The sequence below is a fragment of the Schistocerca cancellata genome, unplaced genomic scaffold (genome assembly GCF_023864275.1).
Source record: "Schistocerca cancellata isolate TAMUIC-IGC-003103 unplaced genomic scaffold, iqSchCanc2.1 HiC_scaffold_822, whole genome shotgun sequence".
Taxonomy (NCBI): Eukaryota; Metazoa; Arthropoda; class Insecta; order Orthoptera; family Acrididae; genus Schistocerca; species Schistocerca cancellata.
In genome coordinates, this window is record NW_026046833.1 from 36,784 (window position 1) to 180,962 (window position 144,179).

A 144,179-nucleotide genomic window follows, 5' to 3' on the forward strand; every position below is an offset into this window, starting at 1 on the left:
CAGTATGTTGTTATCAGTTAAATGGAGGTTTTCCAGATAACATTCCATTAACATGTATTCACATCTTTGTTTTCGCATGGGGCTACTGAGAATAATGTTAGTGTCATGGAATCTGCTTTTCCAGCTTCCCTTTCATTTTGAATTTCTGATTATCCTGGTAAAGTTTAATGGAGTTGTAGCATTGGCATATAACAATTATAGAACAATATGTGTGTGATATCATGCATCCAAATTACTCATTAATGTAGTTAGAGCACGATAAAAGGAAAAGGAGATCAGTATTTGGAGAAGGCTAATTTGGATTTAGAGAAGGCAGAGGTACAAGGGAAGCAATTTTGGCCATGTGCATGCTATTAGAGAGAAGGATGGGTATGAATAGAATAACATTCCTTACAATGGTAAGTCCTGGTTGGAATGTCAATGGTGTTATGAAAAGTATAGATTGCTACTCACTGTGAAGGTGACATGTTGAATTGCAAACAGGCACAACAAAAAGACTGTTACACACTTAGCGGTTGGCCAAAGCCTTCTTTAGAAAAGAAAGGAAAACACACACATTTACACACAAGCCAGGTACACCTCATGCACACATTTGGCAATTCTGGCCAGACTACCTTACTTTTATTTACTTAGAAAATGCTTTTGACAATGTGAACTAGAAGCCACTCTTTACAGTTATGACAAAAATAGAACTTGACTGGAATGCTAGAAGAATAATCACTGCATCAGAACCAAAGCACAAAAAGTAAACATCAGGAAGGTAGAAGAAGAGTTCAGGATTAGAAAAAGAATTAGACGAGTATGTCCCGTATCCCCATATTTATTTATTATGTTTGTTGAAAAAGTTATTCATATCAAGAAGGAGAAGACAAAGGTGAAAGGATACATTGGATCAGATTTGTTGAATACATCATGACAGCTGCAGACTCTGGAAAAAAAAATTTGAATAGAATGCTGCAAGTCCACTCAGGCCCTCTTAAACTGTGGAAATTAAAAGTGAACCAATTTAAAACAAAAGTAATGCTAGTACAGAAACAGTACAGGAGGAACTAGAACCGATGTAATATTGGTGACGTCAAAATTGATTAGGTGAAACAATTTTGTCGTCTTCATAGTATGATCGCAGAGGACAATAGATGTTTAACGGCAGTGAAGAGAAGGATTGCATTGGCAAAACAGCCATTTATGACTAAGAAAAACATTTGAACCAGAAAAAAATATGAATGTAAATGGCAGAAAATCCATTGCAAAATTATTTTAGGGAGTACTCGGCTTTATGGAAGTGAAAGTTGGACTCTGGATGAACTGGAAAGGAAGCTGCTGAAATGTGGATATAGCAGAAAAGGCTACAACAATTGGACAGAAAGGAAAACCAACCAGGAAGTCTTAAAGGAAGCAAATGAAGAGGGAAGATTACTAAAGAAAATGTAGAAAAGAAAAAGAAAATTTATTGGATGTGCCATCAGACACAAAATCTTCATAATTAATATTCTTGAAGGGAAGGGGCTGGGACAAGGAAGAGAATGGCCTAGTATGAAGTACAATGAAATCCCACTTTTTCCACTTTTCAAGGGACTTCAAAAAAATTATGTAAAATACGGGAAAGTGTAAAATGTGGGAAATAATTTTTAAGCTGTAAAAGTTACATATAGGATACCCCCTCTTGAATCTTCACGCTTTATATATATCTATATAATAGTCATCAAAATGCTTCTCAGGGACTTTTTATTATCTAATAAAAATTTACTATCCGATAAAAATGCTGATGTAACCTGAACCAATAACTGTCTGGGAAGGTGAAACATTTGATTCAATTTCATACGTCATAATCAATATTTTTGGAAAGCCTACAGCTGTTATTTATTATTTAAATAATGAATCGCTGGTCCAGTTACGTATTTTTTCATGCTTAGCTCAATGCATTTCGAGAAATTTTTACTTTTGTTGAGCGCAAATATTTACAGAAGTAGTTTGGGTGATGTTTGGATATGTGTTGTCTTGCATCTCTTGCACTGTATTCATCTGTCTGAGGTTATCAGGTACTGGGCCTCCTCAGTTATGTAAAAACCCACACGCGCGCGCGCGCACACACACACACACACACACACACACACACACACACACACACACACACACACACACACACAAGACCACAGTCACTGGCTGCTGAGGCCAGTCCTCCTTTCTCTTCTTTTCTTGTGTTTCTCTTGTCACCTTACCAACCACACTGACTCTCTACTGTGTCAACTATCTCCACCGCGCACAACAGACAGCTACAAGACTGCATCAATTGTTGATGCAGCATCTCATGTCCCACATTACTCCCACTGATATCATTAATCCTATACCTTCAAATTGATCTCTCTTTCTGCATCACTTTTGCACATTTTCGAATGTTATTTCCTGTACCGTCCTGTGCCACATGAACTTGTATCTTATCCTACCAACCCCTCCCCACCCCCATTGCCTTCTCCTCTCTGTTCCAGTACCAACTTCACCTAATCTAGTGGCATCTTCCGTATCCCTCCTTTACACTTATCCACCCACAGATCTGCAAGCCACACTACAGTCTCTCTTTAATCTCATTAAATCTTTGAGCCAATTTCAGTTGATTTTCACCTTTCACTGAGCCTGGCATCAGCAGACAAAGACCATGGTGGTTGTGTATGAGATCTGAGTTTCCTCTTTTTCTCTCTCTCTCTCTCTTTCCTGTCTGTGACACATTATCTCTGCTATATGGTGAATAGCAACAACCCTTTCCATAATTCAGTTCACTGATTTTCAAAGGCTGTTTGTGCAGATTTGACTGAAACTGAGTCTAAAACTTCATCAAAATCTGTGAAGTGTGTGCAGTGGTACTTTAATAATACATGAATCTAAAACAAATTTGTGCAGTTCAAAATCATTGCCTGCGCTGTAATTTTGTTTACGACTCACAAATGGTCTACATCGCCATATCCAGCCATCTTGCTCCTTCACTTGGTTAAAATCTATAATTTTATCCTCTATCCTATGTGATTGGTGATAATTTTGATGAATACCTTGTACATTAAAGAAATGGGCTGATAGGTCTACAGTTATCTTTTTCTTTTGTCTTGCTTGTCCTCTTGCTTGTGAATGCAGAACAGTTGCAGCATTGTTCCAGCTAGAAGGAATTGTCTTCTTTTGCAAACACTCTGCAATTTTTATTTTATATTAGTTTTTATCCAGCTTCAATAATTTCTTTTGAAGCACCATAATCACCAGACACCTTTGCTTTCATCATAGTTTAAATGTCTTTTTGTACATTTTCATTATCAACTGTTTGTTTCTGATTAATCTAAAATCATAATAAAAATTAAAAACGTGCACTGTGTGATCAGGCTCTGAAGACCATGTGTGATCTCTCTCTATACAAAAATTTTAAAAGTCTTTGAGTACTTTTTATCTTCACTGTTACTTACTTATGATCTGTCATCTTTAACTGATGAAATGTGTCTTACCAAATAATAATTCCTACTTTGTTTTCTAAATTCCTATATTGTTTGCAATTGTTCAACACAAATTATACATTGTGTGACCTCACATACTCTTGAATATAAATATTTTACCTCTTGTTAAATTCGGTATGCCCCCAGGGGCTCAGCTTTCATTTGCTGAGTACGGGCTTGGCGACCCCGGGGTCCTGAGCTGGGGAGTGGTCAGCGCCGCCAGACTCCTGTCACCGTAACCCCCGGACATGCTTCAGCGACCACCGTATGGCGCGGCGGTGGAATGTTGTGTGCTGCGGGGAATGGTAATCTTGGCTTGACCGCCTGGATTGCAAGGAAGGACAACCTCTATAAAAACCCCTCAATCTTCCGGTGTGCTCCGTGCCTATGAGATGCATGGCTGTTGGGGTGGAACAGTCGCAAGCGGGCAACCTCTGGGGCACCTGCCGCACCCCAATTGTTTCAGGCTTACTCAGGCACGTGGGGCTCTGTCTGAGCGGACCTTTAGTTCCCTAGCTGCTCGTGGGACCACAATGGACCCTTCGACCTCTACGTTTCCCCCTACCAGTGGATTGGGTGGGCCACTGGTAGGAAAACACACCCAATTGAAAAAGCGGCTTCGTGCTGGGAGTCCTCCAGCGCCTGGTGTTGATCGAAATTTGTCAGACTGTCGTAACAGAGCACATGCTGATAATCAGAATGTTTTTTTTGATTATTAAACAGAAGGAGGGTAGCTTTGAGAGGGTTTCTCCCTTTTACATCCACAAGGGTCTTGAGGGGATTGCAGGAACACTTAAATCTGTGAAGCGACTTCGCAATGGGACTCTGTTAGTTGAGACTTCCAGTTCCCGTCAAGTCGCTTCTCTTCGGAAGGCAACCTGTCTCGGAGAGTACGCTATCGAGACCGAGCTCCACTCCACTCTGAACTATAGTAAGGGTGTTGTGACATGTAGGGACTTGGTGGATATCCCCACAGATGAGTTAAAATTTTAATGGGCTGATGACGGTGTTGTTGACGTGCAGCATATTATGAAACAAGTCGATGGGAACCTAGTCAAATCCGACTCGTTTATTCTCACATTCAGTTGCCCGAGACTCCCAGAGCATGTTAAAGCGGGGTTCTTACGTTTGCCAGTAAGGCCATATTTCCCCAACCCAATGCGCTGTTTTAAATGTCAGCGCTTTGGGCATACTACGTTGGGTTGCAATGGGATAGCCACTTGTGGTAAATGTGGTCAGCCTGCCCATGAAGGAGCCGATTGTTCATCGCCTGTGAAGTGCGTGAATTGCTCTGGGAGTCACCCTGTCTGGAGCCGGGTCTGCCCCATCTATCTCGAAGGACGGAAGGTACAGGAGATTAAAACATCTAAGCGCATCCCCTATGGTGAGGCCAAGAAGCTCTTTAAGGCCATGCAACCTCCTGTGTTTACAACATCTTTCGCTTCTGCTCTGAAGAAACCGGTGCAAATGGCCACTGTTGCTACGCAAACGGAGGTTGCTAGTGTTAGCACTAATACCTGCGTTTGCCAATGCACTTGTGCTGCTGCGGTTGTTTTGCAACCCGCGGCTCTCCCTGCAACGTCGGACAAGGCTGTGGTTGCTGACATTGGGGTACTTCCTGCCTCTCCCCCTATGGCGCCTTCTGCCCAGGCGAGTAAAGCTCCACCTGTTGACAAGGCTGTGCATTCTAAGACAAAGACGCCGAAGGTGAAGGTTTTGCCACCTGAGGAGACTAGTCAGGGTCGGTCCGATGACGAGGCCATCGTACTGTCTGACATCTCCCGTGGGTCGTCATCGGAGCTGATGGACATTGATGTCGACCGGGGGCGATCTTCTCGCCCCAGGAATAAATCTCCGGCGGGTACAGGCTCTCCTCCAAAGCACAGAGGAAGGGTGAAAGTTCAGCCACCCTAATCACTAGCTCCCATATTACAGTGGAACCTGAATGGGTTCAGGACGCATGTGGCCGAATTACAACTCCTTGTACGAGAGTGCCCTTTGTGCTTATGTCTCCAAGAGACACATTTTCGGGCCACTGATGCTCCTTCTTTATGGGGCTATACCGTATATCGGAAAGATTATCTGACGGGGCAAAGGGCAAAGGGTGGTGTTGCGGTTTTTGTCCGTGACATGCACCCCTCATCTGAGCTCCCTCTCGTTACAGACTTGCAAGCAGTTGCAGTTGACCTTCTCGTGGGTCGGAGGCTCACAGTCTGTTCAGTCTACTTACCACCTCAGGATGTGATAGACTCTGAGGCTCTCACACACCTTATTAGCCAACTCCCCCGCCCATTTCTTCTGCTGGGGGACTTCAATGCTCATAATGTCTTATGGGGCTCTCCGACTACTTGCCCCAGGGGTCGCATTCTGGAAAGCCTCATGATGTCTGAAGAACTGTGCCTCCTCAACTCTGGTGCTCCCACTCATTTCTGTACTGCTTCCGGGTCGTCATCGGCTATTGACCTTTCCTTTTGCTCTCCAGCACACACGGATTCTGCTCTGTGGGAGGTTGTTGCTGCCCTCCATTCTAGTGACCACTTCCCCCTTTGGATTCGCCTCCTGGATGAGGCTGTGGCATTATCAGTGCCATCTCGGTGGCACCTCTGCAGAGCTGACTGGACACTTTTCAGCCAACTGGCTGTTTTGGAACACCGTGCCAGCGTCCACGAATGGGTAGACCATGTTACAGCCGTGATCTCCCATGCTGCTGAATTGTCCATTCCACGGTCATCCGGTAATCCCAAGAGGCGCCCTGTCCCTTGGTGGACCACTGAGTGCCGCTCCGCCATCCGAGCCCGCCGTGCAGCTCTGCGCTGCTTCAAGTGCCGTCCCTCAGCTGACAATCTTGTGGCCTTTCAGGTGGCAAGGACCAAAGCACGGCACGTGATTAAAGAGAGCAAACGACAGTCATGGCAATTGTTCTTGAACTCCATCTCCCGCTCCACTAATTCTACGAAAGTATGGGAAGCCATCAGGAGGATTTCCGGGAAACGCACCCAACTACCTGTCACGGCATTGCTGCATCAGGGATGTCTCCTCACGGCACCGCCGGAATCTACCGCCACTATTAACTGTGATCCAGAATTCTGCCGCTACCAAACTGCCATCGAGAGGGGTCACTTGGACTTCCGGTCTCCAAATTCTGAACCTTACAACTGCCCCTTCACAATGTGGGAACTGGATTCGGCGCTGTCTGTGGCTCATGATACTGCGCCTGGTCATGATCAAATCCGGTACAGCATGCTGCAGCACTTGTTGCTGTCATCCAAGGAAGTTCTCCTGAGTTGTTTTAATATGATATGGTAAGTGGCACATACCCTGACTCGTGGAGGGAGGCGGTTTTGATTCCTCTCCTCAAACCGGGGAAGGACCGAACGCATCCCAGCAGTTATCGAAGTATTGCTTTGACGAGCTGTGTCGGGAAGACGTTGGAACGCATGGTCAACTGTCGCCTGGTTTGGCTGCTCGAGACCAGGCATCTCCTTAGCCCCTCTCAGTGTGGCTTTCGGCGTTGTCATTCCACTATCGACAACTTGACCCTGCTTGAGGCGGCCATCCAGCAGGCCTTCCTACGTAACCAGCATTGTCTTGGTGTCTTCTTTGACATTCATAAGGCGTATGACACTACTTGGTGCCGCCATATCCTCAATCAACTCCATGAGTGGGGCTTTCGTGGCCGTCTCCCCATCTTCATTCGGTTCTTTCCCACCGCCTCTTTCGTTATAGGGTTGGTAATGTGCTATCTGATTTGTTTGTGCAGGAGAATGGTGTTCCTCAGGGAAGCGTTTTAAGTGTCACCCTCTTTGCCGTCGCCATTAACAGTATCACGTCCACTATCCGGAGTCCTGTCCAATGCTCTTTGTTTGTGGACGATTTTGCTGTTTTCTGTTCTTCCTCCACTCTTGTCACTGTTAGTCGGCAGTTGCAGCTTACGATACAGTGATTGGAGGCATGGACTGCGAAGACGGGTTTTACCTTTTCTGCAGAAAAAAAATGTGTGTGTGTTCATTTTAATCGTTCTCGACGTCTTTTTACCTCCCCTGAATTGCGTCTGAGGGACACTGTGCAGTTCCTGGGCCTCACTTTTGATTCCAAGTTGTCGTGGTTGCCTCACCTTAAAGACCTCAAGGTGCGGGCCCTGAAGGCACTGAATATTTTGAAGTGTCTGAGCCATCGGTCCTGGGGAGCAGATCGGGCGCGTCTGCTGCAGTTCTATAGGGCTTTCGTCCGGTCGCGTCTTGACTATGGTTGCACCGTGTATGGGTCAGCAAGGCCTTCGTATCTGAAGATTCTTGATGCAGTACACCATGAGGCTGGCCACTGGTGCCTTCCGTACCAGTCCCATCCCCAGCCTGTGTGCTGAGGCAGGGGAACCGCCGCTCACCATCCGGCGGCAACTCCTCATGGTGCGACGGGTGTGTCAATTCCTTGCCTGTCCTACCTCCCCTGCGTACTCTACAGTTGCCCGACCGCCTATGGAACGTCACTTTGCCAGTCGTCCCAGGGCAATGAGACCATTTGGGATTCGTGCCAAGCATTTGCTTGAGTCCCTTGGTGTGGAGCATGTGGCCCCCCAACGACAAGGTTTTACTCGCCTGCCTCCCTGGTTGCTCCAGAGGCCCAGCGTCCTTTTAGACTTGTCGGAGTACCGGAGGAGTTGCACTCCTGCGTTTGTTTTTATCTCCTTATTTTCTGATATTTTAAACCAGCATCCCGACCATGTACCAGTATTTACGGATGGCTCTACACAGGGGGACTCTGTTGGTTGTGCTGTTGTTTTCCCTGATCGAGTCGTCAAGTTACGGCTTCCTGCGGCGTTTACCATCTTTGATGCCAAATTGTTTGCGATCTTGTGGGCATTGGAGCAGATGAGGTGTGTTCCCAGTCTTAAGTTCCTCATCTGTTCTGACTCCCTGAGTGCCCTTCAGACCATGCAACACTTGTACCCAGCGGATACGGTCGTCCAGAACATCCATGATGCCCTCCTCCACCTGCAACGGCAGGGGAAGGAGGTGTCCTTCTGCTGGGTGCCGGGGCACGTGGGTATTAGGGGAAACGAACTAGCGGATGTGGCTGCCAAAGATGCATGTTCCCTCCCTCACGTTGTTGAATGTGCCGTCCCCCTCCATGCTGTTACCTCCGTCCTGCGTTTTCGTGTTATGCGTCAGTGGGAAGAGGAGTGGCTGGCAGTCGGTGACAATAAGCTGCGTCTGGTCAAGGCTACCACGCGGCCATGGCGTACGTCCTACCAGTCGTGCAGGTGGGATGAGGTTCTCCTCACTCGCCTCCGCATCGGGCACAGTCCCTTAACGCATGGTTTTTTACTCCGGCGGGAGGACCCCCCAATCTGCAGTTCTTGTTGCGTCCAGATTACTGTCCGCCACATTTTACTTGACTGTCTTTTATTCTCTGACCAGAGGGCGGTGGTTTCCTTGCCACCGGATTTGCCCTCTATTTTACAAGATGACGCAACGACTGTAGTTAAGGTCTTACGGTTTTGTGTCCTGTCCAATTTGTTGCCTCGGATTTTAGGGAGAGGGTTTTAATGTACTGCTGGGTGACTGGCTCACCCAGGTTTTAGGTAAGAGGTCAGCCAGTCACGATTACCTCCTTGTTTCCCTTCCGTTTCTGTTCTCTTTTCCTTGTGTTTCCCTTCCTTTTGAGTGTGTCCCTTCTCCTCTCGTTTTGCCTCTGTGTGTGAGGATTTGGAACTGCGTCAGGTCTGTGTGTTTTAGCCGTTCTCCTTGTTCGCTGTTTGTCTTAGTCCCTTCACTGCATGTGTTCCTGCTTTTATGCGTTTGGGCGCTGATGACCACGCTGTTTAGCGCCCGTAAACTTCAAACACCACCACACCATTAATTCGGTATGTTTTATCATGCTTCTTCCATTATTTGCTTAAAATTCTTGGTTTCTTGTTAGTAGCTGCTTTGTTCTAATTGAAATTTTCTTTTCATTTCTGTTCTCCGTATGTGTGACATCTGTTACTGATTGCTTAAATGTCTTTGCTAAATCATTGCCCCCTTTTGTCCATGACTGTATAACATTATTTTCCAAGGTGCCAAACTTGTTGCTTAACTGACTCTATTCTTCGAAAACAAAATTTCTCATAATCTACATTTCTGACCTGTTGGATTGGTCTGCTTCTTTCTAGCTATATATCGAACTAGTTTACTACCCAGCATAATACACACTGTTGTTGCCATTTGACTAACAAACTTCTGAATCAACAAGTTAAGTGTAGCTTAGTTTGTTTCCTATCTCACATAAAGCTGTGTGTGGTGCAGCACATGCCAAGAATTGCAAGGCTAGACACTTTGACACCACTGAAGCATTGCTCCACCATTTCCTCAACACTGCTCTGTTCTTTCATAAACCTGGTTTACTGGCCATGGCACCTCGTGCAACAAATTATCCTAAACTTGTTTGTAAGAAGTGGACGTGCAGTCTTGCAGAGTTAATCAAGTCTCCCACCTACATTATTTTCAAAGGTCAGGATGATGTGTTAGAGGTAAATAGAGGTAATTTTTGTAACATAAGAATTTCTGTAAGTAGACGTATGTTTTCATGCAAATTCTGTGAATCATGGTGGTGGTTTTGTTTTGAATGTGAGGAATTACTGATTTTTGACAGGACAAATGATTAACATTCAATGTATGATTTCTCAGTTGATACATTTGGATACAGAATAATTCTAATGTGTGTTTAATCCTTCAGAATTTGAAATGTTAAACGGCGACTCCAGTAGGGTTATGGTTGTCAGATGTTGTGAAGAACTGTAAACAAGTATTAAAATGTTATCAGTTAGTATAATGAGTGTGTATCATTAGTAACATGAGTAGTACCGAAGGCTAATATGCTGATTTTTTAATATTCAAGGCATTGTACTATTTAGTAATTTGTGAATGATGAACATGTAGCCATACACACCAATAGACCTCCCTCGGCATCTCTACTCCACAAGCTGCCTTATTATGTGTGGCAGAGGATATTTCTGGTTCCACTATCATTTTTCTCCCGCCCTTGTTCCATTTGTGAGTCATGATGTGAAGAACGACTGATAATAAATCTCAGTATGAGCTCTGCTTCTGCAGTTTTCTCATCACTAATATTTCAGGAGACGTCTGTTAGAGGAAGTGATATGTTGCCCTACCCTTCTTGAAATGTACGCCCTTTAATTTCATTTGTAAACCTCTCTGTTATTGCCTCTCTTGTACTGTCTGGCACTGGAGCTTGTTGAGCATCTCTGTAATGATCTTCTGATTTCTAAGTGATCTTGTGATGTAATGTGGCACACTTCATTGGCTCTTCACTCTCTCTTCTTCTAATCCAACCTGGTAAGGACGCTAGGTTGATGAGCAATGCTCAGGAATTGTCCTTGCAAGTGTTTTATAAACCATTTCTTTCATAGATGAATTAAATTTTCTTAATGGAGAGTCCAGGTTGGAATATCGACAGTATTATGAAAACGATAGATTGCTGTTGGCCATACAGATGATGTACTGATAGGCACAACAAAAAGACTTTTACACATTCAGCTTCTGCTCAAAGCCTTCTTCAGAAAAGAAAACATAAACATAAACACACACACACACACACACACACACATTCAAACAAGCAGACAAACCTCATGCACACATAACCTCTATCTCCATCTGCTGCAGACAGAATGCACGTGTCACAGTGAATGAAAGCAATAATTTGGAGTGGGGCGGGGAAGGGGGAGGGATAGAAAAGCTTGTGGTGGAGGAGACAATCTACTTGGTCCCGGTTTTGAAGCAGCCATTGAAATCAAACATGTTTTGTTCAGCTGCATGTCATGCCACTGGGTTGTCCACTTTGCTCTTAGCCACAGTAGGATGGTGCCGCCTCCCCCCCCCCCCCCCCAGGTCACACACACACACACACACACACACACACACACACACACACACACACACACACACACACACACACACACACACACATTTTACCATTGTACAGGGTGTCCAGAAAGTCTGGGAACACTTTCAATTATTTATTGCACAAGTACTAAACATTGTACAGATGCCATACATATTGCATTTTGAATTGAAACTCTGAAAGTTTTTTTAGAAACATTCGATATGCAAACCATGAGTGACCCGGCAGATGTCAATTTGGTAATTGAATTCTTGCCATATCCATCTCAGCATGACATTGTCGAATGGCAGTCGCTTCCCATATTCTCTCCCGGAGCTGTGCTACATCATGTGGTAGAGGCGGTACATACAGATCTTTAATGTGTCCCCACAGAAAAAAAAAGGTTGCACGAAGTGAGATCTGGTGATCGGGGAGGCGTACACAGAAAGCTCGCTCTGCACCTGAACTCACCATGTTTGCGACTAGCACTGACTATCAGCAAATTACCAAACTACACTGTGGCGGTATACGTGAAGGAAAAGAAAAATAAAAGTTTCTCTTCAAAATGATGTGTATGACATCTGTACAATGTTTGGTTCTTATGCAGTAAATAATTGAAATTGTTCCCGGACTTTATGTACACCCCGTATATTACCTGGTGCCAAGTGTGAAAGTAATTATATTTACGAAACTTTGAAGTGAACTTGTAAGTGATGAGTAGCAGATGATTTTCTTCATAAGAGAACATTTAGAATTTTGTAACTGCATCACTTTGCCGTTTGCTAGCATATAAAAGACAAATACATAACAGTTTTAATGTGTTTATGTTACAGTTAAGTCACCGCTGCAACGTAGCAACTCACATGCAATGCATCAAGTTTCACACTTAAAATGTAATATAACCCACTTTACAATGGGATTTGTTTACCGAAACACATTGTGCATATGACAAATGAAATAAATCTGGTGAATAGCGCTGCAGTGTGTGACAAGTACTGGATAAAAAATATGAAAAGCAACATAGAAAACACTACCTGTTTATGCAATATACTATGATTGTATGCAGTTGGTTTCTAAATTTTTCATTATGTGGCATGGCAATGCACAGAAAATCAATTACTGCTATTTAATACAAAAAAAAAAAAAAAAAAAAAAAAAAAAGGTACCCTTATAACAAAATATGGATATTCTATGTGTCCATGTGTGACTTTGGTAATTCCAATGTGACATTTAAGGTTTAGTAGCAACAGTGAACAGCAGACTTGAGACAGCACTTCTATTCACCACTAAATGAGTGCAGATAAGCTCATAGTCTTTTGTGTGTGCGCACAAAAAACGCATATTCTCTAAATTAGTGCACTAAATCTCAGGTCTGCTTTGCCTTTTATTTTCAAAATTGACAAAAGTCTCAAATCTGAAATATAAATAACTTACCTGGTAAATATTTCTCACATAAAGTCCTCATGCATGGTACATCTTCTTTCGAGAATTGGTATTTTGTGATTTTGCAGCATATCTTTTGCAAAAACTTGAACATTACTTTTCCTGAAACTGTGTTTGTATTGTTTCTGTCATTAAGCACAATGTAAGCTTTCAACAATGGGTAACTGATTCTTCAAGCATAATTCATGGTGAAATAGTTCACCGGTGAACAGCCAGATGTGAATGTGCAATGGGCACAGTATTTTGACAATCAGCCTAATTGCCATCGTTGGGTGTGCTGATAGTGAACTGACTGCTTAGGGACTGGTGCGGTGCTCTTCCACATCGTGTTGACACATTGCTCTAGCCACAGTTCGTGACCAAGGATGCATCCTGGTGGAATCTCTGCTGTTGCTCCACTTTCCACCAAAATCAGTTCATTGTGAGATATCTCCTTCGTCTTCTTAATCAGTGGGTTCTCAGCTCTTACTAAAGACTGGTCAGCAGTTCCCATACCCAATCTCAATAATCCTTTAATGACACAGTTCCATAAGTTAGAAGTCTGTGTAGTATGATGATCATAATACATTCCATACGATTCCGATAGGCAATGTTCTGCAACTGCTGACTTGTTATGCTGCTGCAATGTGGTGTTCTATTAGTGTTCTCATCAACCATGTTCAGCAGTATGCATCATCTTACCTATGTACACTGATCAGCCAGAACATTATGACCGCCGACCTACTGTTGATATAAACTCATCCAGGCGATAGCAGCATCACCTGGCGCAGAATGACTGCTAGTCAGACACTTGCACGGTACAAATATTGTCAGTGATCGTACTGTCTATGTGTAGAATGGGAATGCACGCGATCTATCCAAGTTATATCCAGGGCAGATTGTGATGGCCTGGAGGCTTGGTACAAGCATTTTGAAAACTGCACGACTTGTTGAATGTTCGAGGACTGCTGTGGTAAGTTTCTTAAACACGTGGCAAAACCAAGGTGAAAACACGTCCAGGCGTCATAGGGTTTGGCGGCCACCCATCATTACAGATGTCAGACTTCGTAGGCTGGGCATACTGGTTGGTTAGTTTGGGGGTGGGACAGTAGTGCCACAGGGAAGTGTGATAGGACCGCTCTTATTTTCGATATGCATAAATGATTTGGCAGACGAGGTGAGCATCAGTCTGCTGTTTGCTGATGACACTGTGGAGTATGGGAAGGTGTCATTGTTGAGTAATTGTAGGAGGATATAAGATGAGAAAATTTATAGTTGGTGTGATGAATGGCAGCTAGTTCCAAATGTAGGAAAATGTAAGTTAATGTAGATGAGTAAGAGAAACACTCCCGTATTGTTCAGATACAGCATTAGCACTGTGCTGCTAACATGGTCACTTCAATTAAATATTTATCTGTAATGTTGCAAAGTGATATGAGATGGAATGCGGACATAAGGACTGCAGTAGAAGGCAATGGTCGATTATGATTTATTAGAAGAATTTTAGGAAAGTGTGGTTCATCTGTAAAGAAGACTGCATATAGAACAGAAGTATGACCCATACTTGGGTACTACTTGAATCTTTGGGATGCCCATTAGGTCAGATTAAAGGAAGGCATCAAAGCAATTCAGACCAGGATGCTAGATTTGTTACTGGTAGGTTCGATCAGCATGTGAATATCACAGAGAGTCCCTGGTGGGAAGACTATTTTCTTTTCACAGAATACTATCAAGAAAATGTAGAGAATCAGCATTTGGAACTGACTGCAGATTGATTCTACTGCCGCTGACGCACATTTCGTATAAGGACCATAAAGATCAGGTAAGAGAAATTAGGGCTCGTTCAGAGGCTTATAGATAGTCGTTTTTCCCTCATCACATTTAATAGTGGAACAGCTAAGGAAATGACCAGTAGCTACTCACCATATGGAGTAGGTATGTAGATGTACATCCATATTTGCATATTTGGTACCACTACACAATGCAGATAGAACCAACAAGATAGTAGAAGCAGAACTGAACTATATGCATGCATTCCAGGAAGACTTCTGGTTGGGTAGCTGACTGGAATAGGTGAATCGATAGAAATCGAATGATGTTGACATGCAGTGATTGCTTGCTAGTCGCTAACAATAACATTATGTTTAAGGCCTCGCTAAAAATAACATTATGTTTAACGCCAGTAACATTATGTTTAAGGCCACTATCTCTACAAAACCAAAGGCAAAAGGGTGAATTAATGATAGCTGAAATGTTGAGTGTAATTGAGTTTGAAATCAACTTATTTGATGATGTATTTGATACGTTTAATTGTGTTGTCTTATGGCTGAACAGTAGCAACTGCAAATTGATAGGCCATACTGGTCAACATGTTACAATTTTTATCAGTTTTCAGTTACTCCCATCCTGTTCACTTAGATACATTTTTTTACAAAGTAGCATTTATTAGGTAGTTTGCATTTTAAGCTGGAATTTGCACAGATATTAGCATTTATCACAAATGTGAATTTTTCAGGTCCATAGTTAAAGCATATTGATGTACCAGTTAAGACATTATTTGAGCATGTGAATGTATGTTTAACTTTCTTTCTTTATTACAGACATTATTATTTAATTTGTGTAATATATCCTGTGTCTACCGTAACTCGTTCTGTTTTTTTGAAAGTAAAACTAATGGTAACCCAAAGGTTGGTATGAATATTACTATTCGGGAGGATGACGGATCAATCCCGCGTCCGGCCATCCTGATTTAGGTTTTCCGTGATTTCGCTAAATCACTCCAGGCCAATGCCGGGATAGTTTCTCTGAAAGGGCACGGCCGACTTCCTTCCCCATCCTTCCCTAATTTGGTGAGACCGATGACCACGCTGTCTGGTCTCCTTCCCCAAAACAACCAACCAATGAATATTACAGCGCTTTGCTATCCATTATGATTCATTAGAGATTGTCTCCCTATTACATTTTCTACGAACAGTACTTGGTGATATGAAAAGTACAGTTGAATTTTGGTAACAACAAACCAGACTTAGTATTGGTTTCGGGAATAAGAAGTACAGAGCTTTAAAAAAGGGAATGTTTGAATGGGAAAAACAAATTTAACCGTAATATTCTTGAAATATGTGATGTGATTTATCTGTGATGTTGCATTTTTCAGTATTTATTTAAACTATACTCGTAATAGAATTTGTTCTGAACTTGGAATTTGTATTTTCTACAGAGGGAGGTCTGGACATATTGGCAATGTGAGCGATCGCCAAGGACAGTCCTGACCAGTGATGGCCCAAAAAATATTACAACAGAGTCGGGAAGCTGAGTCTGCACTAGCTGATGCCTTGGTAAGTGTCCCATTGTTATTTTGAGTGTATTGTGTCACTATTTTTTTCTTTTTTTGTGTGTACACCTGTGTAACATAAATATATGTGCTAAGTCTGACAGTAGTTCATAGACATGTAACTCTTTCTTTAGATTACATTTATAGAAATGGAGAAGGGCCAGAACATTCAGATGACTACTTGTGATCTGAATACTATGTTTACTTGTCGGTATAAAAATTTCCTTTTTGAAACATGCTGAGTAAAAATCAAAGCATAATTTTGCATGAATATTTTTTTATAAGCCTTAAGGCTACATATATTTTTTTGGCAACACATGTAACTACAAGGAAACTGAACATACAGTTTTCAGCATTATGAAAACTGGCATGAAATACACAGAAATAAAAGCAATTCATTCTCTTCGGTTTCACTCTTACTGTTCGTATTCTTGTAAGTCACAAATTTACAAAAAAATTATTTTTGAAATTGACATTTTGCAGGTAAGGTAACTTAGTATTATTGTTTTACCAAATTTCTAGAATAACTAATGAAAATGTAGAGGTAACAACTCACCAAATAGTAGAAGCGTTAATTGTCTTTCATGCATTCTAAGAGTGTTACAGTAGAACCCTCATATATCTTAACTCATCACACACTATGACAGTTATATGTCATGTTGCATATCTTCAGGGAGAAGGAAGGTCAAAAGTGAAAGATTGAGACATGCAGTAGTACGGAAAAATGTATATAGGAGGTGCTGGCAGATACAAAGTTTGACAGTTAGTCCTCTAAAGCAGTGAACATAGTGGTGAACCTGAGAAGTTAGAGAACATTACTAAACTGGAGAAAAGAGAGAATTTTTTTTGTGTGTGTGGAGTTCTAAAATAAATGTGACTGGAAAACACTCTGAGAATGTAATGTTGATGAGACTAAAATTATATAAATAATTTGACAGGGTCCAGAAGAATAGAGGCCAGAGCGATGTAGTGAGAATGTCATGTTGATGACTAAACTAAATGATTTGACAGGGTCCAGGAAAATGGAGGTCAGAGAAATGTGGTGAGAGCTGTGCAGTTGAAATGGGAAATAACAAATATAATGTTGTTCAGATAGTTAAGGGTAAAGGAAAACCTAATTTTGAAGGGGACTGGAATTTGACAGTAGTAAAGAGTAGAGAAGGGGAAAAAAAAAAAAGATGAATATGTACTGGGAAAAGGAATGAAAGAGTAAGGCACCTGGTAAAATTTTGGACAGAGCATAATTTAATCATTCTTAACACTTGGTTTAAGAATCTTAAGGTTCAAACGTAGTATGTGTTCCAAAATCCTACTGCAAATCAACATTAGTGATATGGGTCTGTAATTCACTGGATTACTCATACTCTTACTCCAGTATTGGTGTGATATTTGCAACTTTCCAGTCTGTAGGTTAGGATATTTTGGCAAGTGAGTGGTTGTATATGATTGTTAAGCATGGGGCTATTATATCAGCATACTCTAATTGGTATATAGTCTGGACTGGAGGACTTTATTAAGTGATTTAGCTTTTTTTGCTACACTGATGATATGGACATCTAAGTTACTCATGTTGGCAGGAGCTCTTGATTCGAATTCTGGAAAACTTATGTTATCTTCTTTGGTAAAGGAATTTCAGAAAACTGTATTTTAACTCCATCTTACTGGCACTGTCATTGACAACATGACCTTCACTATCATGCATTGAAGGTGTTGATAGTGTCTTGCCGCTGGTGTACCTCCAGTATGACCAGAGTCTCTCTGGATTTTCTACCACATGTCAAAACAGAGTTTTGTTGTGAAAACTATTAAAATCGCCTTGCATTGAAGCTCACCCTAAATTTAAAGCTTCTGTAAAACATCACCAACCTTGGAGATTTTGCATTCTTTTAAATTTGGGATGCTTTTTTGTTGCTTGTGCAACAGTGTTGTGACCTGTTTTGTGTATTATTGGAATTTATTTCCATCTGCTATTAATTTGTATGGTGTAAATCTCTCTGTTGCTTTGATACTATTCCTTCGAATATAAGCTACATGTGGTCTACACTTTCATAGTTAGTTCATCGGGAATGGAGGCTGTCCCTTAGGAAAGCGTTGGGGTGAATTTTATCTGCTTTTTTAAATAGGTATATTTTGTGTTTATTCTTGTTAGGTTTGGGTGTTGCGGTATTCAGTCTCGCTACAACGACCTTGCATTCACTGTACCATGAATTCATCACAATGCTCCCAGTTTGATCAGGGTTATTTGTTGCTAAGATGTCGAGTGTGTTTTCACCTCCATTCTCACTTTTAGTGGGCTCCTGAACTAATTGTTCAAAATAATTTTTGAACAAACAATTTAGTACAGTTTCGGCCGATGTTTTATATCTGCCACTGACTTCAAATATGTTATTTTGCCAACATATTGAGGCTAGACAGAAGTCACCAACAAGTATAATTGTATGAGTGGGGTACCTGTTCGAAAGAAGACTGCTTTGAACTGTTCAGCAGCTGTATCATCTGACTTTGGAGGTCAGTAAAGGAACCAATTATTAATTTATTCTAGTTGTTGAGTATAACCTCTACATATACTAACTCACAGGAACTATCTACTTCGTTGTTGTTGTTGTGGTCTTCAGTCCTGGTTTGATGCAGCTCTCCATGCTACTTTATCCTGTGCAAGCTTCTTCATCTCCCAGTACCTACTGCAGCCTACATCCTTCTGAATCTGCTTAGTGTATTCATCTCTTGGTCTCCCTCTACGATTTTTACCCTCCACGCTGCCCTCCCATTACTAAATTGGTGATCCCTTGATGCCTCAGAACATGTCCTACCAGCCGATCCCTTCTTCTGGTCAAGTTGTGCCACAAACTCCTCTTCTCCCCAATTCTATTCAGTACCTCCTCATTAGTTATGTGATCTACCCATCTAATCTTCAGCATTCTTCTGTAGCACCACATTTTGAAAGCTTCTATTCTCTTCTTGCCCAAACTTCGTTAGACTACTTCTAACAGTAACGACATGCCACCACCAACTGTATTTAAATGTATCCTCTCTGAACAACGTCAGGTCCTTTGTAATAATTTTGGCTAAATTTTTCTGTTGTTTACCTAGAACGAATTGTGCTTCAGTGCTTTCTAGCCCCTGGTTCTTTTGTTCTTTCCCAACACAACTACGACAATTTACTAATATAATACCTACGGTTCCTATGTCAACCCTTGTTCTGTGCCTGGCCATCACTCTTCAAAATTGAAACTTATTTTGTCTTTCCCTGAGGCCCTCTAACCTAAAAAATCACCCAGTCCCATCCACATGCGTGCACCCCCCCTCCTCCCCACTCAACACTTTCTGTGTTCAGTGGATCTCTGACCTGCCCACCACCCTGTGGCGCAACTCGAGGATCCTCCAGTCTACACGGTTACAGAACTGTTGGAGCCTCTGATTCAGACCCTTCACTCAGCTCTGTATCAAAGGTCTATAATTGAAGGTCCACAGTCAACCCTGTAGATGCTACAAATGGTGATCTCTGCCATCATCTTGCAAGCAAGACCGGCAGTCTGTACCAGTTCTTCTAGCCACCTGAAACCAGAGAGAATCTCTTCTGATCCAAAGCAACATACATTGTTGGTACGTACATGAGCCACCACCTACATCCTGTACTTTTTGTGGCATTCAGAAGGACCCATGCCATCTCTTGGGTGACTCCGCCAAGTATGCACACAGAGTGCACACTGGATTTCTTCCCATCCTTGGTAGCCATGTCCCTAATGGGTGCCATTACATGCCTAACATTAGAGCTTCCAGTGGCTGTTGATCCTACCCTCTGCAACCTTGCAGGTTGAGAGGCTTCCTCTAGAACAGGGGAAGCAACTAAGTGTGGCTCAGGATGTGTATCAGCCGTAGATAGTGCCGTGATCCTGTTCGCCAGACAAAGCAGAGAGGTATTTTGATCAGTCTCCCCTCCCATCTCAGAAAGTGTTTCATGGCCTGTCACACCTTGGGATGACCTCCCTTCAGCCACTGGTGAGGCGTCAACCTCAGTGTGGGCAATAACACAGCAATCAACAGTAGTGGACCAGTCGAGGGACACATGGAATGTGCTCGTCTGACCTGCTGCAAGAACACAAAGACTGCCTCATTGTCATCCTAACCAATACTTCTAAGAAATTCTCAATACAGTTAAAGTCAATAAATACTGTGTGTACCAAACTACTCTGGTCCATCGCTTTCAGTATGTCATGTGCAAAATATGTTTGTTAGTTTTACATGACCAATGGTTTTCAGAATGTACGCTGGTTGGCAGATGAAGTCATTCTCTTTGAAGTACCTCATTATGTTTAAGCTCAGACTGTCCTACAGCAGATGGATGTCAATGAAACTGAACAGTAGTTTTGTGCATCACTTCTGCCGCTCATCTTGTTGATGTGCATGACGTGTGTTTTCTTCCAGCCACTGGGCACAGTCGTCATCCCCCCTCCTGCAGATTCATGATACATTATGCTTAAAAGAGGGACTGACTCAGCCACGGAATTCTTCATAGAATTTTATAAGGAATCTATTGGGTCCTGGAACTTCATTCAATAGTTAAGAAACATTTGGAAACAAGAGTTCCACATTTCTGCTTTTGGTGTACTACCCTCTATTTCAGTTCCTGTATCATCCATGAGTTCCTGGACACTAACTATGGTGCTGCTTATAACCTTTACATATGATCAGAATTGCATTGGATTTTTCAAGATTCTGTAGCGATAGTCATGGAAGTTTTCCCTCATAGGAAAACAAGGAAATGTGCTTTATTCAGCATCCGTCTGTCTGTAGCCTAACATTCTGTTTTACATCTGCTATTCAACAAATATAGATCTACATCTATGAACATAATCTGCATGATACTGTATGATGTACTTTCCATTCCACTCGCAAATAGAGCAAGGGAAAAACGACTATCTATGTGCCAAGTAGCATATGTTTCTGTAGGTTTACATAAATTGTATACCATGAAGGATCTCCTCCATCACATGCTGTTGTACTATTTGTTGCCATGAGATGTAATATACTTCCCTCATTGAGCGGGCTTCTGTAGTACTTGTTCCAAATAATTTTCAGAGAAAGCAATTAGTATTGTTTCAAAGTTTCTCTGTCATGTCAACCCCTTACAAAATTGTAATTTTCCCAACTGATTGCTGGATGATTAAAGTCTCCTGCTATGATTACTGTGTGACTGGGAAATATATGTAATACAGAGGTGAGGGGATGGTTCTGATGGGCAACAGAGCAACTCCTAAGCTTACACTCACCCTTGAATCTGACTCTTGCCCACACCATCTTGAATGCAGCGTCAGTTTTTATCTCAGTGAAATTTCTTGTCTACTGTGATGAATACACCACCTCATTTTACCACTAACCTATCCTTTCGATATACACTTTGATTTACCCTGAAACTCATACTGCTGTGCAATTACACCTGATCACTAAGATTGTAATTGTCTTTTTCTGAGGGGGGGGGGGGGGGGGGCATTTCTTCAGATCTTAGACTAAAACTTCAAGGCCTCCTATAGCTATCATTATCTTAAACTGGATCAGTAATCAAATTGAAATAATAATAATAATAATAGTAATAGTAGTTAACAATAGCTTGTGTGCACCCTGCACCCAATCAGCAACTTGTGTAGCAGCCTCTGATGTGTAGCACACCCCTTATCAATTTAGTAAAACTCTACAGTTCTCAATCTGCTGGCCCAAGTGTTGGAAGTCTCAGCCTAACTTGTTGCATAACCATTGAAATCTCTGGTTCAACCCTAGCACTCAGCTAAGAATCAGATGGCAGCAATCAGTTCTGAGGGCAGCACTGCATATTGTGAAAGTCATTGCAGTTCCATGAACAGGATGTGTCTTCTCACTTGTATCTGCTGGTCGCTAGAATAATCAAAGTACAACCTTGGAATTGACAAGTAATGATAGATTCAGTATTCCCTGGAAAGGAGACAGTATCCCTAGGAGAGGATAGTGCATAAGGCACTTTGGTGAATCTTGTATGTTTCTCTCTCTCTGTCAGAAGCCAACCCAGAAAACCCCTTAAAGCAGCTTCCAGTCAATTGACAGCAGTTAGAACAATTTCCATATGTTTAGAAATATTAACTGGCTGAGCCTGGGCCTGTTAATAGCATTTACTATGGGGCTGCAGTGTCTCTCTTGCAATATTTTTTTTCTGTTTAGCAAATAAATTACTTAAAATTAGGGGTGCAGCTTCACTTTTAACTTTTGGATCTGTTGCACTTCAAAAATTAGAAGTTCTGTTTAAGAACTGAAGTGTTTTCAGCCAGTATTTGATTTGTTTTATGATGATAAAGAAATTGTAATCAAATTTTCTGATTCTTTCAAGCTGTTGGAACTTTCTGTCTCAAACTTCTGTTTTGTCAAAATTATGCTCACTAATCAACCCATATAACAAGGTTTGAAAAAAGCCGACCTTTATGACTGCTACAGGCAGTATGTACTGTTATTGAGAGGAAAACTGAATGGAATGCAATTTGATATTTATAGTAGCAGAAAAAAGTATAAACATATTCAAATTACGTAAGTACCTACACTCCAAGTAAGAAACTAAATGCTTCCGATAAAATCTGTAGAATGCACAACTGTAGCTTGCAGCTATTGATATACTATGAAATATGTTGTACACCTCACTCAAACTTCTAAAATTCCTCAAAACAGGTTCTTTAATTAAAATAGATGTAAAGTGAAATTATGAGTGTTCAAGTTAGGATGCTACTACCAAAGTTTATAGAATGCTTAAAGTGTAGTTTACAACCAATGAATTACATATTCTGATATAAACAGTTATAGTTAGTGTGGTTAAGGCATTAACACCATGTTCGGTTTGTACCTAAAATGTTAGGCTCTTGATATTCGAAGCAAACTTATCTGCCACACGTGATCTCATCACAAAGAAAAACTAGAAGTGGGTTTAAATATATTGAAGAAGATAAAGTGGTGACTGTAAATTTATTTACTGCAACAACCTAATGAGGTTTTGGAAAGAATCCACATAATGAGGAAAGAGAGAGACCTACGTCAGACAACGTGTGTGTCTGTCATCAGGGAAACCAAACCTAAATATTTTGTGACACTCCTAAAATGAGCTGTTGTCATCTTACAGCCCTTGTCTAGTCTTGTGCGATTCCTTTCTCTTTACAAAAGTAAACAAAATGTTCAGCCGACATGGTTTTGACCCTCTCAAAAGTGATGGTGTTTGCTTGGATAAAAATGTCTAGGTTAATATCTTAGGAAGGTATATTGTGATTTTGAGAGGACCAGTAAGGACCAGTAAACATATGTGAAGGAGAGGACTTTATGGTTTGCTGTTAAGGTTTTGGAGAACCAGTAATTTGCATTACTTTCTCAGAACATTCATTGTAATTGTTGTTTTAATTGTTGTACATTTAAGTGTTAAAATACTTTATATGGCTATTCTTACATCAGCAACTTTCTTACTTCCAAACAGACATTCGACTCAGTTGATGGAAATGAAGTTGGCAGCTGAGTACCACTCAGCCGCAAGGCATATAGATCATTTGACAATCATTCAGATGACAGTGAGACATCCAGTGTGTGTTCAGAGCGATCTCTTGATTGCTACAGGAGGTCTGGTGATGTAAGTTTTATATTTTTCTGCTCGTCTTTCGTAGCATTTGAAGGAAAATGTCTGTTTCAATTGTCAGCTTTAAAGAATTATGAAGAGTAACCTTTTAGTAGTACCAGTATTTATAAAATATATTCAAAATATTCTGTACTTAATTATTGTATGAGAGTTCAGTGAGAGTGGGAAAAGGGAGAACAGGATGACTAACACAGAAAAATGATCTAAAGCTAGGAAGTGGAGTATCTCCATTGCTTTTCATTGTGATGTTGGATAATATATGTAATGTCACAAGTGACAATAGGGATAGGAGAGAGAATAATAACAAAATTGTTTGCTGAAAATTTAATGGTTCTGGGGACCAATTAGAAGGAATTGCAGAAGCAAGTATACCACCCATCTGCAGGAGACTGTACTTTAACTATGTAAAACGTAGAAACTTGGGCTTATATCACTATCTATTATCATTTTTATAGTACCACTACCCTAGAGTCAGTTGCTTCACTCTGAAAGTGGCCATTTGTCTATGGCAACCATCCTAAGTTGACTGGGGTTGCCTACACCCAAGGGTGTCAAGTTAGATTGAGTCTGTGAAATTTAAATGTATTTTATTTCAAGTATGTACACTTTGTTTTATCATGTCTTCCCCCCTTTTTTTCTTTACAATAGATGTTCTGTTCTAATAATGAAATGGTGTGTAATTTGCAAACTCAACATATATGTGATAGGTTACTTGAAGTGTACAAAAATCATTAATCTGTGACGGCTCTAAGCACTATGGGACTTACATTAATCTGTGATGAGTGTGCATGTTAAAGCTATGCAAATTTGACTGAAATTCTTTCATTTCATTATAATGAACAGGTTTCTTCTATTTTCTAATCAAAATCACTTGAATATTGTTCTTAAACAATAAAAATTTTGCTTATTTTGATGGTAACAGATTTTTCACTTTTCACTATAGGCCTACCTTCATTTTTCAGAATAAATATGCTTCTTTAGGTAGTTGATAGTGACTGGGCCAAACATCTCACGAAATAAGCATCAAACGAAAAAAACTACAAAGAACGAAACTTGTCTAGCTTGAAGGGGGAAACCAGATGGCGCTATGGTTGGCCCGCTGCATGGTGCTGCCATAGGTAAAACGGATATCAACTGCATTTTTTTAAATAGGAGCCCCCATTTTTTATTACATATTCGTGTAAACGTAAAGAAATATGAATGTTTTAGTTGGACCACTTTTTTTAGCTTTGTGATAGATGGTGCTGTAATAGTCACAAACGTAAAAGTACTTGGTACCATGTAACATTCCGCCAATGCGGACGGTATTTGCTTCATGATACATTACCCGTGTTATAATGGACTGTTTACCAATTGCGGAAAACGTCGATATTGTGTTGATGTATGGTTATTGTGATCAAAATGCCCAACGGGCGTGTGCTATGTATGCTGCTCGGTATCCTGGACGACATCATCGAAATGTCCTGACCGTTCGCTGGATAGTTACGTTATTTAAGGAAACAGGAAGTGTTTAGCCACATGTGAAACATCAACCACGACCTGCAACAAATGATGATGCCCAAATAGGTGTTTTAGCTGCTGTCATGGCTAATCCATACATCAGTAGCAGACAAATTGTGTGAGAATCGGGAATCTCAAAAACATTGGTGTTGAGAATGCTACATCAACATTGATTGCACCCATACCATATTTCTATACACCAGGAATTGCATGGTGATGACTTTGAACGTCGTGTACAGTTCTTCCACTGGCCACAAGAGAAATTACGGGACGATGACAGATTTTTTGCACGCGTTCTATTTAGCGACAAAGCGTCATTCACCAACAGCGGTAATGTAAACTGGCATAATATGCACTACTGAGCAACAGAAAATCCACGATGGCTATGACAAGTGGAACATCAGCGATCTTGGCGGGTTTGTGTATGGTGCGGTATTATTGGAGGAAGGATAATTGGCCCCCATTTTATCGATGGCAATCTAAATAGTGCAATGTATGCTTATTTCCTACGTAATGTTCTACCGATGTTTCTACAAGATGTTTCACTGCATGACAGATTGGCTATGTACTTCCAACATGATGGATGTCCAGCACGTAGCTCATGTGCGGTTGAAGTGGTACTGAATAGCATATTTCATGACAGGTGGATTGGTTGTCGAAGCACCTTACCATGGCCCGCATGTTCACCAGATCTGATGTCCCCAGATTTCTTTCTGTGGGGGAAGTTGAAGGATATTTGCTATCGTGATCCACCGACAATGCCTGACAACATGCATCAGCACATTGTCAATGCATGTGCGAACATTACGGAAGGCATACTACTCGCTGTAGAGAGGAATGTCTTTACATGTATTGCCAAATGCATTGAGGTTGACGGACATCATTTTGAACATTTATTGCATTAATGTGGTATGTACAGGTAATCACGCTGTAACAGCATGCGTTCTCAGAAATGATAAGTTCACAAAGGTACATGTATCACATTGGAACAACCGAAATAAAATGTTCAATTGTACCTATGTTCTGTATTTTAATTTAAAAAACCTACCTGTTACCAACTGTTCGTCTAAAATTGTGAGCCATATGTTTGTGACTCTTACAGCACCATCTATCACAAAGCGAAAAAAGTGGTCCAACTAAAACATTCATATTTCCTTACGTACTACACAAATATGTAATAAGAAATGGGGTTTCCTATTTAAAAAATGCAGTTTGATATCCATTTGACCTATGGCAGCGCCATCTAGCAGGCCAACCATCTGGTTTCCCCATTCAGTTTTGTTCTTTGTAGTTTTTTCATTTGACACTTATTTCGTGATATATTTGGCCCCGGTCATGATCAATGGACCACCCTGTATATCTCTAACTTCAGGAAATTCAGTTAAATTTTTGGCCATTTATATGATTTTTTTAAAAGAACCTTTAATGTTTTCAATTTTATGTTTTTTGAATATTTTTTTTCTTATTTTTTGATTATATAACCCGTATAACTTCAGAAAGTGAGTTTTTGAGCAGCTATAAAAGTTTTCAAGTGAAGTTGTTCAGTAGATTATTTGTTATAACAGTTTTTGTCACTGGAGTGCGATCCTCCCACCCACTACCTCCATGCCCCAATGTGTCAAGCATGTTGCTCCATAAAAGTGTGTCAAGTAAGGGTTACAATAATTAAATTGATTTTTTTACTTTTTTCTGTTCTTTTTATGATACAAGGTATATATATGAGTAGAAAACTGTAGACAGTAGGGTTTAATTGTGCTCTCTACAGAAATCTAATTTGTTTTTGTTTTTGGAGTAATTGGGTCGAGGTGAGCTTCGAGGTGTGATATAGATCCAGTTTTTACCACCATAAACAGTTTGTTAACATTGTAGTTTCATCATCATTTTGACACTACTTTTTTTTATTATTTTTTGTTTATAGTATCACCTTTTCGTACTCAGTGTCACGAGACACTTAACAGGGTTGTATCTTTCATCATAATACACTACCACTACACCACCAGCAGTGTCACTGCCATTAATCATTACTGTTTTGAAGGTATTTGTAATGATCAGATTTATAACATTGAACACAATTGAATTAATTTAAATTTGTTGATCATCACACTTTTGAATAGTACTTGTGGAACTGTTGTCCCAAACATTTGATGTGCTGTCATGTGAGTAGCTGACATTCCCTTTGATGGGTGTTTATGCCTGTAAAATCTCTCTTCTTACACATCAGTCTCCTCCTCTTCTCACTGTGTAACTGCTCTTCTAGGTAATAAAGACTTTTTATATTCTCCTGCCATATATTTGCTCATTATTTGCACATAATCATGTCCCCACAAATGTACTTTGTAAGTGGTTTCCCAAATATTATGTTTGAAATTTTTATATATGGTGACTCTTTTCTTGTGAACAAGTGTTTTCTGTTGCCCTACAAGTTCTTTCTCATTAACTTTGATTTTGCTTATTTCTCATTTTGATTTCGTATTAAGCATCTAGTACTGTTGTTTAGCAATCACATCCTTTGATTTCATATATTTCCTTATTTCATTGATGACTGCCTATATTTCATCAGTAATTCGTGTCTAAGCCACCTCTGCCTTTAATGTTTCTATGCTTGCCTTACCAGTCTTTATAATTCAACTAGCTGAGTACTTGGCATTGCCTGCATACCCCATCTCTCTATCCACCTAATCCTACCCCCCTCTCTGCCCATCTACTCCTTCCTCCTATCTCTGTCCATCTGCTACCCCCCCTCTTCTGTCCATCTCCCCCCCTCTTCTGTCCGTCTCCTCCCCCCCTTCTGTTCGTCTCCTCCCCCTCTCTTCATCCGTCTCCTCCCCCTCTTGTGTCCGTCTCCTCCCCCTCTTGTGTCCATCTCCTCCCCCCTCTTGTGTCCGTCTCCTCCCCCCTCTTGTGTCCATCTCCCCCCCTCTTGTGTCCGTCTCCTCCCCCCTCTTCTGTCCGTCTCCTCCCCCCTCTTCTGTCCGTCTCCTCCCCCCCTCTTCTGTCCGTCTCCTCACCCCTCTTCTGTCCGTCTCCTCCCCCCTCTTCTGTCTGTCTCCTCCCCCCTCTTCAATCCGTCTCCTCCCCCCCTCTTCTGTCCGTCTCCTCCCCCCTCTTCTGTCCGTCTCCTGCCCCCTCTTCTGTCCGTCTCCTCCCCCCTCTTCTGTCCGTCTCCTCCCCCCTCTTCTGTCCGTCTCCTCCCCCCTCTTCTGTCCGCCTCCTCCCTCCCTATTCTGTCCGCCGCCTCCCCCCTCTTCTGTCCGCCTCCTCCCCCCTCTTCTGTCCGCCTCCTCCACCCTCTTCTGTCTGCCTCCTCCCCCCTCTTCTTTCCGCCTCCTCCCCCCACTTCTGTTCGCCTCCTCCCCCCCTCTTCTGTCCGCCTCCTCCCCCCTCTTCTGTCCGTCTCCTCCCCCCTCTTCTGTCCGTCTCCTCCCCCCTCTTCTGTCCGTCTCCTCCCCCCTCTTCTGTCCGTCTCCTCCCCCCCTCTTCTGTCCGTCTCCTCCCCCCTCTTCTGTCCGTCTCCTCCCCCGCTCTTCTGTCCGTTTCCTCCCCCACTCTTCTGTCTGTCTCCTCCCCCCCTCTTCTGTCCATCTCCTCCCCCCCTCTTCTGTCTGTGTGCTACTCCCCCCCTCTGTCTGTGTGCTCCTCCCCCCCTCTGTCTGTGTGCTCCCCCCCCTCTGTCTGTGTGCTCCTCCCCCCCTCTGTCGGTCTGCCCCCCCCCCCCCTGTCTGCTTCTCTCCCATTTCATTCCATTTCTTCTTCTCCCTGTGTTTGTCTGTCTGCGTCCCCCCCTCCCCTCCCCCGTATCTCCTACTCAATATCTGTCCACCACCTCCGCTTTCCTTTCCCTGTTCATCTCCTTGTCTGCCATCTTTCTGTTCATTTCTTCTTCCCCCCTCTCTCAATACCTATATCTTCCTCCCTCAGTTTCTGTCCCTCTCCTCGTCTTTCCTTTCTCTGTCCATCCCCCCCCCCCCTTGCCCTGCCTTCCATTTTTTACATTCCCTTATCTCTGTCCATCTCCTCCACTCCTCATATCTCTCCATGGTATCACCCTCTTGTTAATAGGAGGCTGGTGGATTTTACTCCCACAGTATCTCTTTCTAGATTGTAATTAATTTGTGTACCAAATTTGGTTGAAATTGTTCCAGGGGTTTAGAATGAGCCTTTTACCTGTAGCATTGCCCACATATGCACATATTAAATATGTTTAACATATATTTAATGTAATTTACATGTATTTATACACATATTTCACTTGTATCTGTAGAGAATTTCACCCTGCAGGTCCATTTTCATGCAGCTCAATAAATAGTGTCCAAGAATTTGTCTCCCTTAACTCTCATCATCATTAATATTTTTACATTATTACCATATGTATTGTTTTACAAGTAACATGCTGAGAACATGTTTGTAGAACCATCTTCCATGGCGCACAGTTTTTTTAAATCCATTGATGATGCCACAACTTTAAGTGGCACAATTTTAAAATTTGACAAAAATAATAAAAAAGACCCATTTTGAGTATACTTGTGTAATTAATTGTCTCAAAATAAACATGAACTTAATGTGTTTCTCACTGGGACATGGAGACAAAATATTATAATGTGTTTTAACATGTTACAGTTGGTATGCTTTTTTGTTTCTTTTCCCTGTAGAACATATCGGACATCATAAACAACTGTGCCAGCACACACAGGAATGAGTGTAAGGATGGGCTGGTCTCATTACAAGCATATTTCCAAAATGAAAACAGACTGAGACGCGTTGAACTCGAATGAGTAACTGAAATTTTTACCAAAATGTTCATGGACTCCCATACAAAAGTAAGTTTAGACATATTAATATTTAACTTTGTCTTTCTTTTCAACAATAAAGGTTGATTTAAATTTTATTTTATTTAGACTTAGATTTGATGTTTTGAACAAATGTATTTTTTTTTGTATCCATGTTCAATTCAAAACACTTTGTTTATACGAACTGCTTTCATTTAAGTTGTATTTATGAACTGAGTTAGATTGCATCTTGTGTGTATTGTCAGGTGACAGGAATAATGTCCCTTGACACTACCCACACTTCGAGTGCATTATGTGTGTGTGTGTGTGTGGGGGGGGGGGGGGGGGACACTCAGCACTAGTCAGAGCCTAGGAGTTTGTAAATATTGCCATAGGGCACTGCCATAAAGATCCAATCTCATCTACAATGAGGAGCCAATCTCATTAATGTACAATGCTATTTCGAGGAAGAAAGGGATAATGATGGACCACTCACACTGTCTTCGGAAGTCATAGAATGAGTAGCAGCTGCTCTGAAAACTGAAGCGACCTCTGTAAGGATAAAAATGAGGGAGAGAGTACTGGAGATCTGGAGGAACCAACTGCTGCTATTTTGACTCCATGGTAGAGCATGCTGCTAAAACAGTAGAACTGGATAATGTTAAGGAGGGTGCACTTCAGGGACCTGTGAGAGTATTACATGCAGAAAGAATATCCCACCCAGAAGAAGCTGCTTCTCTCACTACAAGGCAGAGAGTTGAGTTGTTTTCCAGAGAAAAAACTCAGCCTTTTAGTGATACTAAAAAAGTTAAGTTTTTCGTGAAACATTTTCTGCATGAACCGAAGGATATCATTGTGTGGAGAGGCCATTTTTGAGGAAAATAGCCTAGTGCAGACATTAAAAAATCATTTGATTGGACAAAATGTTGGTAAGTGCTGGTCGTTCCCTACTGACTGTGTGGAATTATGACATCACATGAGGAACGATGAAAGCTCCAGTTGGAAAAGGCAGTCAGCTCAATCTTTTACATGCTGGAGCAATTGGTGGGTTTGTTCCAAATGCTTTTTTTATGCTCCACAGTTGTTTACATTAAAGAAATCGGGGGACTATCGCATATAAATGTCGGTAAAAAAAAATTTAGAGAGTGGTTCTTCCAAAAATAAGAACTCCCTGTAATATAATGCACCATACCACTTCGTGCAGATAAGTAGAGCCCCTACATGCTGCAGCATCAGGAAGAGTGACATTATGGATGGGCTAGGAAGAACTGCAAAGATTCATTTGATAGGGAAATGAAGAAGTCAGAACTGCTGCCATTCTTGAAAGAGCATAAATCACATAATACCGTTTATGAAATTGACAAAATTACTGAATACAATGGTCATATGTTCCAACTTCCACCTTAGTAATGGCGTTTCAATGCAAATAGAACTCGTGTCACCTCAGTTGAAATCATATGTTGCAGACTGAAATAAAACTCTTAAAATTAATAGATGTTGGATTTTCTGTGTGTGAAGTATTGGGCAGTATGACGATCATAAAGTGAAACAATACTGTCTAACATACGTGGTACATCTGGGAAGAGGCATGACAACAAGAAGGTGCTCTGTAACAAATAGTGGAAGAGGTTATAATAAGATTAGGGGATGATAGCAGCAGCAGTGAAGATGGTGACAATGACATAGGAGATGTGGATAATGATGACACTCTTTGAAGACTGTGGAGAGTGCCCTTTTACATAGCTGCAGGTAAGAGATGAATCTATGCATTAAAATATGCATTCAAATACTGAAACATTGTAATCTTTACTTTTCCACAGCATATATTTCCAAACTTTCTCTTTATAACTACAAAGAGAGTATGTTTTGATCCTCTGAGGTTATTAGCATTTTTTCTTTCACACTTCACTAGTATGGTATTGAAACAAACCTATAATTATCTGGTGTGATATTCAGTCAGACGACTGACATGGTGTAACAACAAACAGCCGCATAGTAGCATTGGCAACATTGCCGTTGGCTGTCACAGATTTTCTTTCAGTGACCCAATTATACCTCTACAGTTCCCAAGCAGTCTTACCTCAATTTATGGTGGAGAGTACTTTGGTATCACTATAATTTGCATACTTTCATGTTCCATTTGCAAATTATGCACAAATGGATGATTATTGGTAAGCCTCTGTATGAGTTTGCATTTCTCCGCCATTCCTGGCACAGTCATTTTGCGGGGTGTGTGTGTGTGTGTGTGTGTGTGTGTGTGTGTGTGTGTGTGTGTGAGAGAGAGAGAGAGAGAGAGAGAGAGAGAGAGAGAAGAAAAGAAAAGAAATGACACACACATTCTTACTTTTCAAACTCATACACACACAACCATTGTCATCTCTAGGCTCTAAGGCATGATTGCAATTGGGTCTGATATGAGCATCGATCTTTGGCGAGGTTGGTTGTTAGGATACAGAAGCGACATGAGGCAGGGAGGCGAGAGAGAGCAGGGTAGTGTCTAGTGGTGGGGAAGATGCTAGTGCTGCTGCCAGTGTGGGAGCATGTGAGGACATGGTGGTGTAGAATAGTGAGCTGCTATTTGCACTGTTGCGAGTTTGCGCTGGGGGAAGGGGGGGGGGGGGGGCAGAAAAGGAGAAAGGATTATGTAGGTGAACTGGTGGATAGAAGGCTTCATTGGGAATAAGGAAGGGGCTAGTCAGGTGGACAACAAGGACTAATGAAGGCCGAGTCCAGGGAACGAAGGAATTAGTGTTGTCGCACAGATGACAAAATGGTAGATATCGAAATAGACGACAGAGGGATAGAGAAACAATTAAAATCGCTCAAAAGAGGAAAGGCCTCTGGACCTGATGGGATACCAGTTCAATTTTACACAGAGTACGCGAAGGAACTTGCCCCCCTTCTTGCAGCGGTGTACCGTAGGTCTCTAGAAGAGCGTAGCGTTCCAAAGGATTGGAAAAGGGCACAGGTCATCCCCGTTTTCAAGAAGGGACGTCGAACAGATGTGCAGAACTATAGACCTATATCTCTAACGTCGATCAGTTGTAGAATTTTGGAACACGTATTGTGTTCGAGTATAATGACTTTTCTGGAGACTAGAAATCTACTCTGTAGGAATCAGCATGGGTTTCGAAAAAGACGGTCATGTGAAACCCAGCTCGCGCTATTCGTCCACGAGACTCAGAGGGCCATAGACACGGGTTCACAGGTAGATGCCGTGTTTCTTGACTTCCGCAAGGCGTTCGATACAGTTCCCCACAGTCGTTTATTGAACAAAGTAAGAGCATATGGACTATCAGACCAATTGTGTGATTGGATTGAGGAGTTCCTAGATAACAGGACGCAGCATGTTATTCTCAATGGAGAGAAGTCTTCCGAAGTAAGAGTAATTTCAGGTGTGCCGCAGGGGAGTGTCATAGGACCGTTGCTATTCACAATATACATAAATGACCTGGTGGATGACATCGGAAGTTCACTGAGGCTTTTTGCAGATGATGCTGTGGTGTATCGAGAGGTTGTAACAATGGAAAATTGTACCGAAATGCAGGAGGATCTGCAGCGAATTGACGCATGGTGCAGGGAATGGCAACTGAATCTCAATGTAGACAAGTGTAATGTGCTGCGAATACACAGAAAGATAGATCCTTTATCATTTAGCTACAAAATAGCAGGTCAGCAACTGGAAGCAGTTAATACCATAAATTATCTGGGAGTACGCATTAGGAGTGATTTAAAATGGAATGATCATATAATGTTGATTGTCGGTAAAGCAGATGCCAGACTGAGATTCATTGGAAGAATCCTAAGGAAATGCAATCCGAAAACAAAGGAAGTAGGTTACAGTACGCTTGTTCGCCCACTGCTTGAATACTGCTCAGCAGTGTGGGATCCGTACCAGATAGGGTTGATACAAGACATAGAGAAGATCCAACGGAGAGCAGCGCGCTTCGTTACAGGATCATTTAGTAATCGCGAAAGCGTTACGGAGATGATAGATAAACTCCAGTGGAAGACTCTGCAGGAGAGACGCTCAGTAGCTCGGTACGGGCTTTTGTCAAAGTTTCGAGAACATACCTTCACCGAAGAGTCAAGCAGTATATTGCTCCCTCCTACGTATATCTCGCGAAGAGACCATGAGGATAAAATCAGAGAGATTAGAGCCCACACAGAGGCATACCGACAATCCTTCTTTCCACGAACAATACGAGACTGGAATAGAAGGGAGAACCGATAGAGGTACTGAAGGTACCCTCCGCCACACACCGTCAGGTGGCTTGCGGAGTATGGATGTAGATGTAGATGTATATGGAGGGGGACTGCTCATCATTACAGAGAAACAAACAAATGAACACTCTCACCCTTCCCTACTACTGGGTTCCACCCAGAACTGGAGCTAATGAATCTGTTCTCCACCAAGATTTTGCATACTTCTTGTCACACTCTGAAGTGATAACCCCTCCCACTGTCTGATATTCCAACATGCACACAATGGACACAACATCCTTTTCTTCCCAACTCCACTCTTGCTCCCAATCCCTCTCTATCAGGCTCATATCCTTTCAATAAACTTGCATCCAAAACCTATTCCTTACATCCTCCTCCCACCACCTATTCCAGTCCTGTCACAGGCATCTCCTACCCCATCAGCAGCATGGCCACTTTTGGAAGCAGCTGTACAATCTATGAACTTAGCTGGAACCACTGTGTCACATTCTGTGTGGGTATGATCACCAACTAGCTGTCTGTCTAATTGAATGGCCACTGCCAAACTGTGGTCTAGAGACAGCTGGACCACCTAGTTGCTGAGCATGCTGTCCAACACATTGTGCTTGATCTCAGCGACTGCTTTGCAGTCTCTGACTTGTGGATTCTTCCCACCGACACCAGCTTTTGTGAATTGCACACATGAGAACTCTCCGTGCAACATATCCTCCGTCGTGCCGTTGACCTTCACTAATCCCTTTCCCTGCATCTGTCTATCCTTTTCCCAGCTCCCACTCCAGCCCTGCACACACCTTACATCCTCGCAGAACGTCTGTATAGACCTTTCCCCTTCTCTACTTTTCTCCCCCCCCCCCCCCCTTTCTCCCTCCTCAAGCACAATTTCCTGATGCGGCACCTAGTAGCCCACTATCCTGTCCCTACATGCTGCCACAGGCAGCACTAACACCTTCCTCAATACGTAACGTGCTATCCCTCCCCCTCACTGCTCCACACCTCTTTTGTACCCACAACTACCTACCACAACAAATATGCAATAAGGAAAACGTGGTTCCACCATGGACAAACACAGTTTCTCTTGTCTTACTAGCCAAGCGTGTTTCGGAGTTGTTTTCCTATCTTCAGTTGGTTTTATTTATTATCTTATTATTACATATTTGTACTCACAAGTCTCTTTGGTATTTGTAGTACAGCTATAATTATTGGCTTCCATTATGTCATTTTTTGTAGATCTTGTGTTTTCGTGCTTCTGCAGGATGTCTAACTGAAGATGGACAAACTTCACTGAAACGTGGTAGTAAAACAAGAAAAATTGTGTTTGCTGAAGGCAGAACCAAATTTCTCTCATTATATATTAGGAAGCAAGTGCAGACAAAGAAAGAGATTCAACCACAAAATGATCACCACACACATTCCTTTGTCATTTATTTACTAGCTTATTGACTATTTCTTATCACTCTGTTGACAGTTTTCATTTTATCAATTATTTGTTTCTGTTCTGTGTATAATCTTTTGTACTGATATTCTCAAACTGTGCTTTGAATTTTGCAGGTCTTCAGTATGTTTCTGGATACTCTAAATGAACTAATTCTAGCACATAAAGATGATTTACATGATTGGATATACATTCTGCTTACACGTCTCATGAATAAACTTGGTGGAGATTTGCTGGGTTCAATCCAAAATAAAATACACAAGTCATTATCTATTGTAAGGTAAGTGTTATATATTTTAAATTTGCAAAATGTGTTATCTGTTCTGTGTTGAAGTAGGTATTCGGATTTGAGTTTTACATTACTACACAACTTAACAAATTCTGTTGATGTAAGACAATAGTAGCTTTCATATTTTTGCACTTTCATATTCAGAGCCAGCTGGGGAATCTTAGCAGCAGAAAACAAGAAAGAGGTGCAACTACTCATTTGAACTATGAAGGGGAGCTTTATATTGATGCCCCCCCCCCCCCCCCCAACTGTAGCAGTACACAGTTTTATTAAATGTTTTATCTGTGTTTTTAGTCACGCGTTCTCTCCCTCCCTCCCTCCATAATCATCTACAACTATATTTAGTTTGAAAATTTTCCATTATAATATTTTTAAGATGCACATGCAAATTGCCAAAGTGGTGTCAAAGTTTTAAATCTCATTTGGCTGCGTGTGCTGCTGTTTTCTAAGTTTGCTTAATATTTCTAATAATATTGTTTTTATATTTTCTTGCTTTATCCTGTAGGGAATCATTTCCACTGGAACTCCAAATGAATGCAATTATAAGGTTCCTGGTTGATCAGACTCAAACACCCAATTCTAAATTTAAAGTAGCTGTTCTTCAATACTTGGCCCAGCTTGCATCCTATATGGATGCCTCATCCTTTAACCCAGGTGCCCGAGAAGCAGCTGCAGCTTTAGCAAAAGTAATCAGTTGGACAAATGATCAGAAATCAGCTGAAATCAGAAAAGCCGCTCAGAACGCTCTAATTGCATTATTCAACCTGAATACACCTCAGGTGACAATGATTTTGTCATCACTGTCTCCAGATTACCAGGTAAGCATACATTATCAGGAAACACTTTCACTTATACATTGTTTAATTATGTGTAGCTTGAAACTTCACGTAGATTAGCTTGTGTGGTAATTAATAGTGATAATGTTAAGATTTAGGACACTCGATGTTGAGCTGATTATTACTGCAATTCTGTTCAAATTCTGCCTGTGTATGTATAGCATTATGACAAACATTTATACTTGATGCACACTATTTCTGCTATGCTGTGAGCATTGTTTGACTTTTTTTTCCCACTGAGATGACTGTTGTTGTTGTTGTTGTTGTCTTCAGTCCTGAGACTGGTTTGATGCAGCTCTCCATGCTACTCTATCCTGTGCAAGCTTCTTCATCTCCCAGTACCTACTGCAACCTACATCCTTCTGAATCTGCTTAGTGTATTCATCTCTTGGTCTCCCCCTACGATTTTTACCCTCCACGCTGCCCTCCAATACTAAATTGGTGATCCCTTGATGCCTCAGAACATGTCCTACCAACCGATCCCTTCTTCTGGTCAAGTTGTGCCACAAACTTCTCTTCTCCCCAATCCTATTCAATACTTCCTCATTAGTTATGTGATCTACCCATCTAATCTTCAGCATTCTTCTGTAGCACCACATTTTGAAAGCTTCTATTCTCTTCTTGTCCAAACTATTTACCATCCATGTTTCACTTCCATACATGGCTACACTCCATACAAATACTTTCAGAAATGACTTCCTGACACTTAAATCTATACTCGATGTTAACAAATTTCTCTTCTTCAGAAACGCTTTCCTTGCCATTGCCAGTCTACATTTTATATCCTCTCTACTTTGACCATCATCAGTTATTTTGCTCCCCAAATAGCAAAACTCCTTTACTACTTTAAGTGTCTCATTTCCTAATCTAATTCCCTCAGCATCACCCGACTTAATTCGACTACATTCCATTATCCTCGTTTTGCTTTTGTTGATGTTCATCTTATATCCTCCCTTCAAGATACCATCCATTCTGTTCAACTGCTCTTCTAAGTCCTTTGCTGTCTCTGACAGAATTACAATGTCATCGGCGAACCTCAAAGTTTTTATTTCTTCTCCATGGATTTTAATACCTACTCCGAATTTTTCTTTTGTTTCCTTTACTGCTTGCTCAATATACAGATTGAATAACATCGGGGAGAGGCTACAACCCTGTCTTACTCCCTTCCCAACCACTGCTTCCCTTTCATGTCCCTCGACTCTTATAACTGCCATCTGGTTTCTGTACAAATTGTAAATAGCCTTTCACTCCCTGTATTTTACCCCTGTCACCTTTAGAATTTGAAAGAGAGTATTCCAGTCAACATTGTCAAAAGCTTTCTCTAAGTCTATAAATGCTAGAAACGTAGGTTTGCCTTTCCTTAATCTTTCTTCTAAGACAAGTCGTAAGGTCAGTATTGCCTCACGTGTTCCAGTATTTCTACGGAATCCAAACTGATCTTCCCCGAGGTCGGCTTCTACTAGTTTTTCCATTCGTCTGTAAATAATTCGTGTTAGTATTTTGCAGCTGTCGCTTATTAAACTGATTGTTCGGTAATTTTCACATCTGTCAACACCTGCTTTCTTTGGGATTGGAATTATTATATTCTTCTTGAAGTCTGAGGGTATTTCACCTGTTTCATACATCTTGCTCACCAGATGGTAGAGTTTTGTCAGGACTGGCTCTCCCAAGGCCGTCAGTAGTTCCAATGGAATGTTGTCTACTCTGGGGGCCTTGTTTCGACTCAGGTCTTTCAGTGCTCTGTCAAACTCTTCACGCAGTATCGTATCTCCCATTTCATCTTCATCTACATCCTCTTCCATTTCCATAATATTGTCCTCAAGTACATCGCCCTTGTATAGACCCTCTATATACTCCTTCCACCTTTCTGCTTTCCCTTCTTTGCTTAGAACTGGGTTTCCATCTGAGCTCTTGATGTTCATACAAGTGGTTCTCTTATCTCCAAAGGTCTCTTTAATTTTCCTGTAGGCAGTATCTATCTTACCCCTAGTGAGATAAGCCTCTACATCCTTACATTTGTCCTCTAGCCATCCCTGCTTAGCCATTTTGCACTTCCTGTCGATCTCATTTTTGAGACGTTTGTATTCCTTTTTGCCTCCTTCATTTACTGCATTTTTATATTTTCTCCTTTCATCAATTAAATTCAATATTTCTTCTGTTACCCAAGGATTTCTACTAGCCCTCGTCTTTTTACCTACTTGATCCTCTGCTGCCTTCACTACTTCATCCCTCAAAGCTACCCATTCCTCTTCTACTGTATTTCTTTCCCCCATCCCTGTCAATTGTTCCCTTATGCTCTCCCTGAAACTCTGTACAACCTCTGGTTCTTTCAGTTTATCCAGGTCCCATCTCCTTAAATTCCCACCTTTTTGCAGTTTCTTCAGTTTTAATCTACAGGTCATAACCAATAGATTGTGGTCAGAGTCCACATCTACCCCTGGAAATGTCTTACAATTTAAAACCTGGTTCCTAAATCTCTGTCTTACCATTATATAATCTATCTGATACCTTTTAGTATCTCCAGGGTTCTTCCATGTGTACAACCTTCTATCATGATTCTTAAACCAAGTGTTAGCTATGATTAAGTTGTGCTCTGTGCAAAATTCTACCAGGCGGCTTCCTCTTTCATTTCTTAGCCCCAATCCATATTCACCTACTACGTTTCCGTCTCTCCCTTTTCCTACACTCGAATTCCAGTCACCCATGACTATTAAATTTTCGTCTCCCTTCACTATCTGAATAATTTCTTTTATTTCATCATACATTTCTTCAATTTCTTCGTCATCTGCAGAGCTAGTTGGCATATAAACTTGTACTACTGTAGTAGGTGAGGGCTTCGTATCTTTCTTGGCCACAATAATGCGCTCACTATGCTGTTTGTAGTAGCTTACCAGCATTCCTATTTTCCTATTCATTATTAAACCTACTCCTGCATTACCCCTATTTGACTTTGTGTTTATAACCTTGTAGTCACCTGACCAGAAGTCTTGTTCCTCCTGCCACCGAACTTCACTAATTCCCACTATATCTAACTTCAACCTATCCATTTCTCTTTTTAAATTTTCTAACCTACCTGCCCGATTAAGGGATCTGACATTCCACGCTCCGATCCGTAGAACGCCAGTTTTCTTTCTCCTGATAACGACATCCTCCTGAGTAGTCCCCGCCCGGAGATCCGAATGGGGGACTATTTTACCTCCGGAATATTTTACCCAAGAGGACGCTATCATCATTTAATCATACAGTAAAGCTGCATGCCCTCGGGAAAAATTACGGCGGTAGTTTCCCCTTGCTTTCAGCCGTTCGCAGTACCAGCACAGCAAGGCCGTTTTGGTTATTGTTACAAGGCCAGATCAGTCAATCATCCAGACTGTTGCCCTTGCAACTACTGAAAAGGCTGCTGCCCCTCTTCAGGAACCACACGTTTGTCTGGCCTCTCAACAGATACCCCTCCGTTGTGGTTGTTCCTACAGTACGGCTATCTGTATCGCTGAGGCACGCAAGCCTCCCCACCAACGGCAAGGTCCATGGTTCATGGGGGGGACTGAGATGACTATTTTTGTGAAAACCATCAGTGAACATTGTGTTAATACATTGCCAGTATAATAATGTCATGTGACGAGGGCCTCCCGTCGGGTAGACTGTTCGCCTGGTGCAAGTCTTTCGAGTTGATGCCACTTCAGCGACTTGCGTGTCGATGTGGATGAAATAATGATGATGATTAGGACAACACAACACCCGGTCCCTGAGCGGAGAAAACCTCCGACCCAGCCGGGAATCGAACCCGGACCCTTTGGATTGACATTCTGTCGCACTGACCACTCAGCTACCGGGGGCGGACATTGCCAGTTATTGTACTTTCTGTAATTTTGTGTTGTATGAAACATCTTGATTCCTGCAGTGATTCAAGCAACAATGTAGAAATCTTTTTTACCATTACATTTATATTTGGCAAGCCACAAATCATGCATGGCAGGTTTTACTTATCACTAGTATCACTAGTATCACTTCCACCTGCCCCACCTTGTTCACAATCAAGTTTAATATGATGTGGGAGAAGAATGAGACCCCCACCACTTGTCTGTTACCTCCAGTAATTGTTTGTTGCTGACTCCAGTGACAATGTCGAAGTCAAAGCTCAGTGTTCTGCTCTCCCGGCCTTTTTTGTCAGCTCTCCTGACCTTGGAGCCACTACTTCTCACTCCAGTAGCTCCTCAGTTGGTATCATGAAGCTGAGTGCTCCCCATTTCAGTCCTCATACTAAGGAAAAATCCCAGCAGTACCAGAAATTGAACCCAAGTTGTCCACATAGCAGCCAGAGCTATCGAGATAGACACCAGGGCAATATGATCAACACAGTTTATAGTAGAATGTTACGAGAATTTTCTAGAAAAACACATTACACAAAATTATTTTGTTCCATAGTTAAAGAGGTTCAGAAAGATGGAGACAAGTTCTTTACTAAAGGCAGTAATCTCTAAGTTCATTACTATTGATCAAACGCAGTCCTAAGAAATCAAACCAAAATTATGCCATTTATTACATAATGATATTACACATGTACACAATTTATACCTGAGAAGAACAGTGTTGTGTTTTATGCAAAACTTTAACATTTTTTGCTCATCTCTCATTTTTTTGTTTCTTTTCATTTCCCCCTCCCTCCACCAAATAATTGTATTTTTTCCCATTAAATAGTGAAATATTGCTGAAATGTTCAATCTAATTTGTAATCAACTGTCCTTAACTGTCGTTGAATCCTATGTTCTACACTCCTGCTTGAAAATATAATACATATAAATTAAACAGTGGCCAATATGTGCTTCAACAATTGGTCAGTTTTGTATCCTCATGTTTCTGGCCTCACACCTTAATGTGGTCTTTGAACTTTGTTTGGATTAGAATACAGTGTGCAATTAAATGGTTTGCTAGTGTATCAATTGTCATGTGAGTGAGCTATGAAGTAGTAGACAGTTCATTCAAGTCCATCACATGAAATGTGTAATAGAAGTAAAACTCAGTCACTAACAGTATCATCACTGTTGTTATCAGTAGTAGTAGTATAACTTTTAGTTGTAGTGGTGGTGGTGGTTCTGGTTGTAGTTGGAGGAGGATAAAGAGAGTTGTAGAACTAGAGAGATTAAATTTGAATCATGTGAGAAATGTTAATGTAAGTACACTTTGACAATAGCAAAATCAAATGCATTTAATTGTACAGGAAACAGCAGCAAGCCTTGTAAATAGCCATGTAAGGCGCAGTAGCACGGGAAGTTCGCCCCCATCACCATCACCACATGTTCAGTCTCCAGCAACTCCACAGTCTAGGCCTTCTCTGGAGATGGATGAGGGAAGTCTCAATCCAGAAGAAGTGTACAGGTAACTAGAACCTCTTTTGTTGACATTTCTTTGTTCTGAGTCTATGAAGCCTTAATTATTATTTATTTATTCAAATCAGAAACAAAACCATACATGGTTATTACCATTAAAAACAAATGAAAGAATAACTGCTCTTTAGTTTCACTCAGACTCTCAAACAGATCTTCTTCCATGCAAGGTGCAGGCCACAGTTGGTAATCCAGTAGATGCTCCAAGTTCTGTGGTAATTGCAAAAGGTAGAAAAGGAAAAAGATGGTGCATGGCTAGCCCACCATTCGTAGCTATAAATGCCTAATTTTGATTGAAAACATTGCTGGCCAGAGTGACCTTACAGTTCTAGGCGCTACAGTCTGGAACCGAGCGACCGCTACGGTCGCAGGTTCGAATCCTGCCTCGGGCATGGATGTGTGTGCTGTCCTTAGGTTAGTTAGGTTTAATTAGTTTGAAGTTCTAGGCGACTGATGACCTCAGAAGTTAAGTCGCATAGTGCTCAGAGCAATTTGATTGAAAACATTGTGTGTTGATTGACCAGTACCATGTAAAGCAGCTTGTGTGCTTTGAATTAGAAATGAACAAGATTTTGAGAAGTGCTATGAGAGATCTACAGAAAAGTAAATGACTGAAAAACCCCTAAACTTTTGGCAAGAACTTTCAACAATACTTGCTTTTGATTTATTCCTTTATTTTCTCATTCATTTCAGTACTCCCTCTTCGTCTTTACTCCTCTTCATTGAGTTTCATTTTTAATGTGTGAATAATAACCACTGGTTTTGTTTCTTCTGTGATATTCATAGTGCTTAACAGAAATAAGCAAATTTTTCAATTTTACCTGTAGTCTTCAGAATGTATTTTTATGATACTAGTAATAACAAATCTCTGTGGCGAGTGTCCATTGAGATGAAGCATTGTGTAAATTAAAACTGTTTTCTGGGCTAGAAATACATTTCCACATTTCACATAATGTAGCACTACTACACAAGATGTTGCATTGTTATGTAAGAACTTCGTAAAGTTTGTTCAACATGTCATCCCACACTAAGACCATTGCGAAACAAGAGTGGCACATTGTCAGAACAGAATTCAGGTCCCAGTTTTCCTGCAGACGCGGTTGCGCTACGTTACGAATAACAGATGTAACATACTGTGTGAGTGAAATAGCACGGTAACTGGAGACGTCCTCCAAAGTTGAAGTACATGCAACAGTAAGATCGTTGCAGGCAAAACATGTACTTCTCGTAATTCCCAAAGTGATAATTCACCACTCACCCAATGTACAAAATACTCTGGCCCATTCTTATGACACAGCTACTCTTAACCCTGGCCACATGTGTCATACTCTTGTGGAAGACAAAATTTCTAAATATGTCCAGTGCACCACAGCACATCGTATTCAAGACCTATCACCTGTGAAAGCAGTCATGTTATTTACTGCTCCATTGTAACTTTTATGTGGATATGATTACCTACCAGTTATCTACCCGAATGAATGGCCACTGTGAAAATGTGTCCAAGAGCAGAGTTAACCACCCAGTTGTGGAACACACTGCTGAGCACAACATGCTCGATGTCAGTGGCTGCTGAACAATCCATGTCCCTCCTCCCCCAATGTCAGCTTCTCTGTACTGCATAGACAGACAATGTCCTTATACATCCTTCTATCCTTCAGTCCTCTTGGCTTATCCTGTCATGTTACTGCACCTCCCTCCCAGCTGTCAGCCACCCTCACCACCAACCCTTCCTCCTCTTCCCCACCAACCCTTCCCCCTCTCCACCTTCTTTTTCCCTTTCCTTACTAGACCTGATACAACCCCTTGCCCAAGTCGAGCTGCAGTGCCAGTACATGTAGTTGGGCGGTACAGTATACACCTGCAGGTGTATGTATATGTGTATTCTGCACTAGTTAGCTTTGTAGACAGACATCGTCCAAGCTCAGCAACATTGTTAGTCTTGTTTTTGTGCCTTCAATCACTCGACACCAGAACTATACGGTGAGATGTTAGCTTTACCCATTTCAGTATTTATATTGCACCAAGAAATTTCCGTTACATGTAGCACAAGTTTAAAACATTTGAGTGGAATGTAGTTCAAACTCCTTTTTGGTTATTCTGATTTGGATTTCTTGTAAATCTCTTGCGGCAGAGGATTTTAACCTAATTGGTCCTGCTCTTTCCCACCCACACCTGGAGGGGTTTGAAATTTTGTAACCCTATTTAAAATGCAGTGCAGTATCACATGTCAGTGTAAAATACATTTAAGACTACAGATTCAAAACGATTCACAAAATCAAATTTTTCATTTCCTATTTTTCTAGGAATCTGTATCTGAATGTCTTCAGAGCTGAAAATCACAGTTTATGAACATTTCAAAATAAATTTATTGCCTTTTGGCTTTCTCTGTTACTTGTCCTTGGAGTTACATACAAATATTTTTAGAGTTCAGAGATCAAGTATAAACAGTGTTACAAGCTTTTCACTTTGACATTGGTTCTTACAGGTAACCAGAATGAATTGGTGTGAACAATTTCAAATTATTGTGAAGCTAAATTCAAACTTACAGATGATCATGTCTGTTTTCAGAACAGACTCCCCCCACCCTCCCACCCCCTTACAGTCATCCCAATGTTGGTAAATATAATAGTTAGTCATTATGAAAGTTCTGTTTAAAGTATTACAGTATCTTTTAAATACATTTTGTGACAACCCAAAGAAGAATTGTAATTCTGCATTGCATGAATGTCCCTGAGACATAGAACTGATACAATCCATCCAAAAGATATTGGGAAGCAGAACTGTCATTCAGCAGTTCTGTTGATGAATTAGGCACATTTTGCAAATTTTTGTGAGCAGAGGAAAAATATTATTTTAAAAATGAAGCATTCAGCAGCTATGTTTCAGCCCAAAGTGAAAATCAAACTATAATGGTGTACTCTGAGGTGACAGAAGTCATGGGATAGCGATATGCACATATATATATGCACATGGCAGTAGTGTTGGGTCCACGAGGTACGGAGGTATGGCGGTAGTATCGGGTCCACAGGGTAGGAAAGGGCTGTGTATTGACAGAGGTGTCTTTTGCATCCAGATGATTTATGTGGAAATGTTTCTGAATGTGACTGTGGCCTCATGATGGGAATTGACAGACTGTGAGCGCCAAATGGTAGTTGGAGTTAGATGTCCTGGGGCATTCCATTTTGGAAATCATTAGCAAATTCACTATTCAAAGATCCACAGTGTTAAGAGGGTGCTGAGCAGCAGTGTTTGTGTAGAGTTGTCAGTGCTGACAGGCAAGCAACACTGCAAGAAATAACCACAGAAATCAATGTGGGACATACGATGAACGTGTCCATTAAGACAGCACAACAAAATTTGGCATTAATGGGCTAAGGCAGCAGACAACTGATTAGAGTGCCTTTGCTAGCAGCACGTCATCACAATCATCGTGTCTTCTGGACTCGTGACCATTCCAGTTGGGCCCTAGATTATTGGAAAACAGTGACCTGATTAGATGAGTCTCAATTTCAGCTGATGAAAGCCGATTGTAGGGTTTGAGTGTGACAGAGACCCAGCAAAGCTATGGACCTGTATTGTCAACAAGGCCCTACAAGGTTGCTTTGTAATGAGGTGGGCTATGCGTACATGGAATGGACTGGGTCCTCCAGTCCAACTGAACCAATAATTGACAGGGAATGGTTGTGTTACGAGACTATTTGCAGTCGCCCATGGGCTTGATGTTCCGAAACAACAATGAAATTTTCATGGTTGACAGTGCGCCATGACGCCAGGCCACAGTTGTTTGTTCTTGGTTTGAAGAACAGTCTGGAAAATTTGAGCGAATGATTCGGCCAACCAGATAGCCTGACACGAATCCCATTGAGCATTTATGGAACATAATCAGCAAATCAGTTCATGCACAGAATCCTGCAGTGGCGACATTTTCGCAATTATAAATGGCTATAGAGGCAGCATGGCTCAGTATTTCTGCAGGGGATTTCCAACAACCTGCAGGTCGAGTTGCTGCACTACAACAGGCAAAAAAAAAAAAAAAAAAGGCCCAATACGATATTAGAAAGTATCCCACTACTTTTGTCACCTCAATTTAATATCAAGTTCCAGAGTTTTCAACTGGGTGAGCTTGTCAAATAAGTGCTGGAAATAGCTGTATTTTGCCCAGATACATTTATATGTGTGATATCTACTAACTAATGTGTGTTGCACAAACTGATTGTTGTGATCATATCAGTGAAAACAAGTTTATTACTCTCTTTTTGTTCGGGAGGACGACGGTTCAATCCCGTCTCCGGCCATCCTGATTTAGGTTTTCCGTGATTTCCCTAAATCGCTACAGGCAAATGCCGGGATGGTTCCTTTGACAGGGCACGGCCGATTTCCTTCCCTATCCTTCCCTCACCCGAGCTTGCACTCCGTCTCTAATGACCTCGTTGTCGACGGGACGTTAAACACTAATATCCTCCTCCTCTCTTTTTGTCACTATTCAAAAGATCCAATTTTTTACCGTGTGTAATCGTTAGTATGAATATTGACAACCATATATTGAAATTTCATTTCCTCTGTTGTGTCTTCAGTCTTCTTACGAAGCAGACATGCTTTACCTTTTGTGTGGGATGTTTGTTACAGTTATTTACTGACATGCATTGGGGTGTTTTTCCGCTCTTCCAGAGAATCTTTTAAGTGTAGCTTTTGAAATCCCTAGATGGTTATGCAATGTCTATAGAACATTTTCCATAGAAATTGGAAGGTAGTACTTACATACATGCAGGAAGATAAGAGCTAAAACTAGCAGTGTTTCGCAAGTGTTGACCATTTTGTATAGATTAACTAAAACGAGAACCAGTTTGGCACAGGTGTCACTGTTCCGGAGTGTACATGTCCATGTGTAAATTTGTGTGTTCTTCATTGACTCACAAACCACTGATGTGGGTGATGGCAATAGTATTACCTAATTGACCCTGTAGGTTAGTTTCCACACATTTGCATCAGTTGGAAACAGCACACACTGGGAATACAATGGTTTGTAAAGTACTATGTGTTGTGTTCCTACCATGACTGAAAGCAGTTTTCATGGCTATAGGGTGGACACTAATACTGGCAGTTATTAGAACCAGGAAGAACAGATAAGCAGTCGATATCATCCTTTTTAGACAGAGGTGACATCATTTAGTTCCAGTATGATGAACGTAGAGGATTTATGGGCAAAGTTTAAACGGATTGTAAATTACACTGTGGAGAAATGTGTGCCGAGTAAATGGATTAAGCAAGCAAAAGACCCACCTTCATTTAGCAACGAAATTCAGAAAAGTCTGAGAGAGCAAAGGCTATTGCACTCTTGATTCAAAAGAGACTGTGCAAATGATGACAGGAAAAAGTTAGTAGAAATTTGTGCAGCTATAAAAAGTTTGATGTGCGTGGCATACAAAGTCTACCACCTCCATACCTTAGCAAAAGATCTTGACGAGAACGCCAACAATTCTGGTCCTACATAAAATCATGTAGCAGATCTAAGGCTTCTATCTAGGCACTCATTGATAAGTCTGGTGTATTTATAGTGAATCTCTTGTTTGCACGAAGTCCCAAGTGGCTGGAATTTGTGCAAGTGACTCCTGTATATGACAAGGGTAAAAGAACGTACTGAAAAACTTACAGACCAATATCCTTAACATCAGTGTGCTGCAGAAATCTTGAACATATTCTTATTTCAAATATAATAAATTTCCTCCAGACTGAAGAGATTTTGTCCACAAATTAGCATGGTTTTAGGAAGCATCCCTCATGAGAGCTCAGCTTGCCCTTTTCTCATGTGATATCCTGCAAACTATGGATGAAGGGCAACTAGCAGATTCCATAGTCCCAGATTTCTGAAAAGCATTTGATGCAGTGCACCACTACAGATTATTAACGAAGGTATGAGCATACTGAATAGGTTTCCAAATATGTGGGTGGCACAAACACTTCTTAAATAACAGAAGCCAGTGTGTTGTCCTCGATGGCGAGTATTCATCAGAGAAAAAGTTATTGCCAGGAGTGCCCCAGGGAATTGTGCTGGACCGCTTTTATTTTCTATATACACAAATGATCTGTGGACATGGTCAGTGGAAATTTAGGGCTGTTTGCTAATGACATTGTGACGTATGGGAAGGATACAAGTTGGCTTAGACAAAATTTCTAGTTGGTGTGATAATAGCAGTTTGCTCTAAATGTAGAAAAATTTAAGTTAATGCAGATGAGTAGGAGAAACAAACCCTTAATGTTCTAATGTAGCATTAGTAGTGTGCTACTTGACACAGTCACATCGATTAAATGTGTAGGCGCAACGGTGCAAAGTGATGTAAAATGTAACGAGCGCATAAGGGCAGTAGTAGGAAAGGCGAGTGAGTGACTTGAATTTATTGGGAGAATTTTAGGAAAGTGTGGTTCACCTGTAGAAGAGACCACATATAGGACACAAGTGTGACTCCACAGAACAACCACAGAAATACAGAATTATAGTTTTGTTGATGGCCTCAGTTCTGTGAAAATGCTGGATAAAGAACGAGAAACTACATCACATGATTCTGGCATCAGTCAGATGACATGCAGTATGGAGAAATTAGAAGAACAAATGGAACTGCTTTGAGTATTTGAGGTCCGCATCAGGTTGCATTAAAAGAAAACTTTGATGCAATTCAAAGGCAAGCTGCTAGTTACCGGTAGGTTCGAACAACACGCAAGTGTTACGGAGACACTTTGGAAACTCAAATGTGGGTACATGCAGGGAAGACAACATTCTTTTCAAGGAACACCATTGAGAAAATCTGGAGAACTGGTGTTGGAAGCAGACTGTAGAATGAGTTAACTGCCGCCAACATACACTGCATGCAAGGACCATGTAGGGAAGATGCAAGAAATTAAGGCTCGTGCAGAGTCATACAAATACTTGTTGTAGCACTCTGTTTGCTAGTGGAACAGAAAAGGAAGTGACTATTAGTGGTACAGGGCATCCTCTGTCAAGCACTGTTTGGTGGCTTGCTGAGTGCATATGTAGAGGTAGATGTAGAAGGCAAGTAAAATGTGTAGAATAATGACTAAGGTGGTCTGTATGCCATGTATTAGGTCTCTGTAAGAAACAAAGGAAAGTGATGCCGTGGTTGAGGTGTTCACCTCACCTTCAGGAGTGGGCTTTGTGTTCCTATCCCACAAACTTGATGATTTGCATTTTTCATTGTTTTTTTTTTTTAAAATAATTGCAGATAAATGCCAGAATGGTTCCTTAAACAGTCCATGGTTACTTTCCTTTTAATCCTCTTCTAGCTGGTTTAGTATCCCTCTTGAACTCCAACCCTCCTACATGAGTGGTCTGCAAGTAACGATTTACATAAATAGCAGGTCGGTATTTAATTTTTTTTTTAAATCAATATACTGCGGGGTTTCTACCTTTCAAATTTATTTTCTAACTTTCTGTTAATTAGGAATCTTTGTTTTGCAGGTCACTCCACAGAACAACCACAGAAATACAGAATTATAGTTTTGATGGTGGCCTCAGTTCTGTGAAAATGCTGGATAAGGAACGAGAAACTACATCACATGATTCTGGCATCAGTCAGATGTCGTGCGGTATGGAGAAATTAAAAGAACAAATGGAACATCTTCTGTCAATTAGTAGAGAACCTACAGTAAGTATTTAATAACTAACTCAAAGTTCTGAGCTTTATTAGAGATATTGTTCGATGACTGGATGGATAAATAGAAAATTTGCTTCAGCCAGATTAGTAGAACCAGTGACACACAATACACAATGGAAACAAGAAATATCCCAGTCTGTGAAGCATATTGTGTGGAATAGCATACCTTATCAGGAAACTTTAAGATACAGTTCCAGTTTAGTGTGTGAAATGACTTAAGTTGCACAGTTGTAGTCACTTTACTATCAAATGGGACTTCTGTTAGTAACTCAGTGGAATCCTTTCTGGTAGTGCAGGCGCACAGCAGTGGCAACTCCCAGGGAGGCAGCTATAGCTGTGCAATTTTCCTGCTCTGCAAAGCAGTTCATTTGTAACAGCTGTGTGCAGTTGGAAGTACTGTCATTGCAGCTTGTCTTAGTCTGTGGCAGCTCAAAATGAATGATTCACAACCCATCGAATTAGCATGAGAACATCAAAGCTTGTTTATCTCCAAACACTATGAATACAAACATAGCAGTAGTGGTTGGTGTTGTTGTAGTTGAGAATATGTCAGTACAGATCATTTCACTGAATTCCTTCGTGGTGCATCTTTATTAGAGTTTTTTGTGGTTCCTACTTGGAACATATCCTACAATGAATCTGAAAACCTAAATCCCTGGGTGATGAGCTATTAACAGTCAAACTAGATTAGTATAACCAGTCCTAATATGGATTTTGATCTGCACTAAAAAACACTACTGAAGCCTACATATCTTAATGGCAGAACTGAAAATATCTTTAAAAACTATGGAGGAAAGGCATCTGATGTCTCTTAAGACATACTCAGTATACACTGACGACACAAAACATTAGGATCACTGCCCACCATGAGACTGAATGACACCTGCTTGTGGTGTAGGCATGTGATACAGTAAGGAAAGTATATCAGTGGAGAGCAGAGGTGAAAGGGGAAGCGTTTTAGTGACAATATTATCTGCAAATTGGGAAATCCACTAACATTAACAACTTTCACAGTGAAGTTCGTTGGCTGTTCATGTGCTGCTACCATGAGTATGTATGGAAGGTGGTTGAAGGATAGTGAAACCATGAGTAGTGGTTGGTGTTGTTGTAGTTGAGAATATGTCAGTACAGATCATTTCACTGAATTCCTTCGTGGTGCATCTTTATTAGAGTTTTTTGTGGTTCCTACTTGGAACATATCCTACAATGAATCTCCGAACATAGAGGTTGGAGGCTTGCCCACTTTGTAAACCAGGGTAGACAGTGATACATGCAAATCTGACTACAGAGTACAATGCTTCTGTAGATATGTGTGTTTTGGAGCACACCTTTGATGACCCCATGTTGACTCAACGAGATCATCAAGTTTGGACCGTAGATCATTGCAAGTGTGTCAACTGGTTAAATGAATCACATTTCTTGTTACACCAGGTCAAAGGTTGTATTCTAGCATGCCACCGTCCAGGTGAACAGCTGCTTGAAATATGCAGTTGTCATAGTTCATTTTTGTATATGATCAGGCGCGTGTGTACACGGCTGCTTACACACACACACACACACACACACACACACACACACACACACAACCACTTTTATAAGAAAAACTTGCATGTATGTGTATGATACTTCCATGCCTTCTGTTTGATACCACATATCATGAGAAATAGGCCTGAATTATTATTGAATGCTAACGACCTCTCAGTTATGGTGGCCGCGTCCTTTGCTGGCCTGATGGTATTCAAAAACAATGTTTTGACACACATTTTATGGAAAAAAGGTGTTTTTCTATTGGTAAGTTCATTGGGAGTAGGACCATTGTATATTTGGCAAAGAATATTGTTTACAGTGCCAGGTTAGAAATACCATATTAATGTCCATATCAATTTCATTGACACTTGTTTTCAGACTGCAGGCAAAGAATATGTAGCAATTTCTAACATGCAGAAGAAAAAGTAAGAGCTTTAACGAATTTTTCCCTCTTTCCTGCCCACAAATGAGCTGTGGTATTTGCAACATTTCTCTGATTTTGGCTCTCTAATGCTGCTAAGTGAAGGAAATTATTTCATTAAACATGTGTATAGGTAAAGCAATGTTTTGTGGTTTGACAGTGTGACCACTGATGTGAATAAAAATGTCATTAATAATCACCTTTCAAAGAGATCAATCTAAAATGCTTGTAGACCTAATGTAACACTATGAAATACAACTACATAAATCAAGAGTACACTTGCAGTGGCGTGCTATTGATTGCTGAGAGTGCAGGTTCCTAAAGGCAAGTTCCTTTATATGCAGTGATCCAATTCAGGTGTTTTATGGACAACTAATGTCAGTGTTTTAAGATGCCAGTCAATACCCCTCCTCATTTATATTTTCATGTATGTCCCAAATTTTCCATTGTCACAAACAACATGGAAAGGACCATTACTATCTGCCAACACCATCACTGCCAATTATCTGCATCCAGTGTGTTGCGTCTACTCAGTCATGCAGTGCCTTCAGTAGATATGGGTGTAACTGCCTAAACAAGTGACTACAAGATATCTACTGCTGTGCTTCAGTGAGTGTAATAAGTTAAACTTAATCCCTTGAAAATGAGCTTCTATATCACTGTTGGCTGCCAATTATCAGCATGACCTTCCTTGACATTACCCTTTTTCCTGACTTTCAACAGTTGACTGGCATCTTTGAACAAATATGTTTGTTGTCACATGAAAGTTGATCTGTATCATTACATGAAATGTTAATCTTCAAGAAACATCAGTCTCAAAATATTTCCCCAATTCCATTGCAATACTCAAAGGATTGTTATAGGTAGGAGGCTACACACGTCAGGTTATAACCAACTAGGTACACTTCCATCGTGGATGTACTCCACTTAGATTTTCGTATAGCCACAAAACCATTTTTGTGCAAGATAATTGTTCTTTTATACTTTAAATTATTTCTTTTAACACTGTCCCAAATATTTATAGTTCCTTCTGAAATATCCATCATTTACAACATCAGATGCAGTACTTAGATATATTAAAAAATACTTTTTCTGTTCTGTAAAAACATTCATATTTTTCGTAATATTTAAGAAAAACAAATTCATTATATGATATGGAAGAGGTCTTAAGGGAAATTCTCCTCAGTTACTTGAGTCTTTGAAAATGGTAATTGGTATTAAATAGACAGTTATGGGGACACATGAAACAAAAGTTAGGCTAAAGTAACGCTTTGTTTGGAAATAATTGTTGTATTTACAAATGATTGCTTTGTTTACTTATAAGTAGAAGGTTTTGAAGTTGACACCAATTTTCCACATTTGCCTATGCTAGAGTATCATAATAACATTAATTTTTTCCTTACAAGGGTAGTTAGTTCACACAATCACAACGAGATGTCTGTACTCTGGGTAGAAATCTGTGATGTGGCGTCTCTTTGTTGTTGTTCCCATGTAGTAAAATGTGAGGATAGAAAAAAAAATTTTGATTTGTTATTAAGTACTTCATAAAGGGAGGTATGAAAGCAAAGGAAATTCATGCCAATTTTCAGAACACACAGGGAGACTGTGCATCTTAATTTTCAACTATTGCCAAGTGAAGAAATGAGTTTAAGTTTGGTCAAGACAGCTTAGATGATGATCCACTGTTTCAGATGTGCCACCATTTCAGAAATTACAGCAATAGTGCGTAGAATGCTCATGGAGGATCATCGATTGAAAGTGCAAGAAATTGCTGAAGCTTTAAGGATGTTATCTGAATGGGCACATCACATTTTAACAGTGGAATTGGGATATATGAAAATGATCTGCTGGACGAGTGCCTTGGCTCGTAATGCAGGTTCAGAAATGTCTTAGAATGAAAATGTCTAAATATTGTTTGACCCTGTTCATAGCACTACTAAACCCCAGACACGAGACAACCATCAGATCAGTAGAGACTTGTTGATTCACCACCACCGAAGAAAGCAAAAGCAATACAGTTGGGTGGTACGGTCATGTTGTCAGTTTTCTAGGATCCAAAAGGGATTCTGCTGATAGTTTATTTTCCAATTGGTCAAACAATTATGGAACAGTATTATGCTGACCTGGACCAACTACAGCAAAATATCCATGACAGAAGTCCAGGTTTGGCAAGGAAGAACATCATCTTTCATCAACACAAGCACCATTGAAATGGCAAAAATACACAAACTAAAATACTAAAATACAAATTGCTGCTAAACCCACCTTATTTGCTGGATTTGGCTCCATCAGTCTTTCTTCTCTTCCTCAAGCTCAAAACATTTTCTTCAAACAAAGGACTGACAGTTGAAGTTGATGGATATTTTGCAGAGCTGAGATCAAGGCACTGACTGTTCCTGGGTCTAGTGCAGTAGTGTAAACAGAGACTCTATTGAAAAATAAAAAAGTGAGACAAGTCATTTCTTTCAATCCCATTCCAAGAACTTTTCAAGCTACCCTTGTGTTTCAAGTTTTTGGAGCACCAGTCAAAAAATTTGTAATCCTCAGGAGACATCACACTAATGCCATGTAACACTGTCTCTAACAATCATACGAGGTGGAATATAAAATTTTCGGGACTATTGTCACCATCTGGAAAGTAGAAGAGTAGATCTTGGCCCCACTAGGTAGTGAGAGCTGCATATCTGATGAGTCAGTGTGCAGGGTGGCATTCAGCTGGGAGGATGTGTTGCATGTCCAAGTGATTTCCGTAATAGTCTGTGTTGAGTGTGTGATGATTTTACAATGGATCCGCAAGCAGAACAGCGCACGTGCATCAAATTCTATGCGAATCTCAGGAAAAGTGCTTCGGAGACCCTTAGAATGATTCAACAAGTGTTTGGGGGACAGAGCATGAGCCGTACACATGTGTTTGAGTGGCATGCTCAGTTCAGGGCCAGCTGTACAGACGTCGAAGATGATGCTCACACTGGAAGGCCCATTAGTCGCACAATGCCAGACATTGTTGCCAAACTTCAACAACTGGTTCGTGCGAATCGATGTCGAACCATTCAAGACTTTGTAAATGAAGTGGGTATTGGTTATGGGACATGTAAACGAATGTTGACTGATGAATTGGGCATACATCGTGTCACCACAAAATTTGTGTCAAAGATTTTGACTGCTGATCAGAAGGCACAGTGTGCTGAAGTGTGCACAGACCTTTGTCAGACCGCATCTGCTGAACCAACCTTTTTGTCACGGGTTATCACTAGTGACAACAGCTAGATTTACGACCCAGAGACAAAGCAACAATTGCCCCAGTGGAAGAGCCTGGGCTCTCCAAGACCCAAAAAAGCAAGACATATGAAGAGCAAAGTGAAGAACATGATCATCATTTTCTTTGATACGAAGGGAACTGAACACAAAGAATTCGTCCAACCCAACCAAACAGTGATTTCCGTGTACTACTGTGACGTTTTGCGATTGCTCCATGAAAATGTGCGGCGATAGTGGCCCGAACGTTGGTGTCAAGGGAACTGACTCCTGCATCATGACAACACACCCTGTCATGCATCCTTGCTCACCAGGACCTTTTTGGCAAAAAACAACATGGCGGCACTACCCTATCCACCGTACTTGCCTGATTTGGCATGACTTTGCACGCTATTCCCAAAACTGAAACTCAAGTTGAAAGGCCGTCGGTTCGACACTCTAGAGAGGATTCAAGAAGCATCGCTGGCAGTGATAAACACCCTCAAAGAACAGAACTTCCAGAAAACGTTTGACCAGTGGCAGAATCACTGGGACTGGTGTGTACGTGCTGATGGAAACTACTTCGAGGGTGGTGGTGACCATTATTCCAAAGGTAAGGTTTTCAACAGATGGCAGCACCAGACCCAAAATTTTGGATAGCACCTCGTAATAACCTTAGTTTATCAAGGAAGACAAAGCACTAGTTTGTCAAGGAAGAGGATCTACGAACTTCTTCAGATGTGTCTGCTAAAGCAAACTCATTGACGATGAGGTGCCATGGAGATACAGAATTGTGTAGATGTTGATTGCTACATTTTGCCTGTTGTTCAGAATAGTCCCAACATTTCTATTGGATTGCAATTAGACTAGTTGGGGTGCAGTAGTATGCATGAGTGTTCATCGAACCAGGAATGTTTGCAAGCAACCCTGGGAACACAGTTGTTGTCATTTTGGAAGATGGAAGTGTTCACAGCATGACATCACAAAGACAGGGTAACACTTGGCCACCGAGAGTATTGAAGTAAACATCCTGGTTCATGTTCAAGGTAACATGAAGGAGAGGTGAGCTGCACGGAACTAGTCTACATACTGATGATTAAAACAACAAACAACATAAGTGCAAAAAATTAATTTTCTTACATTCGTTCATAAAAAATCTATTAGTGAATATACGCTATTTTATTAATTACATAGACATTGAATAGAAAATCAATATAATGAAAGTTACGAAGTGCAACCTCCTCTCACCCCCCCCCCCCCCCCCACCACACACACACACACACACACACACACACACACACACACACACACACTCTCTCTCTCTGTCTCGAAGGGACTTTTCATAGCAGAAATCCCTGTCTCTTCATCCTGATGTCAATTTCCATAGGAAGGCACGAGTCGTGCAGGTGTAGGAAAAAAGGAAATTTAGTACAACTGTGAATACAAAATTTATACTATTCCAAGAAAACAATGTTCAGCATTTGCACTAAGTTGACCCACACTCCATGCCTAATTAAAAAGTACAATAGACTTATTGCTTTGTTGTTAATGTTCCATTGTAATTAGCGGTGTCAACCAATTCTGCAGATTTTCTTTGTGAATCTGGCAATGCGATTTAGTATGGTTCACCATGACACCTTCCCAGATACTTTATTCCAACTGCTGCAGTGGCTCAAAACTTGGATACTATATGTCCGGAAATGTTTATCCAATAGACACATCACTTTATATAAATGATTTGACACACAGTTAGGCGTGTTTTTAATTTTTTATTTCTGGCCATCGAAAAGCCCTTCCACACTCTTGGCTTCCTTCCTTCTGCTTCCCTTTCAACACTGCACTCGCCACTTGGTGCTTCAAGGTCAAGGATGAATATTTGAAAATTGACTATGAACGAAATACTGTTCTGTGTGAGTGTTACAGTCATTTACATTTTTACATAGTATCATATTCTAATTTCTATTTAATATTTATTAATAACATTTTTTTAAGTAGGTCTAAAGAAAGTAATGTTTTTTCCGTCATGACAATATCGATATTTTTCTATACACAGTTTCATCAAAAAATTTTAATTTTTCATAGTTACATTACCTTCAGTACAGTTGTTATACATGCATTTAAAGTAGTAACTGTTGACTTGGATTTCAGCCATTTCTTTTCTGTATAGTTTTGAGGAGAGCTGGGAGCAATTATCAAACAGTAAGCTTTTAGGTTTCCCCACATTTACAAAAAATACGTACTCAACATGTCTCTTCCCATTATTTTCTCATAGCATGCGCTTCTGTACTGTAACATTATTCCGGAAATTCCGACTTGCTTTTTCAGCTTGTTCTTTATCAGAAGGTTTCTTCCTCCTACTAACCTCTACGTCTTTAACAGCTTTTTATCTCTGCTGAACACATGCAGTCTTTTTAATTTAATCTTCTACAACACTGACTTGTGTTACTAATTTTTTTCGTGAGCTACTGTAACCTTTGCAAACATATCTTAATGTAAAGATGTTCCGTCTGCACTGAATACACATTCCTCCTCTTTTTTCCCTAGTATCTAGTTTGCTATCACTAATAGTTGGCTTCTTTATTCACATTGTGACATAACAACACTAATAATTCTTTCAGTTTGTGTTCCTTTTTTTGAAATGTTTCTCTTCTATTACAAATCTGCCTGAATTTTACACATCTTCATCATTTTGAATCCACATTGATACTGTATTGTATTTTCAGGCAAAGCTGTTTCCCTACCACTTGATATGTACTCCTCCTCACTGTCACTAATATCCACTAATTATAGGCTTCTTTATTCATATGTTGCAAAGGGATTATAAATTCATCATTGATTTATGTATTCAGAGTATCTTATTCTAAACTTTGTTTGTCTTTCACATGTATGCTTAATGATAGTCATTGAAGGTTAATTGACGTATGTCTGCACAACTTCCAACAGTGTTTGTAACCTCACTTTTCAGAGTCATCACAGATCGTGTTGAATATGTACCAGAATGTTTCTCCCTTCATCTCAAATATTCGTAAAACTTGACTGGTAATTCCAGTAACTGAGGACGAAGTGTAAAGTACTCACCACTTTCTTTTTAATACATGTATAGCTCATTCACATGCCTTTGGCATCCTTTTAATAGCTAAAGCCACATGGTAGCACTTATCTCCAAGCACACAGGTGGGGGTGTATCCATCCCAACCTAAGAGGTTAAAGTATAACCTACTTCATAAATGGAATAGATTCTAATCTAACCTAACCTTCTTGATCCTGTCAAAAACTGACGAAGAAGATTGGATGCACTGTAACCAAGCAGTCGGCCAACGTTATTGGTCGATCTCTGTCAATGGCCTATGATGACCGTTGTCAATACTGCTGTGAACGTACTGCTGTCAGAAATCATCCTCCCCCATTTCACCACGCATGCTTCTCCTGTGTTGTCACTACCACATGATGTGTGCACATTTCCCTCAATGCCCACCACACCAGAACTGGTCTGTTCATGATTAAGAGCATAAGCAGGTACAAGTGCTCATACTCAAAATGAGTGAATGTCTTATCCTCTGATATTTTGTTACACATTTGTGAGTTTTTACTCTTCAGTAATTCATTAATTGATTCAACTTACTCCTTGCTAATTGATTATATGTGACATAAACATCAGAGAATGCCTGCTTTCTAAAGTCCTGTGCACTTGTCTGTTACAATAAAATTTTGATTCAACTTGCCAACTATTGACAGGAAATAATTAGTAAATAGGTTACACAACACTACATTCTGCCCTGCTACTTCTGTAACTACGGGTCTTACAGTTTTAATTTCATTCTGAGACCTGTCTGTTCTCTTCATATAATACATTATTTTAGCATGTTCAATTATATTCTTAAGTAATTATAGTTTTGCCTGTAATAGTGTTCTGTAACTGGGCTGTGACTGTCTATATTACAATATAGCTCCCATTTTCTCTCTCTGTGTGTAATAATGCCATTGCTTGTCCAAACTTATTACTTATTAGTTCTGTATTTCTGCTTACAATTTCTGAATGAAAAAGACCTAAATAATGCTGAAGTAAAGAATGTGCCAACTTCATATGAAACTGCAATGTAGGTGTTTATTTTCTTTGGTTGTGTTGCATTACTGTATTTCTGCCAGGAACTTTTCTGTTAAACAATGTGATTTTTAATTCATACACTATAATTCATGCAATTAACACAATAATGCAGCTCTTTCCATTGTCCTTGAATATAAAATTTGATGCTTTACAACTTTCATTCTATTGAAGCTTTTCTGTATGCTGTGTTAAATTATGAAATAGGACAAAACTTTTATAAAGAAATGAGATACACCCCCCTCTCCCCCACCTGCCCCCAAAAGCCCATATGTTTCCTGTACTACCGAGCCTAATTTGATGTATCAGTGACTGATTCACTTCAGTATTTGATGAGCTAAATTTGCTATAAAATTAACTGTGTGGGGTGCAGAGTCTTTGAATAACTCTAAAACTTTGTAAATAGCCCAAAATAAATTTTTGATGCCCTGACTTAACACATGTGGAAAATTGGCACAAACTTAAAAAGTCAGTCTCTCTCTCTCTCTCTCTCTCTCTCTCTCTCTCTTTTCATGTTAATAAAGTCGTTAAAACTTTGACCAGCTTTCTGTAAAGTATTACCAGCTACTGAGTTTCCTTTTGTGACGAAATTGTAATTTCAAACTGTTTGGAATTGTCACTGATTAAACTACATCTTTATTTAACTGGTTTCTCGGTGATTTTTTTAAGAGTTGGCCATAATACTTAACTTTCAAATTCCTTATTCATTGTTTTATTAAAAATAATGTTTACAGCGGTCCGTAGAACATAGAAATTGAACCAATAAGTTGTAACTTCACATTTGAGTGTGATTTGCATTTACACAGTGATTCTCAACATGCTACTGTGTGGAGGGAGCCAAAAACACTTTCTTATTAATTCAAGTCTGAAAAGTATCAGTATGGAGATGCAGGATTTTTGGTTTATGGTGGTACCCCCCTTGAATCCTGCTCACTCTTGTGCAGAAAAATGACTGCTCAGAAGTGGTGGTGTAGATCATTGTATTCAACAGTTTCCACAAGAATGACATGAAAGACGCATTTTCCAAATTAATGATGTCTGTAGACAGGTAGACACCAAAAAATTTCTTAATTAGCCAACGCTTGGAGCAGCATAGTAACTGATTGCTGTTGTGGTTAACGATACGGTCATGCATAATTGTGTTTGCTGATATTTTTGGGGGTTACTTTTGTTGTCATTTGAGATTTTCATTATATTCATCAATTGTATGTGTGTCATACACATGCTATTTCAAATAAGCCAAGCAACAGATGATATCATTTTTCATTAATTGTGTGATTCCCATTTAATTTAAAATGGACAAAAATGATACATCAGATAGGAATATTAGACTCATTTGAGCATAAATTATGTTATCAAGAGGTAGATGAAAATTCGATTGACTGTACTGCAGTTTTTAACCGTTTTGAGTAGCTGCATATAAGGAGTAATTTATTAATATCGATCTACAACACCTTTTTCAAATTTTTTGGTAAAAGAACACATTTACAGTAGTTGAACATTAACTTATTATCGCTGTTTCCATTTTCTGTTGCAGAATTTGGATGGCCAAGATTCAGATCAAGATTACAAGAATATGCCATCGTCAGGTTTGTCACTTTAAAATAATTTCCATATAAAACTACATGCTAAGTAAAATGTAATTTTACAGACATAGTAAAATCTTGAATTTCTATTGTAACAAATGATATTGCATTTGTTTTACGTGGGAATTCTGAGTAAAGCTAAAAACAGTGTATGTGGCTTCATTCACAACTTCAATATTTTTACTTTTTTAATCAGTTTGGAAAGAGTTTACTTGGGTGTAATGCTGATAATTCATCCCCATCTGTTACTGTATTCTCTGATCCTATAAAGTCTGCTTACATCACAAATTCATGAATCTTAGAAGGAACCCACTCAGGTATGTAGACTGGGCATTTTAGAACTTCATACAAAAGTATTATTATTCATGCTCTGCAATGATCTAATTGTAAGTGGCACAAGTGTCCAGGTAAAGTTTCTAAGGCATTTAGAGATAAGATTGACAGTTTCATCATAGATGCTTTGATTTGAAGATCAGTCAGTCTTCATTTTGACCCCAAATGGAGGTGAGGTTTCTTGTGTGCTTTATAAATGTGTATAAGAAAGTAAGGGAATTCAGAAATGCATTGCAATGGAAAGGAACCAGAATTAGCCACAAAATAATTTGCAAAACAATTGTCATTTAGACTGGAGATTATATTGATTTGATTTGCACAGTGAACCAGAAAAACAGCTCACTACATTTTGCACCAGAAATGAGTTTATTGTGCAGTTTCTCTCCCTGCCATTCCCTCGAAATGCAGTAGGAGACCAGTTACTATAGCGGCTGTCACTAAAATAGACATCTCAAGGTCATCTCACCATCCTACAGCATTGCCAGTTAGTGATAATTTCAAAACCTTAGTAATTTTTTTTTTTTAGAGTTAGACATCTCTGTTTTTAGTCTAGAATATAATGGAGTTCTTCACAAAATAAAATTCTTCCCAGCAGCTACGAAAGAAAATAAATAAAAACTGATGTTAAAATAAGTTTTGAACAAAAGTATTTCTTTCCTTCAAGCTGCGGAAGAAAACAGAATCACTGACGTGTGTGAACAGAAAATAATGTTTGAACATTCTCAAACTTTACAGATGCACGTGGCACATATTTTATCGTGAAAGTATTCAGAGATTAAAATAGAAAACTGTAACAGGTGTGAAACTGTTCAGCCAATGTAACGAAAAATGTCGTCGGTGATAAATTTGTGTTCTGTTGGACCTAGTAGAAACTTCCAGTCAGAAAGTTGTTAAGAAAACTGTGAAATTAATTTTGGTAACATCTGTGACATTATTATTGTATCGTGTCACATAAGAATGCATTTTATTATGAGACACTCCATATGCGACAGCACGCAAGTGCATGTACACCGTCAACAGGATTTTAGTTCCGACAGGTCATCTTAATACAACCGAGAACATTCCCTACCTCCCAAAAAATTTGTATTTGCAGATTGTAATTCTTCTTTACTGCACCCATCACTTAAATTGCCGATATATGCTGTACAAAAATAATTGTAGATACTTTCAGGCCAATATTTCCATTTAAAACGAGCAAAATATATTTTTGCGTATGATTTTGTGAGACCCAAATTTTACTGCAGTATACTACAAGACTATTACCCTCAGCAGACAGTAAGTGTATTTTACACAAAATTTTGCTTTTGCTGCTGCAATGTCTCTACATTCAATTAAAAATTTTTGGCCATCATTGTACTTTCTGAGCCAAAAACAGAGTGAGTGGAGGTGACAAAGAGCAGATGTCTCTGAGACAGAATGATTTAATTTTTTCAAGGAGATCACTCTGTATTTTTCTAGCTGTCAGATTCTCTCCTCTGTTGTAGTATTAAAGTACAGTTCTACGCACTTAACATTTTGTCAAAATTGTGAAATTGTGTAGTTTCCATTTTCATTTACATGCTCATATCTAGAGATTCTGCCATCTTCACTACACTGTTAATATGGGATACTGTCAATTTGGAATTATCACAAGGTTTTGTTGCCATTTTATGAACTTGCACAAAATTTATTTTATTCCTGGCTACTTCACTATTGGCCAGCCCAATGAAAAACCTTCAGTACGTTTGATATGACAACCTTGTCCTTCACGCACATTGACCTGTGTAGCCCCTTGCTACTGCATTACACTCAGCAATAAAACATGAGTGACTACACCAAAAAAGTGGAAGAAAATTTCTGAAGTGTAAGAGAGAGGACAATGCAATAAGATGAAATACCAATGTGAACAAATTCGATTCATGTTTTGTGAAAAACTGTCATTGTTAATGAATGCAATACTGAGAATCTTATTTTAAATGGCATTTAATGGCGAGTAAGCTAATTGTGACCACTTGTTACAGATTTATCGCATATCTAAGAGAAAATTTCATTCACAATCACCTGCTATAACGAAAATTAATAGGGGAAAAAATTTAAATCAAGTAAGCTCTTTATGTAGCCTACAGTTACCTAAATTGGAGCATCTTTTGATTCTGTATCTTCAAATTCACTGTCACTTGTTTCTGCCAGGTGTTTATCTTCATAGGTTCCCCTATGCTGACTGTTAAACCATGGCTCACAAAATCAGCTTCTTGCACTGCTTCTGGATGTTTTCTGTACCTCACCCAGTCATGCTGAGTAACTTTGTAGAGAGCGTCATGTGTTAGATGGTTGACAGCAGCAAGTATGACAGTAGTGTGTGTGTGTGTGTGTGTGTGTGTGTGTGTGTGTGTGTGTGTGTGTGTGTGTGTGTCCAACCAGTTCTTGTTTAACCTGGAAGTATATCAGGTCAATAGGGTTATATTGGCCGTGATAGTGGCAAGCATACCATTTGGTGTCCCATTCCATTTGCCAGTTGATCAAATTCAGATGTCTTTTTGGACCTAGGATTTCTTTTACAGCCAGGAGTTCATCCTTCATTTCATTGATTGAAATGAAACATTCTTTCTCTTCGACCACTCCATAATGTCTGCCTTGCGCCTATTTGGATGTGGCAGCTTTTCTGTTTGAATAGAATGATAACTGGCATTATCCATCACTGTATCTGAGTCTTCTTCCAGTGGAAGTTCGATGTTACCACCAAGTGCGAATTGTGCGCAGGTATTCGGTTTTTGAACGCAAAGGGCACTGCGCTGATTGAAATCCTATGCCAATTGACAGAAGTATATGGTGAGTAGTGCATGGATGTCAAAAAATGTTTGTAAGTGGTGTAGAGAGTTTGCAACTGGTCAGACTGAAATTCACGATGAACAAAGAAGCGGGAAACTGTCAGTTTCTGAGGAGACAGTGTTGAAGGTTGAGCAAAGCATGCGTGAAGATCGGCGGATCACCCTGGATGATCTCTGCACGTTGGTCCCTGAGGTTTCTTGAAGCAACACTCACAGAATTTTAATGGAAACATTGAACACCGGAATGTGTGCGCAAGATGGGTACGGTACCATGCATACTGACTGAGCACCACATGCGGCAACGAGTTGAAGCTTCTCGTGCATTTCTTCACCACCTTGCAGCTGAACAGGACAACATTCTGGACTCAATTGTCACGGGTTATGAAACCTGGGCATACCACTTTACACCTGAGACCAAGCAACAATCGTGCCAGTGGCGGCATCCTTCTTTGCCAAAGCTGCGGAAAATCAAACAAACACAGTGTGCTGGTCATGACAACATTTTTTTGGGATTGGAAAGGGGTATTGTTTGTCAACTTTATGCCCACTGGGACCACAGTTAATGCTGACAGGTACTGCGAGACTCTGAAAAAACTCAAATGGGCAATTGAGAACCGGAGAAGATGAATGTTAAGCAAGGGTGTACACATTCTCCATGACAACGCTAACCCACACATCACTCGGCAAACCGTTGCTCTCCTGCATCAGTTTCAGTGGAACATAATCACCCACTCACCCTATAGTCCTGACTTGGCACACAGTGACTATCACCTGTTCCCTAAGTTAAAAGAACATTTGGCCAGAAAGCAATTCAGCTCCGAAGACAAGGTGAAAGAAGAGGTTCATAACTTTCTGAACAGCATGGCGGCAAGCTGGTATGACATGGGCATACAAAAACTGCCACAGTGTCTACAAAAATGCATTGAGAGAAATGGTGATTATGTTGAAAAATAGCTAAATGTTCAACCTGTAAACTGATGTAAACCATTGTAGAAATAAACAAGTCTATGTACTTATAAAAAATAGGAGACCTTACTTTTGGGACTTCCCTCATTATTTGGCTTCTGGCATGAAGCCTCCAATCAGTGAACTGCGATGTGTGATGATTAATCTGACACCTCTACCAGTAGGCACTTTCAAACCACCGTTAACTTGGGAGTCGTGCCATATACACTTATTGGTGTAGTTCTATCAAACGCAAGTTTTATCTAAGTACACTACAGGTCTATTGTCCTTAGCATGCAGTAAATGCTTTGTACATAAAAACTTCGCTCTTGCTGTTTCATTTTCTTTGCAGCCTATCAAAAATGTTTGCCTATCATTTCGTTTTCTGAATCAGAAACCAAGGGAGCAGTGAAGACAAAGGAAGGAGGTCTGTGAGCCAGAATAATTGATTTTTTCATGGGGATCACTCTGTATTGTTTTACTGTTGGATACCCTCCTCTGTTGTTATAACCGAGAACAGTTCCACATGCAACCCCCTTGTTGAAATCATCAAATTCTGTAGATTTCTGTTCTCATTGCTATCCCTTTCTAGGAGAATCGATACAATTTTTCACATCTAGAGATTCTGCTGAGCTAAGACGGCCTATAGAAGATTTGGGAATACCACACTCTTTTCCTGTCAGTTTATGAGGTTACACAAAATTTATGGCTTTTTCATTGTTGACCTGATCAGTAAAAATTTCAGTACATTTGACATAATGATCTTAGATTGTTTTCGAATGTCTTTTCACCCTTTATGCGCATCGACCTGAGTAGCACTATGTGCAGGCCTTTGCTCTTGCATTTTGCTCACTACCAAACACAGGTCAGTGCACTGTTCCATGGGAGACTGAAACCACAAGTGAACACACAATATCGCATGGAAACACTGAACATTCAGCCAGAGCTCACCTACAAAATTTTTAAGACTTTACATGTGGTAACAAAGCTATGAGGTGAGTGAATTGCAATGATACACAATTTGTTTAGGAATTAATGACCTGAGTAAACTGCGTCTTTTGGCCTCAAACAATTTGCATTGGAAAATTGAATGTGGTGCAGTTTTATTGCCCTCCATATCCTTTCTGTGCAAGTGTTGGTTGAAGTTCCCATGGCCATTTATTGTTCCTAAAATGAGTTTCATCTATCATTCAAATTATAGGACATATGTTAAATAATGGCTTTGACATCATTAGCTTGCAATTTTTTTATTTTTGGATCTTAGTCCAATATTCTGCATTCTGCTTACTAATGCAGCTATGTGGTTGTGATTTTTCCATCACCTTGGTGATGATTATGACAGTTTTCAGACCAATAAATAAAGTAGTCACTCCTGTCATGGCCAGTTCAGCGTTGTTCATTGCTGTTAATTCCTGGGTGGCCAGGGACCACAGCAGGTTCACCCTGTGACAATCCCTGAGCCTCACAAGGTCTTTATGGCATTCTGTGATGATCTTTTATCTCGTTTCAGGGGCTGGTAAAGATTTCAGAGCTGCTCGGTTGTCTGAGTGAATGCAACTACCACAATCCTTGTAGCACCTAGGCAGATTCTCCTCCACACACACTCTCTAATAGCAAAGACTTCCTTCAGTAATATTGTTGCCAGCTTCCCTACAGAGATTGCTTTCTCATGTCTAGGCTGTAACCTGTCCCCAGCACTTTTGTCTGTTTTCAATCCACCAGTAAGCCAGACTGTCTCTCATGAATGGTATTGTGGTTCATTCTTCCACTGCCCCTGACTGCCATTTGTTGTCTTGAAATGTTTATTGAAGCAGCTGGAGGCTATTGTCTAGTTAGCTGGCATTTCCCTGACCATTCCTATACTTACTACATTTACTAAATTGGTGTGGGATTCTGGATATCCTATAGGTTTCCAAGTTTTAACCTGTATGCCCTTCTGCTGCCTTTGTTGTAACCCAGGGATGTAATGGGGGATTGTCCAGTATACTCTCCATCCCAGCAGTTGGTGTGCTGCTAATTCCGCCTGTTATAGCTAAGGAGACCAGTCTCTGCACCGTGTCAAGCACCTTCTGTTCTACTTTATTCTACTGTACAGTAGCCCCATAGATTATCATAGGTTTTATTACAGAAGTGTCTATCCAGTACATGCTCCTGGGACTTACACACCAGTTTTTACCACAGGCCCTTTTAGTACCCATAATAGCACCTTTTGTTTTGGGACAAATATTCTTAATGTGAGAGGTCAAAGATAGTTTCCCATCAAGGGTTATGTATAGATACTTCATTATCAACTCGGATGGTAGAATGTCCTTGAAGAGCATATGATTTCGGTACGTGTGCTGTATATGCTTCCTCATGAACGTTAAAAGTACAGTTTTCGCTGTGTTTAGCACACTGGATTCGCATTCGGGATGACAGCAGTTCAAACCCACATCCGGCCATCCACATTTTTCCATGATTTCCCTTAATCAGTCCAAGCAAATGTCGGCGTGCTTCCTTTGAAAGGGTGTGGCCCGTTTCCTTCCCCATCAATCCCTTATTCAAGCTTGTGCTCTGTCTCTAATGACCTTCATGTTGACAGGACATTAAACATTAATCTCTTCCTCGTCATCCTCCTCCTACAATGTTTTCCTGGGACAGAACCTTAGATTCTATTTCCTGCTGCATTGTTGCACAATGTTCAGAGTGAATTGTGCCATTGATGTGACATGATTAATTCCTCTGTGTATTCTTGGCAAAGTATCCTCCAGTATTTAACTCTTTGACAAGTTCATTCACATCTAGGTTCCACAGCTGTGGGGACAAAAGGGATCAACATTTTCTCATTCCTCATGGTTCTTCTACCTATTGTCAACTCAGCATGGTCTTCAATCCACCTGGCATATCGTAATCTTAATGCTATGCTCTTCTTGAAACTCTATAATCATAAATTGTATTGCTAAAAGCTCCCTCAATATCTAGGAAGATGCAGGGAGCTGTTTCCTGAACGTATAAAGAATTTTTCCACCTTCCCAACAAGTTCATGATGTGCTGTTTTGCATGATTTGCTGAGTTAATGTGCATGTTTGTTTTCATGTAGAGGAACCTAAGTTAACTTCCTTTCCCCAACATTCACATTAACCATATTTTATAATATCATTAGGAGAAAGGAGGATAGACTGATTGGTCTCAATTCCTCAGCCTTGGAACGTTCAGTGTTCCCTGGTTTGGAATGAAAACAACCTTCACTGTCCTCCAAGCATTAGGCTCCTGCTACCAGGCTGACTCTTAGTAGTCTGCACACGAGTCTGGTTAAGCCCTCTGTTGTTTGTTGCAGTAGAGCCAGAAAGATTCTGTCTCGGCTTGGTGACTTGAATGGTTGAAACATTCGGACCACCCATGCGATGTTTTTGAAATCAACACATTGTCTGACAGATTCTCAGTTCTCCTTTTGGTTACTTGCAAATCATTACCTTCCAGGAACTGAAACCTGGTCTGTGTTACCAGCTAGAGTGCATTGAGGGAAATGAGTTTTGGGAGCAAATCCAGGATCTTTTGTGCTATCCTTGTATACCCGCCATCCTCCTTCCTTAGAGTGTCTCCTGGGTTGGTTGGTATTCTTGTAGGTATTTTATGAAGTCTGGCTCTAGTAGCTGTACCTTTCACCTCACAGAATATCTCCCAGGGTGATAGTTCCACTTGCTTAATGGCAGGATTGTATTTGGCAAGGGCATCCCAATATTTTGCCCGTTGTATTTTCCTTCTCGCAAAGTTGAACGTTCTTCTTACCTGCTTCCATTGCAGTTCCAAATGATCATTCCATCCAGGTACGTTCCTGTTTGTGCATGTCTTGGTGACTGGACAATTTTCTAAGTATGAGGTCATAATAGCAGACATCACTTCATCTGCCATTTCCTCAAGATCTACCGGATTTCTTATCGAAGTTTTGAGTTCAGATCTACTGGATTTCTTATCGAAGTTTTGACTTGAGATAAGTTTTAGTTTAAGTCTCTCCTATGTCTGTTTTCCTAGGATTCCTATAGGCCATAGTCTGTTTAAGACCCATTTGAACCCCAAACTTATTATACATGTGATCAGATAAGGATGGTGCCCACATGGCATCTGTCTTTAGATGGACCCAAAAGTATGTCAGTTACTTTTTCCCTTTTTCTACTCCTGAGACTAGATTCCTTATCCCTATTCAAGATCTCTGAATTGCTGTGCAGTAGGTGTTCACGTATCTACTCGTCACATTAGGTTGTGAACATTGGCATCATAAACAGCCAACAGTTTATCATTCAGCTTCGAGCAGCTGCCTACCAGTCTCTTCACTTCCTGGGAAGGTTGGTGGTACCTATAGTCAGAAGGTCTGTTTGTTCCCAATTGTAGTTTACAGTCACAAATATTTCTCTTTGATTGCATCTAAAGCTAACAACCTGTTTACCCCACCATAGCACCTGGCCACTCATAAATGAATATATGTAAATAACATATTGAAACCTGTAACTTGCAAATTCAGTGTACAATCTTCCTACAGATAGTGTGTATTTATAAAATGCATTAATTATTTTATTTGTTTGTTTATTTTAATTGCAGCTCTAGTAGAAGAAAACTGTCAAATTGTGCAGAATGTGATTGACACTTTAAAAGTTGATGATGAAGGAAATGCAAAAGTATCTGAGCAAGACTGTAAGAAAGCACTTTCTCAGTTAAAACACCTAATAAAATCTGGAGCCATTGGTATCATAGTCTATAATTTCAAGTAAGTTTCAGAAAATTTGTTCTGCAATTTCTGTTGCATAGTTTCAGAAGACAGTATAGTACCATCATTGTTTGTGTTGTCCAAATATAATTTTGTTATTTCTACATCATTCATGTGTAACTGAGTAGCTTGATTTTCTTTTCATTTATTTAACTGATCAGTATTGTATGTAATATAGGTAGTGGTTCCACATTTCCTGTTTAACTAAAACTGTCTTAGGTGTTCAGATGATTACCGTGGCACACTACACACAGATTGTATTATTCTGTATTGTTTGTTGACTTGCCTTTTTATTGTAAGGCACAGGTCTATAACCATAGGCAGTGATGTGTTATAAAGCAGCTTGTGATACAGTCATGAAAAAGCCAAAGTAAAAATGAGCCTGGTCTCAAGACATTCAAATTTGTCTGTCTGTAACGTAAAGTGGGAAAACTGGAATGAGAGAATGTGGTAAATGCTACAGAAGAAATACACAGTTTTAAGAAGCCAAATGATAAAATGAGACATATAGACAGTTTAAAAAAATCACTTAGCATCATAAGATAGTCAGCAAGAGAAAGTAGTGTAACTGATAATGATATGAACAAACACAGAAAAGGGTGAGAGTATTTTAATAAGTGATTAAGATGACTTTTAGTGTGTTTGGTGCTCTTTAGTAAACTTGTGTGGAAGGCTGCTACAGGACTGCAGGATTTTATTTAAATGGCCGTAGCACAGAAATTGTTTGTTGAAAATTAATGAAAGATCTGGAAAATTTTAATAACACACCTTTATTACTTTGAAACATATATGATCACTTAAATAACCTGACATTTATGTCTCTGGCTTCTTTTATCTTTTCAATAGCTTGATAAACAACAAATGTGTTATCTACTGAAATATTAGCAACCTTTTAAATATATTAATATATGGGTACCATTTTACACATTTTTTTTCTTTCAGTGAGTACAGTTTTTAGTTCCTCATTTCTTTCAACTTGCTCACTTCCCAATAAAGATCATAAAGGTGTGTCAACACTAAAATCTGTGTACATAGCTGATGAAGTAGTGTTGCCTTTTGTCAATGAGATAGCAGCTGTCGAATACATTATTGGATCACCAACAGTGTGGAGGCTCAAGTGCTATGAGTATGTGCTAATAGTTCTTTGCTTTTGGGGTTAATCTGTTACCATTCATTCTGTGCAGTTGTCAGAAACAGCGACTTCCATCTCCTCACAGCCTCTGAAATTCTCTCTGTAAATGTTTTTTAATATTCTATTATCCAAAACCTCTAGCTTCTCCTATAAAGTCATTCAGATGGCAAAAAGACATTCAGTGTTGACCATGATTGTATAGTGCTTTATTTTGGTGTTTTAAGAGATGGACTTTTTATTGTAGTATTGTCTCCCCCCCGAACCCGTACACACTGTCAGTTTTTAAGATGCAATATTCAAATGTTGCTTTCTCTAACCCGTTCCCCTGCATAGTCCACCAGTGTACAACTTTTTGACTCTTTTGCATCATCCTATTTGTGTTGTGAGGAGTTTTGGTCCATATCTGTCACCTTTTCTTCTGTTGGTCATGTCTGAATTCTGTAAATTATTAATTACATATAAAACAATCTGCAACAATTTGGGCAGTGATTTTAAACTTCCACCACTATACTATTGACACTAAGCAGCTGTCTTTCCAACATTACCTGCAGCTGTTGAGATAGTGTTAGTGTTCTTTCATGGAGATAGTGAGCTTCATAATGGAGGTATTCGTGTTGCCTCTTACATTTATTATTTAGATTTTGTTTTTCATCCAACCGCACACACAAAATTCTAATGAAAGCTATCAGTAGATCATGATGTCAGTTGAAATCATTTGAAAAATGTTGCATTTAGAAGAGGGGTCACTTCAGGCCTAGCTGAGTAGGTAGAGCATGCAAATTAGCACAATAGATACAGCACTGGGCTTGAATTCAGTAGGATTGGGGCTCAAATCCCTACCCAGCCTCTATGTTTTCCATGGTTTATGTAAATCACTTATGGCCACTGGTGGGATGCTTCCTTGGAAATGGACATGGTCCATTTTCTTTGTTATCCTTGTCTGATTCGAGGTTTGGCTCATTTCTAATTACCTTCTGATTGATGGGGTGTTCAACTCCAGTTGTCCTTCTTTCGATCCTTCCTGTATGATCAAGGTCACCATAATGCCAAAAGAGCAGATCAGCTTCTTCTGTTAAAAATGACTTCTGCCAATGCTAGAGAAAGCTCACATCCCCGAAAGGTTACAGACGTGCCCCCTGTAAGATGGTTTATTAATCCAGGAAATGAAATTGGCTGACTGATGGCCATGTGGAACATATATAATCAGAAAGTTGATGTTGAAAGTGACTCAAAAATTTTGTGTGTATTTTCTACTGATTGCCCATGTGAGTTGCAAATTTTATTGTTGGCATAGTGACTGAAAGTAACCCTTAAGTGATCAGAGTTAATCGAATTATTTGACAAAAACCTTTAGTCATTCACAGTATCAGAGTAACATAACATCTCTTAATTAAACATGTTTTGATGATTATCATACCGTTTGTGTGTGTGTGTGTGTGTGTGTGTGTGTGTGTGTGTGTGAGAGAGAGAGAGAAGAGGGTTGGGGGAGGGAGGGGGGGAGATATCAACATGAACAGATAGTTTTCATGTGCTTATCGTATGTATCGGCCATATTCGTGGCATGAATATTTCACAGTTTTAATTGTTTGGAAACTATCAGATAGAAGTTCATTTTTCCCTTTAGCACATGCACATAGAGTGATTGCCATGTCAGTGCACATGTCATGATAGACTATAGCCATCACCTTTCTAATTCCATACTTGTTGCTAATAAATTGTAATTAACATCTTATGCAGTGGCATTGTTGTTATCATCATAATTATTTTTGTTATTAATAATCTTCCATGCATTTAATTCAGATTCACATAATGTAAAAACATGCTTTGACTGTGGGTGGCATTTTAAATATTGACACTGAACATTGTACTCATCTAGGGCAAAAGCTAAATTCCTAATATTACTGATACAGTGCACGTATGATTTTGACTTATGTATGCCATTACTTTATTTTTATAGGGTTCTATTAAGGGTTCTGGTGTCACAATTGGCACTACCTCACTCTCCAGTGAAGACGTACATTTTAAATGTGCTACACGATATGATCAAAGACCCGACTGTGAGACATTGTTTTAATATGTACGTAGAGTTAATCGTGCTGCGAACGCTAACAGCTTACAGTGACCCGTGCAAAGAGGTTTGTGTAATATTTATTTACTGGCATTTGAAATATGTGCATTCTTTTGTACACGATTTATATTGTAGCTACTGTCTCTGTGGCATGCGATAAAATACTATAGATCAAGTATAAAATAAGGTAGTGATAAACAGGATTTCTTTCAAACCAATTTCTACTTTCATTGTTCTCTGATGTTTCATAATGGGATCAAGTATATTGTTCCTCTTTTAAAGAATATCAGAATCTCTGCAAAAAGTCTCCAATTGCAATGGTTGTTGCCCATAATACAGTCACTTAAATGGTGGCTAAGTCTTTCTTTATAAGATAATTCATAATAATGGAAACATTAAAACATACTTTTTAAAATACCATTGAAGCTTCACAACTGCACTTGACACACATTTGTTTTCATTTTAAATAGTGTATATGTTTACACAGAGTTATATGCATAACACACTTTCTCAGGTATTTGTAAATTAACAAATTTGATGTGCATATCACTTTAAATTCCCATATTGCATGTGGTGTCTTCACGTGACAGCACAGGATGCTCAAGTACTCCATTACAGCAGAACAGGGCATGCAGTGTGACTGGTGGTAACATCTCTCATTACTGGACAGGTGCCTTACACAAGTCAGCAGTGGCCTATAGCATACTACACCGTGTGTATACAACCAAATTTAATTTCTTGGACAAAGTGGCCACACTAAAAGAATGATGTTCACCTGGTGATGGCGTATGACCACCAGGCCAGTCCAGTGTAATGGGGCATACTCATTGATCTGATGTATCCCAGCTTTGTAAACTTAATTAAAAATGCGTGCATAATTTTGCATGTTGTTGTTTGTATAGACAGCAGGTATCACAATATCCCTAGAAACTCATTGTGGTGGTGTACATGCTCTTAACGTGATATCGACCCAATTGACAAAGCTGGCAGTGTATTAATTATTTTCCTAATTACTCGCAATATTGTAACATTTCAGCGGGACTTACTAGATGAACAAATGGTGAGAATCCTTCTCTAGACTATACTTCAACTCATCTGTGAACAGCACCCATTTTTTGTGAGACTAATTCCTCTGATGAGCTGTAAAGCATACATTGCAGCCTCTATAAACCAACAATGCTCAGTCTGATGGGAAATGTGTGCTGTAGAAGCTACCATGTGGTTGCAATACTTCGCCATAAAATTGTTTGCCGTGCCATCTAATACTCATGGGGGACTGGAATGCAGTTATAAGGGAAGGAGTAGAAGAAAAGGTTACAGGAGAATATGGGCTTTGGGCAAGGAACAAGAGAGGAGAAAGACTAATTGAGTTCTGTAACAAGTTTCAGCTAGTAATAGCGAATACCTTGTTCAAGAATCAAAATAGGAGGAGGTTTACTTGGAAAAGGCCAGGTGATACGGGAAGATTTCATTTAGACAGACAGAGATTCCGAAACCAGATATTGGATTGTAAGGCGTACCCAGGAGCAGATATAGACTCAGATCACAATATAGTAGTGATGAAGAGTAGGCTGAAGTTTAAGACATTAGTCAGTAAGAATCAATACACAAAGAAGTGGGACACGGAAGTATTAAGGAATGACGAGGTACGTTTCGAAGTTCTCTAAGGCTATAGATGCAGCAGTAAGGAATAGCTCAGTAGCAGTGCAGTTGAAGAGGAATGGACATCTCTAAAAAGGGCCATCACAGAAGTTGGGGAGGAAAACATAGGTACAAAGAAGGTAACTGTGAAGAAACCATGGGTAACAGAAGAAATACTTCAGTTGGTTGAGGAAAGGAGGAAGTACAAAAATGTTCTGGAAAACTCAGGAATACAGAAATAGGAAGTGCAGGGAACCTGAGACGAAATGGCTGCTGGAAAAATGTGAAGACATCGAAAAAGGCACGATTGTCGGAAGGACAGGCTCAGCATGCAGGAAAGTCAAAACAGCCTTCGGTGACATTAAAAGCAAGGGTGGTAACGTTAAGAGTGCAACAGGACTTCCACTATTAAATGCAGAGGAGAGAGCGGATAGGTAGAAAGAATACACTTGAAAGCCTCTACGAGGGGGAAGATTTGTCTGACGTGATGGAAGCAGAAACAGGAGTCGATTTAGAAGAGATAGGGGATCCAGTATTAGAATCAGAATTTAAAAGAGCTTCCAAGGATTTGAGGTCAAATAAGGCAGAAGGGATAGATAACATTCCGTCAGAATTTCTAAAATCATTGGAAGAAGTGGCAACAAAACAACTGTTCACGTTGGTGTGTAGAATGTATGAGTCGGGCGACATACGATCTGACTTTTGGAAAAGCGTCATTCACACAATTCCGAAGACAGCAAGAGCTGACAAGTGCGAGAATTATCTCACAATTGGCTTAACAGCTCATGCATCCAGGTTGCTTACAAGAATAATATACATAAGAATTGGAAAGAAAATTGAGGATATGCTAGATAATGATCAGTTTGGCTTTAGGAAAAGTAAAGGCACAAGAGAGGCAATTCTGACGTTGCGGTTAATAATGGAAGCAAGATTAAAGAAAAATCAAGACACATTCATAGGATTTGTTGACCTGGAAGAAGCGTTCAACAATGTAAAATGGTGCAAGATGTTCGAAATTCTGGAAAAGTTGGGGTAAGCTATAGGGAGAGACGTGTCAGATACAATATGTACAACAGCCAAGAGGGAATAATAAGAGTTTACGACCAAGAACAGAGTGCTCTTATTAAAAAGGGTGTAAGACAAGGATTAGCTTTTCACCCCTACTGTTCAATCTGTACATCGAGAAAGCAATGATGGGAATAAAAGAAAGGTCCAGGAGTGGAATTAAAATCCAATGTGAAAGGATATCAGTGATGCAGTTCACTGATGACATTGCTATCCTGAGTCAAAGTGAAGAAGAATTGCATGATCTGCTGAATGGAATGAACAGTCTAATGAGTACATAGTATGGATTGAGAGTGAATCAAAGAGAGGCGAAGGTAATGAGAAGTAGCAGAAATCAGAACAGTGAGAAACTTAACATCATGATTAATGATCATGAAGTAGATGATTTTAAGGAATTCTACTACCTAGGCAGTAAAATAACCAATGACGGATGGAGCAAGGAGGACATCAAAAGCATATTAGCTATGGCATAAAAGGCATTCTTGGCCAAGAGACGTCTACTAATGTCAAATATCAGCCTTAATTTGAGGAGGAAATTTCTAAGACTGTACGTCTGGAGTACAACATTGTATGGTAGTGAAACATGGACTGTGGGAAAAAACGGGAACAGAAGAGAATCAAAGCATTTGAGATGTGGTGCTACAGACAAATGTTGAAAATTAGATGGACTGATAAGTTAAGGAATGAGGAGGTTTTGCGCAGAATTGGAGAGGAAAGGAATATGTGGAAAACACTTATCAGGAGAAGGGACACGATGATAGGACATCTGTTAAGACATGAGGGAATCACTTCCATGGTACTAGAGGGAGCTGTAGAGGGCAAAAACTGCAGAGGAAGACAGAGATTGGAATACATCCAGCAGATAATTGAGGAAGTAGGTTGCAAGTGCTACTCAGAGATGAAGAGGTTAGTTCAGGAGAGGAATTTATGGTGGGCTGCATCAAACCAGTCAGAAGTCTGATAAAAATGCTGTCCTGCTTCCTTAGACCTCGAGTACTGTGTGGCAGGTCCACTATACCCAAGATCTGCATGCAAGGCCCGTTGTAGGACCAAAAAGTCTTACACTGGCATTCCATGTAGGTCTGGCCTTTCTATATTGTTCCACCACATTTTATCCTGTGCAATTTCACCATGAAACATTAGTTTTCACAGTTCTAATTGATTACTAAAAGTATAGGCATGAGTGTGTGCTAGAGCAAAAATGTGTGACTGATTTTGATCAAATCAACGTAATGCATCAATGTTTTTCTTTGGAATTAGCAGTATATTGCGGAGCTATAATTTTCAGTTTTGACTGGAGATACAGGGTGTGTCTTCTTTTTTATTATAAAACTATTTATTCTGCACGTTGCATACCATGCTCGGCAACTTCAGCTTATTTTATTTAGCAAATGTTCTCTTTAACAAGGAAAGGCATTTATGTGGAATATTTTTCACCGAAAGCAGCTGAGCACTGCATTTCAGCTATTGGAAAATCACTGCCTCCTGAACAACTCATTAATGTAGTTTGTCCATTGATAAAAACAGGAGATCTTCCAATGAATTTGGGAGCTATAAAAATTTTAACTCGTGTCATTGAACACACTACGCAAGATATTTTAGAACCACATCTGAAGGAAATAATGGAAAGTCTCATCAAAGTGAGTGAATTATTTCAGTAATTAAGAACAAACTTAACCTATAATTACTATTTAACTTTTGTCACCTCTAAAAGGTTTCATTGTCAGATAATAGTCTTTCGATATTTGGCTTTATGAGATCTTTTCATGTGAGTTCAACAAAAGAGGAAAAATAAAAAAAGAAAAAAATGCCCAACCAGCTCCGGTGCCCATGTGTCACATGCCTAGCCCATGCAGCTGCCAATCATCTGTATTCATATCCAGCACATCTACTGCCTTCCTCCAAGCAGCTCTATACGCATGCCCAACCCCACCCACTTTCCACCTGTTTCTCCCGCTACCCACCCAATATATATTAGCTCTTTCATTTTATTTGAAATTTATTACATTTTTAATACCACGATAGTGCAGAATTATACTTCATAATATTTTGAAAATAAATTAAAGTTTTCTTTTTTGATTTACCATCCAGTTTATGGGAAATTTGCTGATTAAGTACTCTGAAGAACACATTGTATAACACACAAAGGTAATGGAAGGGTACCCAAAATAATCCTCATTACAACTCTCAGGGGCAACTCGTAATTAATGTGATCAATTTAAAGTCATTTCATAGACATTTAGTGGCAAAGTAAAAAATTGAAGAAGAAAATCACTGGGGTGTTTTGTCTTGTGTGCTATGTTAAAAATTTTAGGTCACTTTTTATGAGTTTGTCTTACAGTGTCTGTTGTTTCAAACATATGTACAAATAATTATTAAGAAATATATGTGTTCAGTGTTACTGTTCTTAGTAGTAAATAATATTTTGTTTAAAAACAAAGGGAGGAGTGGTAACTTAAGTCATATAGTGGTAGGGTTCTATCTTTTGTTATCACGTCACTTAATGAAGGCAGTAAAAAGGGATATACCGAAGTTAAAACTTTGAAAATTATGGGAAAATGTAAGAAAGAAAATAAGAATTGCATTAGATGCTGAAGTGCCAGAAAATTCTGTTCACATGGACTTGTTGCTTGATATGAAGGAACAGTTTTCACCAAGTTAAAAACTGCAATAACTGGCTACATCAGCATCTACCTTGGTAAAACATTTGAAATACTCTTGCAGCTCCCGACTATTAGCTGTACCAAAAACTGAATATTTTAAAGAATAAGGTTTCTGAACAGAAACTAGCCTGAAAAGATAGATGAAGCTTAAACCTTAGGTAACTGATTTAGTAAATAGTTTTTATGAACAGGGAAACAGCTGATTTTTATAAAAGTTGCGTGAAATGCATTCCAATTTTAAAAGTGAATATCCTGGAGGAGGAGGAGGAGGGGGGGGGGGGGGGGGGGGGGGAGCAGTTTATTTTATTCTGGTCAGTCTGCCCCAAAGCTAGTATTTCAGCCAGTGCTAAAGGTACCACCACTCAGTATGTTTCTGCACCATTCATTAGAAAATGCATTGAATTTAATCAGTGGGTTTTAACAGAAAGAAGACACATGATGACACATTCTGCAGACATAACAGATTTTATAATGAACCTTTCATGTAAACTGGAAAAACTTGTTCCACGCTCTTATTTTGCAAAGTTTCAGTCAAAATATAACAACGTGCTTAGGGTCAATTGCATAAAGCAGTTCGTCTTAGATTAGCACAAAAAATGAACTCAGATCAAGCTGGAGTAAGAAATCAGCATTTTTATAAATGTTAATCTCAAATTATATCACCCTGAACTGATATCATCCATGATTAACACACTTTTGTGGATCAAATCAATTTCAACTACAGCTGTAAGTTTACACCCTTGTGATGGTACACACAACAACAGGTTCTGTTGTGCTAATACAAGTTGAAAATAATAATAATAATAAAGAAATTGTTGTTAACACAAGATGTGTCAAGTAAATATGTGAATACGACTCCCTCACTGCAGAAGTTCAAATAATATTTTCAATCTGTGAGGCTGTGTTAAGTAAGTTACCAATGATTTATGTAATGGATGCAGATAATAAGTGATCTCATAATAACTCTTGGAGATAACTCATAATTAATGTGTTAATTTAAAGGCATTTCATAGAAACTTAAGTGGCAGAGTTAAAAATGGAATTTAGAACTATTTGCAGACACCAGACAGTAATGACTGAACATTTACTACAAAAAATGCTGTCTAGACATGAATAGCAGTAACTAAACAAGTGAAATTAAATTTTAACTGCTGAACAGATGCTTAAACTGCTGGCAACTGCATGTACATTGACGAACAGAAAAAGTAAACATATGTAAGTCAATTCATATCGATAACAGCTCTACTTAAACAGACAGTGCAAGTGTACAGTTCTGCCACTGTCTGCACGAATAGTTTCTTTAGTATTGAATAAAAATAACTTTAAAGCTTGTGAACTATTGGAGCTTTCATTCACACAGAAAAGCATCTAAATCCATTGCCAACAGTCTGCGTTATGTATGTTTTTATCATGTTTAGCAAACTCCTGAAAACCTAATGCAAAGCAACAGTTGTTTACAGTTTGTCTCTGCAGTCAAGTCAGCTGTGCCCTCTAACAGCCAAACCTGAGTGGCTTTAAATTATCAGCTGTCGAGTAGTGTATTTTGTGCAATAATGGTTAAAAAATAATTATGACAGCTCTGTGCTTTGAGGCCACACCACCTAGCATTCTAGGCAGATGTGGTGGACTATGTTCTATGTAGAAGAACATTAGGCACTGAGAATTATGTTGTTTCTTTTCTTTTACTTGAGGGATGTCTTGATCTTTTCTGGCTATGGGGAAGTTTGTTATGCTTATTTTCCACTGTCTTTACAACACAAGTCTTTCAACAATAAATACTTTGTGTATATGATGTACAATTTATTCCTGCAGTCAAAGCATGATAATCATGATAATAGATGATGTAGCAGTTTTGCCAAGCATGTCTCAGGGTAATTCAGATCAACACAGGACCTGATTAAGTTGATCCAAGTTCAGTGTAATAAGACACAGTGAAATTGTGAAATAGGTTCATTTTCTGAATTAAGATCAAAATTGACCTACAATCAATGATTTTTATACAGTCAACCCTTAAAGGGTCATCTGATGTACACATTGCCACAGTATCAGTGGACTTTCGTGAAAATTACTACTTTACTACCCAGGAAGAAACCCAAGGTTACAGTTGGACATTTGACTCTTGCACTATACACCTATTGAAGTTAACCTCAGAAATACTGAGGATGAAAGATCATTTAAATGTCAGACCAGATGACACGCAACATGATACTTGTATGTTCTACAGAATTCAAAAACTATGCCAGATTTTATCATAGAAATGTATTCGTAAGTACAAGCTGTCATTATTTTAGTGATAATGTGCAAGACAATACAAAAATGAATATAATCTGATCAACCTATTTCTCCCATCAAAATAGTTTTGAGATCAGTAATGGCTGAACAGTTATTCTTTGCAACACATGAAAAAAGTGGTTGTTAGGGTGTAGAGAGGACAATTAAAATGTTATCTCAAAAGGAATGTATACAAAGACCTGTACAAAATCAAGCATTATGTGAATCAGGCCAATTTCAGTTTTGTAATATTACAATCACCAAAGCTATTTTACCATGGAATAGTCTGTATATTAGTCACCTTCAGATGATGTGGTATGTTTTACAGAAGTTAAAATACTTTGAGGAACCAGAAGTGTCCACAACTTTAAGCCACTGGATTTATTAGGAAAATTGGAAGCAAGTAGGATCTGTAATGATGTGAAACCCCTCTGGAAATATAATTTAAAGAATAAATTGAAATCCCTTTTGTGAGAAGAAAAATTTGATCCTATCTTGTAATGTAGCTTGCAAATATTACAATCTGTGGTGTGTGGGATTATCACTGAAATAAATAAAATAGAAAAGATGTTACTGTTCAATTCACGAACCTTTCAGAATCATCACTAACATTCCATTGGCTCAGAGTCCATCCTCTATTCAAGTAAAAATGTTGCTATTTTAAATTGTATTATTTTTACACAGTGTGGTTAAAAACTGAATAAATCAGGAAGTTTTTTTATTTTTTATTTTTAACTTAATTTTTTAAAACTGCTCCTGGTTGAGCCAGTTTGTTTTATAGCTTTGATTAATTAAGATTTCTCACTTGCGCAGTTATGGACTACACTTGTTGCCATTGTTTCCTTGGTGTTGAAGTATTATTTATTAAAAAACATAACACTGAAAAGATTTTCAAAAAATACAAATGTTTGTGCAGAAACAAATATTGTAGAAAATGAAAAATGACTAGAAGGTTACAATATAGCAGAAAAAATACCATGTAGAAACAGAGACCCCTATTTATTTTTATTTTATTTCTTTCTTTTATGTAATGTAATGCTGAAAACCAAAATGTAAATGTAGATTTTATGCTGCCTTGGTGAATTTGCTAAAAGGTATTAAGTAACCACCACTACGTTTCATACAAATACAATGTTAAATGAAAAATATAATTTAGATTCATAATTTTAAGCAAGCATCATTTTGCACCATTGTGGTGTTAAAATAGTAAAAAATGGCAAACTTTGAAATGCTACAGTATGAAAACAGAAACAGATTTGGTGCATTCTCTCTCTCTCTCTCTCTCTCTCTCTCTCTCTCTCTCTCTCTCTCTCTCTCTCTCTCTCTCTTTCCTTCATTGTGTACATGGTGAGTCAGGAGGAAAGGTATACACTTTGAGGAGTGATGGTATTAGTGGTTGTGAACAACAACAAAAAACGGGTAGTTTCCTGCCTTAATAGACCGCAAGTGTCCCTATCAAGTTGCTGGTCACAACTTCCTGTACACTGCTGTGTTATGTTGTCAGCAATGACAATGTTTGAATAATACGAAAAAACAAATAACAGTGTACATTGAATGTGATCTATGTCGGAAACCATTCGGAATATGGCGTATGTCCATATGAAGTTTCTTGTTCAGAATCACCTATTATCACCCCTAAAAGTATGTACCCTTTCTCCTGTCTCACCCTGTATACAGAAACACAAATGGCCGAATGCTGTTTATCTCAAGCACTTAATCCGTTGGGGTGATAGATAGGCACCTTTGTTGTTGTGATATTGTAATTCCACATTACAACAATAAGAAGCATGATTGTGTGGACAGTTGTTGAACATCAACCTTTGTTGTTGTGATATGGTAATTCCATATTACAACAATAAGAAACATGATTGTGTGGACAGCTGTTGAATATCATTGGCAGTAACATGGTGGTGAAAAGTCTTGAAACTTAGTTTGTTAAGATTTTGCTAATGACATGTATTGCATTATGGGGCCTCCTTGATGCACTCTAGTATCTTCTACTTGTCTCTGCTGAAATTGTGTGTTCTTCAAAGTGTAAAGCCTTACAAGACATTTGAACTGATGTTCTGCACTACTGTCCAAACCTATCGCCTTTGCGTGGTTTTTGACATTATGTTGTACAAAAGACAGAATTTTCTGGTTTTCGTATTATTTCAAACCTGGCATTTCTTTGTTCTACTTGTAAAACTTTTCCAATGTTATTCTGAAGTTATAATAAGCTTCTAGTAGAAGAACTGATTATTTTTTAGCTCTGTGTTGCCCAATACAGAATTAAACAAAGTTTGTGTGATGTCTATGTAATAATTGTGGTATCACTTTTGAACATCTGCAATCCTTGTTGTTGCTGCCATGAATATTATATATAGTATTTTGTGAATGTAAGTAGTGAAGTAGAAATATTGTGATACATTGTGTACATTTTTGTTATATGATGTGAATTGCTATGTGATAGATGTCGGTTGTAACACAAACATTCAACTACTTGTATTAGGAAAATCATTAATGAGAAATTGGTATTTGTAAATAACTCTGCATCACAGGGACATAATCTTTTTTGCATTCATAAGTAAATGTCATATAAGGGATTAACAGACCAGCAGGAATACAGGAAATGGGGGTTTGCAAAGTATCATTTACAACAGAGTGTATTCAGAGTTATGTTAAAAATGAAAATGAAATTACTATGGTGTGAAAGAAAGAGTACAGCCTGAAATAAAAACAAAAGATCACCCCATACCATAAAAACAAAACATATAATATTTTGATCATTTCCAGATGTTTACATTATTTTAGATAATTTTTAAGTGTTAACATTTCTAGGACTAATTAGCTACTTTATCTCATTTTTATTTCAATAAATAATTTGTTTTGTTTTCAGGCATATGATAATGAAGAAAGTTCTGTGAGGAAATCTGCTGTATTTTGTATGGTAGAATTACATGGTATTGTTGGAGAGGCAGGTTTGCAACCACATTTAGCTACCTTAAACAACACTAAGCTGAAGCTGCTTCACTTGTATATCAAACGATCGCAGCATGGTGGTTCGAGCGGCATCACTTCACCAAAAACCACAATGTCGTGAAACTTTTAATACTCATTAATTTCAGCTTTAATGTATTCTATCATTCCAGTGCTTGTCAATTTTTTTAACAAAACAGAGTTTTCCAGTTATTAAAGCCCAAAAATAAACAGTATATTGCATGTATTTATTTTTCACCCATTAATTCCCATATATATTTCACTGCGTTGTTTTATAGCTACAGAAATTATTGTAGCACATATTTAGTTCAGTGTAATACATGTGTGTGAATGAACAGTGAACAGGAAGTAAGTAACATTTTCTGCCAACTGCCAATACTGCTAACAGGTGCAGATACCAGCAGTAGAATGTTTTATGTTAGTGGCTTTTCAACTAATTCGACAACCGGTGACAATATGAAACACAGTCAGTGAAATGACACACAATAATTGGGACCAATTCTGTTATATTCTGTATTGCTACGAAATATACAGGGTAATTATAATTAAAGTTAAACTCTCAAACCACTGTAGAAATAATACCACTGGTCATAATGACGTCAAATTGCAACGGAATATTATCGGAGAAGGGGGAAAACGTATGGCAGAAGAAAAATAAATACTTACAAAATGTCACAGTAGATGGCGCTGTAAGCATTATAATTTAATAGTGGTCAATTACAAATGACAAATGAATCTCACAACCATTCCTAAGGTGTAAATTTGATGTTAAACAAACTTTACTACTCAGTGTGCATGGATGTATAGATGTGATACTGTTAATTATGTAAGCTCATCCACCACGGCAAGGTCATATCACATCAGATGGGAAAAATCGGTTTTTAATTGTGCTGCACCCAAAAACCGCATAAAAAGCATCACTCACATCAGTTTTTAATTGTCCTGAGGCCAAAGACCACATAGAAAGCATCAATCACATCAGTTTTTAATTGTCCTGAGGTTAAAATTCGCATGAAAAATCATCAATCAAAATCAGATCGGATTATTAATTTCCATTTGACTGGCGCAAAACATGTTATATGCTGTCCACCGTTTTCTGCAACAAGTCGAAATTGAGAAACAGCATGTTCCACAACTGATCGAAATGTTTCTGGGGTCATGTTCAGAATGTGTTGTGCCTTTAATGCAGTTGTGTTTGCAATCAGCACACTGAATGTAACATCTTTCATAGCCACACAGCCAAAAGTCACTTTGATTAAAATCAGGTGATCGGGACAGCCAGGCTGTAGGGAAATGGTGGCTGATAATTCTAGCATTTCCAAAATGGTGTTTCAGCAGCTGATTAACTGGATTTTCAATGTGTTTAGGTGTGCCATCTTGCATAAAAATAATCCCATCCAAGTTGTTGCCGAGCTGGAATGACATATTTGTGCAAAATACACTCATAGTGCTTACCAGTGACGGTACAGGTGTACAAGTAACAGGACCGGAAGCACCTGTCTCTTCAAAAAAATATGGCCCTATGATAAATGATGCCGTAAACCTGCACCACACAGTGACCTTTTCAGGATGAAGTGGTACTGATTGATTTGCGTGTGGATTTTCCGTTGCTCATATTCGATAATTCTGTGTACTGACATATCCTGTCAGATGGAACTGGGCTTCGTCTGTCTACAAAATCTTCCATGGCCAATCATTGTCCTCTTCAGTGCGAGCAAGAAATTTTAAAGCAAAGGTCTCTCTTGCTGGCAGGTCAACAGGAAGCAACTCGTGCACATGGGTAATTTTGAATGGATAGCAAAGAGGGATGTTTCGTAGGATTTTACACACCGTGCTCACAGGTATGTCCAATGTTCTAGCAATTCTCTGTGCACTACACATTTGCACACCACCACCTGTCTCCTCCTGCATTGCTGTGGCCACTGCTTCCACGGACGTTGAGTCAATTCTTTTCCTCCCTTTACCACGTTGCACACTAAAAGAACCCATCTTTTCAAATTTCTGAAACAGTTTCTCCAGACCCACGGCAGTCATCACACCAATGCCTTTTTTCGAACCCTTCAGTGTCCGGAACTTCTGCAAATAGTGATGTGCACACAGTCATCATTCATGTAATACAGCTTTACAAGAAGAGCACGATCCTGCATTGAGATAGTCATGGCGTACGTCACAGACGCAAAAGGAAGAAAAGCCATGTACCCGGCATGTTTATACCAACATCAATGGGTTGTGCGCATGTCAGGTGTTTTCATTTATGTATCCTGACACATACAGTCCCATCTATTGATAAATTTTCACACTATTTTTCTTCTTCCGCCATACGTTTGTGCCCCTTTTCTCGTAACATTCCATTGCAGTTTGATGTGTGTATTGAGGGAACTTATAATTCTTTACGTAATATCATGATTTATTTTGGGTGTTCACTCAATAGATATTTGCAGTAAGACATATCTGAAATTATCTTATTTCATAGTTATTCTGGGGTTGACACATCTTCTACCCATGCCTTATTCCATTTGGCTGTATTGTCAGCATCGTATTTTTTCGACAGATTTAAAGGGTTAAAATTGAGTGAACATAATTACTTCATTTGCAAAATGTGTGGATCATTGGTCTCCATAATAATCTTTCTCTACTTACCTCAAGGAACAGTAAATTTAAACTCAAGTAATGTTGGAGGTAGTTGTTGTTTCTCAGTATCTCCAACAAGAAATGATAGAATAATAGATGTTGCAGATAATTACATAAGGAAATAGGTATAGAAATGCATATTTTTAGAGTGAGTGGACCTTTTTTTTATATTTGATAGAGCATGTTGAAATTTTGCAGTGGCACAAAACATTTGCATAGTCATCATTCAGTAAAACCACTTTTTCATATTAATTGCCTAAAAAATACACTTAACTCATACTAAGGTAATCTGATAAACAAATTGGCTGCATATTGTTGCATCATTGCCAAATGTCACTAGTAGAGATTGAGATACCAGAAGTTAGTGGCCACTCTACAAACACCAGATATTGAAACTTTGCTATGGAAACTTGCCCATAGCAAACAACTGTCACTACTGAGATAACATTGTTGTTGCCTTTCATGATGAATCGATAACCAGCTGCTGTTGACGCCAAACATACATGCCCTCATCTGAGAAGTTAAAACAGTAATGACTTGTCAGATATTTTTCCAGTTGTTAATAACAATTTTTTTTGTTGTTGCATAATACATACTGATTTGATCAATGATCATCTGTGAAGCAAGTTTGGGTGGTTGTGGGGTTTCTATGGGGCTAGCTAATATGTTTGAGGCCATAGCACATGATCATGATTGAAATCTTGCCAGATTGGTGGCTGTAGAATTGCAGGGTGTCATGCTTCATACTGCTACATTTGTTGCCATATATTATGTACCAAACCAAGCATTCACTATGGTCGTTGTAATACTCTGTAGTCATGTTTATAGCCTTTAGTGTGTCTACATTCACGCCAATTGTGATACATTTTAACTATTGCAGCTCCGTAACATCTCACAAATGTAGCAATTTGATATACAAAGGCACTAGTCTTCTCCAGAGAAGAGAGAACTGGGAGGGTGTGGTGTGGGTCAAAGGTAGACACATGCTAGCAGTGCCACAAAGTATTTTCAATCCCCCCCTGCATCTCCTCCTCTTTCCAGAACACATTTGCCTTTTTACTTTCACACTACTTAAACAACTTTATATTTACTCATTACATTTGTTCCTTGCTTTCCTATCCCTATTATTTAAGTAAGAAAGCTGCTATTCTACATTAGTTTCAAAATAGATTAAAAAGAAAAATAGGAGTCAGCTCCCATTTTGACAAATGTTTTGAGACTTCTTCAGCAACATTTCTTACAGTCGTGGCACTTTATCAAATTTTGTCTCTATCAGGATGTGTAGTCTTAAATTTTAACAAATTTACAGTTAAATCTGTTGAGAGAGTAGATGTTGTCAGTATTTTAGGCCAGCTGTGACACCAAACTTTATGGCAACAAGATGACAGACTGTGTGAAAATTTATCACATAAGAACATTATTTTTTCTGTTAAAAAGAAAATGTGTGCGAATTGTAATGATGAAATTGCAAAGCTGAATGAACAACTGTGAGGTTAACAATTCAGAAACAATGTGCTGAAAACGGACATCTCAAAACTTCATGTAGGAAAAAGTGTTCTGAATACACTAGAAGTTTCACAAAATATCTCTTCTGTTTCTGAAAAATGACCAAAAGTTGCATACAAAAACAGCATGCTGAAAGTACATTATCATGTAAGTAGTGAAACATAACGTACATTTTGTGCACAAAAATGTCTTTCAAGTAATTTCAATTATGAACTGTGGGAGTGCAACTAGTAATCTCGAATCACGTCGAAAGAAAATAAGCAGTGTAAGCAAAGCACAGAGATGGATACAACCGCAGAAGAATTATATATCAATCACCAATTTGGTCATTGTCATTGGAGCTACCTTGAGAGTTTCTTATTATGCGTTACCAGCTATTGTGGACAAAAAAGACATAACAAACAGTCTTGTCACACATCAAAAAATAGACTTAAAATCTGTAATCGTCAACTGGTAAGAACAGGTAAATTTATTCTTCATGCAGATTGTCTAGGGCAAAACTTAGCTGCCAAATTTTTTGTGTAAATAAAGATATGAAAAATGGTAATAAAGGAATTCAAAATGTGTGCATGAGTTTTAAAAACACAACATTTGACAACATAAGCAACATAGAAAGAAGGTTCTGCATAATGCATAGTCACCATCACTTTATAATAACAAGGAGCCTAGGAACAGTAAATAATAAGTTGGATTTGCTCATTTATTCATTCCACCCAAGCACAAAAATTAAGATTTTGCGAGAATCAGTCATGAACTTCCATACCAGTGAAGTAATACATCTGCAAGACAAGTGTAAAAGTTCACCACTAGTCAGCTATACTAGATAATGGCAGTGTATGTATCCACACAGAATTTCACATGTGAATACTGTGTCTTTTTGCATTATAATGAATATAGCTTAGATAATAAAACAGATGGCTTTGAAGCAGTTGTTATAGAATTGGTACCACTTGCAGTCATTATGGAACACCAGCAATCTGTAGATAACATTCATTGTTTTGAAATACATGACTATACCATAGCAACACTTGGCTACAGAGCACATAATACTCCCTGTGTACAAAGTTTGCACTAGGAGCTCCTTTGGTAGCACTCTGAGCTTGACACCTCAAGAGAACACTTGTATCATTTCGGCCTCAAACCATCTCTATGAATAAATAGACTGATTCTATTACAACACCAGACAAATCATCTGGCCATGGATATTTAGTGTTACCTAGTGGATTGTTAGGAGGTGTGTATGTGGGTGGGGGGGGGGGGGGGGGGCAAAGATCTGCTTGGACTAGTTCCCAGTAGAATACTTAACACATGCTTGGTTAATACATCAATGCCATGACAAATTAGGATCAAATTGTCTCAGCAGATTCTATAAATTATCGCCTCTCAGATTATTTAGGCCAAACTTTATTACTAAAATTCAGACTAAGAGACACATGAGTGCAATCTACACAGGCTGACTCCTAGTGGTATAAAGAACTCCACAAGCAGTGTAAACTTTAATTTCACTAAGTAGTCAGAAGATTAACACTTTGGAGACTGGCACCATAGAAGGATATCGGGCTTATGAAACCGGCCATTTATGCTATTATTTAAAGCATTACTAGAACATGTGTAATTGATATCTCTTCAAGGGTAATACATACTAAATAACTGCCAAACTTCAAGATTTATTGTTCATATTTACTTTAGTTCTTATGATGCTTACAGATTTTAAAATAATGGTGACAGAAAGTATAATTATCCTCCCAAGAAAAAAGTTTGAGGTGAGTTATCGAGCAATTTATTTCTCATGAGTTTCCAAAATTTCTTGCTCACTTAATAAACGGGACATATTTGTATCATACTTGCAGCAGACTGCAAAACCTAAAGATTACATGCACAGAATTACGTCAGTGCAATCATATTATCTCAGCCATTTGCGACAGTAAAACAACTAGAAATTCACAACAGAAGGCAGCTCCATTCAGTTTCCAGTTAGCGAGACATCTGTACATTGTTCTCAACTGAAATGAGTCCCGTTTTTGAGCAATAGATTTCTCATATGACAAGAAAATTGCAGCCCAATCTATACTGAGGCACAGCCTTTTTAACACAAAGTTGCAGTCTGTGCTATGCTTGGGCTTGGTCTCCAGAGTGTTAAAAGCAATAAGTATTAGCCAACAGATACAAAGCTGATATAATGTTTCAAAGTCTTGCTGGTGAGTTGTAGTAAAATCAGAAACAATGCAACAGAAGCAAAAATTAATACTCTAGAATTAATTGAGTAAGTTATTGCAGCTCTGAACTCTTCTAGTCTTTAATATTTCTAATGATTACTTTATAGATACTGTTGAAAGTGACGTCGGTGTGAAACAGGATGCACAGCATACATATAAAACAACTAATTTAGGCTAGCTTCCATAAAATTACATACTTAGTTGATTCTGATCTCCACAGCTAGGATGTTTCATCGGGCAGTAACCGTTGTTCTACTTGGGTTTTGGAAGATCATTATTATATTTACCATACGACTAGTTTCAGACAGCTAATTTCAAGCAGTGTGTAAGATGTATGCATGTAATTTGAACTGCTTGAAATTAGCTAACAACTCAAAGTCATTGGTATGATTACAGTATTTTGTAGCTGAGGTGATACAAAGGGTATTTCTTTTCCATATATCATAAAATTATATTCTGTAACTGAGAAATGAAGTGTGCTCCATATTTCAAAGTTTCTTTGAAGTCTACACATAAACTGTGAATGTCGAGTCACCAGGGTGAAATCTGAACACATTGCAAGGCACAGGAAAGTACACTAAACCCTTGCTAATCTGGTCCTCAGTAATAAGGCCTGGCCCACATACAGCCTCCAGCTGCTCAAGCAGAAATGACACATACGGTAATGAATTCTTCCTTACAATAATGAATGTTAGTTAATTACAGTGTTACACAATGCTATATATGCTTAAAACTGTGGCTATCTTTACAGTTCAGTAGAACGCCTTCCAAAGGAAACACGTTATGCTGGACCTCAAGCAGAAACTCGATATCAGAAATAGGTTGAACTCCGGTTCTTCACAGAAACCTGTTGCTGCTGTGTAGAATGTTGGATGAGCAACTTTTAATGACCAATTTTTAACAGATGAAGAGAGAATCAAATAGCTTAAAGGAAAGTTATGATAATAAGCTGGCACTTCCACTAGTCTGACATCCATGTGTGCAAGGAATGACCATGTTAGCAATAGTCTAGTGTATGTTACATGGTTGCAACTTGATTAATCTCATTCACTTATTAGATGCTCACTAAACAAGGCACAAAGAGCTTACAAAGCCTCCTCTTGAGAATCACTATTAAAGATTGAAAATATGTAATAAAATATGCTAATCATCTCAAGGACTGTCATAAACAGTTTCTAGGATACAGGGTCACTCTGCTTTATTCCTCTTCCAATAAAAAATTTCGTTTCATTTTTCTATGTTGACAGAAGCCATCTATGATACCTTGATGACTTCTGTCAGCATAGAAAAAAACGCGAGGGAATATTGCATTGAAAGAGCCATAGAGCAGAGTATTGCTATATTCCAAAACTGTCTATAGCACTCCTTGAGATGGCTATGACCAAAATTATTAGGAAGGAAAGAGAGTCTCTAACTTGAGATTTGCAGACAATATAGTAGTCCTAGCCAACAATATGATAAAATTGTAATCCTCTGTAAAAATTTATCTGAGAGTTGCGAGAAAGTGGACCTTAAGATATAGCTCCCCAAAACAGATACTAGCAGACGGGCCGCATGCAGCTCAGTAATGGTTTTTTTGTGACCTTCCAAGACAGTCAGAATTTTTATGTAACAATTTATACCTTTTCTGTAATGCAGAGTTAACTAATGCATGCAACCATTTTAAAAGGTGTGGCCCTCAGCTAACTTGTGCTTCCACAAAGTAGTCCCACCTTGCTCTGCCATGCAGAGGGATTTTTTAAGGAGAAAGATGTTTAATCTAAAACAGATTTTTCACTTGGTGCTGACATGAAACTTTCTGGCTGATGAAATCTATGGGCTGAACTGAGACTTGAACTCAGGACCTTTGCTTTTGGTGGGCAAGTGCTCTATTAACTGAGCTACCCAAGCATGACTCACAACCCACCCTCGTAGCTTTACTTTCACAAGTACATTATCTCCTGCCTTCCAAACTTCACAGAAGCTCTCCTCTGAAACTTGCAAGACTAGCACTTCTGGAAGAAAGGACATTGCAGAGATATGGCTTAGCCACAGCCTTGGGGAATGTGTCATGAGTTGCACATGTGTAGCTTAGTCAGTAAAGTGTTTGCCCTTTCATGGGCAAAGTTAGAGTCTCAGTCCAGCACATAGTTTTAACCTTTCAGGAAGTTTTGTTTTGGTGCACAATCCACTGCAGAGTGAAAAATTCATTCTTTAAACATTCCCCAGGCTGTGTCTAAGCCTTCTCTCCACAGTATCTTTTCTTACAGGATTGCCAGTCTTGCAAGTTTCGCAGGAGAGCTTCTGTGAAGTTTGGAAGGTAGGAGATGAGGTAAAGTTGTGTCGACAGGTCACAAGTCATTGTTGGGGAACTCAGTTGGTAGGGACAGTTGCCTACGAAAGACAAAGATCCAAAGTTTGAGTCTCGGTCCGGCACATACTTTCAACCTGTCAGGAAGTTTCATGTTTAATCCACATTTGAAAACATGTCTGCTACCTCTCAGTCATTTTATTTCTGTGGGAAGATAGTCAAAGTGTTTTATAGATGTATATTTCACCCCTTTTGTCACAAAGTTGGATTGATAAAAGGGTAATGCCGATTATTTTTCCTCCTAGTTTCGTACTTTTCAGTATCTCTATTACTCTCAAACTTAGACGGATTGTTGATAACAAATTTCATAAGTGAAATGAACATGCTGTAATTACAATGGAAAATGATCTAGAAGAAAAAAAAAAAACAAAAAAAGAAACAGACTATTACCATTGGGAACATTTTGATATACTCATACAAAAATTAACATGATATGAAATAATAAATGCAGCGGGTTAATGATTTGTATCTTGTCCACATGACAGAAAGCAGAGTGAATCAGGTTGATGTGAATCATGGAGCGAAAAGCATTCAAATTTTAGACAATCAGACATGGTATTATACAAAGTCCTATTGCCAAGAACCTGATAAAATTCTGGTCCTATGCAAAATCACTAATTGGGTCTAAGGCTTCTATCCTATCATTAATTGATCAGTAGAAGATAGTAAAAGTAAAGCTGGAGTTTGAAATTTCACATTTAAGAAATCATTTACACAGGAGAATTGTACTACCATACCATCATTTGATCATCACACAGACTCCTCAATGGAGGACATTGTAATAAGCATTACTGGTGTAGAGAAACAACTGAAAGAATTGAAAGCAAACAAGCTTTGGCCCTTACTTGGGAAAAAAGTGCAGGTGACTCCTTTATATAAGAAGGGTAAAAGAATGGACACACAAAATTACAGACAAATATCCTTAATATCAGTTTTGCTGCAGAATTCTTGAACATATTCTTAGTTCAAATATAATAAATGTCCTTGAGACAGAAGAGCTTTTGCCCACAAAGCAGCATCGTTTTAGAAAGTGTCACTCATGCAAAATTCAACTTGTCCTTTTCTCATACAGTATCCTCTGAATTATGGATGAAGGGCAATGGACAGATTCCATATTCCTAGATTTATGAAAATCATTTGACACAGTGCCCCTCGGCAGACAGCTAATGAAGGTATGAGCATACAGAACAGGTCCCCAGATATGTGAGTGGCTTGAAGACTTCTTAAGTAACATAACTTATTATGTTATCGTTGACAGCGAGAGTTCATCAGAGACAAGGGTATTGTGAAGAGTGCCCCAGAGAAGTGTGATAGCATTGCTGTTATTTTCTATATAAATAAATGATTTGGTGGCCATAGTGAGAAGCAGTTTATAGCTGTTTGCTGATGACATTGTGGTGTATGGGAAGATGCCATTGCTGACTGTCTGTAGGAGGATACTAGTTGACTTAGACAAAATTTCTAATTGGTGTGATGAATGGCAGCTTGCTCAAAATTTAGAAAAATGTGAGTTAATGCAGGTAAGCAGGAAAAACAAACCCATAATGTTTGACTATGCCATAAGCATTGTGCTACTTGACAGTCACATTGATTAAATATCTAGATGCAATGTTGCAAAGTGATATGAAGTCTAATTAGCATGTAACACTGGCAATAGGGAAAGGGAATGGTTAACTTCAGTTTACTGGAAAAAATTTAGGAAAGTGTGGTTCATCTGTAAAGCAGACCGCATACAGGACACTAGTGTGACCCATTCTTGAGTACTGCACCCCGTCAGATAAAAGGAAAACGTTGAAGCAATTCAGAGGCAAGCTGCTAATTACCACTAGGTTCGAACAACACACAAATATTACAGATATGCTTTGGGAAGTCAAATGAGGATCACTGGAGGGAAGGCAATGTTCTTTTTGAGGGGCACTACTGAGAAAATTTAGAGAAACAGCATTTGAAGTGAGCCTCTGAACAATTCTACTGCAGCCAACATGCATTTTGTATTAGTGTTATGAAGATGAGGTTTGAGAGATTAAGGCTTGTGTGGAGGAATATAGTCAATTATTTTTCCCTTGCTCTATTTGTGATTGGAATAAAACAGGAAATGTCTAGAAGTGATACAGGGTACCCTCCGACACACACTATACAGTGACATGCGGAGCATGTATGTAGATGTAGGTGTTTAAGGTCCATTGTTGTTTCTATTTTAAAATGATCTACCACTAAGATTGAAAGAAGATAAAAATTTTGCCCTTTTTACAGATTATAGAAGCTAAGGAATAAATAGTAATACTGTACATGTCAGGATGAATTAAAGAGCATAAGTGGGCATCGAGGACTGATCCTGTTCACTCTAGAGTTGTTAAAAATTGGAGATTTATTCTCCTCCTCCTATTCTATGGGATACATTTGGTCTGTCATCTGCTATGACCATGGAGGGAACCACACATCATGGTGGAGAGCATTTCGTCCTCAATGGGAGGAGCAGGCACACACATCTGTAGAGTATGAGAGCTGGTAGGTAAAAGAGCAATCCACTGCTGTGGCCACTGTCTCACTGGTCAACCAACACCCCCCACATGGCCGATATCTTCTCTCCCATTGGTTGGCTTTGAACCTTCCAAAAGTGTAACTTGCTCATGAGCCCTGTGGATAGCATCCCTAGATCAGCAGAACCAAGCATGGGATGCATCCCCACTATACAATGCCACTGATGCACAGTGGAAGTCATAAGAAAAATACTGCAAAATCTGAAAAAGAAAATAATGTCCTTTTTTAGCCTTAACACCACTTTGGGCTGCACAGTTCCCTCCCCCTCCTGTGAGAGCCAGTTACGGGTCATTAATTGATTTACATAAAGTTTGACAATAATCAAGTAATGTGTAACTGTTGGAGGTTGGTTGACATTTAGTGTTTTAAGAAAAGGGGACTTATCCTAATGGAGAGTGTAAATGAAATGTTGAAAACATACTAGTGGCAAGCAGGGTGCACAAAGTTTCAGTATTGCAATAAATCATGTTCAAAAGTATTAGTTCTTGAAGCTTCTTGCTTGTTTAAAATGTTACTTCTCAAATGTGTGACATTGTTGGAGTTGGTGCAGTGGATGGTTGTCAACCATGCATGGCTCTGAGCATAGTAGCGGCAGGCAGCTGCCCTGTAGTTGAGCCAGTGCATGGTTACATGGGCACCGTGATAAGGTCCCTGCGTCACGGCCAACATGCAACAAGTGGGTTGACTACTGGTGACTGCTACACTCACAGACAGGATTCACATCAGTGGGGGTTTGAGTAGTTTACATTTCATAGAAAGGAACAGAAGAGTAATAATGACTGTCATTAGAAATACAAGTTTGCCATTAAAGACATGATTACAAAAGAAATGAATTAAAGAAACTTCACATAACTCATAATAATTAGTAAACACTTGATATTTAAAGTTAACAAATAAATGTAGGTTTTCACTTTGCTAATCTGGTCTGATTGGAACTGCAGCAGAAATGGAGTAATTACTAGAAATAGAATTCATACCTTAACCTAAAGGAGTGCCATGCCTTTGAAGTGACATTTTCACCCCTGATATTCACTAACTGGTTTGGAATCTAGTACAGCCTGTGGTGCTTGCTCATGTGATTTACCATAGTCATATTTATATAAAATCCATATAATAAAGCCAATGACAAGTAGAGCTAAAGGCTCAGACATAACACTCAGAATGACCACTCAATTGGAATAATTTTGAGTGTGTCATTCGGCAGGGTGTGCAGTAGCATGATCAAGAGAAATTTGCCCATTCTCCTGGGCTAGGAGTTTATTGATGGATTCTAAGAGGTGAATCCAAGATGCACTGGATAATGTGAGACAACTATGTAGTTGTGGCAAGGGGACTGGCACTTCAGGTAGGTACAGCAGGAAAGGCCTAAGGCTATTGTTATAGGTATAAACTAAATGTGCTGAGAGCTTAACAGTAGCGGCAGTTATATCGCATGAAGACATACTGAACAAAAGACACCATCCACTAAAGTGGCCTGAAAAGTTGGGGACATGGCAATGGGTTGAAAACAAATCAAAATACTGTAATGGGCTGATGTATGGAATGCAATAAGCTGTTGCCAACAGGGACAAACCAAGGTTTTTACTCTGTCAGAACAATATGAGGGCAAGGAGAAGTAGATGTTTTTGTTAGGAATAATGCAAGTTCACAGTTCCTCACCCCAGTATTGAGTGATACTGTAGGACACATGTACTAATTGGTATGTATAGAGTATTGAAATTCATTAAAATGCATAATGACGTGTGTTTGATAGTATGTAAGTAGAACATCATGTACGGGCAGAACTGTAGGCAGCAGTGTTCTACCGCAGGCTGTATTTGTGTTTACATTAGATGATGTTGCCAGTTTGCCATTGAAAGAAGCTGGTGAAATATTAGTAGAGTTGTTGAGTAGAATTGAGAGCATGGCTATGGGAAAAAAATGTGAAAGCTGGACAAATAGATTTTAATTTACAGATTAACCCTCTAATGCACTTTTGGCATGAAAACAAAACAGATAAGTGTCTTGATCTTCTAAGGACTAAGGAAACGTTTTTTATTCCAAGCTATGTGCCTATAACACATGTGGTTGGCAACCACACTGAGCTATCTGCATGCACATTAAGTTACAATGGAATCATAATTTATTACTACTTGTTGATCCATTTTGTCTGAATACAAACCTGAAGCTGTTAGGTAACTAATGTATGCTTCAGTGTTTCGTGAGTGAAATTACAGACTAGCAGTAGGATGTCAGAAAGTGACACCTGTCAGAAAACAGTAGCAAATGAACAAAGAAGTTTAGGGATATCAACAAGGCATAAATATGTGTCCACACTAGAAGTGCAATCTGGTGCTTCTGTACCAGGACATCACATGCAGAGTGCACCTAGTCACTAGTGTTATTAGCATAATGTTGGAGTAGGGGGCATTCATTGGCTTCTCTAATCCAATGTTGGTTGCTAAAATAGGCATGAATTATCATGTTTATCTTCCTTTAAGTGGAGTTTGTGTGCCTGACTAGTTGGAGTGGTGGCTGGTATCTCATGATTAGGTCTGATTAAAATAATATGGATACTGCAACAGGAGAGGAGTGATACCTCAATATTAAATGGCTGGGAAAGAATATGATAGTGCTGGTACTGCCAGGGGATTTAGTCCTGATTAATCCAGCTAGTTCCTCAACAACTGAAGAAAGAAATATAGAATAGAGCTGATAATATGGTAATAGGCTAAGTGATAAAAGCGGGAGGGTCAAAAAATTAACTGCAGCAACAATGCAGCAGTGGGCACCCACTGGTCAATCCCAACAGAATGGATGCACCTATTCCATGTCCCACCAGTAGCATGAAGGAACTGTATTATCTGAGTTGTTCCACACTAGAGCCTATCTTGAACTGATTAACAGAACTATGCAGTGCAAAGCTCCCATTTTCTTAGGGGCATGGTAGTGATGCTATTTGTATGTGATATTTAGTATTCCTTAATTCAGGTGCGAGCTAGAGCTTGTGGTATTGGCAAGGTGAACAAAAGTTCCAGAGCTGTGTTACACAAATAATTATGGTAGTTCTTATGGGAATAATCCATTGAAATCTGCAAGATGGAGATTATTACCATAACTCAAATATAAATTAAGTGCATCTGAATGAGCATATTGTGCCTCAGGTCAGGCACAAAAAATGTCTATAATTCGAAAAATGCTTTACAATATTAAGAGCAAGAAGAGAAATGTCCTCAAAGCTAGGGTATTTCCCATAGATATCACTTACAAATAAACAAAATTGTTATCCAATGGACTAATTACATTTGCTAATTCCCAAAGGCTTGTGCTTAGCAATATCTTACTGCATTGAAATATTCACACCTATTCATAAAATTAAAACACATCTTCAAATGGTGGTCAAGCTCAGAGAGAAGAGGTGGACTGTCAAGTGAAATACATGAACATGTTACATGAAATACAATGCTTTAAGGTGGAGCTCCAAACCTTAAATTAGCAAAATATATCTATTCTTAAATAACACATATAAATAGCAGCAGAGCATGAGCAGATGAGATAATGGTTTAGTTATTATCTTCAGTATTACATATTTCTGATCTTGGTCAGTATAACTTACATGAAAGTGCTGAGTAGTACATGTCTAACAGCTTGTCTCATGGTCTGTTATGCTCATATGCTTCAATATTATTCTCGTGGTGTAGAAGCAAGGAATGATCTCTTGTATGTATTGCTGACAATTTCAAGCTCTCTCAAATGTGTTAATAATTGTGTGGTTATCCATCAAGGTTTGGTATCTGTGCGTGTTTTTATTCCTGATATCTATGTTCTTCATTATCAAGTTTTTGCTGCCAAGTTATCCTTGATTGCTAACTCCTCAGTGGAGTTTGTGGTGGTTTTTTGACTTATCTCTAGCATCCAATCAGTTATTGAGGTAATTCAAAGATTCTTGTAGACAGCGGCTGCGGATTCTCCAGCGATGAACTTACATTGATGCACGTAGGCTGTTTGTCTGTGCAGTATATCATAAATAAATTGCTTAAAGCATAAGGTATTTGTTTCAGAACATTGTGTTTAGCATCTGATAGATGAAATAAAATTAATTCAAATTAAATTGGTTGTTGTATCAAATGTATGGTTCACATGTGCGTAGACAGTTATGTGCAATTATGTTATTGTGATTTGCAAATATAGAGAGATGAAATAACATTTTACTCCAAAGTTTTTAAGTACATTACATACACTGTTGAGGATTGCAGCAAGTGTATGTTTGGTGTGGCTGGTCTGCTGCTAAGTGCTTATCAGCAATGCTACATGAGACTTAGCAGGTCAAGTGTCTTTCCTGTGTCTTGAGCATTTCTTCTGTAGTGCAGGCAGCTAGCGCTGAACATCACGCAAGAAAAATACATTCAGTGGTCTTTTATTTGTTTATGCAGCAGCAAAATCAGTTTTGATCTATGATACACACTGGCTTCTTTTAGTTCTGTATGCAAAGCACATGTAATTACCTTTACATAAGTTCCTCAAGGGATACTAAATGCAAGTAAAAATGACAGTTTAATAGACTGGTTATGCATGGTTGCTCTAGAGGTTCAGTACAGCTGTTAACAAACGAAAAATTTTGTCTCACCTAGGTGAAATTTTACTGCATATTGTCATTAATAAGTCTCATTCACATTGTGCTATAAAGTAATATTTCACAATTTTGCATTTCCACTAGAAATCACTGCTTGGACTAAAGTCTGTGTTAGACATTGATTTGCCTGGCAAGAGCTGGCTATGCTGTAGTATACAGGGTTATTACAAATGATTGAAGCGATTTCACAGCTCTACAATAACTTTATTATTTGAGATATTTTCACAATGCTTTGCACACACATACAAAAACTCAAAAAGTTTTTTTAGGCATTCACAAATATTTGATATGTGCCCCTTTAGTGATTCGGCAGACATAAAGCCGATAATCAAGTTCCTCCCACACTCAGCGCAGCATGTCCCCATCAATGAGTTCGAAAGCATCGTTGATGCAAGCTCGCAGTTCTGGCATGTTTCTTGGTAGAGGAGGTTTAAACATTGAATCTTTCACATAACCCCACAGAAAGAAATCGCATGGGATTAAGTCGGGAGAGCGTGGAGGCCATGACATGAATTGCTGATCATGATCTCCACCACGACCGATCCATCGGTTTTCCAATCTCCTGTTTAAGAAATGCCAAACATCATGATGGAAGTGCGGTGGAGCACCATCCTGTTGAAAGATGAAGTCGGCGCTGTCGGTCTCCAGTTCTGGCATGAGCCAATTTTCCAGCATGTACAGATACGCGCGTGAAACTTGCCCGCACGCGTTCAACCGTTTCTTCGCTCACTGCAGGCCGACCCATTGATTTCCCCTTACAGAGGCATCCAGAAGCTTTAAACTGTGCATACCATCGCCGAATGGAGTTAGCAGTTGGTGGATCTTTGTTGAACTTCGTCCTGAAGTGTCGTTGCACTGTTATGACTGACTGATGTGAGTGCATTTCAAGCACGACATACGCTTTCTCGGCTACTGTCACCATTTTGTCTCACTGCTCTCTCGAGTGCTCTGACGGCAGAAACCTGAAGTGCGGCTTCAGCCGAACAAAACTTTATGAGTTTTTCTACGTATCTGTAGTGTGTCATGACCATATGTCAATGAATGGAGCTACAGTGAATTTATGAAATCGCTTCAATCATTTGTAATAGCCCTGTATTGTATTGCTTCTCTCTCACATAGTGAGAACTTTTGCAAAAGTGCTTGCTGTATTGGCACCTGCTAAAACATGAATCTCCATCAATTGCCTCATCTACTGTAACAGGTAGGATGGCCCAATCTGCTGACAATCAGTAACTGTACAGGGCTGGAATAACTCTTTTTATTCAGAATTGTTGGCATTAATATCTTGAGTTTCCCATCATGTGATGCAGTTAAGTTGCATAAGAGGTCGTCAATATGCCTATTTTTTCCTCCAAGAGGAACTCAAATACTTATTTGGTATGCAAGGATTGTACCAAATTACCCATATGAGTACTGTATCTACAAAAACTGGTTTTATCCAAGTCATTAGGCAGATGCCTAACTATTCAGATGATGATTGGGTTTAATTTTCACTTTCTTGTTATAAAATTTCATTGTTAAAGTATGATACAACATACAAACTCGGTGAGAAGAATTCATTTTTCGATATTTGGAAAGTTAGCTTGCGGTGTGGGTGTGTGTCCTTGCACAGGCGCCTCACCAACATGTGGAGCACAGTGTGGAGCTGGTGGCTAAAGGCTCTGTGATGTCACAATGCAGCCATTTTTCTGTTTCGATGTCACAGAGCCATGTGTTTGTAGAATGGTGCTGTTTGCGATGTCATGCATAATGGCAATGGACCATTTCGACTAATGTATTCTCCCATATTCCTTATGGAGAAGGGTTGAAAAGCATCTAATGATTAACCTGCATGTGATGTTATGGTTTGATGATATGTAGTGACAAATTTGTAGTTCTGCTGTTTCCAGGCTGGCAGAAGTAAACTTAGCTTGACAGACTTCTTGTTCTTCTAGTTGTTTTTGTAAGCAGGCACAGGAGTGATAAAGGCATTAATGTGATGAAGAACTTCAGCAGTTCTTATGAATTATTTGAGTTCTGTATCAGGTAATCTGAATGAATGTATAATCAGCAGTTATAAGTGTTCAGCTTGGCTGTGTTATGTCATATACAAGAATCCTTAAAAAGCTTGCTCATGTCAATCACTTACTGAAAATATTTGTAGTAGACTCTATCCAATAGAACTGAAGTGTACACAAACAAAGTGTAAAACACTGGTGTAATGATTTACACATGTTTTACTTAAGTGTGTGACTCTTGGCTCATTCATAATATTGAGATACAATGAAGTATTCGTTTACACTTGTAAGTGTGATTACAGTATAATGGCAGTATTTCCAAACCCAGGCAGCTTCAACATTTTGTTACATAGCAATCAAACGAGAATGAAAGTTAGACTGAAATGTAGCATATTATAAAATATGTAAGATCAATGTCTGGTCTCCTGTAGAAAGGCTGATGCAATAAAATTCAGCAGTTATTCTCTAAAACTATAGCAGAAAAAGTAGTTTAGGGACTACTTTCTGACAAATCCTCTAACAGAGTGTAATCAGTAGTCTTTGAGTATATTTAATGTTCAGATGCGACTTGTGAGTATTTCTGAATGAAAGTTGTTGGTAAGCATTTGAGAGGCCTTTTATGACAGCTTACATCTGCTTCTAGTGGCAATAATATTGTGTAAACTAAATACATCGTATATGCCTCACAGAGATCTTTTGTTGTACATGACTTCCAAATTCAATGACCTTGTAACTGCTTAGTCTTTTCTACGTGAAGCATCCTCATCCACACCCAGGAACAACTGGTTGCAAATGCTAGTCTGTGTAACTTAGATATTTCTATTTCAAAAGCCCAGTTGTAGCTTCATGTGTTTCTGTAATTTGCATGATTTTGCCATGACTGCAAAAACAGTTACTATGACTCTCATTTAACATTTTTCCTCATGTCCTATTGTTAATTGCAAAGTTATTTCTCTCTGCTCTGGTTGCTAATTCTCAAAACTATGATTTATATTTATAACATGACTTTTATATAAACACATATGATCATAAACATAAAAAGCACTAGCAAATTCTTACTGTGTATAGGGACAGCAATGGATCTCCTTGGCAATTGAATTCATCCTCCCAATCAGTTGCATAAATAAAACTTCTGTTAAACTTTATTCAGCAATAAAATTGATGTTTTTGCTCACTTATGGAATATATTTAGTCCTAAGAGCAAAGGGCATAAGGGTGCTTATTCCTTAAGACATATTGGGGATGGGCTAGCACCAGCAGGTCCTTTTTCTTTGGCTTCCCTGTTGTGGCATTTTTACATGCCATAGTAGCTTTAGAAGGAGAGGCAGGCAGAGCTACTTGAAGCAGTGCAGCCGATTCATGATACAGCTTTAGCTAGTCAAAATATACTCTCTGTATGATAGTACAATCAGATAACTGTATTTCAGCATTTCCTGGAGAAGTTATTCATAAGAGAGGGTAAGGGCATCATAAGGAGGAGTGAACTCCTTGATTCATCTTTTTTTCACCACAGGATTTTGAATCAATGATAAATCACCAGGCTTGTACTGAGTAAGTGTAGCACCTTTGTTGCTATGTTCCAACTGTTTTTGTGTGTCTTTCGAATTACTGTGCTTAACCTATTTGCAAATGGCTTTGAGACGGCAGGCTAGCCTTTTCACTTTGCCTACACTAATACCAGGGGGCAGTTTGACAGTTTCAGAAGGTTGATTCATGGGTCTCCCATAAACAGCTTCACATGGGGAGAATCCCGTTGCCTTATAGACATAACTGTTTTATGCAGAATGATACATAATATGATAACATCTGCACAATAGTTTTTTGTGCACATGCTCCAGGCACCTGCTGGCTTTAAGGTGAATGGGTGTAGTTTAGCTTTTTTCAGTTCATAATATTTTGCAAGTGATTGATGAAGGTACAAGGAACAGTTTCAGCAGTCATATCTGTGAGTGGTATCAAAATTAAGTACCTTGAAAAGTGATCAGTAATTGACAATACATATTTACTATTCTTGGTGCTTTGTGGAAATGGGCCTCAGATATCCAAGGCCACAATCTGAAATGATTTTGATGCTTCTGTTAATGTCTGTAAAGGAACTTTAGTCCTCTGTGGAGGTGCTCTTTGAGCACAAGGCAGACAGTTTTGAATATACTTCCAGTGTTGGTTTGTTGAACTCTCCACAAGTAATTTGAGGCTATTCTCACATTTTTGGCTCATTACCCATTATGGCAGGGCTGTAAACTGTCATGACACTGTGCTATTATATGTTGTTACAGTTCATTAGGTATTACCACTCCGTTACCCAACTGGGTTTTGCAATGTAGCATACTGTCTTCTACAACAAAATCAGAGAGTGACGCATACTGATGGCATTCTGCATATCTCATGTGATTTTTTCAATTCTTCTATGGAAAGATCACCTGTCTGCACAACTCTAATTTTTCTGCTAAGCATGTCAGCATTTCTGTGCAAATGCCTGGGTTTATGCCAAAATGTATAATCATACTCAGATAGTTTTAATGCCCACCTACTCAAATGACTGCCTTTAAACTCTAGCATCCATACCAGTGCAGTGTGGTCTATAACCACAATGAATTGACATCCATGCAAGTATCATTTAAAGTAATTTTTACCGAAATGAGGGCTAACAAATCTTTCTCAGTAGCACTGTAGTTAATTTCTGCAGAATTCATTTGCCTAGAGGCATAATCTATTGGTCTTTCTTCACCATCAATTTCATGGCTCAAAATGGCCTAAACCATGTAATCTGATGCATCCATCAAAAGGATGAATGGTTTTTCAAAATCTGGGTGTACTAACAGGGGTGAACTAGTCAATATGTTTCTAATTTTTCCCATCAATGCCTCACTCTTCTCTGTCCATCCAAACATCGTGCCTTTCTTTAGTAGATTTCTCAATGACTCTACTATAGTAGCATAATCTTGTACAAAATGATGATAGTAACTGGCTAAGCCTAGAAAAGATTGTAACTCTTTAACATTTTTGGTGCTGGCAAATTATCCACTGCCTCAGTTAGCCTAGGATCTGGCTTATCTCCTTCTGAACTAAAGACATGTTCCAGGTACTGAACCCGTGACTCTCCAAAAGAACATTTTTCTAAATTTAAACTTAAATTTGCGTTTTAGAGTCAAGATAATACATTTATTAATCTGTCAGCATGCTCTTGAATTGTTTTTGCAAAAAATATGATGTCATCAAGATACATGAGACACGATGTAGATTTCAACCTCTTATTAACAAGTTGGCAAATCTTTGAAAAGTGGCAGGTGCATTTCTTAGAACAAAAGCATGCGTAAGAATTCATAGAGTCCAGGTGGAACCACAAAAACAGTTTCTCATCTGTCTTTTAGTGCAATCAGAATTTGGTGATATCCAGAACACATGTTCAGGGTAATAAAGTATTTGCAGTTTCCTAATCTGTGTAAGGTCTCATCAATATGTGGCAGGGCTAGTTATCAGGTATGGGAACCTTGCTTACTGCCTCACATATCAACACACAGACAATAGGCTTTTTCGCTGTTGATTGATTTTCTGGGCACAACAATGATAGGACTTGACTATGGACTTGCAGATGGTTGAATCATCGCCGCAGCCAGCTGCTGCTGAATAGTATCTTCAAAAACAGACTTTAGGAGGTATGGTATTTGATATCCTTTCTGTGCAATTGGTCTTGTGTCTCCTCTGTGAATTTCATGATGAATGAGGCCAGTATCAAGCAAATACTGCCATTCCTCAAGCAACCACACGTATTCCTCTAAAACTGTGTACAACAGATTTTGCTCTGGCCCTGGCAAATGTGCCAACTTCTTCTTTAACTGATCCCTTAATGAAGGAGTGATCATGAAAGTCTACCTTACTGATAAATGCTTCTTTTTCTTTCTTTTAAACTGTTTTAGCTTTGCCACTTCAGTTTCTATAACTGCCTCACCACTGGCCAAAATTGTACCATGTGGTATTTCTATATCCTGTTGACTAAAATTGTCAACACACACAGGTATTTGAAACCTGTTCCCCTTAATCTCTGGTTTGCTCAAACCTCTCTTAACATGTGCTTGCAACTTGTTGAAAAAGTCATTCTGGGTGAGTGGATAAACCAGAAAGTCTGATCTGTGCCCATATACGTGGCTTGGTTAGAGCTTGTGAGGTGGGCTGCCCTTCACAAGTTCCTTGCGATTGTGATGCACGTTCACTGCTAAAACAATGTGTGGAATCACTGAACTGAAGAGAGCGCATTTTTTTATCTATTTCAGCCTGATAATATGTTAAGAAAATGTCCCCTAAGATAACATCAAAGTCCTGTGTGTGATTCCTATCTACTTCCATATCAGGGACATACATTTTCCTTTCAGTGTGCAGGTCTATTGTGCAGGTGCCCCTGAAAGAATGATTATATCATCTGCAAGTCCTCTTACATTGTAGTGTGGTGGTTTTAACACACACTTGTCATTATTAGAAACAAAAAGAACACTAATCTGAGCTCTGATATCCACAAGAATTTAGACAGTCTTCCCTATGAACTTGCATTCTAAAACTAAATTTGCCACCTCAGTGGGGTCTCCCCTTTTTATAGGTTTCACATATTCCATTGGGGGTGAGAGTGGGTGTTTTTTTTTTTTTTTTTTTTTTTTTGCCTGCTAGAATGTTTCTCTTGAGGGAATTTGGCCACTTATTTTGTGGGCGCAACAATCTTGTTTGTGACTGATGGGATTGAATTTCTTACAACAGGAATCCCAGCAGTGTTCAGCTGTATGGTTCGGCTTCCCTCATATAGTGCTTTACTGGCATGTGTGGGGACAGATACAAATCTTCCAGCTTCCTCCCATAATAGAGCAAGTCTGACTACTTCGTGCAAGGGGTTGGGGGAGGCTACCTTTACTTCACTCCTAATTTGTGGATAGATTCCACACATGAATACATCATTGGCTCTTGCTTCAGCTTCTTCAATTAACACTTCATTTCATGTATTGTCTCTCCCTAGGGTGTATGTGTGACAAGATACTGCCCTAATTCTGTCTGCCAATTCTTCAAAGTCCTCCCTGCTTTTCTGTCTAAGGTCAGACAACAAATCACAGTAATAGTTGACCCCATACTTGTTGGAATAGCGGTTTGCTATCCCCTTTGCCAAGAATGTGACAGTTGGTACTTCCCACAGTGCATCTAATGACTCAACGTAAGTTTGTTAATCACCCGAAAGCTTCAGCTTGGTGACATTTAATAAAAAATGGTCTGGCCATGCTCATGTACATCTCATGTTCCTGATATTGTGCAAAATGATGTTACATTTTCGCCTGGATTTCCAGCAAAAGGAAGTACAAAAGTTACAGCCAGAGGCCTACTGGCTATATCTGTTACTATTTTTTCAGTTTCAACCTGATGAACCTGGAATTGCCACAGCTTTGACAGCTCTTGCTTCACATTTGTGAGTTATCGCATTAAGCCGTTCCCGTAGCTCTATTTTTTCAAGTGCCAGCTTATCTGCTGTTGCAAAAAAATGATGTGATCATGCTCATCAATGGCTGAAGTTGCAGCATCAGGAGCTGATTCAGTCCTCTGTGCTGGTCGGCCAGGACGTAAATCAGGCATGTTTATAAAACTGGGTTGAGACCAAACTGATGCACACAAAAAGAAGTCTCACCCCCAGCGGAAGTTTGCTGGTGTTTTTAACTGGCAGAATGCATTGCAGTGACTGTTACATCATGTGGAGATGGTGACGGTGTCAGTGTCAGCATTGGGGGTGATGGAGGCAGCAGCTGCAGCCTCAGCAGCAACACGGTGGCCTCAGCAGCGGCACTGTCAGTGGTGGCGGCAAGGGTGACAATAGCATTGGAGGTGACTCAGGGCACCGTCCTGCATCCATCAAAGTAATGTGGCTTGTGTCATTCCAGAAATTGCAAGCAACTCGCCTCTGCTTGGTTAGGGTGGTGGTGGCACACAGCTGATAATGCACTCAGCAGTGTTACTTAGCCATCACAGCTGACTGCCGTGGCAGGAGCACTTAGCAAGCAAACTTATGTGTATGCATCTGGTGCAGGCAGACATGTAACTGGCAACAAATTACCACTGGGCACATGTGTGTCTACCAGTTCATGTTAGTGGATAGGTAAAGGTCAGTGATGATCCCACTTCAGGACACTACTTGTACATGTCAGGGTGGGTTAAGGAGCATAAGTGGTCATCCAGAACTGATACTGTTCACTCTAACATATAATGCAATAATTATCAGCTGCCATTTCCCTACAGCCAGGCTCTCCTGATCACCTGATATCAATCTGTGTGACTTCTGGCTGTGGGGCTATCTGAAAGATGTTGTGTTCAGTGTTCCAATTGCAAATTAAGCTTGATTGAAGGCATGCATTGTGCACCACATACTGAGCATGACCCTGGAAACTCTTCGATCAATTGCGGAACATGCTGTTTCTCGATTTCAACTTGTTGCATATTGAACATGTTTTTTTCTCCAGTCACGCAGAAATTAATAATCTGATTTGATTTTGACAGATGTTTTTGGCCCCAGGACAATTAAAAACCAATGTGAGAGATGCTTTTTATACCATTTTTGGCCTCAGGACTATTAAAAACCGATTTTTCCATCCAATTTGATATGTCCTTCCAGTGGTGTATGGGCTTATGTAACTAACACTTGCACACCTATGCACATTGAGCAGTACAGTTTGTTTAACATCAAATGTACACCTTGGGCATTGTTGTATGATTCAACAGTCAATCACTATTAAATTATAATGCTTGCACTGCCATCTATTGCTACATTTTGTAACTATTTATTTTTGTTCGGCCATACTTTTTCCCCCTTCTCCGATAATATTCTGTTGCAATTTGACATGATTCTGACCAGTGGTGTTATTTCTACAGCAGTTTGAAAGTTTAACTTTAATCATAATCACCCTGTACATCAGACTTTCATATAAATTACCTTTGATTCCCATGATGAAAATATGGATCAACCTTTTTTTTAGTATTTCCTTTGAGGTCATATACTCTATTGTACTTAAAAATACCTTGTGATCTACAAAGTCAAACATCTTTGACAAGTTCCAAAAATACCATTAATCAGTTTACACAATTCATACTTGTAAGCACCATTCTGGTATCAGAACCCTTGAGAAATCCAAACTGTGATTCAGTCAATATACTACTTGTGATCAGTTTTTAGGAAGTTTCTTGTACATTACATTTTAAGGAAAGCTTTCAAAAGTAAAACTGCACAGAAATTTGATTGCATTTCTTTAGCCTTATCCATATTCCTGTTAAGATTTTGCTAAGCTTGCGATATTCCTTTTTAATTGTTTTTATTTAAAAATTTATCATAAATGTTAAAATATTTTTATTTTCTTCTGGTGAAGTCACTTTTACATTAATTTCACTTCAGTTTTTATAAATACTGATCTCAGATATACTCTTAACTTATCAGTAACAAATAAATGGAGCAGCTAAATAAATTTATCATGCTACACCCATCTGTTATCAATGTATCATTTACCCTTAAATTTAACCTTTCTTTGTCTTTTTCTGATTCTGTCAGTGTGCTACACTATATACCAGTTACACAAAGAAGTCAGGAGATTAAAAGTAGAAAGAATTAGCCGAAAGATATGAAACTCAGATAATGTTTAAAATCTTGCTGATCTATTGTGAATCAAATTAGAAAGAATGCAACAGAAACTAAAATTAATAAATTAGGATTAACTGCCCACATTGAGGCTGATCCCTCACATGTGGTAGAGTGCGAGGTCGTCTTGAGGTGTGGCAGGGGGCGAAAGACATTCCGGAGGGCTATCTGATGAACCGGTTTCAGGCTCTGTCTCAGGCTGATACTGATCTTTGGCCGGACATGGCTGCATGTCCTGTTCCAGAGGTTGCCCCTCAGTCTGAAAGATCCGGGTGGTCACAGAGGGTGAGCTTACTGGTAGTTGGGAGCTCCAATGTCAGGCGCGTAATGGGGCCCCTTAGGGATATGGCAGCAAGAGAGGTGAAGAAAACCAATGTGCACTCTGTGTGCATACCGGGGGGAGTCATTCCAGATGTGGAAAGGGTCCTTCTGGATGCCATGAAGGGTACAGGGTGCACCCATCTGCAGGTGGTTGCTCATGTCGGCACCAATGATGTGTGTCGCTATGGATTGGAGGAAATCCTCTCTGGCTTCCAGCGGCTATCTGATTTGGTGAAGACTGCCAGTCTCGCTAGCGGGATGAAAGCAGAGCTCACCATCTGCAGCATCGTCGACAGGACTGACTGCAGACCTTTGGTACAGAGCCGAGTGGAGGGTCTAAATCAGAGGCTGAGACGGTTCAGCGACTGTGTGGGCTGCAGATTCCTCGACTTGCGCCATAGGGTGGTGGGGTTTCGGGTTCTGCTGGATAGGTCAGGAGTCCACTACACACAGCAAGCAGCTACACGGGTAGCAGGGGTTGTGTGGCATGGAGTGGCTGGTTTTTTAGGTTAGATGGCCTCGGGCAAGTACAGAAAGGGCAACAGCCTCAAAGGGTGCAGGGAAAAGTCAGGACATGCGGGGACCAAGCAGCAATCGGTATTGTAATTGTAAACTGTCGAAGCTGCATTGGTAAAGTACCAGAACTTCAAGCGCTGATAGAAAGCACCGAAACTGAAATCGTTATAGGTACAGAAAGCTGGCTAAAGCCAGAGATAAATTCTGCTGAAATTTTTACAAAGGCACAGACGGTGTTTAGAAAGGATAGATTGCATGCAACTGGTGGTGGCATGTTTGTTGCTGTTAGTAGTAGTTTATCCTGTAGTGAGGTAGAAGTGGATAGTTCCTTTGAATTATTATGGGTGGAGGTTACACTCAACAACCAAGCTAGGTTAATAGTTGGCTCCTTTTACCGACCTCCCGACTCAGCAGCATTAGTGGCAGAACAACTGAAAGAAAATTTGGAATACATTTCACATAAATTTTCTCAGCATGTTATAGTCTTAGGTGGAGATTTCAATTTACCAGAAATAGACTGGGACACTCAGATGTTTAGGACGGGTGGTAGGGACAGAACATCGAGTGACATTATACTGAGTGCACTATCCGAAAATTACCTCGAGCAATTAAACAGAGAACCGACTCGTGGAGATAACATCTTGGACCTACTGATAACAAACAGACCCGAACTTTTCGACTCTGAACTACTGCGAAAGCAAAGAGAGCTTCACTCCAAGTTTAAATGCAGCCAAAACCTCTCAGACAAACAGAAGCTAAATGATGTCAAAGTTAGCGTAAGGAGGGCTATGCGTGAAGCGTTCAGTGAATTCGAAAGTAAAATTCTATGTACAGACTTGACAGAAAATCCTAGGAAGTTCTGGTCTTATGTTAAATCAGTAAGTGGCTCGAAACAGCATATCCAGACACTCCGGGATGATGATGGCATTGAAACAGAGGATGACACGTGTAAAGCTGAAATACTAAACATCTTTTTCCAAAGCTGTTTCACAGAGGAAGACCGCACGGCAGTTCCTTCTCTAAATCCTCGCACAAACAAAAAAATGGCTGACATCGAAATAAGTGTCCAAGGAATAGAAAAGCAACTGGAATCACTCAATAGAGGAAGGTCCACTGGACCTGACAGGATACCAATTCGATTATACACAGAGTATTCAAAAGAACATTCCCCCCTCCTAGCAGCCGTGTACCGCAAGTCTCTAGAGGAACGGAAGGTTCCAAAGGATTGGAAAAGAGCACAGGTAGTCCCAGTCTTCAAGAAGGGTCATCGAGCAGATGCACAAAACTATAGACTTATATCTCTGACGTTGATCTGTTGTAGAATTTTAGAACATGTTTTTTGCTCGCGTATCATGTTGTTTTTGGAAACCCAGAATCTACTCTGTAGGAATCAACATGGATTCTGGAAACAGTGATTGTGTGAGAGCCAACTTGCTTTATTTGTTCATGAGACCCAGAAAATATTAGATACAGGCTCCCAGGTAGATGCTATTTTCCTTGACTTCCAGAAGGCATTCGATACAGTTCCACACTGTCGCTTGATAAACAAAGTAAGAGCCTACGGAATATCAGACCAGCTGTGTGGCTGGATTGAAGAGTTTTTAGCAAACAGAACACAGCATGTTGTTATCAATGGAGAGACGTCTACAGATGTTAAGGTAACCTCTGGCGTGCCACAGGGGTGTGTTATGGGACCATTGCTTTTCACAATATATATAAATGACCTAGTAGATAGTGTCTGAAGTTCCATGCGGCTTTTTGCGGATGATGCTGTAGTATACAGAGAAGCTGCAGCATTAGAAAATTGTAGCGAAATGCAGGAAGATCTGCAGTGGATAGGCACTTGGTGCAGGGAGTGGCAATTAACCCTTAACATAGATAAATGTAATGTATTATAAATACATAGAAAGAAGGATCCTTTATTGTATGATTATATGATAGTGGAACAAACACTGGTAGCAGTTACTTCTGTAAAATATCTGGGAGTATGCAAGCGGAATGATCTGAAGTGGAATGATCACATAAAATTAATTGTTGGTAAGGCGGGTACCAGGTTGAGATGCATTGGGAGAGTCCTTAGAAAATATAGTCCATCAACAAAGGAGGTGGCTTACAAAACACTCGTTCGACCTATACTTGAGTATTGCTCATCAGTGTGGGATCCGTACCATATCAGGTGACGGAGGAGATAGAGAAGATCCAAAGAAGAGCAGCGCATTTCGTCACAGGGTTATTTGGTAACCGTGATAGCGTTACGGAGATGTGTAGCAAACTCAAGTGGCAGATTCTGCAAGAGAGGCGCTCTGCATCGCGGTGTAGCTTGCTCGCCAGGTTTCGAGAGGGTGCGTTTCTGGATGAGGTATCGAATATATTGCTTCCCCTACTTATACCTCTTGAGGAGATCACGAATGTAAAATTAGAGAGATTCGAGCACGCACGGAGGCTTTCAGACAGTCGTTCTTCCCGCGAACCATACACGACTGGAACAGAAAAGGGAGGTAATGACAGTGGCACGTAAAGTGCCCTCCGCCACACACCGTTGGGTGGCTTGCGGAGTATAAATGTAGATGTAGATGAAGATGTAGAATAATGATGACATTTCTGATACCCGTATAGTTATCAATATTTTTAATAATCTAATCTATTGTGAATCAAATTAGAAAGAATGCAACAGAAACTAAAATTAATAAATTAGGATTAACTGTGAATAATGATGACATTTCTGATACCCGTATAGTTATCAATATTTTTAATAATGACTTTATAGATGCAACTGAAGAGGATGTCTGCATGAAAGAGGCTGCTTGCTGACCACTACCAAACAGAACTACAGTAGTCAGTGACAACATTCTGAAACTTATAGATAGCATAAAAAAGAACAGAATCAGATGGAATTTACCCATGTCTACTGATGAAGTGTAAACATGTGTTATTGAATGCATTAGTTAGTCTAATAAACAGTTTTCTTGAAGAAGGAGTTTGCCCTGGCAAGTTGAAAGTGGCTATTGTCCAACCCTCACGAGGAAAAGGCATGTACTAAATTGCAGACCTATTGCCATGATCTCAAATTTCAACAAACTGATTAAGAAATTAATGTTTAAGAGCATCTTGGAACATTACAACAATGCTGACACATAGTCTCAGAAACTGTCAGTAGCAGATCTATCTGTCCATTTTGTACTTTAAAAAAGTAGCAGTGTTCTTAGAGATCTCTAAAGGTTTCAGCAGAGTATATCATTATGTACCTTAACAAAAATCGCAATGGGCAGTATCACTGGAAAACTTATGCAAGTGCTAGAAATATATTTGAAAGAGAGACAATAGTGTAGATAAATTATATAAGATAACAGATAATTACTAGAAAGCAGATCATAAAAAACGAGAAATATAAATTTTGGTCTCCATCAGTGCTCCCTCTAAGGTCCATTACTGTATATTTGTTACGCAAATGATTTTCCAAGTTCATATGCTGATGATATGGCTGTCATCTGTTGGCCAGACAGTGAACCCAAAATTGATAAAATATTATGAATGATTAAATTCTGTGAAAGACCTGTTTGGTATGTAAATTTTTGGGTTTATAATAGAAGTAGCAGGTTCATCTACATCTACATACACACTCCACAAGCCACCATATGGTGCATGCCAGAGGGTACCACTGTACCACTACGTCTTTTGTTCTCTGCTCCACTCACAAATAGAGTGAGGGAAAAATGACTGTTTGTATGCCTCTGTACAAGCCCTACTCTCTCTAATCTTATTCTCATCATCCTTATACGAAATGTACATTGGTGGCAGTAGAATCATTCTGCAGTCAGCCTCAAATGTTAGTTCTCTAAATTTTCTCAATAGTGCTCCTCAAAAAGAACACTGCCTTCCCTCCAGTAATTCCCATTTGAGTTCTCCACACCATCTCTGTAATACTTATGTGTTGATCGAACCTAATGCTATCAAACCTAGCAGCCCACTTCTGAATTGCTTCGATGTTTTCCTTTACTCCAGCTTGGAGTGGATCCCAATCATTCAAACAGTACTCAACAATGGATCACACTAATGCCATATATGTGGCCTCCTTTATAGGTGTACCACACTGTCTTAAAACTGTCCCAATAAACCAAAGTTGACCATTCACCTTCTCTACTACAATCGATACATGCTCATTCCATTTCATACAGCTTTTCAACATTATGCCTAGGTATTTAATAGACATGGCTGTGTCAAGCAGCACACTAGTAATACTGTATTTGAACATTATGGGTTTGTTTTTCCTGCTCACCTTCATTAACATCATGTGCGGGGTGGCTGCATGGTTTGAGGTGCCATGTCATGGACTGTGTGGCCACTTCCACTGGAGGTTCGACTCCTCCCTTCGGCATGGGTATGTGTGTTGTTCTCAGCATGTTGTTGTTATGGTCTTCAGTCCTGAGACTGGTTTGATGCAGCTCTCCATGCTACTCTATCCTGTGCAAGCTTCTTCATCTCCCAGTACCTACTGCAACCTACATCCTTCTGAATCTGCTTAGTGTATTCATCTCTTGGTCTCCCCCTACGATTTTTACCCTCCACGCTGCCCTCCAATACTAAATTGGTGATCCCTTGATGCCTCAGAACATGTCCTACCAACCGATCCCTTCTTCTGGTCAAGTTGTGCCACAAACTTCTCTTCTCCCCAATCCTATTCAATACTTCCTCATTAGTTACGTGATCTACCCATCTAATCTTCAGCATTCTTCTGTAGCACCACATTTCAAAAGCTTCTATTCTCTTCTTGTCCAAACTATTTACCGTCCATGTTTCACTTCCATACATGGCTACACTCCATACAAATACTTTCAGAAATGACTTCCTGACACTTAAATCTATACTCGATGTTAACAAATTTCTCTTCTTCAGAAATGCTTTCCTTGCCATTGCCAGTCTACATTTTATATCCTCTCTACTTCGACCATCATCAGTTATTTTGCTCCCCAAATAGCAAAACACCTTTACTACTTTAAGTGTCTCATTTTCTAATTCCCTCAGCATCACCCGACTTAATTCGACTACATTCCATTATCCTCGTTTTACTTTTGTTGATGTTCATCTTATATCCTCCCTTCAAGACACCATCCATTCCGTTCAACTGCTCTTCCAAGTCCTTTGCTGTCTCTGACAGAATTACAATGTCATCAGCGAACCTCAAAGTTTTTATTTCTTCTCCATGGATTTTAATACCTACTCCAAATTTTTCTTTTGTTTCCTTTACTGCTTGCTCAATATACAGATTGAATAACATCGGGGAGAGGCTACAACCCTGTCTTACTCCCTTCCCAACCACTGCTTCCCTTTCATGTCCCTCGACTCTTATAACTGCCATCTGGTTTCTGTACAAATTGTATATAGCCTTTCGCTCCCTGTATTTTACCCCTGCCACCTTTAGAATTTGAAATAGAGTATTCCAGTCAACATTGTCAAAAGCTTTCTCTAAGTCTACAAATGCTAGAAACGTAGGTTTGCCTTTCCTTAATCTTTCTTCTAAGATTAGTCGTAAGGTCAGTATTGCCTCACGTGTTCCAGTATTTCTACGGAATCCAAACTGATCTTCCTCGACGTCGGCTTCTACTAGTTTTTCCATTCGTCTGTAAAGAATTCATGTTAGTACTTTGCAGCTGTGGCTTATTAAGCTGATTGTCCGGTAATTTTCGCATCTGTCAACACCTGCTTTCTTTGGGATTGGAATTATTATATTCTTCTTGAAGTCTGAGGGTATTTTGCCTGTTTCATACATCTTGCTCACCAGATGGTAGAGTTTTGTCAGGCCTGGCTCTCCCAAGGCCGTCAGTAGTTCCAATGGAATGTTGTCTACTCCGGGGGCCTTGTTTCGACTCAGGTCTTTCAGTGCTCTGTCAAACTCTTCACGCAGTATCGTATCTCCCATTTCATCTTCATCTACATCCTCTTCCATTTCCCTAATATTGTCCTCAAGTGCATAGCCCTTGTATAGACCCTCTATATACTCCATCCACCTTTCTGCTTTCCCTTCTTTGCTTAGAACTGGGTTTCCATCTGAGCTCTTGATGTTCATACAAGTGGTTCTCTTATCTCCAAAGGTCTCTTTAATTTTCCTGTAGGCAGTATCTATTTTACCCCTAGTGAGATAAGCCTCTACATCCTTACATTTGTCCTCTAGCCATCCCTGCTTAGCCATTTTGCACTTCCTGTCAATCTCATTTTTGAGACGTTTGTATTCTTTTTTGCACACACATTTGAACATTTTTGCATTAACTTACATTTTTCTACATTTAGAGATAGCTGCCATTTATCCTACCATTCAGATGTTTTGTCTAAGTCATAATGTATCCTCCTACAATCCTTCAACAATGACACCTTTCTATACCCCACAGTATCACCAGCAAACACCTGCAACTGCTGTTAACCCTTTCTGCCAGATCATTTATGTATATAAAAAATAACAGCAATCCTATCACACTTCCGTGGGGTACTCCTGATGATACCCTTGTCCCTGATGAACACTTGCTGCCATGGACACCATACAGCATTCTGTTACTTAAGAAGTCTTCAAGCCACTCACATACTTGGCCAACTATTCCATACGCTTGTAACTTTGATAACAGTCAGCAATGTGGCACCATGTCAAATGCTTTGCAGAAATGTAGGGATGTGGAAACCACCTGTTGCCCTTCTTCCATTGTTCATAGAATCTCATGTGAGTAAAGGGCAAGCTGAGTTTCACATGAGTGAAGCTGTACTGATTTGTGGACAGAAGCTTTTCCCTCTGAAGGAAATTTATTATATAGAAACTGAGAATATGTTCAAGTATTCTGCAGCAAACTGGTGTTAAAAATATTGGTCTGTAATTTTGTGGGTCTGTTCTTTTATCAGCCATGCAGTCTGAGGCATCTTGCCACAGTTCGCACGGCTCCCCGTGTCGGAGGTTTGAGTCCTCCCTCAGGCATGGGTGTGTGTGTTGTCCTTAACGTAAGTTAGGTTAAGTTAGATTAGGTAGTGCATAAGCTTAGGGACCGATGACCTTGGCAGTTTGGTCCCATAAGGCCTTAGCACAAATTTCCAGTTTTGTTCTTTTACCCTTCTTACTTATAGGAGTCACCTGCAGTTTTTTCCAGTTGCTTGGGACGTTTTTCTGGATGAGAGGTTCATGATAAATGCAAGTAAGTAAGGCACCAATGCTTATTTGCTTTCAGTTCTCTTGGTTGTTTCTCTAGACTAGTTATGCTTATTATAATGTCCTCCATACAGGAGTCTGTGTAATGGACAAACAATGGTAGGTTTGTGTAATTCTCCTATGTGAACATTTTCTCAAATGCAAAAGTTAAAGCTTCTGCTTTACTTTTCCTGTTTCACCTGCAAAAAAATAACATACAGTCTAAATATTATTGTCATACCATCATTCTGGTAGCCTAAGAACAGTGTATTTTGGATTATTACATGTTTTTTTGTCATATGGTATAACAATGTTGGGTAGGCCTTGACAACTAATATAAAAAGGGTTTTCATTCAAAAGAGACACTACGAACATTGTGTAAAAGCCTAGATACTATTTTTTTTAATATTCTTCTTTGTGTATGTTATACATCATAAATTTAGTGAAAGAACACATAATGTGGCAAATAGGAGCATGCAAATTTGTAACTTTAACACTAGCCTTACAACACAATTTCATAAGGTCAACAGAATATTACCATTACCAGAAAAAAGTCTGTAGAGGTATGTCAAATGAGCTGTTTTTCTCAGTTTGTCACCAAATCATCTTAAGATGTGCATTGGAGACATTTTTAGAAAGCTGCTTAAGCAGTGGCAAATGCATATAATTTTGAACTAACATGAATAATAATGTAATCAACTATGCTGTCTTAGCAAGAAATGTAGTACTAAATTACATGTAAAGCCAACTGTTCACTATGGATGGAATTATTGTCCTACTATATGAATTAACTAATTGTAGAATAGTGTAAAAAGTTCTCTGTGTGCACAAAAAGTTCTGTAATTGTAGTTTGTTGTCATTGCCCATGAATCCAGAGTTGGAATATCAGCAACACAGCAGAAAGATGGAACCACAGCAGTGTTGGTGGCCTGATTGCTTCACATCTGAGCTGTGGTTTTGTTGTGACTTATTTGATAGAAACTGATTCTGTAACAAAACAAGAATGGGCCACATCTGTATAAATGATCATCATTTTCAGTCAAAGGTATATCAGGCCACCAGACACTAGTCTTGAAGGGGATTTATGGTCTATGAGTCTAAATGGCTCAACCAGTCACCCCTCTGGATTTTTGCTGCTTCTAGCTATGACCCATTTGATGGCAACAAGTCTGATACTGTGGACTTAGTGGCTCTGACTGGCAGGTTAGCTGGTGGCCTACTTCAGCTGTGTTGACCTCCTATGCTGCAGGTCTACAGGTTGAGCTCAGGGCTGTGTAGCTGTTCAACCACCATCACTCATGCAGGTAACCTCCCTGCTGCCTGCTTCTGTTCATGTTGGCAGCCACTGCTGATGCTGTGAAGCAATCTCATTCACCCTGAGCCCAAAGAATGATTCTGTGCACATCTGCACACTACATTCTGGACTGCTGGACAGTCTTTAGTCTTCATGACAAGTCACTGTTCACTGCTGCAGTTGGTATCCTTGCTGAACCTCTGCTATCATCATCAATGGCCATTCAATATTGTGAGCTCTGAGGCCACCTGCTGACAGTCATGCAGCCTCATGGGCCATAGACAGCTTATGTCTTCGGGACATTGACTTCTCTGAGGGTCATCAAAATTGTTGTAGCTGAAGAACACTGAAGTCATATATTTTACAATGATGTTTTTGTGAGAACACAATGAGGAATTAACAGGCGTCCCCTCAATTCTACACTGCTACCCACCCAGATGATGGACCATATTGACTTTCTGACCACTGCCAAGCCATCTCCATCACAGTCAGAGGCCTTCCACTGTGGCCTTCACAAGTTTATTAGCAAATCTTTGGTATTTTTTTGTGTTTCATGAACATGGTAAACATCTCTCCAGCACAATCTCATAAAATACACAGTTAATGATGTATTAACTAGCCTCTGATACACAGATGTAATAGGTTTGATATGCAAGTAAGTATTAATGCTCAACATTGGGAACTTTACAGCACAGTCTGGAAGGCCACTGAATGTTGGTTTTGTGACACAATTTTGTTCATTAGACATGTCTATATAAATGTCATCATGGATGGCCTTCGGTACCCTAATTATCATGTTTGCTGTAGGGGTTGCTGGAAGAAATTTAAAGAAAAGCCATATCACAAACATCAGTTACTTATGTTTTAGTTATTAAATACACCAACATAGCATCAAGACAAATTATAAACTGGTTAAAATTTGGTAGAGGTGCTTAATATACTGTCACTACTATAAACAGTCTGTTGGGAATTACACTTTTATTGTATGTGCTTCAAGATGCTCCACTAAGCAAAACTTACTAATGTCAGTATTCTTTAATTTATACACCTGCCACTACTGGTATTTTACAACCTGTGAGACAGTGACACACCCCATCCAAATCCACAGAATGAATGGTGTTGCACAAATCTGCAAGCATGACATAGGAGTTCATCACAGAGGCTATACACAATAACATATCTTGATGCACATCAAAAAGTGGCACACATTTTGTATGGAAGGATTCATAAATACTGGCCATCTAATCAAGGGGGTGAAGCCAAATTTATGAGTGCAATACATTTGTTAGTGCACCCTGGTGGTAATACTATTGTGTTTGGAGAGAAAACTGAAAATGTGTAGATCTGTCATCAGGAACAGCAAGGGTACACAGACTTCTGATCAGGAAATCATGGAGCAATTCCATACACCATTTCTCCCTGGTCATGCAATTATGACTGCAGTGATGCACAAGCACCCTTCTAATTGTTACCAACAAATCTGCTCAGTGACAATTGTATTCCAATTTTTTCTTAGACATGCGTAGTATTATTTACACTTGACTTTGATTTCAAGTGTCCAATATACTTAGCAGTATCATCACATCATCTGTAAAGTATAAGTTTAATAAATCAAATCTTTGAAAAGTACATCCCCAACATTTTCTATGAGTTTTATGGTATTATGTTGATCTCCTTTCCAGTGTCCTTTATCCAGCCAATGCCAGATAGGGACTGGTACAGTGCTTCTCCAGTTTTGCAGAGAAGCAGTCATACCCATATAATATTATTCTTACAGTGGGCTCACCACTCCCAAAGGTATTTTAAAGCCACTAGCCACTGCCAGAACTTCCCCCCCCCCCCTCCCCCCTTCCACCCGAATCTGTATACCCCTTCTGTGTGCATATAGTATAATCACATAGCCAAATGTGACATCATTTTTCAAGGTGTTTGTGCACTGTGTAACTGAGGCTGGATATGAGAACTGGCTCAGTATTTCCCTAGGTGGATGTGGAAAACCACCTAAAACTCACATCCAGGCTGGCCGCCACACTGGCTACTGTCATTATTTTACAAGATTGACTCAATCAGGGGCCGATGTGCCTCACAATGTCCCAGAAGTGGACATTTTAACATGCTCATCTATCCCAGCACATATGGAAATATGTTGTGTTTGTCAAAAATGTTAAGTTGAGCCATCCATAATTCATTCAACTGTAGGAGTCCTTGTAACTAGTGGGGTTATTCCTTGGGTTAAAAAATACTAAGAGCATATCACCTGCTATGAGGTCAGGCCTAATGAATCTGTGAGGTGTCCATCCTTTTCTTGACATACATGACTGCTCTATTTACATGTACTACACAAGGTTTCAGGTGAAGTTGATACAAATGTCCAAACTGATAGTTCACTTGCGGCATGGCATCTGACTCAGACTGACCCATTGCTGGGTTGTATGATAGATTCTGGCGTGACCTCATCAGAGGGCAGTCCAGCTGACAAATGCTCTCTGACTAGTGGCGCCATGGCTGTTGACAGTAATGTTGTGCTAGCTATTCAGTTCCCCAAGTGACATTTGGTGGTGCTACTACATCCTCTACCCATCCAGGAAGCAAGTGACTGCCAGGGTGGAAGAAGCAGGTGTTGGGTAGTCTCTAGGAGCTGCCACTGGGGAAGATGGCAGGTTGTTGCTGGGGGAGTTACTGTGGAAGGCTGAAGCTGGACGAGGCTTGATGGATGATGTGTGAGTCACTATGGGACCAGAGGGCCACCTGAGGCCAGGAAGTAGTTGGCTGTCGACCGGAATGGAAAAGATGAAGTTGATTTCAAGCCACCACAGAAACCTGTGAGTGGAGGCCATGGTATACATCACGGACCTGTGGCAAATGTAAATAGCCTCTCAGATCTGGGTTGGTTGGTGCCTAAACTGATGGATCTCTACTGGGGTATCCTCTCAAAAGGGAGAGGCTGCAGCGATAATGTGCACTGTAGAGTGGGTGCAGCATATCCAAGAGAGTGCTATGAGCATAGCCTTGCAGCCATCCATCAGGCTGCAGTTCCTTCAGCACAGAAGCCCTGTAAGTTGGCAGAAAACTACAGAGGGCTTTAATTTCAGTGTTAGATGTCATTTCCTTGTAGAACTGGGTTTTGAAGGTGCAGATAAAGCATTCCATGCAACTGAACTGGTGCATGCAAGGTGAAAAGATGCAGTGGAAAGTTTTTTTTTTTTTCAACTGTAGAACTGCTGGAGAAGTGCAACTTGATGTGTGCGACAGGTGGGACATTGGTGGGCCAGGTCCACAATTTCAGAGTGAACTGTTGCCCAGAGTATCTGTTGTCAGACAGAAATGTTTATCTGGGAAATGCTTCAATTGACAATGTTCAGGAGGTGTGTCACTCATGGCCGAAGAAAGGGAGGCATTAGGATGCAGCTGTGGTTATTGTCCAAGACCACAATAGAACCTGTTTGTTTAAGTATGGTTGCTGCTGCCATGACCAGTAAGGACAAAATTCAGATCCAAGAGTTGTGTCTGATCACCCATTCTTACAAAGTGAACAAGGCAGTGTAATATTGCAGTCTTGTGGGTAGTGGCTGTAGAAACACACAATTTCATGTTGATCACATGGGGAATTCGTGGAGCACATCCACATTTGCACGAAATGTTGCTGCTGGATAATGGATAGAATAATGAAAATTAGACAAGTACTGAAGTTGATGGGCAGTCTAGTCTGGTAAGTGATGTTTAGGGCCAGGAATGGTGAATGACAAGTGATGATTTATGACATGAAGAACATTCTGTCCATAAAGAAATTATTTAAATTTCTGGATTGCATAAATGATAGCAAGGACCTACCATCCTACTTGACAGTAGCATTGCTAAGACTCAGATAAGGTCTTAGAAGCATAGAAAACAGGGCACTCATTGCCGTCAGGGTATTTATGGGATAGGGCTGTGCTGATACTATGGGGAGGGACACCAGTTCCTACTGCCAGAGACAGACCAGGAATGTATGCTGTTAAAAATGGTGCCTGCTTAAGGCAACTATTTCAAGCCTGGAAAGCTTGTTGAAAATGGCTGCTTGGCATCATAGCTTGTTCATTGGACAAGAGAATACTACTAGATTTGAAATGAATCTGACATATCAATTTATCTTATCCAGAAACACTTGTAAGTTCCTGGCAGATTAGTTCTGTGTGCCAGACTGGGACTCAAAACTGGGACCTTTGCCTTTCATGGGAAAATGCTCTACCAAGTGTGACTCACAGTCTGCCATCAAAGGTCTACTTTCAGCAGTACCTCGTCTTCTTCCAAATTTCACGGAAGTTCTTCTGTATATCCTGTGGGACTAACACTCCTGGAAGAAAGGGTGTCAAGGTGAATGGCTTAGCCACAGCCTGAGGGATTGCTTACAGAATGAATTTTCACTCTGAAGCAGAGTGTGCACTGATTTGAAACTTCCTGTAAGATTAAAGTAATCTTAAAATTGTGTGCTGGACCAGGATTAAAACCTGGGATTTTTACTTTTCTTCGGCAAGTGCTCTACTAACCGAGTTATCCAAGCACATTTTACAACTCAACTCCACAATTTTTCTTGCACCAGTACCTCACCTCCTACTTTACAAACATCACATAGGTTCTCCTGCATATGTTGCAGGTCTAGCTCTCCTGAAGAAAGTATATTGCAGAGAGATGGCTTAGCCACAGCACTTGCCTTTGAAAGGCAATGGCCTTAGGTTTGAGTTCCAGTTTGACACAGTTTTAATCTGCCAGGAAGTTTCAAACATATGTACACTCTGCTGGAGAGTGAGAATTCATTCTTTAAACACTTGTAAGTCTTTTATATTCATGGCTGCTGCATTTTATTAATTGCCGTAACATAATCCCTGACTTGCCAAGAGATTCAGTTCTAAATACATCAAGGAAGGTTGTGTGAAAGAACATTTGTGCAGGTTGCATTTAAGCACTTTCCTTCCAGTCTTTGGAACAAAAGCTCAAAGTTGTGAATGTGATCTGCATGAATTGCACCTGTGACCACAATATCATCCAGATGTGTGGCACAGTTGGGATTATGTTGTAGTAGCTGATCCATAAAATGCTGAAATGTGGCAGGGTAAAGGCCATAACAGTGTATTTAGTACTAGGTAAACTTGTGATACTGCATCAAAGGGGATCTGAAAATATGCTTCTGTGAAGTCAATTTCACTGAATGAAGTGCCATGACCTAATTTTGCAAAGAGATTATCTGTGGTCTGTAGAGAATAAGTTTACACTCCAGCTTGTACATTTATCTTACTTTAAAACCACAACAAAGCTTGAAGGTGTTGTTAAATTTGTGTACAGTCACCATGTGAGTGGTCCATTGGCTATGGTGAGTAGGTGTTAACACAGCTTCATGAGGGAGTCTCACCAGCTTTGATTTCAGGGTGTCCTTTAGAGCCAAGGGCACTCAGCAAAGCTTTGAAAAATATGGAGTAACTGTCACTTTAAGAGCGTGTGAGTCTTGAAATTAGTTGCTGTCCCTAATCCAAGAGAGGAGATTTAATTGTATCTATCTCAGAGAATCTTTATGGTAGCACAATGCCCTTTTGGTAGCATAACATGCACTGCTTCATGAATGGTATGTCTGAAAGTGTGGAAATTGCCTATCCCAAAAACAATATCCACTTTCGCAGAAAATTTATATGGCAGATGACTTAGTTGTAAGTGACTAAAACTGTAAACTGCCCTAGCATAGGCACATGATGCTGTCCATAGACCCCAAGATTTGTTTCAGTCACCTAAGCAGTGGCAACCTTAAATTTAAATAAATAGATTGGTTTAGCAAGGACACAGAAGTGCCAGTGACCAAGAATAGCTTCACAGGAGGCCAATGAATGCCTTTAAGTACATTTTATGGGCCAAGTTCTGGAAAGTCTGCACTTTGGTAGATTTATCACTCACTTGGTTCACTTCTGCAGGCTGAAGCATATCTGCAGCAGATCTACTAAAACAGACCTCTTGCAAGTGTGCAGGTTTTTGATTTCATCAGTAAATGGTCTCTCACTTCCAAGTCATAAATTTGAGAAGCCAAAACATTTAACTTCAGTCATTAGCAGTAAGCATTCCACTCTTCATGCTGTTCAGTAAGTGGTGGAAAAGCCACAAACACAGGTGGTGCAAGAGACATTCCAGCTACATTTGCTAACGCTTGCACAACTGCCATAAGCTCCTGATAACCCTGTGTGGTTTGTGTTAGTAGTTCTTGCAAGTGTTCCATGGTTGAAAACCTGCAAACTTGCTTAATTACAAAAATGTTCATTGTCTTATTTGCACTCATCACTGATCTTGAGACATAACCACTTTTGTGAAAGATGATCTACACACACTGCCAATGACATCAGTGTATAAAAAACATGTGCTGTTTATTGCAGATATCAGCATATACTCTTTAAATAATAGCAATAATTATTTGCATTACGTTGACTTACTTCAGTGTTATAACTATTATCACATAATCACAGAACCTACATGAATTACTGTAGAAAAACAGACATGCATTGACCACATTCTCACAAACATAACAAAGGAGAACATAAACTTAACCACTGTAGAAAACAACATACCTGGCGCCAGAACCCTTACTATGGAAACTTATGTAGGAATTGTAGATATAACTAAAAGAAAATTTAATTATAATAAACTTAAGAGGGCACTAGGCAATGAAAAATAGAAACCAATTTACAGTGCAACAAATGCAAATGATAAATGGGAAAGTTTCTATAAACTATTCAAGAAAACTTTAAATTAAACAAGTCCTTTAATAACGAAAGTAGACGAAGCTATTAATCACAAAGCTGAGAATTTCCCTCCACAAATCACTGAACTGGGAGAGAACATGAAAAACTGTTACATACTCTTTAGAGATACAAAATTACAATACTATGTAACAAAATACAAACTGCTCAGAAAAAGTTACAGAGATTCTTTGACTAACCTTAAAGCTCAGAAATCTGCTTCCCAAATACGCAACTCAATCTGTGTTAGTAAAACAGCCTGGAAAATAATATATAAAGAATATGGGGAACAGAAATCTCATGAACACATCCATATAACTTTAAAAGAAGATGGCAGTATAACAAATGATCCAAAAGAAGTGTGTTAGAAATTCATAAAAATGTTTAATAAATTGGCACAAATGAAACACAAGACGTGCACTCAATTAAAATTTTACTAAAAGTAGCCAATCTTTTTTCATCCATGGCATTACTAAGAGGGAACTCCTAACCATCATTTCAAAACTTCAAGCTAACATGTCTTGTGGCTGGGATAATGTTTCACCTAAGCTGTTAAAGGAATGCAGAGGAGGATTAGTGAAACCTCTGACACATCTAATAAATACACTACTGGCCATTAAAATTGCTATACCAAGAAGAAATGCAGATGATAAACGGGTATTCATTGGACAAATGTACTATACTAGAGCTGACATGTGGTTACATTTTCACGCAATTTGGCTGCATAGATCCAGAGAAATCAGTACCCAGAACAACCACCTCTGGCCGTAATAATGGCCTTGATACGCCTGGGCATTGAGTCAAACAGAGCTTGGATGGTGTGTACAGGTATGCCCCCATGCAGCTTCAACAGGATACCACAGTTCATCAAGAGCAGTAGCAGTGACTGGCGTATTGCGACAAGCCAGTTGCTCTGACACCATTGATCAGACGTTTTCAATTGGTGAGGGATCTGGAGAATGTGCTGGCGAGGGCAGCAGTCGAACACCCAGGTTCATTGTTGAGTACACCATCGCAGGCGCTCCTGTCTGTGATGCAGCATCAAGGTTAACCACAGCCATGGTCTCTGAGCTGATAGTCCATGCTGCTGCAAATTTCATCGAACTGTTTGTGCAGATGGTTGTTGTTTTGCAAACGTCTCCATCTGTTGAGTCAGGGATCGAGACATGACTGCATGATCCGTTACAGCCATGTGGATAAGATGCCTGTCATCTCGACTGCTAGTGATACGAGGCTGTTGGGATCCAGTATGGTGTTCCGTGTTACCCTCCTGAACCCACCGATTCCATATTCTGCTAACAGTCATTGGATCTCAACCAAAGCGAGCAGCAATGACGCGATACGATAAACCGCAATCGCGATAGGCTACAATCCAATCTTTATCAAAGTCAGAAATGTGATGGTACGCACACGAGGCATCACAACAATGTTTCATCAGGCAACACCGGTCAACTGCTGTTTGTGTATGAGAAATCGGTTGGAAACTTTCCTCATGTCAGCACGTTGTAGGTGTCGCCACCAGTGCCAACCTTGTGTGAATGCTCTGAAAAGCTAATCATTTGCATATCACAGCACCTTCTTCTTGTCGGTTAAATTTCACATCTGTAGCACGTCATCTTCATGGTGTAGCAATTTTAATGGCCAGTAGTGTATCTCCTGCTGTGATGGAAAAATTTCCTGATCTGTTGAAAACCACTGAAATCCTGCCAGTGTATAAGATGGGAATAAAAACTGACATGAAAAACTACAGGCCAATATAATTAACTTCAGATCTTGGGAAATTATTAGACGGAGTGACATTAAATCAACTTGAGGCATATTTCATCAAACATAATCTATTTAACAATCTACAACATGGTTTTGGAAAACAAAGATCTGCTGTAACAGCAGTAACAATTTTTGTATGTGAAATGTCAAATAAGCTAGATGAAGGAGATGAATTAACAGGCTCCTTCCTGTATATGAGTAAATTCTATTGCATAAATTAGAAAATTAGAAGCATATGAGATGGGAGGGGTAGCCTTACAACTACTTACTTCCTATTTGAAAGACAGGAAACAGTGTGTCAAGCTAACTTAACAAAGGACTGATCAGCTGGTAACAACCAAATCAATCCACTAGATACTTCAGTGTGGTGTGTGCCAAGGAAGTATACTGGGGCCTTTTCTGTTTCTTGTGTACATTGACAATTTAACTTAACACCAAAACTGCAAGGTTGTGAGTTATGCTGAGAACACATCTTTTGTCAGCTGGGGCCATGATACGCAAACTACTACAAACAGTAGTGAAACAAATTATAATTTTCTGTCAAGTTATGTTACTGCAAATAAGCTACTCGTAAATAAAGAGAAGACAGTGACAATGCAATTTAGCTTAGCAATAGTCAGAACATAAATAGAACTCTATCTATACTTCTATCAGCCTTTAGCTACACATACAAACACAATTTTTTTTGGCATGATTGTTGACGAATACCTGTCATGGAAAGAACATATAGACCACATTTTTAAGAAAACCATGATAGCTTGAAACAAATATACTTCAAAATGATACATCCACATCTTCAGTATGGTATTAAGATATGGGATGGAGCACCAACTGTCTGTACAGACAGGATTTTCAGGCTACAAAAAAGGCAGTATGAGTGGAAGCCAAGGTAAACACGAGAGATTCTTGTAGATAAATCTTCAGAAAATATAAAATACTAACCATCTGCTCTATGTAATCCTGTAGGCAATAATGCTTGTCATACAGTCACCTAAATACATGACAGTTGGAAATGTGATTGGCCGTGGACTTCATGTGGTACAGAGAGTGGCACACTTGCATGGTGAGGCTTGTAGTGCAGGCACACCGGAGCACAGGGACCCCCCTAGTGGGTATCCATGTCCATATCCTCTGGCACGCACTCAGCTTCCATGCCTTCAGACACCAGAGAAAGGAAAACTTTCATAGCACTGCAAATAATAAAAAAAAACTGTGTGCACCTAAATATGTTAACAAAACCTTTGTATATGTGAACTAAAATCTATGACAATGTCCAAAGACTGGTTGTTTGATTGTTATAAGGACAGCAAACAAACAAATAAAGAAATAGATATTCCCTGGTTTCTTCAAAACAAGGTATACACAGGATCTTCCTCAGAAACAGTGCAAAATATGTTAAGTCAGTATTCTGACCCAAGATCCAATACACATCATGTTAGAGTTCTGCTTATGCCAATAGAATCCACAAAATAAATACCTTAGCCAAACTGATAGCACACTCACTGCGCACTCCACAGATTGCATCAAAACTGATTCAGACAGGCCTGGCTTATATGCCATATTCTGGCATGGGATCTCCAGACGGTGTTCCTGATGACAAACACCCACTGAGTAGTGGTGCAACAGTGGTCAATATTAAAGTTGCACCAGCTATTTGGTTTCCATAGTGATGTCAAATGGTGCCACTACAGATATGCTCCCTGACACTGAGAGCTGTGTTTCAAATGATCCTAGTGGGTCCATTGGTATTTAATGGGACTTTTCTGTTCAGTACAGGCTTGTAGTTGCTCTTCTCACTTTTCTGTGTCAATTTTAGCAGCATAGGCATGTGAATTGTCCTCTTGGAAGATAAGGCTGGTAATTTAATGAAAGCCAGTTGTCTTGCATGTCAGAGTTGTCATTCTGATTGGAGGTACTCATCCTTTGAAATAAAAGAACCAATTGTATATATTTAAAATATTGTCAGACCTTGCCTGAGACTGGCCAGTTTGTTCAGACTCTAGCAGAATACTGTGCACCAGTCACACAAAATCAGAAATATCATTGATATGGCCAGTTAAGATGTTTACTGGCTTCCATTGCTCACTGTATAATCAAGAAAGTATGTACACAGGAGTCAGTAAGAGTCTGTTCCGTGCAAGTGTGTTCAAAATGTTTATGGAATGAAATTCCCTCTCATATGTTCATTTGGAAGAGGGGTAGGAAAAACTAACACTAACAAACCTGCTACTTTAGAAGGGAGCAACTAGTAGCCATTAAGACTGCAATCTCTATCTATCATTATTACCTTTCAGCTAAAATTGTGACATGAATCCCTTGTAGAAATGGGTTTCTGCCACTGCTAGTAAAATTATAGGACGGTACGTGGTGATATACCTGGAAAATCTGCCATCTCCCTGTGGATGATCTGTGTGGTTGAGGTTCAGACTGAATTACAAAATATCATGCAGCAACTGTCAAATCAGTGAAAAACATGCAGACAATGTTATCATGGTAAAAAATTGGTTCTTGTAAATAGCCTTAATGGGCTTGTCTGTGGATGACATTGTGCAAATTCACAATGTTTCCTTGGAAAAACTATCCAGCATCTTTAGGTGGTTGAACCTTGCTGATGGCTAGGTAGTTCAGCCACCTAAAGATGTCAGACAGTTGCTCCAAGGAAATATTGTTGAATTTGTCCAGTGTTATCCAGCTGCAAACCTGTGAAGACTATTTACAACATATCTGCTGAGAAAGCTTGAAGAGTCACATTGGTTCTTTTATATGTGTCCTACTAAATGGACCACTCAGTCTGTCTCCATGCAATGGCAGCCCATTGTGTCTCTTATCATACATGTTGATCCATTCTTTGTTGAACTGTTGCACCCATTTCTGTACTACTGACTCACTCATTTTCTGCCACTATAAATGTCACAGTTGTGGTGGTGAACATCAGAGGTTGAGAGAGACTTTGAATGATTGAGGACATTTTGCATAATGTGTACATATCTCGGAATACACTATACAGCATCTGCATTACCATTCTCTGTAATTGTAACATCACTGCCCTGCTGATTAGTGTAAGTAATTGGAATACATACACTCTCTTATATTAAAATGCAGATGCAGCTTATTTTGTGAACAGGGCTTACATTGTGGACATTCAGTTTTTGTATTACTTGCATGTTCCCCACACCCATATTATTGATATCAGAAGGTAACTGGAGTGTTACTTGTAGTTTTTCCACAGTTTTGAAGCAAAAACACATAAATACAAAAACAACAAATTATTATTTTATATGTTTTAGGTCACATATAAAAATCAAATCTTTTTCCGTGATATTTTATGCAGTATCTGCTCTTAAGACTTGATATAATGTATTCCATGCCATTCAATCATTTCTTCATTTATTTTCATTTTGCCTTACAAAATGAATCTTCTCATATATTCTTTCTGTGAAGATTATGATTAACATTACTTCAATGAAACCCTGTTCCTCACATTGCTCTCAAATTGAGTAATAGGATGTTTTCTGAAAGGAAGATGTGCTTACAATTCTTATACAACAAGGCTGAGTGTTTCCAGCTTACATCTGCAAGAAGAATAATGTAGTCTATGTTCATAAAAACTTCTTGTGGTTTTACAGGTTTTATTGTATTTATTAGCAGCTCCTTTCATACCTCACATAACCATCATGTGCCATAAATTTGTTTTGAGTTTTTAGATTGACTGGACAATGTCTATCTATCAACACCATTTAAAGGATAAAGAATATATTCATAACTGTCACATATGTTGCATTATAGAAACAGAAGTGCATTGTTCTCATATTTTTGACTTCCTGAAAGTTTTCAGAGTAGTTTTCCACAGCTACACAGTAAATAGAATTAACACTTACAGAATAATAAAGGTCAGACTAAAGACTTCTTTCTAAACAGAACTCAGGAGATTGTTGTCAGTTGGGAGACATCAGTGGAAGCAAAAGAATTTCCTGACAAATTAAACTGTAGATTTGGCAGTAATGGGAATAAACTTGGTTGTATGATGAGGTAAAGCCACATTCCAGTTCAAAGAGAGTGTGTTGGTGCCTCTCAGTGCACAAGCATGGAGAGTGAGCATGGAAACTGTCTTTGTGGGCAGCCTCAAAGCTTTGCTAAATTTTTTGATGTTAAATAGCAAAAAGGAACAATAGAGCTCACAGAAAAGGTGACAGAACTTGCAAGCAAAATTACAGTTGAATGAAATAGGATTCGTGTACCTAGAGGACAAGTGCAGTCAATAAGAATCCCATTGGTATATGGATAAATGTATTACTAGGCAGCAATTTCCGCAATATTAAAAAAAAAAAAAAAAAAAAAAAAAAAAAAAAAAAAAAAAAAAAAAAAAAAAAAAAAGAAACTTTACAGGTTTTGTTACACACTTATATATGACACCATAAGTTCCACAGAGAGGTTACATGAGATCATTCATCTTGTAATGCAAAATGAAAGAATATCGGTTAGTTATCTAAGGTTGTTGTCAGGTGACACAGATGTATTCCGGGGCACAAAAACATTAAAGAACTGTTGCAAAATTTGATAAAACCTGCATATGATTAACACAGGGTGAAAGATTGTCAGCTTTCTCTGGAGACAAATAAATGTAGCACATACATGTAAATATATGAAAAGTGCCAATATTGTTTGATCACACTATGACTATGGGACCACTTGAATTATTCACAACTGCCAAGTACCTAGATTTCTCCACCTGCAATGATTTAACATGGTAGCCATCTATAAGAAACACACCTATTAGATTGGGATTCATTATAAGAAACTGAAGAACATGGAATTCATTCCTGAAAAATATTGATTGGTTGATTGGTTTGGAGGAGGAGACAAAACAGCGAGGTCACCTGTCCAATTGGGTTAGGGAAGCATGGGGAAGGAAGTTGCCATGCCATTTTGAAGGAACCATCCTGGCATTTGCCTGAAGAAATTTAGGGAAATCACAGAAAACCTAATTCAGAATGGCCGGAGGCAGGTTTGATCCATCATCCTCCTGAATGTGAGTCCAATGTGCTAACCACTGCACCACCTCACTTGGTGAAAGAAATTGTTTTCAAAGCTATTGCCCAACTGACTGTAGATTATTATACATCATTGTATCATTCTAATGAAGTTCAGTTACCATAGAAAATATGTATCATTCAAAAATGAGCTCTGTTATTTTGCTTGGTTTTGTTTAGTCAACATCAGAGCGTTATAGAAATATTCAACAGTCCCCTGTGTGCAAGTCAACAGTAAGGACAGATAACATGTAATGATTTGCTCCTAAAATTTTGAGAGTGTAGCGTATAGGATGTCAAGAAACAGCTTATTTCTTCCCACATCATATTGCACAATGGCTATGACAACGAAACCACAAAACAATGAGATTACACAAGCAGGAGGGAGGAGAGTAGTGTTTATCATGTTGTTGCCAATGAGGTCATTAGAGACGGAGCACAAGCTTGGATTAGGGAAGGATGGAGAAGGAAATTGGCTGTGCCCCTTCAAAGGAGCCATCCTGGGATTTGCCTTAAGTGATTTAGGGAAATCACAGAAAGCCTAAATCTGGATGGACAGACAAGTGTTTGGACTGTTTTCCTTTCAAGTGCTAACCACTGTGCTACCTAACTTGGTGGGATTACGCAAAGGCATGAGACAACAAATTTAATATCCTATACTAAAGTGGACTAGGAAGGATCTAAAATTGTATCTTGTTTATTTTATGCCATATCCACAATAGCTTGTGGATCACAGATATGTATGCACAAAGCACATTACATAGCACATATTCAATTTCAGATAACTTGAGGGATACACACTAAGACAAAAAAAGGAAAATGTTGCATCATGAAGGAATTATCCAAATTAGATGGAAATCAGTAGATGGGATGTACATGTACAAACAAACAAATAATTACAATTTCCAAGAAAATGGATGATTTATTCAAGAGAAAGAGCTTCACAAATTTAGGAAGTCAATAAAGCATTGGTCCACCTCTGACCCTTATGCAAGCAGTTATTCAGCTTGGCATCAATTGATAGAGTTGTTGGATGTCCTCATGAGGGATATCATTCCAATTTCTGTCCAACTGGTGTGTTAGATCATCAAAATCCTGAGCTAGTTGTGTGGCATTGTCCATAATGCTCCAGGCATTCTCATCTGGCAAGAGCTCCAGCGGCCTTGCTGGCCAGGGTAGGGTTTGTCAAGTATGAAGACAAGCAGTAGAAACTATCTTGCTGAAATGTAAACCCAGGATGGCTTGCCATGAAGGGCAGCAAAACAGGACATAGAATATCGCTGACATTCCTCTGTGCTGTAAGAAGTCCATGGATAACAACCAAATGGCTCTTGCAATGAAAAGAAATGGCAGTCCAAACCATCACTCCTGGTTGTCAAACTTTATTTGGGTCGTTTACAGTCAAGTCTTCGGCCTGGAATCTCATTGACTGAAGTAAAATTGTCTTCATCAACGAGTCCCACTTTGAACTGAACACCAATGACCAGTGAAGATGTATCTCAGGATGCCCCAGACAGTGGTTGTTGCCTGCCTGCCTGCCTGCCTGCTTGCCTGCCACACAGCCTGATAGCCAGGTGTGATATTCTGGGTTGTCATTTATTTTCATAGCAGGATCATCTGTGGCACATTGAGAGCACAGTGGCATATCTTTGATACTCTTGCCCCATTTTGTTCCCCTTCATGGCAAGCCATCCTGGGATTACCTTTCAGTAGGGTAATGCCCACCAGCACACATGAAGAATTTCTACTGCTTGTCTTTGTGCTTGAAAAACCATACCTTGGCCAGCAAGGTTGCCAGATCACTCCCAAACTGAGAGAGTTTGGAGCATTATGGGCAAAGTCCTCTAACTGGTTCAGAATTTTAATGATCTAATGCACCTCAAGTGAGCTGCATTTTTATCTTCTATTAGCTTGTGTACACTCAGGCAAGCTTACAACTGGAAATGGTTGACTGAATGATCAGTGTGTGTTTCCTTTGTGTTTCCATTTGTTTTTTGAAAACACTGTGTGCTAGTACAGAAGAGTAATAGTTTTATATTATTTTTAATACTGTCATGTTTAAGGAGTGGTACACTCTGATACATTTTTAAGTAGGTCTTGAGTAGAGAAATTGGAATACTGAATACAAAATGTACAGAAGTACTCCTGTTTTTATCTTTGTAACATACAAGTTAGAAGACAGTTCATCATACTGGTTAATGTCTCACTGGTAACTAAACAACATTTGCTTGGTATGATTATTTTTTCTTTTGAACAAAAAGTTGTGTGGGCTTGTCAAAACAAATAGAACACCCTGTATATTTGTTGCAATCACACTTTCGCCTGTAAGGTTTTTCAAGGAAAAGAGGTATATTTATACAAACATCTTCTTCATACTGGGCACTGCAGCCATAAATTCATTAAATGAAGGAGAAATCAAACAATCAGAAGTCCAGTTTGGTATATCAACAATATCATGAAAAGGATAGATTGCTACTCACCATAAAGATGACACATCACGTTGCAGATAGGCACAAAGAAAAGATATTTACAAATTGAGCTTTTTGCCAAAGCCTTCTTTGGAAATAAAGGAAAATACACACACAATCATACAAGTAGGTCACACTGGCCAGAGACAGCAGTCATTGTTGTCGTAACTGCCATCTGCTTCACATCTGCTGTACAGCGAGCTACGTAAATTTAAGTATTAACTGTTTGAATATAATAGAGGGAAACATTCCACGTGGGAAAAATATATTTAAAAAGAAAGATGATGAGACTTACCAAACAAAAGCACTGGCAGGTCGATAGACACACAAACAAACACAAACATACACACAAAATTCTAGCTTTCGCAACCAACGGTTGCCTCGTCAGGAAAGAGGGAAGGAGAAGGAAAGACAAAAGGATATGGGTTTTAAGTGAGAGGGTAAGGAGTCATTCCAATCCCGGGAGCGGAAAGACTTACCTTAGGGGGAAAAAAGGACAGGTATACACTCGCACACACACACATATCCATCCACACATACACAGACACAAGCAGACATTTTCTGCTTGTGTCTGTGTATGTGTGGATGGATATGTGTGTGTGTGCGAGTGTATACCTGTCCTTTTTTCCCCCTAAGGTAAGTCTTTCCGCTCCCGGGATTGGAATGACTCCTTACCCTCTCCCTTAAAACCCATATCCTTTTGTCTTTCCTTCTCCTTCCCTCTTTCCTGACGAGGCAACCGTTGGTTGCGAAAGCTAGAATTTTGTGTGTATGTTTGTGTTTGTTTGTGTGTCTATCGACCTGCCAGCGCTTTTGTTTGGTAAGTCTCATCATCTTTCTTTTTAAATATAAGTATTAACTGTGTTTTTCTTACTTGTCACTTCTTTTTCTGTGTGTTTTTTTCTTTTAGGAAGCTTTAATTTTCGAGTACTAGTAATAGTGTTCCATAGATTTCGTGTTCGTTTTGAATACACTCCAGAGACAGGTACTGCTTATTTTCGTTGTTTCCAACAAGATGTGTCTAGTAACCAAAGTTTAGTCAGCTATCAGCTGCCTTTAGTGAATTAGCAATCTAGTTAAAAGTTGATTAACTCTATGCAGTGAATTGTTGATTTCTTAGAATGGATATGATGTGTGACTGCTGTGTATGGACGCAGGAGTAGCTGGCCACTGTTTGTGAACAACTGAACATGTTGATGGCCGTGGTCAGCCATCTTCAGGGTGCTGCCTTGGAGTATTTGAAACAGTTAATGCAGAACAGGGAATCAGCAATCATAAAGCGGTTACTGCATTGATGATTTCAGCCATAAATAGAAATATTTAAAAAGGTAGGAAGATTTTTCTGTTTAGCAGGTTTCAAAGTACTTGATGGCTCAACACAACAGTTTTGTCTCAAGTACAGATAGTGTTGAGGATCAGTGGACAAAGTTCAAAACCATTGTACAATATGCATTAGATGAGTATGTACCAAGCAAGATCATAAGAGATGGAAAAGAGTCGCTGTGGTACAACAACCAAGTTAGAAAACTGCTGCAGAAGCAAAGGGAACTTCACAGAAAACATAAACATAGCCAAAGACTAGCAGACAAACAAAAATTACACGAAGTGAAATGTAGTGTGAGGAGGGCTATGCGAGAAGTGTTCACTGAATTCGAAAGTAAAGTTCTATGTACTGACTTGGCAGAAAATTTTAAGAAATTTTGGTCTGATGTCAAAGTGGTAGGTGTATCTAAACAAAATGTCCAGACGCTCTGTGACCAAAATGGTACTGAAATGGAGGATGACAGACTAAAGGCCAATATACTAAATGTCTTTTTCCAAAGCTGTTTCACAGAGGAAGACTGCACTGTAGTTCCTTCTCTTGATTGTCGCACAGATGACAAACTAGTAGATATCGAAATAGATGACAGCTGAGACTTGCTTTCCATTAGAACATTCTAAATGGGATACTAGCAGTAATGGGAAGCCTGGGTGGCTGACTAGTGGGATAAGGATATCATGTAGAACAAAGTGGGAAATATATCAAAATGTTAGAAGTAGTCGCAATCAAGCTACAGTAGCCCATTACAAACAGTATGTTAAGGTGCTTAAAAATGTTATCAGGAAGGCAAAGAGTATGTGGTATGCAAATAGAACAGCTAATTCACAGGATAAAATTAAAACCATATGGTCAGTTCTGAAGGAAGTGTCAGGTCAGCAGCACAAGGTCGACGATATAAAGTCAATTTACAGTAAAAATATTTCTGTTACTGATTTAACAATCATTTTCTGAGCATTGCTGGTGAATTAAATAAAAATTTAGTTTCTACAGGAAATCATATAACTTTCTTGGCAAATGCCTTTCTGAGATTGATGCCTGAAATACTCCTCCGTGATACAGACAAGAGGGAGATTGAGTCAATAATTAAATCACTGAAGACTAAGGACTCTCATGGTTATGATGGAGTGTCTAGCAGAATATTAAAGTACTGTGTTGCACATGTTAGCCCTGTATTTAGCCATATTTGTAATTTTTCCTTTAGGAATGGCCAGTTTCCTGAATGATTAAAGTACTCAATAGTATAGCCGCTTTATAAAAAGGGAGAAAGGGATAATGTAGATAATTTTAGACCTATTTCTATGCCATCAGTGTTTGCAAAAGTTATTGAAAAGGCTATGTATGTAAGGATAATTGCTCATTTTATATCACACGATTTGCTACCAAATGTACAGTTCGGCTTTAGAAGTCGTTTAACAACTGAAAATGTTATATTCTCTTATCTCTGTGAGGTACTGGATGTGTTAAACAAAAGGTTTCGAATGCTTGGCATATTTTTTGATTTAACTATGGCATTTGATTGTGTTGATTACAAAATATTGCTCTAGAAGTTGGACCATTACGGAATACGGGGGTAGCTCACAATTGGTTCACCTCTTGCTTTAGCAACAGGTAGCAAAAAGTCATTATTCACAATGTTGAAAATTACAGTGATGTGGTGTCAGAGTGGGGTACTGTGAAGTGGGGGTGCCCCAGGGATCAGTATTGGGGCCACTCTTGTTCCTTACTTATACACTCCTGGAAATTGAAATAAGAACACCGTGAATTCATTGTCCCAGGAAGGGGAAACTTTATTGACACATTCCTGCGGTCAGATACATCACATGATCACACTGACAGAACCACAGGCACATAGACACAGGCAACAGAGCATGCACAATGTCGGCACTAGTACAGTGTATATCCACCTTTCGCAGCAATGCAGGCTGCTATTCTCCCATGGAGACAATCGTAGAGATGCTGGATGTAGTCCTGTGGAACGGCTTGCCATGCCATTTCCACCTGGCGCCTCAGTTGGACCAGCGTTCGTGCTGGACATGCAGACCGCGTGAGACGACGCTTCATCCAGTCCCAAACATGCTCAATGGGGGACAGATAGGGGAGATCTTGCTGGCCAGGGTAGTTGACTTACACCTTCTAGAGCACGTTGGGTGGCACGGGATACATGCGGACGTGCATTGTCCTGTTGGAACAGCAAGTTCCCTTGCAGGTCTAGGAATGGTAGAACGATGGGTTCGATGACGGTTTGGATGTACCGTGCACTATTCAGTGTCCCCTCGACGATCACCAGTGGTGTACGGCCAGTGTAGGAGATCGCTCCCCACACCATGATGCCGGGTGTTGGCCCTGTGTGCCTCGGTCGTATGCAGTCCTGATTGTGGGGCTCACCTGCACGGCGCCAAACACACATACGACCATCATTGGCACCAAGGCAGAAGTGACTCTCATCCCTGAAGACGACATGTCTCCATTCGTCCCTCCATTCACGCCTGTCGCGACACCACTGGAGGCGGGCTGCACGATGTTGGGGCATGAGCGGAAGACGGCCTAACTGTGTGCGGGACCGTAGCCCAGCTTCATGGAGACGGTTGCGAATTGTCCTCGCCGATACCCCAGGAGCAACAGTGTCCCTAATTTGCTGGGAAGTGGCGGTGCGGTCCCCTACGGCACTGCGTAGGATCCTACGGTCTTGGCGTGCATCCGTGCGTCGCTGCGGTCCGGTCCCAGGTCGACGGGCACGTGCACCTTCCGCCAACCACTGGCAACAACATCGATGTACTGTGGAGACCTCATGCCCCACGTGTTGAGCAATTCGGTGGTACGTCCACCCGGCCTCCCGCATGCCCACTATACGCCCTCGCTCAAAGTCCGTCAACTGCACATACGGTTCACGTCCACGCTGTCGCGGCATGCTACCAGTGTTAAAGACTGCGATGGAGCTCCGTATGCCACGGCAAACTGGCTGACACTGACGGCGGCGGTGCACAAATGCTGCGCAGCTAGCGCCATTCGACGGCCAACACCGCGGTTCCTGGTGTGTCCGCTGTGCCGTGCGTGTGATCATTGCTTGTACAGCCCTCTCGCAGTTTCCGGAGCAAGTATGGTGGGTCTGACACACCGGTGTCAATGTGTTCTTTTTTCCATTTCCAGGAGTGTATTTTGGGGTTACTCTTCTCATTCTAAAAGGATATTTTTGGCTCATAAATGGGCGGTTCAGGCAATAAGTGCTGTTAGTTCACGAACCTCTTGTCGACCTCTGTTCAAGAATCTGGGTATTTTGACATTGGCCTCTCCATATGTATATTCCTTATTGTTGTTTCTTGTTATCAATATTAGTTTATTCCCAAGAATAAGCAGCTTTCACTTTATTAATACTCAGCAGAAATCAAACCTGCATTAGGATCGGAATTCCTTAACTCTTGTGCAATAAGATGTGCAGTATACTGCTGCATCCGTTTTCAATAAGCTGCCACTCGAAGTTAAAAATCTTAGAAGTAATCAACACACTTTCAAATCGAAAGTGAAGAGATTCCTCATGGGTCACTCCTTCTATTCTGTCAAGGAGTTCCTTGAAAAATTAAGCTGATTTTTATTGTATTGCTGATAGCGTTTACTTAAACTTATGGACTGACTTTTTTAAGGTTCATGACCATTTATATTTATCTGTTGTTACATTTATGTTGTAATTTCATGTACTGACACGTTCCATGACCTTGGAGATTTGCTCCTAAATTTGGTCCTACAGAACTTTATGAGTAAATAAAACAATAAATAAATAATGACAGAGGGATAGAAAAACAATTAAAATCGCTCAAAAGAGGAAAGGCCGCTGGACCTGATGGGGTACCAGTTGAATTTTACACAGAGTATGTGAAGGAACTTGCCCCCCTTCTTGCAGCGGTGTACCACAGGTCTCTATAAGAGCGTAGCGTTCCAAAAGATTGGAAAAGGGCACAGGTCATCCCCGTTTTTAAGAAGGGACGTCGAACAGAAGTGCAGAACTATAGACCTATATCTCTAACATCGATCAGTTGTAGAATTTTGGAACACATATTATGTTCGAGTATAATGACTTTTCTGGAGACTAGAAGTCTACTCTGTAGGAATCAGCATGAGTTTCAAAAAAGGTTCCCAGGTAGATGCCGTGTTTCTTGACTTCTGCAAGGCATTTGGTACAGTTCCCCACAGTCATTTAATGAACAAAGTAAGAGCATGTGGACTATCAGACCAGTTGTGTGATTGGATTGAAGAGTTCATAGATAACAGAATGCAGCATGTCATTCTCAATGGAGAGAAGTCTTCCAAAGTATGAGTGATTTCAAGTGTGCCACAGGGTTATGTTGTAGGACTGTTGCTATTCACAATATACATAAATGACCTTGTGGATAACATCAGAAGTTCACTGAGGCTTTTTGCAGATGATCCTGTACTATATCGAGAGGTTGTAACAATGGAAAATTGTACTTAAATGCAGGAGGATCTGCAATGAATTGACACATGGTACAGGGAATGGCAATTGAATCTCAATGTAGACAAGTGTAACGTGCTGCAAATACATAGAAAGAAAGATCCTTTATCATTTAGCTACAATATAGGAGGTCAGCAACTGAAAGCAGTTAATTCCATACATTATCTGGGAGTAGGCATTAGGAATGATTTAAAATGGAGTGACCATATAAAATTAATCATCGGTAAAGCAGATGCCAGACTGAGATTCATTGGAATCCTAAGGAAATGCTATCCGAAAATAAAGGAAGTAGGTTACATTACACTTGTTTGCCCACTGCTTGAATACTGTTCACCGGTGTGGGATCCATACCAGATAGGGTTGATAGAAGAGATTGAGAAGATCTAACAGAGAGCAGCGCACTTCATTACAGGATCATTTAGTAGTTGCTAAAGCATTACAGAGATGATAGATAAACCCAGTGGAATACTCTGCTAGAGAGATGCTTAGTTGCTCGGTACGGGCTTTTGTTGAAGTTTCGAGAACATTCCTTCACTGAGGAGTCAAGCAGTATTTTGCTCCCTCCTACGTATGTCTCGCGAAGAGACCACGAGGATAAAATCAGAGAGATTAGATCCCACACAGAGACATACCGACAATCTTTCTTTCCATGAACAACACAAGACTGGAATAGAAGGAAGAACCGATAGAGGTACTCAAAGTACCCTCCGCCACACACTGTCAGGTGGCTTGCAGAGTATGGATGTAGATGTAGATGTAGATTGGTGCATGACAGGTGCCTGCTAGTGTGAATGTGTGTGTTTCTTCTTTTAGTTCCAAAGAAGGCTTTGGTTGAAAGCTCAGTGTGTAACAGTCTTTTCATTGCACCAGTCTGCAACTCATCTTGCCATCTTTATGGTGAGCAAGAATCTATCCTTTTCATAACATAGTTAAATACAGGTGATATTTTTTCACCAATACTCTAAATTTCATTAGGATCTCATTTGGTTATGTCATATATAAACATCTAGTTTCAGCTTCTGCAGCTGTTTTCAAGTGTAAACATGTTACAAATACAATGTAAACACAAAAAATTGAATAGAATGGCAGTTGCAATCAACTGTTACAGGAAATTAGAAATATAACAACGTTCATAAATGTGGATAAAATGTGACAATGACGATTAACATATTTACAAAGTGCAACCATTCATGATGATTTAAAACTGGCAATGGGCTTTGAGTAGCTATGCATATTGTCAATGCATTTTGAGTAGCTGTGAATATTTCACATGGCCAACAACATGTTTGAATAAAATTTGCAACATTGGAGGATAAATGGTGTCTCCATTGAAGATCTATTCAAGTTAAGGGTTGGTGTTGTTTTGGGGGAAGAGACCAAACAGTGAGGTCATCAGTCTCATCGGATTAGGGATGGACGGGGAAGGAAGTCAGCTGAGCCCTTTCAAAGGAACCATTCCGGCATTTTCCTGGGGTGATTGAGGGAAATCACAGAAAATCTAAATCAGGATGGCCAGACGTGGGATTGAACCACTGTTCCCCCGAATGAGAGTCTAGTGTGCAAACGAATGTGCCACCTCGCTCGGTATTCAAGTTAAGGTTTCAGAAAAATATGGCTGTGTGACAGGACAGGAATTTGGTAAGGTCACTATTGGGGCAAATTTTCCACCTAGACATTAGTAGTTTCTCATTATAATGACTTTTTTCTTTATCATTTGCTTCAAATGTTTGGGGACTACAATTACTGCATTTAAAAAGCCTTCATGGATATTTACACCTTTAAAATTCTTCATTGCCCTCTCATCTGCAACCTCTCATCTTACCTACATCTTTGAAATGACAGACTACACTATTATTACCACCCACTCACCTCACTGCTTTTTTTAAAATGTACAGTCACAAGAAACAAATCTACAGTTACCTCTCCACATGAAAAAAAGCCGGTTGAGATGTAAAATAATTACAAACTTGGCCAAATTGTCATTTATACAAAGAATATCCTCAGATATGCTCCAGCTCTAGAACTGACAAATGCATGCAATTGAAGCAATGTATTGTGGTGCTTTAATGTCAGAGCAGGGCAGAAAAATCATTATGTGAGACAAGATACAACAAAAGACTGGAAAATATTTAAACTGCAGACTTGCTGCACACTTTGGTTTATTGCACTGAACAGCACACATATAGCCCATTGTGAATTGTGAGTTGTGATTTATTAGTCTCATAACATACACTTACAAATCATGTGATTGTTGTACCTTACTAATGTATGTTTTAAATAAAAGTAATGACAAAAGATTAATAATGTTTTTTAAATGATATCAGGAGAAATATCACTTGTTTATCTATTCTTCTGAATTGCCTGTTTAAAAATTTTGGATGAAATGTGTTCTGTTAAAAACAAAGGAAGTACAGAAGGTGGACAAAAATATGGAAGCATCACATACACAACACATTGCAATGCCTAATACAGTGTAGGCAGATTTCTGGAATTCAAAACTGCTTCCAGTCATCTCAGAATGGTTAAATACAGCTCCTATATAGTTTTCAAGTGAATCTTATACCATTCTTCCTGCAAAATTGTGGCAAGTTCAGGTAATGATAATAGAGGTAGATAGTGATCACACACCCTTCCCTGGAAAGTAGACCACAAAGACTCAATACTATTGAGATCTGGTGACCATGGTGGTTAGGGGGAGTCAACAGTTCATCTTTGTGCACAGGAAGCCAGTCCTGGGTGATTTGAGCTGTGTGAAAAGGGACTCTGTCATCTTCAAACAAAGAATCACCATTGGGGAGCAAATATTGTATCATGGGATGGACCTGATCAGCTACAATGGTTACATAATCCTTAGCAGTAATGTGATATTGCAGAGTAACCATGGGGCCCATAATATGGCTGCTAGAATCAACACTGAACCCTGCCATGTTTCTCTCTTGGGACTGAGCAGCATATCATTCACTAATTCAGTGCTGTAAAGGAATAAATAGTGAGATGCCATACTACACAGAACCATCTTTTTGATATGGGGTGCATGACTCATTGCCCCATATCAGCACTTCTACACATTACATGTTATGTAGCACAGATGTTAGCATCATTATCATTTGATGCTCAAAGGATGGGAGAAGTCTGCCTGGGCTGAAGTGCCACATGGTGATATCAGGTGATGAGTTTACAACCTGACAAGGTGACACATCTGAGCACTGTTCAAGTAAGAGACACCAGTATGCCCATGTGAATGATGTTCACAGGGAATCAAATGGGGCCCATCATATACCAAAGTGCCAAGGAAACTGGTATAGGCATGCATATTCAAGTACAAAGATATGTAAGCAGTCAGGATGTGGCACTGTGGTCATCAATGTCTGTATAAGACAACAAGTGTCTGGTGCAGTTGTTAGATCGGATACTGCTGCTACAATCGCAGGTTATGAAGATTTAAGTGAGTCCAAATGTGGTGTTATAGTTGGTGCATGAGCAATGGGACACAGCATCTCCCCAGTAGTGATGAAGTTTGGTTTTTCCTGTACAGCCATTTCATGAATGTACTGCGAATATCAGGAATCTGGTAAAACATCAAATCTCTGACATCGCTGTGGCTGGAAAAAGATGGTGCAAGAACGAGACCAACAAGGACAGAAGAGAATTGTTAAAAGTGACAGAAAGCAACCCTTCCACAAATTGCTGCAGATTTCAATGCTGAGCCATCAGCAGGTGTCAGGGCATGAACCATTCAATGAAACATCATTGATATGGGCTTTTGGAGCTGAAAACCCACTCATGTACCCTTGATGACTGCATGACACAAAGCATTACACCTTGCCTGCACACGTCAACACTGACATTGTAGTGTTGATGACTGGACACATGTTGCCTGGTCAGACAAGTTTTGTTTCAAATTGTATTGAGTGGATGGATGTGTACGGGTATGGAAACAACCTCATGAATCCATGGACGCTGCATGTCAGCAGGGGACTGTTCAAGCTGGTGGAGGCTCTGCAATGGTGTGGGGAATGTGCAGTTGGAGTGATATGGGAACCCTGATACATCTAAATATGACTCTGACAGACAACACATGCACATCGTGTCAGATCACCTGCATCCATTCATGTCCATTGTGTATTCTGACAGACTTGGGCAATTCCAGCAGGGCACTGACACCCCACACTTCCAGAATTGCTACAGAGTGGATCCAGGAACACTCCTCCTAGTTTAAACACTTCCACTGACCA

The 144,179-nt window shown here is 39.6% G+C and overlaps 1 protein-coding gene across 1 annotated transcript; it reads left to right on the plus strand.

Annotated features, from left to right (window-relative positions):
- Positions 1-23,617: 23,617 nt before the first annotated feature.
- Positions 23,618-83,450, plus strand: LOC126143529 (CLIP-associating protein 2-like). The gene is made up of 10 exons (XM_049915435.1): positions 23,618-23,728; positions 29,884-30,051; positions 35,773-35,936; positions 36,451-36,763; positions 42,000-42,157; positions 49,637-49,823; positions 60,654-60,705; positions 69,363-69,528; positions 72,618-72,795; positions 83,247-83,450. Exons 2-10 carry the CDS (start codon positions 30,028-30,030, stop codon positions 83,448-83,450), a joined length of 1,446 nt encoding a protein of 481 aa, XP_049771392.1. The 5' UTR covers positions 23,618-23,728; positions 29,884-30,027.
- Positions 83,451-144,179: the final 60,729 nt, after the last annotated feature.

Bases quoted from the DNA above. Each gene is read 5' to 3' on its own strand.
- LOC126143529 (XM_049915435.1), top strand. From the start codon at position 30,028: ATGTTCATGGACTCCCATACAAAA. The intron at 35,937-36,450 runs GTAAGTGTTATA...TTTATCCTGTAG, and splicing joins AAGTCATTATCTATTGTAAG to GGAATCATTTCCACTGGAAC. The intron at 69,529-72,617 runs GTAAGTTTCAGA...TTATTTTTATAG, and splicing joins ATCATAGTCTATAATTTCAA to GGTTCTATTAAGGGTTCTGG.